The 116,112-nt window shown below is 41.3% G+C and overlaps 8 protein-coding genes across 15 annotated transcripts; 4 read left to right on the forward strand and 4 right to left on the reverse strand.

Moving 5' to 3' along the window:
- Window positions 1-5,428: 5,428 nt before the first annotated feature.
- LOC113020248 (germ cell-specific gene 1-like protein) lies at window positions 5,429-15,254 on the forward strand. Of its 2 annotated transcripts, XM_026164041.2 has the most exons (6): window positions 5,429-5,961; window positions 8,997-9,044; window positions 9,945-10,097; window positions 12,259-12,370; window positions 12,682-12,732; window positions 14,025-15,254. In XM_026164041.2, the coding sequence occupies exons 1-6, from the start codon at window positions 5,658-5,660 to the stop codon at window positions 14,326-14,328; spliced, it is 972 nt and encodes a 323-aa protein (XP_026019826.2). In that variant the 5' UTR covers window positions 5,429-5,657; the 3' UTR covers window positions 14,329-15,254. The 2 variants fall into 2 exon arrangements, with proteins under 2 accessions (XP_026019826.2, XP_026019827.2); XM_026164042.2 differs by lacking the exon at window positions 12,682-12,732 and having other exon boundaries at window positions 5,433-5,961.
- Window positions 15,255-16,336: 1,082 nt separating this feature from the next.
- On the reverse strand, window positions 16,337-17,986 carry LOC113020249 (protein NATD1-like). Its single transcript, XM_026164043.2, has 3 exons — window positions 17,727-17,986; window positions 16,935-17,053; window positions 16,337-16,847 (listed from the first exon to the last, which is right to left on the reverse strand). The coding sequence occupies exons 1-3, from the start codon at window positions 17,878-17,880 to the stop codon at window positions 16,731-16,733; spliced, it is 390 nt and encodes a 129-aa protein (XP_026019828.1). The 5' UTR covers window positions 17,881-17,986; the 3' UTR covers window positions 16,337-16,730.
- An 858-nt stretch (window positions 17,987-18,844) lies between these two features.
- Window positions 18,845-26,543, reverse strand: dhrs7ca (dehydrogenase/reductase (SDR family) member 7Ca). 3 transcript variants are annotated; one of them, XM_026164045.2, is made up of 8 exons: window positions 26,405-26,509; window positions 24,915-24,998; window positions 24,279-24,444; window positions 24,049-24,161; window positions 21,065-21,275; window positions 20,901-20,993; window positions 20,025-20,174; window positions 18,845-19,927 (listed from the first exon to the last, which is right to left on the reverse strand). In XM_026164045.2, the coding sequence occupies exons 2-8, from the start codon at window positions 24,948-24,950 to the stop codon at window positions 19,722-19,724; spliced, it is 975 nt and encodes a 324-aa protein (XP_026019830.2). In that variant the 5' UTR covers window positions 24,951-24,998; window positions 26,405-26,509; the 3' UTR covers window positions 18,845-19,721. The 3 variants fall into 3 exon arrangements, with proteins under 3 accessions (XP_026019830.2, XP_026019831.2, XP_080156217.1); XM_026164046.2 differs by lacking the exon at window positions 24,915-24,998 and having other exon boundaries at window positions 26,405-26,543; XM_080300091.1 differs by lacking the exons at window positions 24,915-24,998; window positions 26,405-26,509 and adding an exon at window positions 26,071-26,378.
- Window positions 26,544-27,346: 803 nt separating this feature from the next.
- On the forward strand, window positions 27,347-43,399 carry LOC113020252 (splicing factor U2AF 65 kDa subunit-like). The gene is made up of 12 exons (XM_026164044.2): window positions 27,347-27,463; window positions 27,790-27,981; window positions 30,722-30,896; window positions 32,934-33,037; window positions 34,021-34,172; window positions 34,252-34,368; window positions 34,901-35,039; window positions 36,005-36,084; window positions 39,635-39,757; window positions 39,832-39,918; window positions 40,071-40,313; window positions 40,809-43,399. Exons 2-12 carry the CDS (start codon window positions 27,933-27,935, stop codon window positions 40,938-40,940), a joined length of 1,401 nt encoding a protein of 466 aa, XP_026019829.1. The 5' UTR covers window positions 27,347-27,463; window positions 27,790-27,932; the 3' UTR covers window positions 40,941-43,399.
- Window positions 43,400-44,970: 1,571 nt separating this feature from the next.
- Window positions 44,971-71,844, forward strand: LOC113020254 (uncharacterized). Of its 3 annotated transcripts, XM_026164049.2 has the most exons (23): window positions 44,971-45,351; window positions 48,664-48,741; window positions 48,825-48,890; window positions 49,267-49,418; window positions 50,221-50,305; window positions 51,065-51,236; window positions 54,300-54,486; window positions 55,405-55,498; window positions 60,057-60,155; window positions 61,505-61,561; window positions 61,662-61,730; window positions 61,820-61,909; window positions 61,989-62,098; window positions 62,292-62,787; window positions 62,952-62,990; window positions 63,076-63,168; window positions 63,287-65,323; window positions 65,409-65,556; window positions 65,643-65,760; window positions 66,477-66,636; window positions 67,174-67,275; window positions 70,931-71,017; window positions 71,383-71,844. In XM_026164049.2, exons 1-23 carry the CDS (start codon window positions 45,223-45,225, stop codon window positions 71,521-71,523), a joined length of 4,809 nt encoding a protein of 1,602 aa, XP_026019834.2. In that variant the 5' UTR covers window positions 44,971-45,222; the 3' UTR covers window positions 71,524-71,844. The 3 variants fall into 3 exon arrangements, with proteins under 3 accessions (XP_026019834.2, XP_026019836.2, XP_026019835.2); XM_026164051.2 differs by lacking the exon at window positions 60,057-60,155 and having other exon boundaries at window positions 44,972-45,351; XM_026164050.2 differs by lacking the exon at window positions 62,952-62,990 and having other exon boundaries at window positions 44,974-45,351.
- LOC113020255 (uncharacterized) lies at window positions 67,526-70,626 on the reverse strand. The gene is made up of 2 exons (XM_026164052.2): window positions 70,318-70,626; window positions 67,526-69,877 (listed from the first exon to the last, which is right to left on the reverse strand). Exon 2 carries the CDS (start codon window positions 69,871-69,873, stop codon window positions 68,026-68,028), a length of 1,848 nt encoding a protein of 615 aa, XP_026019837.2. The 5' UTR covers window positions 69,874-69,877; window positions 70,318-70,626; the 3' UTR covers window positions 67,526-68,025.
- Window positions 71,845-72,780: 936 nt separating the features above from the next.
- LOC113020256 (uncharacterized) lies at window positions 72,781-80,542 on the forward strand. 2 transcript variants are annotated; one of them, XR_003272177.2, is made up of 7 exons: window positions 72,781-73,610; window positions 74,645-76,524; window positions 76,938-77,031; window positions 77,109-77,158; window positions 77,978-78,046; window positions 78,319-78,441; window positions 78,535-80,542. XR_003272177.2 is itself a non-coding variant. In XM_026164053.2 (6 exons), the coding sequence occupies exons 2-5, from the start codon at window positions 74,647-74,649 to the stop codon at window positions 78,017-78,019; spliced, it is 2,064 nt and encodes a 687-aa protein (XP_026019838.1). In that variant the 5' UTR covers window positions 72,781-73,610; window positions 74,645-74,646; the 3' UTR covers window positions 78,020-78,046; window positions 78,319-80,542. The 2 variants fall into 2 exon arrangements, 1 of the variants encoding a protein (XP_026019838.1); XM_026164053.2 differs by having other exon boundaries at window positions 78,319-80,542.
- Window positions 80,543-85,458: 4,916 nt separating this feature from the next.
- unm_sa1261 (un-named sa1261) lies at window positions 85,459-109,688 on the reverse strand. 2 transcript variants are annotated; one of them, XM_026164054.2, is made up of 4 exons: window positions 109,509-109,688; window positions 93,389-93,616; window positions 89,072-89,274; window positions 85,459-87,869 (listed from the first exon to the last, which is right to left on the reverse strand). In XM_026164054.2, the coding sequence occupies exons 2-4, from the start codon at window positions 93,558-93,560 to the stop codon at window positions 87,048-87,050; spliced, it is 1,197 nt and encodes a 398-aa protein (XP_026019839.1). In that variant the 5' UTR covers window positions 93,561-93,616; window positions 109,509-109,688; the 3' UTR covers window positions 85,459-87,047. The 2 variants fall into 2 exon arrangements, with proteins under 2 accessions (XP_026019839.1, XP_026019840.1); XM_026164055.2 differs by lacking the exon at window positions 93,389-93,616 and having other exon boundaries at window positions 109,509-109,644.
- Between the last annotated feature and the right edge of the window lie 6,424 nt (window positions 109,689-116,112).

The following is a 116,112-nucleotide window of genomic DNA, read 5'->3' on the forward strand; positions in this document are numbered from 1 at the left end:
AGCGCTTTGCATATCCAGCCATCCACCCATTCACACACTGGTGATGGCAGCTACATTGTAGCCACAGCCACCCTGGGGCACACTGACAGAGGCGAGGCTGCCGGACACTGGCGCCACCGGGCCCTCTGACCACCACCAGTAGGCAACGGGTGAAGTGTCTTGCCCAAGGACACAACGACCGAGACTGTCCAAGCCGGGGCTCGAACCGGCAACCTTCTGATTACAAGGCGAACTCCCAACTCTTGAGCTACGATCGCCCACCAAGTTTGGATAAACATACAGTCAGCTGAGACCGTCATTTGGATGAGTGACGAAACGTTTCGCCCACTGAAAACGCTACGTCCAGATGAACAGAATCAACTTTTTGGGATTTACTTACCTGCATGATTGAGCGCGCATCAAGAACAGCAGTGTCTTAGGTTGAATATTAAATTGTTTTCACGATGTGGGTCAGTTAGGTCAAATGCCTGAATGTGATGTGACAGGAAAAAGACAAAGAAACAGCTCAAAGTGCAATGAAGGGGGTGTCAGAGATGATCCAGCCACCACATGAGGTTAATTAATCATATGTTACTGGGTGGTTTGGGCCATTTGTCGCCAAGTGTTTGAGTTTGGTTGCCCTAAAGAGAGCTGCAGAGGCTTAAACACCAGAAACTGTCCATTTGTAATTACCTTCAGTCACTGCAGGTTTCCCACCACTGCAGCAGATTGTGCTGTAATCTGGTCCAAGACTATTATAGTGGAGACACAGATAATCTTATCTGGGGACAAACAGCCGCAAACATACTTACGCCCGATGATACGCCTTTTCCGAATTAAGTGCAAACATAACTTTGCAGCCCAATGAGGAAGAAAAGCCCCATTTTTAAAAAAATAATCAAAAAGAATAAAAGTAATGAAACTGACCAGGAGCAAAATAAAAAAATGTCTCTGATTTTAAGAGAAATCGGAAGACTTAAAAAGCAAATTATTGCATTTTGAATTTTAGGAAAACAATTAATCAACTGTATGTTATAAGGTACTAATATTTAAAGTAGTATTAATATAACAGTATTTGTAAAACAGTAAATTTGAAAAATCATAGATAACAACAATTATGTTTTAGCATTAAAGACATCATATTGAAAGCTTATGCGTACTGGTGTATTAACCATTAAAGAAACCATTAAGAAACAATACAATAACAATCAGTTTGTGATGTCAAACAATTTGACAAATAAAGACAGTTTCGGTCTCCTTCCAGACATTGGCACACACATTGAATAATTTGTACTTCAATACTGTTATCTGGTAATTTTCAAATCTACAGAGACCTTCCAACTTGTGTATATCGCCATGTTTCCTTCTTAGATCCCTGAGTTTCCCATTGTCCTCAGCACTGGTCAATCCAATTGAGGGTTTTATCAAGATTAAAGACATTCTTAAACCTTCAGTACCACTTATTAAAAGATTCAAGTGGGTCTATGTATATACTTGATCCTGAACATATACTTTTTAATCTGTGTGGATTCGAGAAAATCAAAAATAAATGAAAACTGGTGTATCCGATTCATGTTTTTTAAAAGTGATTAAACATTTATGTTGTACGATGATTACACCCTGAAAAAGAACAATTCAAAGAAATCATTAAAAGCCCAAAATGACAACATTCATGCCCACGATGAGTGTATGTAAACTTCTAACCACAACTGAGTATTTGTGCTATACTGTGATCAGCATCAGAATTAATCTACAATAATCTTTCGGCAGCTCTCACGCGTCAGGGACCAAGAGGTCACTGCTGACACACATAACAGCTGATTATAATCCTGTTTCATCCTGTGCAAGGTGTACCAGCTTTGGTGAATGAAGTGAAAGCCAGTGCACATTTATTTGGATTTTTCTGCATTTTAAATGAAGTTAAAGTTGGACAAAGCAATCCTAAATTTTCCTTTATGCATAAACATAATCCGGGAGAGTCTCTGTGTAAATCTGCATCTACCTTTGCAAAATCAGATTAGGTAAAGTCCAGGTCATTCATTTCACATTTAAAATACCATCACATACTTTTACATAATCGTTTAGGTTTAGTTCACAATTGCACAAAATGTTGAGCATCTGTACGTCAGGGGAAAAGGCATTCGCTCAAACCTCACATCTGTCATTCGCAAACTGGCAGGTATTATTATGTAAAAAGCAATGAGCCTGGGAACTGTTCATTGTACCAACCGGCTTACCACTTCATCAAGTGTAACGCTGGACTTAAGTATCCTGTGGTTGTAATTTATTACATGGAAGCTAATGTTCAGTATAATCTATGTGCATTCAGAGGAATCACTAAAAGTCTATGCCTACTTACCATATAAATGCCAGCAATGAGGCAAACATACAGACGGTCAAAAATCCCCCTTATATTATTTGTTATTGTTTATTTTCTATCAGTGTCTACTCCAGATGAAACCCATTTTAATATGGCCTTGTCTTTTAAATCTTATGACTGTAGTGGACATTGTGTAACACGGTTAAGTCAAATTGTCCCTACATGAGTTTATCGTGGTCATTACTGTGGATTTTCATCACACTAATCCCGGAGTACAGTTTCTTTTTAAGCTTTTGTGTTTTAGTTTATATGAATCGTTTGAGTGTGTTCTGGATTTGACTCGATTTGACTCCAAAAACATGATGAGGATGATGAGAGGGAAAATTCGACATCTCGGATACTTTAAAGGAGTTTACAAATCCAGGGCAGTTAAATGATCTGCACAGCTGCCAGTGCTCACACTACTGTACACAGGGCAGTGTAAACAAAAACTGAGAGACCAGTGCATATACTGTACACCTGAGTTTCAGTACTTATAACAACTTGGGCAAAATGTCAAATACATGCTGCACAGTTAGGTTACAGCTAACTGGCTAACTGCCCCACGCTGTTAGTTATTTATGTCAGCAGTTATGAATTATATTGTTATATGTATAGGTGATACTGTGCTGCTGTTCTGTGTCCACATTTCTGTATAGGCAGGTGTGGGTGTGTGTATATATGTGTTTGGCTGTAGGATGGATGTCAAGCACCTGCAGGCCTGGTGGGTGTGGCCCTGCTAGGGGACTGGCCACACCCGAAGCTCCTGCCACACACCTGCTGCTGATCAGGGCTCGTCGGGGGAGCTACTTAGGAGAGTCTTGGTCGCTCCCATTGGTGTGGGATCATTGTGTGAGACTCCACGTTAGTCATCCAGTTGAGCTTAGTTAATGTGTGTGTCCCCACGGTTGTATGTGTCCTGACGGCTGCTTTTATTGTGTCCCCAGGAGAAGTGTGGAGCGCCAGACAGCAGCCAGCACGAGGAGTGCTGAGACACGGGAGCGGAGAGCACTAAGACACGGACTTTTCACGGAGAGACACGACACGGGAGTCAGGGGAGAGCACGGGGATTTATTGTTGTTTTTTCACTGTAAATAAACGCACTGTTTACACACAGAGCTCCGCGCCTGGGTCCTCCTTCCCTACATCCCCACGGTTTGCCCTGCCAAACCGTGACAATATATGTTTGTTTCATGCCATTACATGATTTGTTGATGGCTAAATCAGTTAAGTAAGTTGGAATTACTTTAGTTATCAAAGTAATCTACAGTAATCTAGCAAACTTGCAAGGATAATGTTAGCAACTAAGATACAGGTAACCTGGAGATAATTAATTGGCAAACAAAGTTACCAAATCAGCCTTAAGATTTAGAAACAATTACACAGTCTCATCTACTTCATACAGTATTTTAGTTTAATTTGCAATAACTTGCAGTTTGACTGTGTGAGCAGCGACATCAGTGTTTGCTAGCATTATTTATTGGACACAACAGCTCAGAGACACCTTTGAAAACAATAAAGTTGAGTGCTCTTTTGGCAGCTTTCCACTTTTGCCCAGATGGGCATCATTACATAAAACTAGCTTTCTTCTAATGTTAGCTAACAATAGTTTTCCTATATGTACATAACTGAAGTTATCGGCTGAGCTAGCAAGCTTGGTTGTAGGTGAACTGTGGGCTGCCCTTTTGGACCCCTATGTGGGGATTCTGGGGGCCGCCCCATTGAGCTAGCCGCTGCATTAGTTTTGCCTCTTGTGGGCACCAAGAGATGATTTTCTAGAACCCTCTCTGGTCCACTTGTGATTTGTCCTAATGCAGGGACCACCAAGGTTATTACAGTTAATTTCATCGAGGCTAACAGCTAAAACTACCAAAACAATAAAGAAACAGGTCTTCTAAAATGGCATCTTTTTGTTGTTGTTGTTGTTTTGGTAGTTTTACTTGAAATAGACATTGCTACTGTCTCAGAGTACTCTGAAGTCATAACTAGAAAAATTATGTAATCTCAAATCCCTAAATTAAAACAAAATATTTCTGCCAAAATGCTTACAAAGTTAGACACTGATTTCTTCCAGAATAAGTGTTATGGTGGATTGGCTTTGCAGTATCCAATCACTCAGCATTATGAAGCAGTTCAACTTCTACAATTGCTACAAAGAGAGAAACTGTCCATAGAAGCTGCTACGTGGTTTATTGTACGACACAGTTAGCATACTAATTATCATGCTTAAGTGCCATTTTCGTATTTTAAAATCAGCCTGAAGTGGCAAATACAGGAAGCATAATTTTTGTAGTTTGTACTTATTATTTGTACCCTTAAACAATAATTTTGATGGTAGCAAAACAATAGACAACATCAGTGTTTTTGTTAGAGTTCGTGATGGTAATCACGTTGGAGTTCACCACCTGTGAATGCCAGCTTCACAATCTGTAAAACACCATTAACAGCTGGGAATCAGCTAAGTTTGGAGAGCTTCACAGGGCCAAGTGTCTGTTTTTCATGCACTGCCTACTTGCTGTTTGAGGCAAAAGTCTTTGTTTACATCAAAATCTGTTGGGACATTGAAAATGAAAAGACTGTGATGGATGATAAATGTTTCCAAAGGCACGTTTAAATTATAGACAAAAGCATCAGAGTAAAGGCAGCAGATGTTTCCTCCAACCATCTGTCTCCTTCAGATACTGTACTTCTAAGTAGTTTGTCTTCATTTGTGTGCTACATCAGCAGGCTATTAGAAGAGATTTGCCCTGCTTGCACACACACGCAGTGAATGGATTTTCATATGAGACTGTCCACATTATGTCACAGGTCACCAACTGTAAAAAGGGACTTGATCTTATGCCTGCGGCTGCAATTACTTTGCAAATGCAGGAAACTCAGGGAAGAGCCTGCTTCTGGATTACAATCTAAGCTTGTTGTAATCTTTGCTTTTTGCTAATATGTTCAAAGGAAGTCTGGACTATAATTTGCCATTTGTAATGGATAATGTTGCAGGCAGAGCTTTGTAGAAGGGGAGGAGCGATGAGTTTGGAGTGGCAGCACAGAGGGGACAGTTTACGAGTTCAAATGAAGGAAAACCAATAGTGCCATGGGTTTCTATTGTCTCTGTGGGAGTGCAGAGGATGCACCCTTTCATCAAGGTGGCAGCACATCAGAAGAGCCGGCAGAGGGATGTACACACTTCTCACCCAAGGAGCCCCAAATGCAACAAGATTATGAAGATTTGATATATCCGCTGGGAGGCGAAACACGGTGGCTACATATCAAAAGCCAGGATTAGTTGCCTTTTCATTTCATCTCCTCTGGCCTTGCCTCGACCATGAGGCTAGAGCGCGGGCGGCGGGCTTCTCTGGCGCTCACCCTCAACTTTGTGGCGTTTGCTTTTGCCTTATCCGCGGTGACCACCAGCTACTGGTGCGAGGGGACCAGGAAGGTGGCCAAACCCTTCTGCACAGGCCCACCGGTGAACAAGAAGGAGTGGTACTGCATCCGCTTCAACAGCACCAACCTCAACGACAGCCGCCTAGTGCAGTACATCTTTGAGACGGGGGAGGAGAAGTTTCTGATGAGGAAGTTCCACACGGGGATATTCTTCTCCTGCGAGGAGGCGGCCGACATGAACGGTAAGATGACCCTAAGCTCTTCAGCCCTTTAGCTTTGGGGCTGCAGACGTTCAAAAACAGGAAGAGCTAATGGAGGAAGCAGCTCCTGTAAACGCACAAGACAGTCTCTCAAGTTAATCTACAGCTTATAAATGTCAACCCAGTTACTGGAATCGCACCATCTGGACGCAATCTCTTGAGTCATTTAAGGTCATTTATGTATAATGCACAGATAAGGTGAGATAAACAGCTGCGAGTGTGCTTTGGCACTCGAGTAAGCTGGGTTAAATTCTCTTTAGGTCTAAATTCAGCACATTTTAGCTAGATTTCCTATTGTTTTATGCCTGTGTATAGGAAAATAGCATTTCAAACAGTGCAATATTGTTCTTAAGTAATATTTTGGGTCATTATGACCAATAATAACGAATGAAAAAGCTACACCTGTGGAGGGGGTAAGGTAGTGCACGAGGAAAATGAAAAAGACAAAGTACAGATTAGGATTAAAGCTGTGACATGCTGCATGCAGGTACTGCAAAAAGGTCCTTCATGTTGCATCATAACTACAGCTTTCTACTTGAGGTCAAAGCTAAATCTCATCAAGCGAAACATAAAACCTAATTACAAACGTGTACATGCTTTCCACAGGAATCATACTGACAGATAAGCAGCAATCTGCCTGGCATGGAGGAAGAAAAATACAAATGTTTTCAAAGAGAAATAAATTTCACTATAAAAATTTCACGTTACAGGACATATGTAGGGTGTATGAAAGTGTCATTGTTACAGAGCAAAATAATCAAACAGTAAAGCTTCCAGATTACAGCCATTGCTGTTGCATGCAAGCCGCCCCAGTTGGTTTCATAAGCTCTGGTAATAAATCTCAGAAAAATACATTTTTATAAGGATTTGCATGCAACTAAGAGCCAAATTGTCTACTGATTTTCACCAATATGATCAGAGCACAAGAGTCAGTTCCTTGGGAGCTCCAACACCAAGGTGCCGTATCACTAGAGCTGGGCGATAGAACGATAACGATATGTATCGCGATATAACTTTTACTCGATAGAGAAATTAAGCTATCGCGATAGACCTCGCCGCTCTTGTCCTCGCCGCTCTTGTCCTCTTAAAAGAAAATTTTTTTTAAATTTTTTAAAAAAAAGGTCAGCCAATCCAAACTAAGTAGCGCAGAGCCGAACCAATCACAGCCGCAGCGTCACGTCGCGTGACTTGTTACGTACAGCACAAGTGCCAAGCCGCACGTGTTTGTTTGGGAAGCAGCCAGCGGGTAATGGAGCCAGCGCGCAATGGAGGAAATGAGTGTGCCGACTAGAAAAATCAACCGAGCGTGACCGAAGAGAAAACAGATGATGGTTCCAATGCCGGAGAGATTGTCGAACGGAAGAGCCATAGAAGTTCCGTAGTGTGAAGGTATTTCGGCTATTTCAAGTCTGACAAAAAACAGAGTAGCGTGCACTGTAAATTGTGCCGAAAGCAAGTCTGGAAATACAATAAACTGGTGCATGCGTCACACTGTGCGCCACGTTATTGTTTCGGTGAAATGAATTTCTACAATACTGTTACTGTTAATTCTACTCTCTGCAGTGTTTAAATGCTTACATATACACACAGTTACTGTCCGTCCACACATACGACTCGGTTCTGCTTCTATGCCGCAGCTTTGTTTACTTTTTCCCACCGAGGCTTCTAGACTTCTGATTGGCCAACATTTCTGCACGGTTAGGAATCTAGCGCCACCTGCTGCTTTGGCATGTTCATAGCAGCGTTTTTCTTCATTTCTGCCTTTATGTGTGGACGGGATTATTTTTTAAAACGAAAACGGAAAATCTCCGTTTTCAAAAACACCCGTGTACGCGTGGACGTAGCCTCAGTCTCTGACTGGAAGCGCTAATTCATCATTCGGCTTTTGTCAGACTAAAGTAACTGTTAAAACTGTTTGAAAAGCTAAGCTATACAACAAGGAGAGATTGAGAATTTCCTTTTAGTTCTCAGTTTATTTGATATTGACAAAAGTTAGTCAGTTTTGTCTGTTCTTCTGTAAAACAAACTAAGATTTATTTTTAGAATTAATATTTTGTTTCTAAGTGGAATTGACAATTTAGTCTGTTTCATTTGTTCTATTTTGAAACTTAAACGCTTTAGTGGCTGCCTTTTGTGTAGTTTGCAATATTTGCCTTTATTTATCTGAAAAAGTCTCATGTTCCTTAAGTACATCTACCCTGTTGAACTTATTATGGGAAATAAATATTTAAATAAAAACAAGCTGCTGATTATTTCACATTTTACTTGTGAGCAACGGCACATTTAAATCTTACAAATATAGTTATTTGGCTTATATCGTGATAGATATCGTTATCGCCTGAAATGAAAAAAACATATCGTGATATGAAAAAATCTCATATCGCCCAGCTCTACGTATCACAAAACAATATCATCAGATGCTACAATCAGTTTTATATATGCGGCTGCGGTGCAAAGATGTCAGTGTTTGTGGACTCACATTATATCAAAATATACTTTTAAAAATATATAATATTCAAAAGTCATGACTTCATGTAAAAAAAATACTTGTAAGTATTTTTGATACTACTGAGTGCACTTAATTCATTTTATTGACAATCACAAGAATTGCATAGCTGATTGAACAAATAACCATGAATGTGAGATTTTCTTACAGATACACATTTAAAAAAGAATTCCATATTAAATCAGCAAAGTTTGTAGAACATTTTCTGCTCAATTTGCATAAAAAGTTTATGGTCCAAAGTTTGGGCATATAAAATGACTGCTATGAAATTTTAAATCCATCTATACAGAACTTTTTTCTTGTATTTGTCCAAACTGTGCATAATGAAATTTACAGCAAACGGGAGATGGTCGAGCAGAATGGCCACGTTGATTTGAGCTGGAATGACCCAGCGAATAATTTCGGCGTACAACTGATGCTGGGGATTGCAGCTTTTAAGGGTGTTTTCGTGATTAGTGTCAAAGTGGATTCTTCTACATAAGAAAACTTACTTTTTCCCCTTTTTTTTCAGGGTTTGAATGTCGAGAATTCTCAGATATTGCACCTGAAAATGAAAGAGGTTGGTGAGATTTTTATATTTTTAACTGTCTTTTGATTTCTTAGAGTTTTCTGTTACCTTATGGGTACTTTGACCTCAAGAGGATAACATAGATTGTATATAAAAGATGGACATAGTTCCCACGATGTCAACCATTAGTTCATAAAGGCCCGCTCGGGAATCTCCAATTTTGCCATTTTGGGGCTTCAAAACATCTGAATATAAGTCAAGGATGCTGCATGGTCTTAGGTATCTATGCCCGTCTTTAGTTTCTATTTGATGCTTAACGGGACGATAATTTACAAAAGCAACATGACTTTGTATTAAAGAAGATTTTAAACTAAAAACATTGCCATAAACTAATATGAATTAAATCAATGTAAATTACATGGACTTGTTGTTGACCTGTTGTTATTCCAGTTTTAACTGGGTTAATTTAATGCAGCTCAGGAGTCCAGGGTGGATGTGGGGCATATAAAACACTCGAGTCTCACAACGACAAACATTATGTCTCTGTCTCTAAACCAAGACACAGTCTTACACTTACATGTACCGTGAATGCCTCAAGATGATTTACAGTATTTTACATGCTTGATATCTAAGTATCAGTGACTTTCTAAATATGTTATCCAACATTATTTCTAATAATGCTATAAAACTTAATGCAGTTTCAGTACAATGGTTGGGAAAGGGCCTTCGACTACACTCATACTGAGAAATCTTACCTTTGCAAGTCTTGCTTGTAAGGAATCTAGAATTAGCAGCTGCTGTCCTGATTTTATAAATCCATGCAGTCTAGACAGACTCATTCAAATCTCCAGACATAAAATGAGCAGACCTGTTGTACATGCATGCTTGTCTGCCTTTAGACATGCAGGATTATGCTTCCTCCCTGTTTTTGTTTGTTTTTTGTATTCACAGGAGTGCTGTGGTTGTGTATCGTGGCGGAGACCCTGTACCTCACCCTGCTCTTCGCGGGCGGGGCTCTGATGACTCTGGAGCAGTGCCCCTGCTTCAGTGTCATGAACAAACTGAAGCTCAGTGCCTTTGCTGCCATGTGCACTGCCCTGTCAGGTAACACTGCATAATGAGCTCCAGTGCAGGTTATAAAAACATTCATGTTCACAACTTAAATTCCCCTTAAGCATTTATGCCTCTTTACTTTTAATTAAACCTTTAAACAATTTTTTGTTTTTTGCTGATAAATGTTCTGTAAATGGATGTTGGTGGGACATGTTTATTAAAGCCAACAGTTGCTCATAAGAGGAGTTATAGCTGCTGACTGCTTAAATCAACTTTATCCTAAACCCGTGATTAAATCTTTAAATACTAAATAAGGAGAGACTTAAAGTATAGAGCCTTTAACATCGACAAGAAACATGGAGATAAATTATAGGTGAAGCTCGTGTGGCGGTAAATAAAAGCAGCAGGGCAGCAGGTCATGGTGGCTGGATGAGATGAGGCTGACAGTGAGCGAGCGCTCGCAGCAGCTAACTGCTCTGCGTCCACTCGCTGCCTTGGAGGATTTGCTGGTTTCTGGACTAATCCGATTGAAGCCGGGGCTGCGGTTTTGGACTGCGCCAAGACCTGCCCAGAGGAGCATCCTCCCGCCCCCTCAACTCCCCCCATCCCCCGACTCCCATCCCCCCTGTTGTTATTAGTTAATCCCAAGAAAAGCAGCTGTGAAGGGGCAGGCTGCTGATTGAGGGAGAGCCTGGATCAGGCAGGCCAGTCCACCTCACCCAGAGTCAGTCAGAAAATCACGTATGCGTTGTACAGGGATGTTTCAGGCTTCAGCCGTCACTACAGTCATTTCATGTACTCTTTTAATGTTTTACAAATGTGGATCATCCACACTTGGAGTTTATGTCTTTTACTGCATGTGATCATTTTTCACAAATCATAAATACAATGCATTGCCAAAAGTATTCTCTCATCTGCCTTCACACGCATATGAGTTTCAGTGACATCCCATTAATCCATTAGCTTTATGATGTTAGCCCACACTTTGCAGCCATAACGGCTTCAACTCTTCTGGTAGGCTTTCCACAAGGTTTAGGAGTGACTTAATGGGAATTTTGACCATTCTTCCAGAAGCACATTTGTGCAGTCAGACACTGATGCTGGATGAGAAGGCCTGCCTCACAGTCTCCACTCTAATTCATCCCAAAGGTGTTCTATGAATTAGGTCAGGACTCTGTGCACACCAAACTCACTCACCCATGTCTTTATGGAGCTTAGAGGATAGAATAGAATTGAATGCCTTTATTGTCACTATACAGATGTACAATGAGATGCACAGTTTCTGCAGCATTATATACATATGAACAGTATTTAGAGAAAAAATATATATAAAATGTACAAATATACAATCCAGTAAAAAAAGGAAATAAATATGTAAATAAATAGTGTTATGTATATATAGTTTGAGTTATTGCACGTAGAATTAAATATTGCACGGTGGTGGTTTATAGAAGGAAGTCCTTGGAATGGGGGGTGGAACTGTGTTTATGGTTATGGCTTTTGGGAGGAAACTGTTCTTGAGCTTGCTTTGTGCACTGCTGTGCAGTCATGCTGGAGCAGGAAGGGGCCATTCCCAAACTGTTCCCACAAAGTTGGGACCATGAAATTTTCTTGATATGTTGAATCAATAAGAGTTTCATTAACTGGAACTAAGGGGCCGTGCAGTTCATATTCAACTAAATTCTATTTTCTTACCCCTCCTAATTCATAAAAATTATTTTTAGAAAACCAATGTATTTCTATTAAAAACAGAAATACATTATATCAGTATTAAAACACTTAATTTGTTATGCTAACACTACATTAGCATAACAAGATTAACATTAGGATAAAAAAAACATTGAAAAGACAAAAGGCATAGAAAACAAATAACACAAAAACATATTAGCAGGAAAAACATAAAAATCCAGCATAAAAACTGGAAAGATTGGAATCTTAAAGAAGTAGGGATCTGTCTACTCCCATGTTAAAACAGGTGATCTTTTACTCATACTTTAGCACTACGAGCCTCTAAAAGAACCAAATATTAATCTTATACACAAATAAATTGCTTCATATAACTTTTACGATAAAGAGCCATCAGTATGGTCCTCTCTCGGTTGTCACAGATTCACAAACCCAACTCTATTAAATTTAGTTTTGGTCTTTTTTTGCGGTTTGAATGAGCAGTCACTTGTTGACTTGGTGTCTTTTTATCTTTTTTTGTTCTCAGGCCTTTGTGGGATGGTGGCCCACATGATGTTTACTACCATATTCCAGCTGGCTGTTGCCACCGGGCCAGAAGATTGGAGACCCAAAACATGGGACTACAGCTGGTCTTATTTGTAAGCAACTTTAACCTTCATCTCTGGCTGTTTTGACATTTTTACTCACTAGATCAAATAATCACGGCCCAAATTAAGGCTCACTACCTTCCATTTTCTAAACAATCTTTTGCCTCTCTGGCTTGAGACTCATCCACAGCCACCGTATTGTATGCAGGCGCTCGATCAGTCAGCTAGGCAGCAGTATTGTGGGTTTAACTGAGTTCAAAAATTCCATGATGAACCGGACATTGGTAGACAGTGGTTCTACTGTCCACAGCCAAACTCTAGCAGACTCTTTCTGAGGTTGTAACAGTAGTTTATGTTTCCAGGAGTCACACTTCTGAGGTGAGGCATGCTTTCCCATTCACATTTCTGCACAGGTACAGCACCTCGATTCTTCTTTTTATAGCCATTCTATTGTAGTTTTGCTCCTGTGTTTGAAATAATAAACTGTTGTATGGTGCAGCTTGGGCCAAGATTTTTACCTGTCAAAACAAGCTTAAATCATAACCCCTGCACCACTGTGCTTACAGTTGGTATGGAGTGTTTGTGTTGATATGCAGTGTTTGTTTTTCTCTAAATGTGGCGCTGTGCATTATGGTCAACTACAGGACATTGTTCCAGAAGTCTTGTGGTTGGTTCAGATTGACCTCTGCAATCCTAAGCCATGCTGCCATGTTCTTTTTAGAGAGAACATGCTTTGTGCTGGCAACCTTTGCACACAATAGTCGTTCAGAATGTTTTTAATTTTGCTGTCATGAACTTTAAGTGAGTTTTAGCTCTGTGGATTTTTGCACTTTTCTGAGCATTGCACGGTCTGACCATGGGATGAATTTGCTGGGATGCCCATACCTGGTTGTGGCATTACTTACGTATTTCACATGAATGAAAAACTTCCAAAATGTCAGCTTTTACAAAAATTCTCACACTTTTTGATCATTTTAATTGGTACATTTGATTAGGAGCACCTGGAACAGTCAGATTGTTCAACTGGCTTTCACTAACTGCACCAAAACTACGCGATTATGTGCAGAAGAGATGGTACTCACTGAACAATGAAGATGAAGGGTACCGGGCACATTTAAAGAGAAGGATTTGGTATGTCTGTTGCTACACTGTGCAGTGTTGCATACCTGCCCAAAAATCTGGGAGTTTTAGTTTTGCCATTTGTGTTTTTATTTTTGTTGACAGATGGGTTGATATTATGACTGCAGTGTATGGATGCATGTATTCCAGTTATTCACAATAAAGACTCAGTAAATGCTTTGCTGGTGAGTTCATGGGCCCAATCGCTAATTTTGGGTCATACTAAAAACAGCTGAAGATTATAATCAGTGTTAGAGTCAGAAGAAGAGGAGTATCAAGAGCATGTTTATTAGCTGAGGACTTGTTACTGAAAAGTCGTCAATGCAAAGGTCTGTCTCTCGGCTGTCAAGGTAGCTGACACGATTGGTTATATCCGTAGGACTGGATACAGTTACAACTACTGAGTTGGAAGGCGACAGAAGCCCTGGGAATGGGATTACATTTTACCAGTTCTTGATTGTAAACTAAAATAGCACACAGCACAAACAACACTGCTGGTACGTCTGTGTAGAGCCGTGTTTATTGTTGGGGTTCTTACAGCTGCAGCTCAGCAGTAGGCTAACCCTCTTTTTAACCCTCTCCACAGATTAGCATGGGGCTCTTTCGGCACCTGCATGGGGTCTGCAGTGACGGCACTGAACCGCTACACAAAGACAATCATCGAGTTTAAATACAAACGGCGGAACATCGAGAAGAGCCTGATGATAAAGCAGAACATGATGGAGATGAACGTCCCCGAGCAGATGTGGGACATGTACCTGACTACTGTGCCGGTTGATGCCGAGGCACCTCTAGAACTGCCGGTCAATGGCCACAAGCCGTCCACAGGAACAGCGTACGAGGTCGAAATGGACAATGTACCAGAACCACAAGGAGAGGCGTACTGTTAAAGATGGAAACGTTTCTGGGGTTGATTTCCTGGACCTACACTGACTCTTGTTCTTGGATTTAAATATTTACTTCAGGACTTTTTTTGTATATTTTGTTCCTCTCCACACACCAGATGTGTCTGGTTCTTAAAAAAAGATAATGTGAGAAGTGGGGAAGGGAAACGGGCTACATTTCCCACTAAACTGGATGTAAATGCTCCTGATGAAAGACTGATCCTTCATTTCTGCTTTAGCTTCTGCTGAGCCAGCCTGTTTCATTTATGTTTGATCAAACTGTCCTCTGAAGAACGAGGCTCAATGATCTGCTCAGCAAGAGGAAGAGAAAATTACCTCATTCTGTACCATCAGGGACGTATCGCCGAATCACCGCAGGTCTACCTGCACAGACTAGACTCTGTTTGAAGTGTCCAGTAACATCTGATGTTGGACAGTCGGTCAGCTATAAAAGATTTTAAAAAGATGACAAATTAATGTCAAATAGCAAACTGGGACACAAATGTCTGCCAAGACATACAAAACAACCACTGAACCTGTGAAACAACCACAAAACAGCCACTCCAACAATGAAAAAACCCAAGACAGCTGCAAAGTTTGTAGATATTCTCCACGACTGACTGTTCAGGATTTGTTTTTTTTAAAGAACATCTCTTGATAAGATGTTACATCAGGAATTTGCCTTTTCTGTCAACTCCCCTGAAACAGCTGCTGTCTTTATACTCTGGTACTTTTGATGTGAGACATGCTGTAACTCAAACGCTGACAGCATCAGGCCGACACAGAAGTGCAGGAAAACATGTTTACAGGAGTAAGATTGACATCTGTTGGAACAAAAGCAGACAATAAAAAAAGCACAATATCTCTCGAGCTCACAGTTTGTGTCACTGAGGATGTAATGAAGATGAAATTAAATACAGCTGTGCTTTTCACTGACTTTGTTGCTCTTCTAAAAACTAGCAAGCAAACCCAATTAAACGCTCGATTGTGGCCAATCTCTTGTCATGCTGCTGCTGCTGTTGCTGTGGGGGAATTAATCTCATCAGCTGGCGAGAATCCAGCTGTGCTCGCCAAACACGCTGATTTCATCTGTGATTCGAGGCTCGTGGTAACACCGGAGCCCATTTTCCCCACAATCTTTCTTTTTGTGATTAATTCTGCTGCATTTATTAACGTAGGCTCACTATAACAGAGTTATATTACTAATAACATTGATACCTAAACAAGCTTCTACATTACACTGCGTCTTAGTTCCATATGGTTTGTATTACACAAGGCCAAAGTTTCAACCAAAGAGGTCAAAGTATGTACAAGTAATACATGTGAGATAGGATACTTTAAACACTAAGGTTTACAAAGTCTTTTCTACTTTTGCCTCTGCATGATTCTGTGATTAGTTACTATTTATGCTAATTGCAAGCAATCTCTCAGTCTAAAGCTGGATTGATCAGCCAGGAAAAATTAAATCAACTGCACTAATTAGCTTTAGTCCACTTCTGTTAACTGCAGATTAGGACCTACACTGCCTTCTTAATATACAGACAGAAATACATAAAGTCTCTGGCCACAGTGTCAAATTATGAGGTCAGTGTATATAAAAGTAATTCCTGTAAATTAAAATCTCAGACTCTACTAGTTTGTTTTGGTTTTTTCCCCACGCTTGCCTCTGTATGATCTCATACAGTGGGGATATCCACTTTATGGTCAATCAACCCTGAAGTCCCACTCATCTGCTGTTTATGTGGGGCAGCCAATCATCAGAAAGCTTCTTTCAAACAGAGCATGAAGTCAGGGGTCACACCAAAGCCTAGTATGAGATAAATAAAACTTATTTTGAACTGTGACTCATGCAAAGCTACTCTAGTGGGGTCCAGGAATAAATATACATGTGGAAATGAGCAGATGTCCCTTTATGTAAACTTTTTAATATAAAAATTGTATTATTTACTCTACATATCAACTACATAATTCTGCATGTATAATATAATAATACGCTTGTATAGTATAACAAAGGTTTTTAATTACATTTTAATGAATTTTATTGGTAGAAAATTCAGTCATGCATGCACACAGTCTGATATTTTTAAAAGAATCACAGTTTATCTGTTAAACTGTTCTTATTATAATACAAATATCACCTTCAACCCATTGGTTTAATTATATTTTTGGTTATTTTATCCAAATATAGTCCACATTACATTTAAAATTGTTTAAATGTACATTGAATGATGTGAGATTTCTCACTTGTACATTGCACACTGTGCGAGTGTAGTTAATTAGAGGTAGAATTACAGTATGTAGTCTAAGGAGCTTGGAAAGAAAAGCGTCTGGACTCCTTAAACTATGAAGACCTGGATGACTGAGAACCTTCACAGACATACAGCATGTAGGTGCCATAGAAGCTGCAGTCAAGTGATGACAAACTCTTTATATCTCTGCTCTGGTTGTTCTTCAACGTACTTCTTTATGTACAAGCAGGAGACATGAGCCTTTAAGTTCTCTTCAACCACAAAGTCCAGCGCAGCCTGTTAAGAAACAAAACAAACATTAAAACTACTCAGAAAAAAATCACGTATGACCTGAAACGAGTTGACTGACACCTGGAGTTTTACCCTCGACAGCAGAGCTGCAACACCATGGCCCCTGTATGTCTCGGGTACGAAGGTCGACATCAGGTCCACCTCCTTCTCCCCAGTGAATCTGTATTTCAGCACCCCACATTCATGGTCCGCTAGAAAGAGGACAGTAATGGCTCCTTATTACAATAATATTAAGCAGATGCTTATAGGAAGAAAAAAAAAATTAAAAATCACCACATGATTTTTGTATTTCCTAGATTAAATTATCTCATGCTATTTCATAGAAAGTAATACAGCTCATTTTCTTTCAAATGGGGAACTTGTGAAACTTTCAGCAAAATTAAATCAGTTGGAACAGAAAATACCAAATTCCCATCAAAAACACCTTAATTTAAACCCCAACTTCTCCCCTGCAACTTGTTGTGCTAGGTCTTGACTTAGCAAAGATTTCACCAAAATACATTAGTACAGATCACAATAAGTATGCCGATCTCTTAGCTAAGTGGCACTGAACCCTTTAAAATATATGACATTGGTATGGGTTAAAAAGAAGCTGACTTTAACCAAAGAAACCATTAAAACACACATTTTTAAATGGAATTTCGCTGAGCGCTCTGATTGCTACACACAATTTATGTGTGAGAGGGATTTATGTGTGAGAGGGATCCAAATAAACAACTGAAAGAGAAACACATCACACAACACAATATTGAATTTAAAATAATTAATCATCTCAAATGTCCTCCATCAGGCCGCGACGACACCTCGGGCTCTCTTAGAGGCTCTACGCGGGAAGGGGAGCTGCAACTCGGGCTGTGTGCTTACCAGTACTGCTGCCTGCGGTGACCGTGAAGCGCTGGTTACGTCGGTCATGTTCAACCTTTAAACTGCCGGCGGAGCTTAACGTACTGAAGGCGGTCTGAGAGGATTTCAGTCCGTGACTCAGTGTACAGACTCTGGAAAGTATTCTAAAAGCCATTTATTTTAAAAATTAAATTAAATAAACAGCTAAAACACGACAGCGCGTCGACGATCAGGTCTTCTCTGACTTGTCCGCCAGAGTGCGCCATGAGGCAGGAGTTAATCATTAAATTCCTTTGACCTTCAAAACAAAATAATGGGATTCATAGGATATTCATTTCACTGAAAACTGTCATATCAGAACAGTAATCCTAGTATTTTTTATAATTATTGGTTCCATTTCTGTAACTCTCTACTGAGAGACATTATAAGAGAGAAATTTGGCACTGAAAGAACCACAAGTTGACATCTGTGGTTGGGAACAGAGTTTATAAAATGATTTTTAAGAATAATTGTTCCATGCATGAAGTTTTTATGTCCCACAATTGAAATTCAAGTTAAAATTAATTTCGATTTTTCTTCAAAATAACTGTTCAATTAAGAGCCCAGAGGTGTTTCAAGATGATTGATTTATTTAACCCAGTGATTTTATTTCAAAGAGCACCTCGGACAAAAGCAGCCAGGATATATTTATATAGCTGTGTGTTTCTTCACAGTCATAAATTTCATGACCATGAAACATCCCTAACTATTTCGATCATAAACATGAACCCAAATATGAAAATATTTCTGTATCTTATTTCCAAGCATTCTGTTAAAGCTCAATAACATCTTTCATGTAAAAGCTGTTTGTAAATGTATCTGTTAATTTGAATCAAGTAAGTACAAACATTTCCAAAGTGTGGCGTAAATTATAGAGCAGTAAATACATATATATATATGTATATGTATAAACATATATATCTATATCTATAGCTATAGATACAATTTTAAGTTCTCTGTGAGATTTAGTCAGTAAGGTATGGAAGCTGGTTTCTTCTTCTTGAAAAAAAAACGCCACTCTGAAGTTACAAATTTCAAGTTAGTTTCTTGAAATGTCAACTTATTCAGAAATAATTTGAAATTTTGAGCTTTTAGCAAGCTTGTTATTTGTACAGTTTATTTTCAGTGGCAGTAGTGAAAGTAATTATTACACTTCAAACCATGACTCATACAGTAAATGACACATTTCATGATGAATGAATAATGAGTAAATAGTTCATATTTTAATAATATTTCATAGTTAATACTTTGATTATAGCTTAAATACAATAAAAATTCCATTGTCGCCATAATAAGTATTAAATTATGTGGTCATTTTCAGGAAATTCTTTCTAAGATCATGTGAAAATTCCAAACTTGTAAAATAACATTTGTCCATAGTCTTACATATGATCTCGGTGCCAACAATAATATGTTAACAAGCCTTTTTTTTTTAAAAAAAAACAAAAAAAAACAACAACAACCTACAGCAATAGGTCCATAAATTCGGCAACAGATGCAAAATCTCTTCAATACGTCACCTTCTGATAGAACTGCTATGAAAACTAAAGAAGAAGTGAACATTTATAAATATGAGTAAGTGCTGTAAGTCCTGTAACTCCTGATTGTTGAGTTTTAAGGAAACTCTGTTTATTAAAATGAAGAAAATCAATATTTTACACACAAATCTGAGTATAAGACAAAACACTAATCCACAGGCTGGATTTACCCACTTAGGAGCTCAGAGGCAAACATTTGTTGTTGGACCCCTGTTGGCCCCCACTCTGTGTGGCAGCTTCATGATTCATGAAAATCATATCGCTGATTTTCCCACAATTCAATTAAACCAACAGCAACAGATAATGTGATGTGGATTAAATCTGGAACTGATGCGCCATGCGCACGAACATCAAATGATCATTAAAATATCTTTGACTTCCACTGATTTGTTAAAAACCTCATGTCATGTGTCCCATCATCCCGGTGCTGAGGCAGTATCTACATCTCAGCGGCGATGGTGGCGTTCTTCACCCCTGCACCAATCACAGCAAAGAACACATTTGGGAAAAAGGACCTGGCGTAAATGGCCATCTTAGGGAGCGAGGGAGCAATCACCACCTCTTTCCTCTTATTGTTTAAAGTCTTCACAATCTCCGCGGCGGCTTCATCAGGAGAAACGCCGAGGGGCTTCTTAGTGTACAACACTGCAGTGAGCCGACAGGAAGAGGAAATAACACTCAGCATTTTCAACAATAAAAGAAGTGTTTGAACATCTGTCTTGCCTCCTCTGAGTTTACTCACAGGACCACAGGGATTTGGAGGTGGCTGGGGCTCCAGACGCAGAGCAGCTGATGAAGTTGTGGCTGATGGTGCTGACGGAGATGCCGTACTCCTCCACCTCCGCTCTCAGGCAGTCAAAGAAGGCCTGAACAGCGTGTTTAGAGGCTGCGTCTAAGATACAGAGTGAAACCTGTCATCATCTTCTCTGAGGAAACAGCAGGAATAATCTAAACTTGTTTTCTAATCTAATCTAAACTCTGCACTGGAATTTTAAAATGTTTACATTCAAATTTTTAAATATCGTCTTTGAAGGAGTCTGAAAACTTTGATAATGGATTGTTTTAAGTCATTTTTAATAAATATATAAAAAAAAGTCCAAATCTGAATACTTGCTGCTTAATGCTAAGTGTTAATGGTAACTCAATGTTAGCGTTAGGCTAACATTAGTTATTTAAAATGAACTTTCTTCATACCAATTTGAATTTTTTTCAATAAAATAATATTTTTCAAATATATATAATTTTTAGTAACTTAGATATTTTATTGAGAAAAACTATTGGCAGAAAAATAGAGAAAATAACACATCACCATTTCTTGCATTTAGCTACTAAGATTATTATTAATTCTGCTGTTACCAAATATCAAAGAAATGAGTAATTAGAACTGTTGATTCTTGTCAAAAATCTCGAGTTTGCTTTGTAACTGATCAGAAACAAAATACAGACTGAACTAACGTTTCTGTTGTTTCCACAGAAACAGTTTAAGCAGTTTTACAACAGATTACCTCAACATACAGCAAATGAGTTCACCATAAACTAAAACCAGTTTTTGTAATACGAACATTATGCAGACTGAAGTTATCTGATGTTTCATGAAAAAGGGAATTTAAAAACTCACAGGTACTGCGAAAAGGCACAGCTAGTCTCCCTTGGATGCTGTTAACCAGCAGCAGGTGACCACTTCTCCTGGAGATCATGGAGGCCAGCACGCCTGAAAGAGAAATTCAGCCTTCATCGTCTCACCCTTAGAAGGTCAAAGTTGAACATGTTCCCATCATCTACCTTTAGCCAGAGTGACGGGCCCAAAGTAGTTGTTGTCCATCAGCAGTTTGTCCACCTCCAGAGACACAGTCTGTGCTGGAGCTTTCACCTTCATGCTGCTGTTAAAGATAATAATATCCAGGCACCCATAACAGTCCAGGATCTCTGCAATTGCCTCAGGCATGCTGTCCGTATCTCCAAAATCCAGCAGCACCAACTTAGGAGGGAACGTCTGAAGAGGAGAAACAGCAGAGGAGGTCTGCATGGCAGCAAAGTGCTGTATGGTGACTACATCTCATTTACTTTCACTTGTAATGCAGTACTTATGATTTGAGCAATTAAAATCTGTTTATTATTAGTAGTAATAGTAATAGCAGTAATAATAGCTAACATGCTGAAAAACACAGAATTTACATAAATGTGCAGAGACAGAAATAATATAATTAATTGTTTGTGTTTCATACACAAAAGTCTTTAGAAGAACAAATGTGGAAGGTTTTGAGTTTTTCTTGACGGGTGTGGTGCTACGGTGAATTTCAGTGTAGCATCATGTGTGACATTTGCACGGTGGGCTCTACGTGACCTGCAGCAACATTAGTGGCTGTTCTATAAAGCCAAATAGTGGTCACAGGAAGTGATGTGACAGCAGAACAACAGCCAATTTATATTCGAGTCTTCTTAATTCCTGTTGTGTAAGTGGAAGAATTTTTTTTCTTATTGACAAAATGCACTGAAGTGTTGGCTTCATGTTATCATTCTTTACGCTAAGAATATCATGTCAGGATTTTGTGCCTGATTTGTGGTTTTAATTTTGGGATTTTTGTGTGGTGATGTTTTGAGATTTGTATTCTTATAAGTTGTTTCCTGGTTGGTTTCTTTATGTTTGTATTCACATGTTTGAGTTTTGTTCTCTTCTTGGTTGTGGTTTTGTTTTTATGTAATTACTTGAGTTTCTGTTTATCCTGCCTCCCCTGTGCCCCAGTGATTTGTTTATTCCCTGTTTTACTTCCTGTTTTATTTTGGTAGTTTTTGTGCTGTCTGTCTTTAGCTTTACTGTCTTTATCTTGTTATCCCTTGATTGTTTCCACCTGTTTCCACCTGTATTCAGTCTTTGTATATTCATAACTGTTGTCTTCACTGTCTGCTCTACCTCTTTTTCCCCAGTAAATTCTTAGTGTTTTCCTAGTTTTCCTGATGCTGTAGTTATCTATGATATTCAGTTCAGTTTCTGTTTCAATTTTATTTTTATAGCACATTTAAAAGTCTCAGGTACATCAAAGTGTTTCACAGACAAGCCGCATTTGCGGGGTTACAGCAGTAAAGGAGCAGGAAAATACAATTATCAGCAAAAGATATACAGTTATAAGATGGTGACGTGGCAACAAGCATGAACCAGGGAAAAGTTAAAAACCAAGTTGTTTGGAAGGCAAGCTTAAACAGGTGGGTTTTTAAACGTGATTTAAAGGATTGGATGGATTCCGACGCACGGACATCAATCGGCAAACTGTTCCAGAGTTTTGGGCAAAAGCAAAAGCACGATCCCCCCTACTCCTCCGTCGAGACATTGGTTGCATTAAGAGCCCCTGGTTAGAGGATCTGAGTGCTCTCGTGGGGATGTATAGGTCAAGGAGGTCGATTAAGTAGCTGGGTGCCAATTTATTTAAAATTTTAAAAGTGTATAAAAGGATTTTAAAAACCATACGGTATTTGACGGGGAGCCAATGAAGGTTGGCGAGGGTTAGCCTGATAAGAGGGATGAATTCATTAGAAGTGAGATGCAGGGTCCTATAGTGTTCAGGGCATTTTTGATAATGCGAGAGGGAAGCACATCGTGACGAGAGTTAGAGCTTTTCGATTGGCCTATTAAGGGTCAGAAAAGATACAGGTTCTAGGACCGTTGAGGGTTCATATTATCTATGAAGCTTTGATAAAAGAGCTTGAAGCTCATGAAACATCAAGTCTTCATGCACATCTGTCGCTTCACTTTGATCTTTTCAGTCAAACCCTTAATTAGGATCCGATTAAGGTGATTTTCACATAATGTGATTATATGAAAAACGGGTGTCTCATACTCAGAAGCTCTCTGGCTTTGTTGCATTCAAACATTTAAGTCATTATTTCACACTGCAAACTCTGATTATACTGAACAGCAAAAACTCTGAAATTACTCTTTTTATGTGGAGCCTAGTAATTCTGAAAAGGTGGTTCAAGTTAATTCAAAAATGTTTCATCATCTTAAAAGGGAAGAAAATGTAAGTTTTCACTTCTTCATTTTTTAAATTACTTTGACATTTACAATCCACCAAAGACCCTAAGAGCAGCTCCACCAGCAAAAAATGCAGCCTGGTAATAAATGCCAGTGAAAAGGAAGCTTTACTGCACATTATTAGTGATTACATCTTTTACAGTGTTCTGATTCAATATATTGCCCAAAGGATTTTTCTCGTCTGACATCCCATTGTTAATCCACAGAGTTTACTGAGATGTTGGGCCAGTCTTTGCAACCACAACAGCTTCAACTCTTCTGGGACGGCGTTCCACAAGGTTTAGAATTGTTTCTGGGAATTTTTGACTATGCTTCAAGAGGCCCATTTGTGAAGTCAGACACTGATGTCGGACGAGAAGGCTTGCGTCACAGGCTACACTGTAATTCATCTCACAGGTGTTCTGTCAGGTTGAGGTCAGGACTGTGCCAGTCAAGTTCTCCCACACCAAACTTGCTCATCCATTTCACAAGTCTCCAGCACAGACTTGTGGACAGGTGCCCAGCCATGTTGGAACTGGAAGGGGCCATCCCCAAACTGTTTGCACAAAGTTGGGATCACTCTACATGCCTAGGTTTTTTACACCTGTGGTCATGAATGTGATTGGAACACCTGAATTCAATGATTTGGATGGGTGAGTGAATACTTTTGGCAATATAGTGTACTTCACTGAGTACTTTGTCAACGGTCCTTTGGTCTACGAGCTGTTATAATCTCTAATTTCAGTGCTTTTAGACTTACCACTGTTGGATCCGAAGAATTTGCCAAATCATCAGCGAGTTCTTCGAGTTTCTCCCAGTTTTTCCCGCAGAGGATCAGCCTCGCGCCTCCTTTGTGAAACACGCCTGCACACTCTTCACACAACATATAGAACTGCTAAGAAACCAAGTTCAGTTTAAAGATGCTGTGAAAAGGTTCACCTAAAATTACCAAAGTGTGTGTGTGTGTGTGTGTGTGTGTGTGTGTGTTACCTTTTCCAAGCCCAGATAAAGCATCAGTTATAACCACCACCTTGTTGCGTACAGACTTTTTGGACAACAGTCCCATGATTACACCATAGAGGTAGAAAAATCCAGCAGTTAGCAGGACCACGCAGGGCACCAGGAGCACAGTGGTGGTCCACGTCGAGTCCATCTCCTGAAAAATGTTTTAGTTGTAACATGTAGGAATGAAATTAAAGGATGATTCTTTCTAGATATTTGATATATGTCAAACGTTTGACATTTTGTTGACAAAATGTTGAGGAAACACAGACACACCTCTAACACAGCGTGGGAAACTGTTAGTCTAGCCGAGAAAAATCAGTCCTCTAATGACCTCGGTTGGCAGTCAGTACAATTACCAAAGTGTAAAAATGTAATTCTGCCTTTTTGTCAGGGTTTTGTTCTGCGTCTTAGCAACGACAATGGGACTCCAGCTGCTGTGTGAGCTGTACAGGTGCTGGTAGGTGCTCATTTACAGCCACAAATGCTCTTGAACTTGTGGTTAGGCACAAAAAGCATGTTTCAAGTCTGAAACATGGATTTACGTTTTAAATTGAATATTATTTGAATTTTACTGATGCAGATGAGATGGGATGGAAGTGAGTCATTACATGCGTTTCATACCCAGAAGCTCTCCGGCTCTGTTACATTGGAATCCATCTCACCCTTTACAACCTTTTTTAAGTCTAACTATGTGTTCTTATGACTCTGAAACAAAAACAGAGAAGAGTTTTTAAACCACGTTCTTACACCAGTAATCAAAATAAAGACAAATGAGAGATCATTAATGTCTTTCTTCTGTACAGACAGTATACTTGGATATTTTAATATTTATACACAAGTTCTCATCAACTACTTGATATCAAGTCCAGCTTTTCACACTATTATTTAAAGTCTTTAAACAAATTTGTCTTGTGAATCGTAGGGTTAGAGTTAGGCATTAGGAAATGATGCCAGATCCCTGGATGGGTTACCATATCTGTGATAACCACTAGCCAGTGACCGTCTGACAGTTGGACCTGCTCGTCCTCATCACATCCACTTTTTTTAAACCAAGATGGCAACGGAGAAAATGCTCATCTCGAGGCTTAAAAACACGACCTCAGAAACCAGTGGATGACGTCACTCTAGGTACATCCATCATTTATACTGTTTATGTAGCGCAAAAGATAAAAATGGCAACAAAAACAAGCCTGCAATAAGAGACAAAAATGACAGTAAACACTAGAACACAAAACACAAAAAAATCACAACAGGGGAAAACTAAGAAAGAAAAAACTGCAAAGCAAATGCACAAAAAAGCAATGAAAAGACAAAGTTGCAGGAAAAGAGAAAAATAACAAAGGAACAGATATTTATCCAACCGACGCACACAAAAGGCAACTGCAAAACAAAAAAATATAACAACAGAGAGACACAAAATTAGTTTAAACAAAGAGAAAAAAATGACGAGATAAAACACAATCACAAATATAAAAAAGCAAACAGACACAAGAAAAAAAAAAGTTGTGAAAAGAGACAAAATGACAACAGGTCCAGTGTGAGTCTGGATTACTCTGTACTCAGTCTTTGGTGACTGAGATTGAAAGTACGACAAATGCACAAAAAACAGCAACAAAAAGACACAAAATGACTTCAGTGTAAAGTTACTTGGTGTTTAGTCCACTGGCCACCTCATACCACCATTAACTCTACACATTTCTCATCTGGCAGTGAAGACAGACACTCGCATGTTGTATCCAACCAGGAATTTGAGGATAACCTTTCAGTTAAGGCTCACCATGCCAAGCACTGGCTGTTCGTCCAAGAAGAGTTTTCTAAAAATACACTGCACTAAAAATAGATGCTGTGGCCCTCACAAAGGCTCAGTGTCACCCCGGACTCGCCAGGTTATTCCAAAACAAAGTCGGGAAATAACGGAGCACTTCTCAGTCCCTCTGCCTTCTGAGTCTGCGGTCGAATTTTACATTAAAGCAAAGTTTCCCCACCGTCCTCACATGGTCTCTGCACTTTGCATAACTCACAGCTAGATTATAATGAGCAGCTCATTTCTGAGTGTCTGAGCCACCCAACCTCGACATTTGCAAGGAATTGAATTAGCAGCCACCGCTTACCGCTTCCTGGGCCTCTGCAGGTAGTCGAGTTTAATTCCTCTCCTGAGGAGCTGTAGCTGCTCTGCTCAGCACAGCTCCTGTGACATGACAGCAGCCCAACCGGCCAGGCATTGCAATACTTTAGGATTTGAGCTCTTTTAATAGCAGCACAGCTGAGTCAGTTATTTTCCATGTATGTTGTCAACATGGTATGTTTAGAATGACAGGTGGGGAGGAGATGGGGCTCCTACTGGCTACAGGAGGCTGCCCCTCTTCTGTGACCCATAAATAATTACGCATTGCTGCATAAAACAGCACACATACTGTAAGTATTTCTAAGCATCCCGAGGTCTGTGGTTCTTATCTTGCAGGTTGCATTTTACCTGAAATAAGGGATTCAAATTCAATTTTACTACAACTTACACTGAAGCTGGGATCAAGAGCCCCAGGTGTGTTATATTGGTATCCATCAATAAATAATAAAACTAAAACTATCATGTTTAATCGTGATGAACATGGCATTATCACCTACACTGGGTCACATTAAGGCCTCAACAAATCAATGAATCAGTAAAATTTTAACGAGTAACAGCTAAGCACGAGCTCAGCCTCTACTGCTGTAGTAGTTGTGTTATGTAAAGGCAAAATCATCAATCTTTGATGTTGTTTATCACATTTTATCTAATACCTGAAGCTGAAAGCTTGTGGGAAACATTAGTAAAACAGGTGCAAATATAAAAAACCTTTGATCTTGTAGTTTATGTGTACGGCCTCAACTTCTGATGTGAAAACCTACAAATCCCAAATTAATGTTGTGTTAGTGTTTTTACACTAAGGTCAGCGGGTGGACCAGATATGAATTGGCCTATGTGTCTTTAGTATGACACAAGCTCTAACAGAGATGAAATCTGATAACCTGATGTGCTATTTTAAAGATACTGAGTCAAGTTTTGAACCACAATCCTGGTGCTAACAGGACTTTAAAAGCAGCAGACCACCAGGTGGACTCAATAACTTGGCAACTGTGGGGATGAAGAAAAGAAGAAAATGTTGCTCAGTGTTCACTGAAGTCCACGTCAGGTAAGCTATGTCCTAAAAGTCATTCCAAAACAAAGATATGTGTAACATGTTTGAAATGTGCAGAAAATTAATGCACCAAAACGTTAAAAAATTCAGGAGTTCTAACACTGTGTGACATACTTAAGCTGAAAGGACTAAATACCAGCTATAAATAAAACAGCAGGTAAATAATTTAAAATAATAAAGTAATACTGATAACGGGGAAGATTTAAAACAACAAAAACAATATAAAATGCAATGTTGTTTTTTGTTTTAGGATTTTAATTTCTTCTTTTGCGACCGCTAAATGTTACAATTTTAAACTTCCGCTTGATTTTATTTTGAAGGGCTTGCCGGATGCTGTGAGTCTATCTTGACTCTGAGGAGCTCTTGGATTTTGCGCTGACAGAGCGGACAGGTCGCTTCATCTTTCCCGTCAGACACATCGGAGCCGCCGTATTTTTCTTTTCACAGCAGCGTGACACACATCATGTCGGATTTCGAGGAGTTTGAGAAACAGCTGAGCGAGAATCGACAGGGTGAGTGCTGCCGTCCGTCTGTGCCCCAGTTCGTTCTGCAAGCTAGCAGCGTAGCGCCGGCGCGGACCGTTAGCTCGCTCAGTTGGTTTTATGAATGAATATCGCGACCTGACACCAACTTCAGCGCGTACTTTTCCTCTCTATGACTCAGCTTAGTTGTCTTATCTGTGCGATCATATTTTGATTAGACTTCAGCCTGCTTCTGAAGCTGCTAAATCTGTCACACAGCCCTGGACGCAGTCTGGGTGCCGGTAAGAGCGCACAGTCAATTTTACCTGAGGCAGCAGGAGGCCAAACTCCAGGAAAACCGCGCACCTCTTTATAGTTTTCTCCTGCACCGTGAAGACACCTGCGGGCAGAAATGTAGTAACACGGCACTTTCTGAATCATTTGGTACTGTTTCTGAATTCGGCATCCATTAACAAGTATTGCAACGCGTTATTAACAAATTAATTTAAAAAATAATCTTTGAGTGATGGATCGAACAGCATCACTAGGGAAGAAATTAGAAAAGGACAAAAAAATGAAGGAAACAGTTTATTTGTAATTGTTTCAGTAATAATGAGGAGTTGGAGCTGAGCTTAACACATACTTATCATCACTTTATACTTATGTCTGCGTGTATCTGCATATGTAATCCCTACACTAGTTTATTATTTTTAATACTATTTTAAAGCCTATTTCATTTATTATTTATTATCTGTTTTGAAGTTCTGTCAAAATGTCATTTTATTTTATACATTTTAATAATTAAAATTTTAATTGAAATTGAAATTTTTTTCATATTTCATTGGCTAAAAATTTTTTTATTACTTGGATGAATGAAAATTCATTCAAGTCGTGTTAGTCAAAAAATATATTATTAAAAATATATTATGTTTCACAAGCTCACGTGCCTATGAAAATATACATATATATGTGTGTGTGTGTGTGTGTGTGTGTGTGTGTATTAAAAATTGTAAAGAAAAGAGTAGAATATTGTTTTGTGATCAGATGTTCCTTCATTTGGTCAGCATATTCCAAGATAATGATGCCAGGATTCGTTGGGCTCAGATTGTGCAAGAGTGGTTCAGTAAGCATGAGACATGATTTTCACACACTTCTTGGCCAATGCAGACTGCACACCCGGTGCCACTGAGAATACTTGGGATAAGCTGGGATAACTTTATGCAGCGGTCCAACTCTCCCATCACTAACATCTTTGAATGATGTCACAGCAGTCAGACTTAACCCAATATCAATTTTGAATCTTTTTAACTTTTTCCCAGCTTCTCCAGTGAATATTTGCTATTATATTCATTCATTTAGGTGTTATTAATCTCTTATAATGCGTAATATACCTGCAATAATAAAAACATGCCAGCGAAGTTAAACAAGGTTTCCAGTCACAAAGAAAGAATAAAAAGTCAAACAGACCTCGTCCACAGCCTGACATTTAATCAAAGAGCTCCGGTACAGCTGGATCAGATCCACACAGAAAACAAGAATACCTCTTATCGATTTGTTAAAAGGTCTTAAGAACTGTACAGCCAAGAAGAAAGGCCACATTAAACTGCCACTTTTCTCAGAGATATATGATCAGCAACATATCCAAGGGTGTCAGACCCTGCAGGTACTACAGAAAGGAGAATTTCTTTAATTATCAGCGGTGAAAAGGGTAGATCTATTAAATATTTACACCATAATTATGAAGCAATTATCTGTAGAACTCAAAAGATTAAAGAGTTAATGGAATGACATGAAAATAATCAATTCTGCAAAAAGAGGCTGACACCCCCACTCATCTCCAGCAGAGCTGTTTGCACTGTCACATCCACAGTAGTAAATTGTGCTTCTACTGATGGAAAATTACAGCGATATCACAGCCTGTGAGGTTAAAAAACAACCACACCAGGGTTATGAGCTGCTGACCCATTCGGGCAAGTGACGCTGTTTCCACCGATCAAAACGAACCTTCACTAATGGCTACTTTCTTCTTAGAGTCAGTATTTTCACATTAAAAGGCCATTAAACCACCAGACATCATTAACCCTCTGATGTTCAGGACTTCATCAGCAGAGACCCTAACCTTGTGCTGTCTGTCTGAATATGTGTAAAATCTTTTTTCTCTCAAGTCTTTAAGGTACAAAAGAAATAAGAATTCTGACTGCCATGGATCCACATCTGTTTAAAGTTTGTCCATAACAAGGTCCTTGTTGTCCATCTCCAGAGCAGCAGGTTAGGGCTGGTTGGTCACTGATGGCGATGACACGACAGCCAACTGAATGAGGAAGAAATGAAAACTGTCTGTATCTTTAAATCCAGCCACCGGTCTCAGTATTTGCTCTAGCACTGCTTTAGCTGATGTTTTTCCTCTCTTATACTTTTATATTATCCCCTAAATGTGCTGATAAATTAAGTAATATTCTTTGAAATTAAGCTGCCGGTAAGTAAAAGAGGCCAGTAAAACTCTGATCTACTGGCCTGGATGCTCACTGGGGAAAATTTTTATGTTGAACTCAGAGTTTATTGAAGCTTTCCAATATTCCGGGCAAACTCCTGTGAAACTAGAGATGTCAACTTAGTTTTATTTCCTGGGAACCAGGCTGATCTCAGGTGAGGTGGACGAGTAAAATCATTCGGAGTGTACCTGAAGTAAAGCGGTGTCGGTACAGCCTGAAAACATTTGGTTTTATTGCTCAAAAAAGAAGCGCCGCTGCTCTGTCGTGTTTGTCATCCCGTGTTTTTCCTGACCTCACAGAGCGAGAGAGGGAGCGGCACAAGAAGAGGAGTCGCAGCGGATCTCCCGGACGAGGTGACAAGCATCGCAGCTGGAGCAAAGACCGAGGTAGCCGCAGCCGGGAGAAACGCAGCCGTAGCCGGGACAGGAAGAGCCGGGATCGCCGCAGCTCCTCCCGAGACCACAAGAAGCACAGGTGGAAAACTGCATGGCTTCCTAGGAAGGATGAGTCCGTGTACACCGTGTTTGGTTGTAGATCCTCAGACCATAAACAAAGTGAAAGAAATGTTCATTTTCATTACTGAATGAATGAATTCTGAATTCAATATTTTTGAATTCATAAAGTAGCAAAAGATGTCATTCCAATCACTGTCACATAAAGATACGATACTCTTTATTTACCCCAGAGATTTGGATATTCCTGCAGCCAAAACAGTAAACACAGGGGTGTCAAACATAAGGCTCAGGACGGCCTGGCCAATGAGCTACCAGAACTTTATCTGTAGTTTTACACATTTATTTATCACAATTTAAACCTAAAGAGTTGTATGGAACGCCAGGACGCCATAATGAATTAATTAAATACACCATTAAATAATTTATTAAATTCATTTTGGCACAGTTGACTCCTTCAGGTCTCACCATGAAATAATTTTATCTGTCGACCTCACCCATCAAACCCAGGGGGCGGGGTTAACACTGATGGAGTCAAAACCATTGGTTTGGCCTGGTGGCCATTGTTTTTAGCACACAACAACCGGCATGTTGAAACTAACAGAACTGAACTTTGGAAAAACCCTGTTTGTGTGTCACCAAATACCGTTTTAATATTGTCTGGTCGGTTTGTCAAGATACAGCGTCTTTGCAAAAGTGCTTCGATGATTTCGGAGATGTCTGCCCAGCCCAGTCTCACGGCAAAAACTGATGATGTAATATTTCTGTCCAGGTTGCAGTCTTCATGATGAAGTCTAACAGAGTGAACCATTAAACTTCAGTAAAACTATGCAGTTATGAAACGTAACTTTAACCTCAGCCAAACCGATTCTTTCAGTTGTAAATAAAACAGCGAAGTAAAAATGACCCGACAGACAGAACCTGAGTGAATGAAGTCCAGCGTTTAACCACTGAGAGTTAAAACTCAGGTGAGGTTTCAAAGCTGTGTGCCGGTGATTGGACATCAGCCGCTGATAAAGCTGGTTCGCCTATAAAGTGCTCTGTTGGGAAACAAGCTCCAGCAGCTCTACGCTCGGGAAAAGAACTATATTTACTTATGTTGTGCAGAAAAATGCGCCGACATTGCGTTATATCGAGCACCGGCTGCCCAGTCAAACTGTGACTATCACCAGGTAACGTAGGCGTGTTTCTTGAATTAGCAGCAGGTGTTAAACAGCTGACAGGTGAGGAGGAGGAGGATGCATGAAGGTAAACTGAGGGTCTGTTGAGCTGATCGCTGGTGTCGTGAGAAAAATGTCAGCTCGTTCTTTATGTTACAGAAGCACAGAGACACAAGACCAGGCGGAAAGAGACGATCGTTCGGTGAAAATGAGAATCTGCGAATGCAACATGTGGAACACGGAGAGTGGAATATGTAAACAAACCGGTTAACGTAACACCTCCCCCCACCCCCACCCGTTAAGCTGGAACACGGGGGCTGTGAGCTCGGTGCACTCTGTCAGCTGACTGTTAGCAGAGCTAGTGACATCTCTGAAAACATCTGAGCACTTTTGTGAACATGTTCTATGTTGACAACCTGACCAGACGTGAAGATTCCGCCATGACATTCGCGGCTAAAACACTGTTAAAAGTGTAGCTGGTGACAAAAAAACGGGGTATTCTAAAACTGTACACCACCACCATTGCTGCCTGTTCATTCTGGGATACCTGGCTGCCCCACACAAGCAATCGATTATCTAGGATCGACTTGTCTTGACTTACTTTGCACGGCAACCAATCAAATGTTAGAGAAGCTGCATGGGCAGTGTTAACCCCGCCCACTTAGTTTGATGGGTGAGGCTGACAGATAAAATTATATCAAGGAGAGAGATGAAGGGGACAAAAGTGCCAAAATGAATTAAATAAATAAATCATTAAATAATTAATTAAAACTGTCAATAATTATTTAAATGTGTTATTAATTAAATATGTCAATAATTAAATGTGTCAATAATTAATTGTGTGTTCACGTAACCACTGAAAGGTTTCACTCAGATGTTTTTGTGTTTTCTGCGTGCAGCCACTCTCCAAGACGAACGAGGAAGAAAAGGACCTGCAAATATTGGGACGTGCCTCCTCCTGGCTTTGAACACATCACACCAATGCAATATAAAGCTATGCAAGGTACCCGACTTGTTCTCTTTGCCTCTTTAGCCTCTAAATCAGACTTCAGCAGAGCTGCAGTGAGTTTCTGCTTCGCGGCTTTGTGCTCCCCAGCTCTCTAACTCATCTGTTCTCCAACACTGAACCCCGATCTGAGCTTTGCTACTTTACATGTGGGCTGGAGAAGTCAGACAGCCTGCCGTAAATCCTGAACCAGCTGAAACAGTCGTGTTTACAGCGCTGTCTGCGTGTTTTTGCTGTTCACTGCCACCAGGGTCCAGTGTAAAAAGAAAATAAAGGAATCGGTTGCTTTGGTTTGTGTTTGTGCTGTTGTTGATCCTTCAGCTCGGCCACGGCTGCAGAGGAGACAGGTTAAAACGCACAAAGAGCTTCTTTGTAACCGGAGTTTAAAAAACGATGAAAACTGTCAGTCTGTGCTTCTCGTTCTGCTTTGCTTGATCTGAACAGGCAGTGCTTGGCTTCTTCCTCTTTTCTGCACAGCTGGTCAGCGACAGCGTGAAGTAGGTATGAAGGTTGGATCTGGGATGGCCGATGGAGATGTCTGCTGTTATTATCTAATGCAGGGACGCTGTGAGAGAGCCATGGCGCTCTTTGAGTACTGGTGGTAGTGCTGTCCCTGCTCCAAAAGCCAATCGGCAGCCAAACCAGGAAACATATGAGCATATCTCATTCTATAACCCATTAACATGGTCTCTGGTAGCACTCTGATTGGAGGATTCAGAGATGCTTGTGTTAATTTAGACCAAATTATTTTATGTTTTTTGTAGTTTTTTAATCAGATTTGACAGAATCTATGCTCGTGTTTGTTCTGTGATGAGCTCTGAACCACGCTGACACCTTTAAACACTCGCTGTGCTTCATAAAACTACGTGTTTGTTGCTCTGCAGTCTGACTGTGGGATATTATCCCTGAAACACATTAATAGTGGCGTCTGTGTGCAGCTATTTGGCAGCAAACACTGTCCCTCCTTCGTGTTTCCTCAGCGGCCGGCCAGATTCCAACAATAGCTCTGCTGGCAACGTCCACCACTACTGGAGTAGCTGCAGCCCCGACACAAGTGCCCATAGTTGGCAGTCAGATGACGAGACAAGCCAGGCGCCTCTACGTTGGCAACATCCCGTTTGGAGTGACTGAGGTACTCTCGTGGTCGCTGTAGATTCGTACCAAACAGACCTGCTGGTGCGGCGCCTCAGGTTTGATTTCTGTCTCCTCAGGAGTCCATGGCCGAGTTCTTTAACGCCCAGATGCGCCTCGCGGGACTCTCACAAGCCCCGAGTAACCCCGTTCTCGCCGTGCAGATTAACCAGGATAAGAACTTTGCTTTCCTAGAGGTGAGGGTTCATATTACTGTTCAGTGTTTTAGGTTGGTAAAGAATATATAAATAACACTTATATATTTATTATTCGAACTATTTTTAACAAATTATTTTCTGTTGGTAGATAATTAAACTTTCTAAAAAATATTTGTTGTGTGCTTATTATTTATCTACATTTTCATTTGTTTATTTTTTATTGACCGTTGAAATCGCCCGTCCTTCTCACAGTAACATTACGTCATGTTCAGTTCTGAGCACAAGCAGCTTGTCTGAGAGGTCTGAGCTGCTGTCTAGCACTAGTTAACGTGAGGCGCACCGACGTGCTGACTCGCTGCAGGCTCTCACGGCTGCTGCATACATGTGCGTGGTGTCTGCGCAGTTTTGGCTTCTGCTGCGATTCTTCACAGACGAGCCGAAGGTTAAATCTCACCCTCCGTAACGGCTCACTGTAGGATTTATCAGATTCCTGCTGAAGCAGTCGTGTTAGTAGGTGTTATTAGAATTGTTCTTTGTTGGCGCTGTGACTCAGTGTGACTTTCTTTCCTAGTTTCGGTCTGTGGATGAGACGACGCAGGCCATGGCCTTCGATGGGATCATTTTCCAGGGTCAGTCGCTCAAGATCAGACGACCTCACGACTATCGGCCGTTACCCGGAATCTCAGAGCAGCCGGCGTTCCACGTCCCAGGTTTGACTCCGATGCTTTCTTCTTCTTCTCTTCAGAGTTATTTAGTGTCATTTAACGTCATTAAATTTAGTTAGAGTTAAAATGACCTGTTCTTACATGAAGCCAGACCTTATTTCCTGACATATACAAGTTCTTTTAATGGTGGATATTCATGTTAGCCAGGATGAGGTTTTAATAATGAGATCAGTACCGGTATATGTGAGCTAAGACCTCTGCAGGACGTCACAGTGAGCTTCTAGCTCTGCTGTGGCCACTCCTCTATTTAGTTTCAGTATTGATTTTGGGAGTAGACTAGTTGGGATGAAACAATGACTGATGAAAATGGACGGAGATGAATAAACTTCTTATTATAATTGAGACATCACAGCTTTATCCGAGAAATCCAGTTCAGATCTGATTTAGTTCAGTCTAGATTTGATCTTGATCCCATCTATATCTGACAACACCTGTGATTTCATGAGGCCCAATGAGCACATGGTTAAAGGAAGTCTCAGGGTCTTGGCCCATTTTTCTTTGTCACAGGTCTCCCAAAGCATGTTAGTCCTGCTGCCTGGACGTCCTGGGATGACCTTGTGAGATGGGATTTAGGGTCAAGAACACCACCCCCCCAATCAGACCCCACCTCCCCTTCTGAACAAGCCTGTATTCTACACCACCTCCACATTGGTTTCTTTATTTGCGTTTGAATTACATGTGATGCTTAGTAAATAATCGTGTTAAATAGTCAAGATTACCGTTATTGACTAATCACACAGCCTTAGCATCCCCACACATTCTTTTGATTGAAATCCAATCAGAAGAAAGATAGTTTAAAGGGGCAGGAGCTTGTTGAACTGTGAGTCATGCAAAGCTACTCTACTAGCTGGAAATGAGCAGATTAGATTTTACTTCATGGGTCATTTGTGCTTTGTAAGCTCATATTTGTTTTGTGATTTGTTTGTTCTCTCTTCTCGTGGTTTGTGTAGGCGTCGTCTCCACTGTTGTTCCCGATTCCCCTCATAAACTGTTCATAGGAGGCCTCCCCAACTATCTTAATGACGACCAGGTATTTATCTGAGCGCAGGCTGAACAGCTGCGCTCAGCTTTCCTCACTTTACGCTCACATGAGGTTTTTGTCACCCTGAAACATGCGTAGTATGTTTTACGTTTCACATTTCTTTGTGACGTGAGAAATATATAAAAAAAATATGGTTAGTCTCGAGTAACAAGGCTTCTGATGGAAGTCAAAATAGCTGAAGGGACCGCATGGTGTAAAAGCACAAAATAGAAAACAACACAACATACAGTGCTTGTGCCTGTGTTCCATAATGTCACAGCTTTTATTTTGGTGAATCTCTGATTTTACATTAATCATTAAATATAAGTAAACTCCTTACACCTTTCTCATGCTAAGCTTACTGATTTAAGACAGGTAAGCAAAGTCCAGTATATTTAAAGTGACATGAATTTACTTCTTTGTGGTATTTATTCCAGTGGGTCATTATCAAAGAAAAAGTCCACCTTAAGAAGTTAAAAAAATTCTTCTTCTTTGCCTTTCTGGATTTTTCTGTTGTTTGTTGATTGGTAGGTGCCTTTAACAATATATGTATATATATATATAGCTGCACGGCACTAACGCATTAACTTGCTAACACGTTGACGCCGTGCAGCCCTTGCACGGGGCGATCCGCGTTAACTCGCTAACGGAGATTTGCCGCATTAATGCAGTTATGGCGTTAACGTCATTTTGACGAGATTAACGCTGACAGCACTAATATATATAAATGCTATATATACTTATATATAAGATTTATATATAAGTTTATATGGAGAATTCCTCTGAATGTTGAGGAGATATCGACTGAAATCGAGCTACAGCTGGGCGTACTTTAGTGCAGTACTAATTCTTACCACCAGATAGTGCAGTTTGTCAATTTAAAATGTAACATTTAAATGTCAGTTTAGCCTCATAATGAAGCAGTTCATCAAATAGGGCATCTCTGCACTAGCTTCCTGCATGTTTCAGAAGTTAAAGTTTTACTTTAATATGAAATGCTGAGCTCTTATGAGCCAGCTCGCAGCCTCAGAGTGTCAGGTGAGGCCTGGCTGTTGGAGTAAAGTGGTTCTGCGATCAGGACCCCTCAGTTTTGGAACAGTGAGACTCATAGATATACAGAAGGATTCATAAAACACCCCATTCAGTTACTAGAATGATAAGAACATTGTTATTTACAGTGGCATCATGGGAAAGGCAAATCTGGAAATAATATCAGAATTTCCCAGAAACATTTCAATACACCCCCTGATTTTAATTAAAATAAGAGTCATTACAAAAAGTACCTTTAAATGCCTTTAAATGGAAATTTAGTGCCTGACTACATACTCACGAAAGGACGTAGAAAGTCAGTAAACAACTCCAGAAACGCTGCAGCAGCTCAAACAAAAGGTGGCCTTTCCCTTTGCTAAAGACTAAAAAAACAGTTTGTTTTGTGCACCTGTACGCAGAGAAACTTAATTCTAACTGTCCATTCTGTCTCATTTAGCCTCAGTTAGTTTGCAGAGCACATGCAGCCTGATGTCTGTGATTCTCTGACTTATTTTTTCTTAATACTTGCAGTCACTGCCACTGCGTTGATACTCACAGCTCTTTCATTTTTGTTCCCCCACTTTGTCCCCAGCTAGGGGCCTGTAAGATCGTTAAGTCTGCGCTCATAATTTGTTCAGTAGTACTCATCTACTGCTGCCATGCCAACATGTAACACAAGGCAAGTAAGACATTCTGGTCCTCACACGGATACACTCCGAGTCCGCAGGTCGCTTACAGGCTACTTTCTTTCTCCCATCATGCTTTTGGAGCGCGTTTAAGATCCAGGGATTGATCATTGAGGTTTGGGGGTTGTGTTGGTGGAGTTTAGTTATTTTTTTTAACACCATCTACTGAATATGGGATTACTATTATATGCATATCTGTTTATATATTTGACCATGTTTGAACACTTCAATCGATTGTCTGTTTTGAAGCTAAAATACCACAAAATTAAGTCATTCCAGCCTCTAAATTATCCATAGACTCCATATTTTACAGTGTTTCCCACAGATCTGAATTCAGTTTGTAGTGGTTGCGCTCGGGAGGAGCCACGCACACACTAAAGGTTACGAATAATCAGTACAAAGTTACAGACACAGATGGTATAAAACATGGATGTAGCCTATTGATCTGAAAGCCAATGTAGAATTCAGTTCAGTTTTATTTATGTTAGGCCAAATCACAACAACAGTTTCCTCAAAGTGTTTTCTATTGTAAGGTAAACCCCCTCTAAAGTTACAATATTACTTTAAGCATGCCTTCTTCGTAAAAGCCTCCAGGGGGCGACTCCTCTCTCCTCCTTTGGTTGGACAGGAGAGTGTCGACTGTATACCTCAGCAACGTTTTCCTAATGACTTTATGGCCTCAGTCACTAATTTCAGGTCTTATAGAACGTTTAGTAAATCATGGTCATGGAAAGAATCAGAAATGAGGATTATGTAGTACTTGCTTGTTGCCTCTCCAGGGAGTCTATCATCCAATAGCACAACAGACTCCGACTCCACCATCTTTAACTGCAGCTGGTGACAGTCGTCCTCGTCCTGCTCTGCAGCCTCACAGTAGGTTCTCCAGAGCAGGAGAAGGACCGGTGCTGCCAGGGATAGTTGCAGTGCAGCTGGGTTAGTCCGTTGGACTGCAGGATGATAAACTCCTGGTACAACCTTTTTTCAAGAGTGATTAGAAAGAGACATCAGTGCTGTGCCTCTCCTTTAGCCTCCTGTACTGATGTAGATTTCCAAACAAAACCAGCATGGCAGCTTGCTTGGAGGCTTTCTTGCAGGTTACTAAAACACAGAAAAAACACATTAGAGGTGAGACACAAGCATCTCTGTGTTTATTCTAGTTTTCAGAGGAGTCATATAACCAGATTAGCTTGATTTGCATAAAGTAGCCCAAATAGTTAATGTAAATGAGGAGGTGCCGACTCCGTGGCTCATCTACCAAAATGCCACCCTGCTTGCATGTATGGTTTATTCATAGATTATGACTAGGAAGCGAGGAATTGTCACTTCCTGTGAGCAGCTGAATGACGTGAAAGGCCGCCATCACAGCTTCCTGCACATCAAGCCAGGCAGCAGCGATTACATTTTCAAAATATAAGCAGCACTATTAAATCAATCCCCAGATATACCTTTACCAGCCCAAAGGAAATTCTATATGTGGGAAACACTGTTTCAGCAAAATGGGGAAATGACTCAAAGCCTGTATTTAATTGATTAACCGACAAAGTGAAATAAGCTGCAGGGTTATTGATCATTCTCAGGACTTTGAACAGTTTTATGTGCTGGTGTTGTTCCTGAGTTTTCCCAGGAAGCAGCGTAGTAGTGAGAAATCTTTACAGTGTAAAATGCTCCAGCAGTGTGTACAGATCAGCCCAGCACCTTACGAGTGACTCACATTCTGCTTCTATGTGTCGTGGTCTTAAACTGCTTTCGAGTCTCAAATGGACATTTAGAATTCACTGAGTAGACAAACACATTCAGCGGTGAGTTCTCCAGCTCAGATCTCGCTCCCGGACTCTTGTTTGCAGGTTAAGGAGCTCCTGACGTCGTTCGGGCCGCTCAAAGCGTTCAACCTGGTGAAGGACAGTGCCACGTCACTGTCGAAAGGTTACGCCTTTTGCGAATACGTAGACATCAGCGCCACCGATCAGGTAACGGTGACGAAGTGTTTTGGTGGGATCTTGAGCTGTGCTGTTTGGCTACAGGTCTGTTTGCTCTTCATCAGGCTGTAGCCGGGCTCAATGGGATGCAGCTGGGCGACAAAAAGCTGATCGTCCAGAGGGCGAGTGTGGGAGCTAAAAACGCCAATCCTGTGAGTACAAGTGGCAACATGAACCTGTGGTCTCATTTTTTGCATCATGTGCACAGTCTGTGTATAAAAGAGGAATGCTGCCAGTCGCTGGTTTTGGATTCTGCACTTTGAGGCCTCAGCTTTAGCGTTTTTATGCTGTGTGTGCGCTGCAGACCTCCATCATAGAGACGCCGGTGACGCTGCAGGTGCCTGGGCTTCAGAGGCTCCAGAACTCTGGCATGCCCACAGAGGTGCTGTGCCTTCTCAATATGGTGATGCCCGAGGAGCTGGTGGACGACGAGGACTACGAGGAGATCCTCGAGGACATCCGCGAGGAGTGCTGCAAGTACGGCACTGTCCGCTCCATCGAGATCCCCAGGCCTGTCGACGGCGTGGAAGTACCCGGCTGCGGAAAGGTGATGTTTATACACTCTGTACATGTCCAGTGAGCCGCCATCGAGGGGGCGTTGGATTTATAGCCAGAAAATATATTATAAAGCGTAAGTAGCATCGATTCTTCGGGACTCACCGGCGCTTTTTCATAACACCTCCCACCCACTCCATGACATGTTGGTCAGTCACAGGAGCTCGTTCAGTGAGAGACTGAGATTACCGAAAAGCACCACTGAACGACACAGGAAATCATTCCTGCCTGTGGCCATCTCCCTGTACAACGCATCCACTTAACACACTGTTTGCTGCTACAACTACACATGTTTCTTTTCCAAATATTTATTTATAAGTGACTTATGTATGTATGTATGTATATATATGTATATATTGTACTATTCTTAGTTAGCGTATTGTCTGTCTTGTCTTAATGTTGGTTTAAAATGGAGCACTGTAACAAAAAATAATTTCCCCCAGGGATCAATAAAGTATTCTGATTCTGATTCTGATTCTGATTTCAGATCTTCGTCGAGTACGTCTCTGCTGCAGACTGTCAGAAAGCCATGCAAGCCCTCACTGGACGCAAGTTTGCCAACAGAGTGGTGGTCACCAAATACTACGACCCCGACATGTACCACAGACACGAGTTCTGAAAGCACAGACACGTCCCTCCTCCTCGTTTTCTGTTTGTGGGCTGGGCGTCAGTCTGCTTCCCTCCTCCTCTGATCGTCGTGATCCTGTCCTTTAGAGACCAGAGCTGGAGCAGTTTTATTGCTGGACTGCAGTGTGTGTGTGTGTGTGTGTGTGTGTGTGTGTGTGTGTGTGTGTCTTCAGTACTAAATAACTTCCAGCTTTTGCCTAACACCCAGACTGTGAGTGAACTCATTCTGAACTTAAAAGATACTGTAGTATACATAACATTTGCCGTAGAATGAATGTGACATGTATCTTACCTACACTAATACTGCCTGACAATTTCAGAGTAGCTATCTATCAAGTATGCACTGTACGAGAAAAAAAACAACCGTCAAATGTCTGGATTTTCTTCCTGAGCACAAACGTTCATTTCGGGTTTGAAAAGCCATCGTAATGTTTCTTCCGTGGCTTTGAGAAAAAGAAAGGTGTTCATTTATTTATTTATTTATTTTTCGAGAGTAATATTTCCTGCTATATATGTCACATGTTAATGTTCCTTAAACATATACAGTGCTGTGTGCTGCTTACATAGACCAAATGTTGACTTGTTTCATGTCAGTAAAGCCTGAATGGCGACTTTGTAAATACTGTCAGAGATACATTCGATTGGCGAAACACTAAAAGCTGCTTTAATTCGAGAGTAATCAAAACCAAATTTGAAAAGTTTCAGCTGGAAACTTTTGATCAGACAAAGGGACAGTTGACCCATGGTTAAACCCTCCACCTGAGGGGTGTATGTGATTCTCATTTCTAACTCTGCACCTTTATTCTGGGACTCCACTAAAGCAGCTCTGCATGATTCTGTTCAAAAACACTGTTATTCACTTTCATCCTTTCTGTGAAACACACCATTGTAGATCCTGCGTCTTTAAGACCCCCCCCCCCCCCCCCCCCTTTCCTTCCCAAAAAGCTTACCTTATTCTGATTAGCCAATTTTGGGAAGAATGAAAAAAAAAACATCAAAGTTTTTAAAAAATACAATGTGAGAAGTGCAGACAGCATCTGGGGAATTTTTTTTTTATCAGATTCGATTTGTGATTCTCCACAAGCAGTTTTAATGTGCCGCTCGTCACTGAAATTAAAGTAAATTTTGATAATGCTTCACAAAAAAAGTGCCCAGAGCAGTTTCAGGATGTCTGCCAAGGTGTGAGGCTATTTTTAGAGGAACTTTGTTAGAGCAACAAATGTGTATTTGGCTGTTGTGATACTTTGTTAGGTTACAGGTAAAAAAACAAAAAACAAAAACGCCTCCTTCTGGCCAAGCTGTGTAGCTCCATCATTATTTGCAGCACTTTTCAGCTTGATTTATTATTGATTACTGATAACTTTGACCTGGGTAAAGATCAGAACTCGTGATCAGTCATGAAAGCTAGTGGTTTTACTCGGATACAGAAATATTTTATACGTTGCTGCCTTCATAGGGGATGCAGCAGTGTTTCAGACCTTTAAATACGATTTTTAAATACATTTTAACACGTTTTCTACATTTATTAGAGAGCGATTCCACTTCCTGGTATTCCCAAAGGTGGCTGTAGTTCATCCAGAAGACCAGCAGGGGGCTGAGTGTGACTTTTTCAATGAACTGAATGAATGGAGCCAAACAGCTAATAAAAATGTTTATGTTGTATCTTAGTTTTAGTATTAGTTAGTACCTAGTGTTGATAAAATGTCCTAACTTAAATGGTTAGTTTTTCTTACAGGGAGGCAGATTCGGCTCATAAAATCTTCGCCTTCTGCTGCTTGACTGGGTCTCTTTCTATTAAACAGGAAGTCCATGATTGGGGGACTAGAAGTTAAAATTCAAAAAAGTAATTTTCGCTTCTTCCGTTGTTGGTTTTAATCAGTTTCCACACATCATGTCACTTTCCTGCGTTATTTTTGTGAATAACCTGTTGTAGTGACAGTAAAAAAAGGTGCAAGGGTTTAACAAAAGGTCGACTGTGTCCGTCTAACCATAAATATTCAGAAATTAATTTTCAAAATCAGACGAAGTAACCATGGTCTTAATTAAAACCACAAAGCAGATGAACACATGCTGAGAAAAGCACCTTTAAGTTGTGTAGATAGCCAACTGAGCATTTTTTAAGCTTTATTGTTTGTGTGCTGCTGTTTTGCATCTGTTGAAGAAAATGTATGAAATTAATTTATTCTGAAGTATCTTAAATCTGCTTAGAAAGTGCAGGCACAAATATGAACTAAGACACCAGAGACTGGAAGGAAAGCCCGTATTTGCACATGCAGCGATGTTCTGTAGGCAAACGTGTATTTTATTGTAATAAACAGAACACATCAGATGGTGATAAACACACTGCTGTATTTTCTACAGTTTTGAATGGTTCAAAGGTTTAAAACATGTTTAGTTTGTACGACTCCCCATCCTTCCACGCCATCGCCTCAAATAAATGCTTGCATCCACCGCCTGGCTGCTGCTGTGATGTTTTTATTTCTGAACTATCTGTGAGATGTATTTGAACATACCCATTAAATAAAGATGAATGATAAGATTATTGATATAATAATTAGTTTCTCCTTAATGTTAACCCTTTATAGATGGATGGAGAGACCAGAGGTCACTCTTTTATGAGCACCTGCTGTGTTTCACTGATTATAATGTTGGCTTAATATATGTGGTGTTAATTACTGTGTGGTCCTTCACCTCCTTTATTTTCATGAGATAAATTTTACATCCAGCTGCTCTCCCTCTGATTCTAAGTGCTGTAAACATTACAGGTAGAACTTTAGAAAGCAGTCTTTTATTTTGAAAGATTTAAGTTAATGTGATTGCATCACTGCTGTTCTGAACTTGTGTATAGTGTTAGTATCCAAATTATGAGTGTTGGTAAGAACAACAAGTTTTGCTCTGAAGGTCAGTTTCTATATTCAAACTAGATGTAATGTGTCCTTTCATTTCCTGTTTATACTGTCAAAATAAATAAAGCCTATTACAGCGCAGTATTACAGTATTAATGTAGATATGCATCGTATGACTCCTGTCAATGCAGGTATGATGTACTGATATTATAGGATACCTGGCCAATGCTTGTCTACATTTCAGAATAAATGTGCTATGTTTTAAATCTTTATTGTTTCAGCAAAATTTCACAATTGGAGAAATAAATAAAAACAATTTTTATTTTTTTTATTTTATATGTTTGTTTTTTTCATCTTCATCAGAGTTCTATGTAATATCGGAACCTCCCACATGAATATGATTTAAAACTGATTTTGTTATTATTAGCATACTGGATCTTCTGGTAATTTTATAAACAAGAAGCTGTTTCGGGGACATTAAGAAAAAAAATATTTTGTATGTTGTACTTTTGTTGAAATGCCATGAAAACAGCAGTTTATTATTTCTGATATTATGTATTTCTGATGTATTTCTTTAGAGTATGTGTCTCATTTATAAGGAAACAATAACTTTGTAGGTTCTGTCCAGGTGTAATATTTTGGTACAAAGTCAGATTTCACTTATTTTATTTAAGAATTAATATTTTTATTTACTTTTTAAATTAACTTTATTAGTCAGGTGTGTGTGTGTGTGTGTGTGTGTGTGTGTGTGTGTGTGTGTGTGTGTGTGTGTGTGTGTGTTTGGAGTGAAGTATTTTGAAAAACAAAATGGTAAAAAAAAAAAACTATAATAATGAGTTTTATTTTGTAGGTGTGACCGGAAGATGAGGTGATTTCGCCGCTTTGTTTTTTTCAAACTTTATCCTCAACTTTGCTCAAATATATGTTGTTTTAAACATAATTAATTATTAATCAATCATTATTAGTTAATTAATATTCATTTCTGTAAATGTAAATTAAGAATTAAGGAAGGAAACTCCATTAATAATCGATTTTACTTTGTAGGTGTAAGCCGGAAGTTGAGCGCAGGTCTTACTTAAGCCGCTGTGAGAGAAGTAGATGACGCTGTAAACTCTACCTTTCTCTTTTTTTTTATAAAACATTACGGTTTAATGGATGTGTAATAGCTGTATGTGTTTTTTTTTAGCAGTGTGTTTTATCTTAAAGCTAAAACAAACCGTTAAAAACCAGCTTTATTTTGAAGGTTTCGATCGGAAGCGGAGTGGCGGTATCACGTCAGAGGCCATGACGACAGGAGCGCGCGGCTCAGTGTGACAGATGTTGTTCGAGGAGAAACCGCTTTACTAAACTGGGAGACGAGAAGAGGAGGAGGAGAGCGGGCCGTGTCTGGATCTGTCCCCGCGGAGGAGAAGCGGCGCTCACCGAAACATGTCCGGGGAAAAGGCGGCGGCGACTCCCTGCAGCAAGTTCCAGGCGAATATTTTTAATAAGAGCAAATGTCAGAACTGCTTCAAGTCGCGCGAGCTCCATCTGCTCAACGACCACGACCTGGAGCAGGTGAGTTCACGATCACCTCAGGTGCTCCTGTCATAACGTTTAGCCACTTTTGTTTGGATTAGTGAGCTTTCTGGATAAAAAATGTTATCATTAAACCGCCAGCTTTAGTCTAAAAACATGCAAATATTAAATATGAAGATGCTAACTTTAAGATTTCATTTTGGTTGATCAGTAAAAGAATCAGAAAAGGTCATATTTTGTTTTATTTTATCTCTGAAATGTTCTTGTCAGGAAGTCTATATATTCAAAGTGTCCCATGTCTCCCAGAATATATAAAAGTCCCACATCAGCCTCCCTTCAAGTCGAAAGGGCCACAAGGTCCACATAAAACTATAAACTATAAATAAAACTTATTTTCCGTGGTCTTCGGCATAAAAATCAGACTTTTAAAGTTATTTAATCTTTATTTTACCAAACCAACGGTTTATTTTTTATTACGTTTTTAATTAATGGATTTCTAGATTTACTATGTAACATATTCTCTTTATTTATTTATTTATTTATTTATTTTAACATGATTTTTTTTAAATATTTCTTTACTTTTAGATTATATGGTATAATTTTATATAGCCTAAAATATTACAAATGTAAAAAACTTAAAAAGAAATGTTGACTTTAAGTTTTTAGTTCATTTTTAAACCATTTCATCAATGTTAGGAGCTGTGTCCAAATGAATAACTAAGGTAGGTGGTAAGGGATCGGGGTTTGTTTTATTATGTGAAAAATGCTTCCACAGCTATGCAAAAATATGGCTGGGTAATGAGTTTCCTAGGACAAGGGAGAAACAAAAATTGAAACTCTGCACCCAGAATAGATTAAAAGTCATGACTAATTCTGTGATTTCACCACCCAGCCCCACTACACTAACCTCCCTGCAGTCCCTTATCCCATTGTTCTGCAGAGTAGCAGTCTTTGGAAACCCGAATATGTAAATGAACTCTGATTAAATTACATGATGTGATTAAGACTGATGCATCAATGCATAGATAGTGTTTACTGTTAATTCTGTTAACTGTTATTCCAGTTAAAGGTGTGCTGTTAGGGTTGTTGCTTTGTATTTTGGGATCAGTACTTATAAATAGTTACTAAGCAAATCTAATGGAATAAAAGATTTAATTCTGTTTATGAAGGAACGACTGGGAATTCATTGGTTTTCTGTTACTTGTAAATTTTTTAAATGCATCAATCTGTCAAACAAAAGCCTGAGGAAAAAATAAATTACATCATCTTTTTACCAGGCGTGCTTCAGCCCTGTGTACTTAGTGCTGAGCAAAACATGTCAGGACTGAAAACACGCTTATGAAGGCGAGGTGATGTAAGGAGGTGATAGTGACAGCTTCCTACATGCCTCACATTGTTCAAATATGCCATCACTTTGTGTCCCCCCTCCCGCCTGCTTTTGCCGGGCCCTGTAATTTCAACACCGTTCATCAAACCTGCAAACACCAGTGACGTTGCAGGCTCAGAGAAAACCACCTTGTTTTGCTGTAATTGTGGCACTTTTCCCCAGCGTTTTAATGTTTAAAATGACTTTGAAAACAAAAGAACCCAAGTGTCTGAGACAGGAAGAAGCACAAAGAATATAAATATGTTTATTTAATACTTTTGGGTCACCACAGCGGGTAGCTCACCATGTTTGATACAGCAGATTTTTTTTTCTTTTGGCCAGATGTCCTTCCTGACTGAATCCTAAGGGGATTTGCGTCTCCCCATGGAATCAAAACCAGGGATCTTTTGTTTGTTAGGCGAATGTGTAAAGCATGGCATGAGTTAAAAGTGAAAACTAAGTACAACCTCACTTAGAGGGCAAACACCACCCAGGTGCTACTGATCAATGCTCAGACCCAAGAACTCAGTCTCAGTCTCTACAGGCCTCAGCTAGCAGGATAAATGTTCAAGTTTATGAGTGTAAAATTAGAAAGAGACTGAACAAGTGTGGATGGTTTGGAAGAGGTCCAGGATAAATGAAAATATCTGTAGGGCTTATGTTTGCAAAGCTTTCTGGAACAATGTTTTTAGACTGATGAGAGTAAAGAGGAGATGTTTGACCACAATGCACGCAACCAGACTTATCATATCAACATATCAATGCCTCATACCAACTGTCAGCACAGTGGTGGAAGGATGAAGATTCGGGCACCTTGTGTTCATTCAGTAGACTGTGAACTCCTCATACCAACGTGTTCTAGAGTCAGATGTGAGGCAATCTGGGTGATTGAGCAGGAGAATAATCCAAAACACACCAGCTGATAAAGAAAAGACTCAAGGTGGTGGAATAACTCAAAGTCCAGACCTCAAACTGACTGAGACTCTGTGGTCGGACCTGCAGACAGCTGAACGTAAAGCAGTGCTGCAAACCTTAATGAACTGAAGTGACATCGTAAAGACGAGTGGGCCAGACGTCCCCCACAACCATGCAAGTCTGAGATATGTGTGATTCTGTTTTTTTATGAGGGTTTTGTGCAGCTCCTGAAGAGTTACAAGGTTGTTTTTGTAAATTTAAACTAAAGTCTGAATAAGTTATTCTGTACTTTTACTGAAAATTACCAGGGGAAACACATCCCAGGCTATTTATGTGCTTACATCTGACTTATGCTGTGGCACTGTTATTGCACTACAGTACTGCTGAATGAGTTATTCTGTCTCATCAGAGAACATGGACTGAAAATGCCCTTTGTTTTGCTCTGCTGCCTGTGAGCTGCAGTCTCCGATAAAACACTGTTAGGTACTTTTTATCTGTCAGATGTAAAAGGCTGATATTGCCGCCACGCTGCCGGCAGGGCGGGCAGGTGGGTAAAGTGGAAACCCAAGTTTCTGAATGTGATAACTCAAGAACGAAGCGACGTAGGAGTTTCAAATTAATCCCATAAGTGTATCTATCAGGAGGCTGAGGGGTACCACTGAGCGCTGCCAGTGTTTTCTTCAATGTTCATAAATATCATTATTACACATTTTCTTGAAATATTGTGATATAGTTTTGTGGCTACCCATGCATCAGGTTATTGCTGCTAAAGGTGGTTCTACAAAGTGCTGGATCACTGATGTACTGTCACTCAGAAAAAAAGTTTAAACCTGCTGAGACGCTTTATATTTCTAAATTAAAAAACAAACAAACAAACATGTGAATATTGAAAGAGGAAAAACAAAGAGCCCACAGATCCACGACGTAACAGAAGGTGTTTTTGGCGGGTTTGTACATGTTTCTGTTGTCAGACTACAGGTTCAAATCCCACAACAATAACAACAGGCATCAAATCCACACAGTTCAAAACACTGACTAATATATGACATCACTGTCCTGTGCCCTTCCAGGCCAAACCCATCTATGCAGGCTGGCTGTGTTTGGCTCCAGAGGGGACAGATTTTAACAACCCGATGCAGAGGTCAAGGGTAGGTCAACTTTTTAAAAAACACACGAGTGTGGCATTAGTGTGATCCTGTGGTGATTTTAGTTTCCTGTCCTTCATCGTCAGAGATGGCAGCGGCGCTTCTTTATCCTGTACGAGGACGGCAGCCTGAGCTTCGCTCTGGATGAGCTGGTGAGAAACAGCACAGATACTAAAATTACAAACAAATGCAAACATAAAACATAACACGGAGTGTACAGTAAGCCCCAGCCTGTGCATGCATCTGCATCTACTGTATGTTTTGTTGGGATCCAGAAGGCATCTTTAAGCCAGATGTTGTGCACACAACCACAGCAGATGATGTGGGCTTAGCCCGTCCTTTAATGCACACATCCCCCCTCTCTGTTTCTCTGTCATCCCCTTAAATCCCGTTCCCTTTCATTCCACACTTCACACCACAAACTGCTTTCTGTTTAGCGGCCATAATCTGAAGTTTTAGTAAACATGACGTCTTAACTCGCTCTGTGACCCCTGGAGGAATAATTTGGATGTTCTGATTCTCCTGCAGCCCAGCACTTTGCCACAGGGGACGGTGAACGTGAACGTTTGCACAGACATCTTCGATGCAGAGCCCAGGACGGGCCAGAAGAACGCCCTCTGCATCGTCACCCCAGAGCAGGAAGTATTCATCCGTGGTGACAATAAAGACATCATTAATGGGTCGGTATAAAAACCTCAGAGAAGCGTTAAAAAAAGAGATTGCTGACATGTGTGGGCACAAATGAGCAAAAAGGGAGAAGCTTTCTTGAAAACATAAGTTGAAAAAAAAAGCCTTTATTTTGAAAAGTTGGCATGTTAAAGGCCAGCGGTAATTTACTATGACTAACTAAGGGCCTTTATTCTGAAATTCTGACAGCCTTGAAGCATCTTCATTGCTTCCTGTATCTAACTACAGTCTTTTGTTTTGAAAACTGGACATATAAGTGCATTTTGATAAATTCGTCTAACTCAGGTCTTGTTTTATGTCAAACATAAGACTCAGGGACCAAAATCATCCCAGTAAAATCTACAGTCTGGCCCCCTGGATGGCTATGGAAGGCCACCCGGACATTTAACGGCTTTTTCATACATTTAATAAGTTACTGTTTTTTCCATTTTTATCAGTAGGTTTGTTTTTTTGACAATTTAAGTCAAGAGACATGCTGACATATTTCTTTCATTTACTGCAAAAGGATTTTTTATCATGTACAAAAACTGAAATAGATTTTTGAAATTACTCTGCTTATTATTATATTAAGATGAAATGTGTAGTTAAACTTTATTACAATGAGAGAAAGCTCAGTTTCATTCCTCAAGATCAAATGAGCGTGACAACTCTGATCTAAATAGGGCTTCACATTTAGAAACTCTCACATACCTCTTGTCATCCTGGTAGCTTTCTATACCTACTTGGAGGCTTTTATTTTGAAAAGAATTACATTTAGAGGCGTCCTGATGGCATTGTGTCATGTTTTGTCTCCAGGTGGAGTGAGCAGCTGGCAGTTTATCTGCGAACTCACAAACAGAATCAGAAGAAGAAACGCAAAGTTGAGCCTGTGGCCAACCAGGTATTGTGCTCATGTGTTAAAGTGTCCAGTTTTTGTGTTCACGCATGCTGATTATGAGACTTATTTCAGACAAGTTTATACCAAAGAATCAAGACTGGTCTTATTAAGATGAAAACCACAAATGTGCCAGTAAATAATCACCTGTCAGGAGACGTTTAGACGATACTTCCTCAGTGAAAACCTGAAAGAAACACCAAGGAAGAAACTTTCTGATGCCTTTGAAAGTTTCAACTTCATTTCCAAATGAAGACAGAAGAAAAGAGTTTAGAGAACTCTGAGTGAAATCAGAGGAGTTCATGGTGACTTTCTAAAATATGTAACCGTAAACCAGCTTTGCATGATTCACAGATCAAAATAATCCTTATTTATCTGACTCTTAGCCTCAGTGCAGCCCCTCAGTTCATCCTCTGTTTGAAAATACTCTGAAATAATGTGTTTTAGCTCCTCCCCATTTAAGCCAGCTTTCCTCCGATTGGCTGCCCCTCCTAAACAGCAGGTAGTTTGTGGATCTGTGGTCAGAAATTAGGCATATCCCCCCTCCATGACATCACAGAGACACAGTGACAAGAGTAGAAAACAGTGTCTAAAAAATTAGTGTTTAGAGCAGAATGAAGCATATGAGAATGTTTAAAGTGTCTGTTATTGTACAGAATCTGTTTTCAAACATGAATGAACTGTTAATTTACAGCCACATTATTGTACCTGTATTAATTTAATGTTAAAAGTGTGAATTTTCTTTGTCTCTCTAACAAACTTCAGGAGCCCAGTCCAGCAAAAATGGTAGCAACCGATCCGAGTTTTCCATCCTCGGGGAGGGACCGCCCAGAGCCCGGCCAGTGGCAGGAAGACCAGCGGGACGGGGGGCCAGATGTGACTCCCATCTGGACTGTCACGGACACCGAGCATCTGGGCCCTGAGCGGACCCCTGCAGGTGCAGCGGAGGAAACCATACAAACACACACACAGGCTTTCATGTCTATCAGCCAATCACAGCCGTTTCCTGTCCTCTCGCACCATCCTAACGTCCTGCAGATGTTCGCACACTCGCAGATTTTTATTTGTCCGTTTCGTTTAACCCTCCTCTAACCAGGCGTACCGGCTGAGCGCTCACTCGCGGGCAGTCGGGGGAACGGGCTGGATGAGTTTCTGTTTTAACAGGAAGTGGAGTTACTTGGAGAGATGTGCAGGAAATCCTGAGCCTCTGACCTTCAGGCATCATAAAAGCCAAACGGCAGACATGAGCCCTCCAAGGCCTCTTAAACAAGTCCTAATGGGCTTGATGTTCGGCACAGGGCAGGTATTTTTCCCTGCTGGAGCTTCAGGCTGCGACAAAATGGACACGAGTGCCCATCTGGCATCAGGCTTGTTGCATAGTCTGGAAAGGTCCCATAATGAAGTTCTGGATTAACTCCTGCTGACTCTGACTACAGGCTGCTTCATTAGAGAGATGGAGGCTAAACACAAAGCTCCCTCTGTCAGGATTCCCCTGCTTAACAGGCTCTCCTCTGGGGAACTCATCCAGTTTTTTAATTTCTTTTGCACATTTATCCCATTTCATTATGTTTTCAACATTTGGAGATTTCTAATGTTTACTGAAACAAACACATCAGCTGAGATTTCAGTCAGTTGATTCTTTGACCTTCAAGTTTAAAAGCTCTGCGTTTTCAGAAACAAATACTTTTTAAATGGCTCTACAGATGCTCTCAACCATTTTTAGACAAAAATAAAAGATCGTAAAACTTGACCGTTAGTTGTGCAGGTTCAGGGAATAATTAAATAAATAGTCGGCAGACTTATTGCTACAAATAAGGGTTAGCGGCAACCGTAAAATCACAATGGATCCACTTATTCTTAAATCAGCTTAAAAGGGAGTCTTCTACCTTTGCACTGAACAGATATCAGTTATGATGATGACGGCTTGTGGCTCGATTGTTTTGCCTGTCAATAAATGTTCAAGAAGTACACTAATCAGTACATGCTGATGCTTTCTTTGTTTCCAGACTAGGCAAACAGAAATCCGATAAACCCGAGTTCAGACTTGTTGTTTCATATTGTTGACATGTCAAAGTTTTTTTTAGTTTTTTACAGAGTGGATTTTCTTTTGTCTTTAATAAAATGTTTAAACGTTTGGTGAATGTGCAGTCCTGTGAAAAAAGTGCGCCTGGTTTTTTGGCGGCCTGTAGAACCACCTTTACCAGCAACAAAACAATCGTTTTCTGTACGACTTTATCAGTATCGGCAGAAAACGTGAACTTTGGTCCAGTCTTGTTTGCAGTGTGGCTTCAGTTTATGGAAGTTTGCAGTCCTTAATTTATGCACAGCTCTTTAGCTCTTCAGTCAGGTTGGAGATTTGCTGCTGTGCTGAGGATCATTGTCCTGTTTCATTTGCTCCAAGCTTTAGCTGCCATACAGAACGCCTCACGCTTGACTTTAGAATACTTTGGTTTACACAGGAGTTCGTGATTGAGTCAGTGACTGCAAGGGGCCCAGGTCCCGTGGCCAAACATCTCCACATTGGCCTCGCTTGTCCACGGCACGTTGTTCTAGAAGTCGATGCAGCTTTGCCAACTAAACCATGCTGCCGCGGTTTTCTCCTGGCAACACTTCCAAACACGCCGCACCTGTTCAGTCGTTTTCTAGTTGGACTGTTATGAACTTTAACCTTTAACATGCTGACAGAGGCCTGCAGAGTCTGAGATGGAGCTCTTGGGTCTTTTACAGTTTCCCTGAGTATTACCTGACCTTGGGGTGAATTTGCTGGGACGTCCACTCCTGGGAAAAACTGCAAAGTGTCTTGAATATTTTCCACCCGTGACTCTTTCTCACTGTCGAATTATGGATCTTTACAAAGGGCCTGATAACCCTTCCAACACTGCATGGGTAACATATATCCCCACAAAGCTTCCTAAGTCGAATACTTAAATTAAGACCTGCACATTAGAGAAAATTTACTGACTTAAACTCGACGGGAAATCTTTGAAATCTGTCTTTTCTGCTTCTTTAGTCGGGCTTTGCTTTTATTTTTGCGCTTTCACAGTGTTGTCAGTGTTAATGGTCTCTTTGTATCGTAGCAGCCAAAACAAAATGATTAATAGGCTGTCATACAGTAAACAGAGTACTTCTCTGTTGATGCTACCATAGCAACTTTACAGCATTAACTCTAAATGTGGGATTATCCTCTCCACAATGGGGAGGAAGCGAAAACACCTGAACCATCTGCATGACTTTTTCTGCGTGTTTTTCCCAAGAGAAGCTGCTTTAAAGTCATTAAAAATAGACACAGAATGATCGGATTTAACTTTCTGCTTAATTCATTTGCTCATCGCGAAAAAAAAAAAAAATTTCATTCAGACGCAGCCAAAGGAAGGTTATTTCCATATGCAGAGCTGCCTATGTGACACAAATTATTACAGAAACTGCAAGAAAAGGTGGAGCTGGGGTGGAAGTGGGTTGAATGTGTAGCAGAAACTGTAGGAAGTCGAAAGCAGCTGAAAAAGTTAAAGAGAAGAAAGTGACAGATTTGTGTATTTGAGGGCCTGTAACTCAGACTGTTTGTGTAGTGTGAAGGTACACTACACAGTTACTGTAGAGTGAAAATCTGCTGATTTTAAGGGGCAGTGATTTTCCTTTCACCCTGTGATTTATGGCTTATCGCACTGTTGAACTGATGCAGTGATGACAAGCTGATAAAAGTCTGAATATAAAGCATCAGCTTGACATTGTTCTTTTTATCAGAGTGGTAAAAAACTGTGATTTTTGTTATTTTAAATGGTGCTGAATGAGGTAAAACACTGATGTGTTGGTGTTTCCTTAAAAGCCGGCGGGAGAAGGTTGGGATGAGTGAAATGATTTGTGGTTTGTGAATAAAGCTTGGCTGAGGTTTTATGGCAAAGGGACGCCTAATTTCGTGGACTTAAACCAAGCTGTGGTTTGATGTTCCTGCTCTCTGATGATCTAACAGTCTGAAACTTTTTTGTGTTGGTTTTATCTCCAGGCAACGCCTCCTCCTACCTGTGCCTGGACCCCAGGGGCTCTCTGACCTCAGCCGGCTTCGGCGGCTCGGTCGGGTCTTCAGACTTGGCGGCCTCTGAAAGCTCCGACACCGGCAGAAACAACCGGCTGACTGAACCCAACAACATCCAAACATCAGCAAACAACAAGAACCAGAGGCAGTACGGGAGGTTAGAAGCGAAGCTGCTTCCTGCTCATTTTAAACATCTTATGATTACATAAATCTTCGTGTTTTGGAGCAAGCAGCTTTTTCTTTTCTTATTTATGTTTGTGTGTAATCTGTGGGTAACTCATCAGAGCCATTTAAAGTGCACTGGCAGAGAAATGTGCAAGCAATTAGCACAAAGGACATCCAATGCCTCCCCCAGCATAAAGCCGAACAGGCATCACACACCGCTAAACGGCAGATCAAAGCCTCACGCTCTACCCCTCCATTAGAGATCTGACTGCTGCATTTTTATATTTAGCCAAGAGAAACCCTCCCAGTTTGTGCCCCAGCAGCATGCGAACGGGTCACGTGAGGAGAAATCATGTCAGCTCTTCGCTCTTGTTGCCTTTTTGGGAAACGAAAACACAAAATCCTTATCCCTCCCCCCCAAATAAGGTCAGAAATTCCAAAACGCTGGTGTAATTAGATATCCTCGGCATTGTTTCTCAGGACCTCAACACTGACAGTCTGCCTGCCAGTCAGGGAACGAACCTCAGTTTGAGGGCACGGAAGTGTCTGAACCCACCAAATCCTCACATTCAGAAAGGAGTTAAAGAAACCGGCCTCTTATAAAAAGCCCCCACAGTGTGCTGGACATGACAAGAAGAAACACTCAGTTCATTTCAGGTTCATCCAGGTTTACTTTAAAGGTGACACAGCCTCATGTGTCCTTATCTATATGAATACCACAAGTCTGGGTTTATAGTTCTTCTGTTTGGTGACTTTTGCCTCGATTTAATAGAAAAATGCCATTTTTGACCTTTTGAAATCCCGGAGGATGAATGTGAGCAGGAGAGCATCCACAGACTAGTATAGGATCCCGTTAAGGTCCTTGTACCTGAGTGGAAGGAGAATCTAATCAGCTCTTCCTGTTTTCCAGCAAAAACAGATCGGAGGCCACCAGGAAAGAGCAGGAAACGGGAGCATCCATGTTGAGGACGGGCAGGAGCGAGACTCGTACCAACAAACGAGAGGTGAGATGTAAAAACTGCTTCTGTGACACAGAACCTGCATCTGTTTTCCTTTCTCTTTAAATGAGTGGTCAGTGTGAGTGTCTGAAACTGTGAGCCCAAAAATCTGCGACGTCCAGCTTCTTTTACCCCATCTTCATCTTCATCTTCAAGCGTGCTGAGTTTCATAAAGTTTTTTCAAATATCCTCTAAATTCTAATAGAAAATATTTTTATTGGAGAGTGAAATCCTTCCAGCATGTTTCAGGTTTTCTGTGAGAAGCCCTCTTTAAAGTCAGTGATTAATGGGGCGTGTCGTTCAGTTTCTGCAGGTTTCTGCATGTTCATGCATTTATGAAACAGTACTCAATATTATGCAGCCATGAGAAAAAGAAAGTTTTCCCAGGACTCTGGAAAAAACTCAAGTCCTGAGACAAACAAAGTACATCCCAGTGTTCAGTAGCTTGTACAGTCACCTTTAGCAGGTCTAACTTCAAATAACAGTCTTTAACATCGCTGTGGAGGCATTTTGTTCTTCTTCCCACCACAACATTTCAGTCAGAGTGAGGTCTGGACTTTGACCGGGACACTGCAGCTCCTCCGTTCTTTTCCTTTTCAGCCAGTCTGCTGTAGATTTGCTGCTGAGTCACATCTGACTGATTATAAAGAGAAGCTCATCATCAACTCAGAGGCTGCAAGATGCCCAAATCGTCATCCCCCCACCACCGTGCTGACTGTGCCTGTGGGGTGTTTGGTTTACAGTTTAAAGATAGTGTCATCATTGATGTTATTTAATATGTTTGTAATACATTTGTCTCTTAATTTTATACCATGCTTTTCACCTGTGGAAGTGAAAATGGCATCACACTTCAAGGGTTTTCCTGATATTGAAAATCTAGCATCATAACAACCCTGGTTTACAAACACAGCTCATTCTTTAAAACTAGTTTAACCGTCAAGTTTCTTAATAGACAATGGGACGTATTTATCTCGTGGCCTTCCTGCGGAACTTGGCTGGCTTTGGGAGGCAAAGAGAAAGATTCAGTTAAAATATCTGAGTGAGGTTTTCTTTCTTTGTTGTCAAACTGGGCGACGATATTTAGAACCTGGTCTATCCAGTTATTATTGGAGAAGGAAGACCTGAACAGGTTGTCAGTATCACAGGAGTAAGAGAGTGAAACACTCATAGTCCTGTGTGGACACAAAAAAAACCACATAGCCAACCAGCCACTGGATTCAAACCCACAACCTTCTTCCTGTGAGGTGTGAGAAGGCTTCATATTCAGCTCATCTGTAAAACACCGCTGGGCTCTGGTCTCTGCTTAATAACCCACATTTTCTTTTTAACAATTCAAACGAATGTTTTTCATTTGAATCATGTTTAAAGTTAAAGGAATGCCCCTTTAAAAACAAAAAAGATGGTGTTCTTTAATAATTTTGGTAAATAAATGATGTTTTTGCCATGAGCGGGCAGCCGTACTGACCGCTGGCCACTGTAATATTCAGTATACAGACAGAGAGCGCTGTGAACTGGTGACGGCACAGACAGACGGAAACATCCAAAAATTAGAAAACTAAAGACAAGAACAAACACAGAGACAGTGTTGTTATGTAATGTGTAACTGGGAGGTTGGTTTCACATTATTACAAAAGAGGCCTATTTTTAACCCGGTGAGAAAAGAGTAACAATAAACAACAAGATGAGAAAAATTCTCAGTGAAATCGTTTATTGTGGTGAGGCTGTGCAGGAGCGCAGAGCTTATAATAAAAACGTGATTGAGAAAATAAAATTTTAAGTCCTTCAACGCCGGCATCCAACAATTAAAAACCCGCTTCCTGCCTGTGGTCGTTGGCTAACCGTGAACAGGTAATGATTAATCCTAGCGTGGGTTTGCCGTGATTCAGACCAGCCGTCGTATCCAGCTGTGCTCAGGCTGCACCGGGACGGGCCGCGAGGTTGGACTGGTTTGAACATGACTCAGGCAGCAGCCAGGTGTTATCCATGAAAGACGTCACTCTGAGGCCGAAGGTCCGACCTGATCAAACGCTGCCCAGAGTTAGACGGAGAGTTAGGAAAACTCCCAAATTACAGTCTGAGGCTGTTTGCTTCAGTCTGTCAGTGTGGGTGTAAACAACCCGAGGACCCGTTCAGGTCTTCAGAGCGCTCATTCGGTCTAAGCCGGTGATGAGAGCGTGGCGTGAAACGCGTGGACGAGCCGTTCGGGCCGTGTCCGGGCATGACTTTCTTCACATGAGCGAGCACATGTGTCGGCAGGTGGGAGGGAGGCTGGTGATTCACTGTGAGCAGAACTGGTTTTGATGCCCTGAAGCAGTTCAGACGCCGTTCCTCTTTATTTTCCAGGGATTCGGAATAAACCAATTAAATGTGAGGACCCGAGGCGCTCGGGGATTCTTCGCGATTCTCTTGAAGTGCTGCTGACGGGCTGAAGAAACACATGATGTCATGTATTTACTGATAAACTCGGAGGAATGAGCGCCTCCCGGTTTCCAAGCGCACATCTGTTTGTGAATGCTAGTCAGTGTGTCAGGGCTAGACCCCGGTGATTAAGGAGGTGAGCAAACCCCAGCAGGAGTCTGTGTGACGGCAAAACACAAACATTCCCACGGATGATACTTAAAGCGAGATCACCTGTTAAACTGGGCTCACTGTAGTAAATATCCAGAAATGTTTTCAGGATTTTCTGTTTCTGAAAGGAGGGTTTAGTAGTTCAGATTCCTCCTGATGAGCCAGAAAAGCAGATTTAAAGGAGAGTCCATTAAACGAAGCAGGAGAGGCCTGTGGGCAGCGTGTTGTGCAGCACACATGAGATTAACTCGCTGTTTCACAGAGGGACCATCGACCGAGCAGCAACCTTCAGCCAAAAAGCTGGCCCTCCTCTCATGTCCACCTGAGGCATTAGCCTTACGGCACATGAGATCCCTGCTTTACCCAGTGAGTTACACCGGCACTGGAGCTCACTGGTTTCTGCTAATTCAAGTCAACTGTCATTGTGTTGTTGGTGCCTCTAAATTTATTTATGACTCATAACATGGCTCACTTTGTGTGCTGACTCTGCAAGAAGTCTGTGTTTGTGCATTGTACACATAAAGTTTAGCTGACAACTTTCCTCTCCATCCTCACATCCAAAATGGTCACACATGGCTTCACATTTCTAAGCGGGTTCACTGCCACCCCACCCCCCAACCGACTGAGGTCTACCCCACCTGGGACAGGTGTCTCTGAACCAGTAAAAAAAATGGATGAATGGATTTTATAACGGACAGTCAGATCTCAGACTGCCGTCTCCAGGCAAGTTTCTTTTCCCCTCAGCTGTAAAAGACTGATGGGTTTGTTTGTCACCCCGCTGGGCCGGTGGGGAGGTGGCATGGACACTCAAGTTTGAGAACTTCTGTGTGAAGTTCACGTGTTCCCCCGAGGCCTGTTTGGGCTCTCTCCAGGTACTCCGACTTCCTCTTGCAGCTCAAAGATGTACACGTTGGATTAGCTGGTGATCTTTTTTAAATTGGTCGTGTACAGTGAGTAAACAGCGTGAGTGCATTACATTAGTCTGCTTCCTTCAGCTCTTTATTTTAGTTTGTTCTCTCCTTTCACAGTAAATCGTTGTTTTCAGCAGCCGGAGCTGCTGCAGAAACATTGTTAAATCACAGATGGTCGTCTCAGTGGCCGCGGTTAATCTTTGATTAAACACACTCTCCTTTTCCAGAGGATTTACTTTTTAAATACAGCAGCAGCAGAATATTTAGGCCCACGCGTTCATTTATGTGTCTTTGGGTGCGTTTGTTTTTCTAGTCATGAGAAGGTCAAAAGAGCCTGTCTGGAGATTCTCGAGTCAGCCTCTTCTTCTTCTTCCTCACTTCCTCCCCCTCGGTTTTGGGAGGCCTTCAGGGAACAGAGGAGCGGCTCTGTCTGCAGTCAGAGCGCCGCGCTCCTCCGTGTGTCGGGGCTTTGGATACTTTTCAATATAAATGCCAGGAAAAAAACCACAAAGAATGTTTTGTTGTGATTAAACTGGACATTTTTCCCCTTTAAAGTGGTTATATAAGGAAGAAGAATGAATCTTTTGAACAGCGGAGGCTCAAGTAAACAAAAAAAGGGGACCCTTGTTTCACTTAATGCGTGTAATCCAGAGTCTGATACGTGCTGTTAGAGCCGGCATGAAATCTGATCATAACAGGCGTGCGGCAATCTCACTCTGAGTTTTGGAGCATCATTTTGAAAAGTAAGACTAAAGCTGCAGAGTCCCGGGGATTATTTATCCTCTAAAACCTTTTTCATGCATTCCACGGTCAGACCCGCTTCAGCGAGTGAGAGTTTAACAGGCAGTGGAGAAAAGCCCGCCGGGCTCCCCGTGGTGCTCCGCGGCGGGCCTAATCCTCACAGCTGACGTCTGTGCCAAGCGTCCAGACTATCGGTTACTCTGGTTGGTGGAATGCAGGCAGCACATGCAAACAGCCTCCGTCCTGATTGAGGAAACGCGTCACGTCTTCTCATCAGTGAAAGCCTTCCTGTGAGGGAAGTTCTTATAAGTTTAATTTGGGCTTCTTTTTTTTTCCTTCTGTAGAAACTTCAGTCGTGTGGAGATTCGTCCTCTCTCGTTGCCCCCCCTCCCCAGAGAAGAGCCAGGTCTCTGGACCACAGGACATCAGACACGGCCATGACGGTGAGCCACTGATCCGAGGGCAGTTTGAGCCTCGAAGTTTCCAGAAGTGACTCTAAGCACAACTTTTTACTCATACCTGATACTGATTATTGATCTGATCCCAGCAGAAAGCTGAGGTAGAGACCCTCCTCTTACCTGTAAGGAAACATCAGGGGAAGCGTCGTCTGTTCTGACCTTTTCAGGCACGTTTAAACTCGCTTTGACCAAAAACGTTTGCAAACACACAGAGAGAAGCTGTCGGTGGAGCAGGTGTGACATGCCTCCAACTGCTGAAACTCTACTCTGCTGACCTGTGGCATAATAAACACAGTCCTACAGATCAGTCAGGCTCAGACTGATATCTGATTCAAACATGAGATGGTGTGGAGTTCCCCCCTCCTACCCAGCCCTCAGTTTTGCAAATGGAAATACTACAGTACTAAAAATCGATCTAAACCTACCTGGGCCTGTCTGTAGAAGTAACTGCCACCCAAATGTGCCACTTTTGGCAAGCCGTGCAACCAAGTGTTTGTGGTAAAAAAAAAACATCTCAGTCTTACGAAACTCCAAAACCTTCATTTTGTTTTTGTTTTTTGAGCACGATGGGCAAGTCATCCAGGTCCTGAAGGAGCAAAACAGCCCCAGACCATCACACTACCACCACCATGTTTGGCTGTTGGTGCTGAATGTTGTGTTAGCTTTACGCCAGACGTAACGGCAGTCAACTCAACTCGTTAGTCCACAGAATTTTTCCCAAAAGTCTTGGGGGTCGTCCAGACGTTTTTGGGCAAAAGAAAAACAAACCTTTGTTTCTTTTTGGTCAGCAGTGGTTTCCTCCTTTCAACTCTCCCATGGATGCTATTTCTGCCCAGTTTCTTTCTGAATGTTGAATAATGAACTCTGACCTTAACTGAGCCACGTGAGACCTGCAGTCCTTTAAATGTTGTTCTGGATGCTTTTGTCTCTTGGAATAATTTTGATAGGCCGGCCAATCCTGGGAACGTTCACCGCTGTTCCAAGTTTTGTCTCTCACCGTGGTTCACTGGAGTCCCAGACATGGCTTTGTATCCCTTTGAGACTGATAGATGTCAGTGACTTTGTTTCTAGAGATCGCAGCTGCTTTTTGTCAGACAGGTTTATTTAAGTGACTTCTTGATCCAGCCGGTCTGACAGTGTGGCCGAGTGTGAAGTCAGCTTTTCAAATCATTTAAAAACTGCATTTTGTATTTACTCGGTTTGTCTTTGTCTAGTATTAAAATTGATCACATAAGTAAACTACTGGTCAAAAATGATGGAAGCAACAAACAGTCTCAGCTCTTCTCTTTTCTGTGTGTTTTATTCAAACTTTGTATTTTTTATCTTCTGTACAGCCAGACTTGTTAAACTTCAAGAAAGGCTGGATGGTCAAACTGGATGAAAATGACCAGGTAAACATTTTAAAGTAATCCAAATCTGGCTGTTTCAGGTTGTGGTGATGATTTAAAGGATCTTACCAGCCTGTGTGAAATGTGCTTTGCTTCCCTCTAGTGGAAGAAATATTGGTTTGTGTTGTCGACTGACAGTCTGAGATACTACAAGGACTCGACGGCCGAGGAGGTACTTTAAACCCGGCTTCATAAAGTAGAATATAAACAGTTTTTGTGCATTTCCAGATCTTCACCACGTTTTCTTTCGTCTCCTCACAGGCCTCAGATCTGGAAGGAGAGATCAACCTAATGAAGTGTTACAATGTGTCTGAGTACCAGGTGCAAAGAAACTACGGCTTTCAGATCCACGTAAGTCTTCGCTTCTGCATGTCATCACTTCATGTTCTGCTCTAAAGATGGAGGTTAGTCACATGTTTTTATGTCGCAGACTCCGAAGGGCGTCTTCACGCTTTCGGCGATGACCGCGGGGATACGAAAGAACTGGATCCAGGCGCTGATGAAGAACGTCCATCCGGCCAACGCCCCTGATGTGGCCAGGTGATCAAATCAAATCAAACAGGTTTTGTGCAGGTTGTGCAGTTTAAAGTGTTTACAGGTGATTTAAAGATGAGATAAAAGTAGATGAAAGATAAGGTGAAGCTAAAATAAAATGTTGACGTACTAAAAGCACTTAAATGATAATAAAAATGATTGATTATTCTTTTTAAATTTTAAATCATCCTGTTCTCAGTTTACCTGGCCAGCACATTCCCTGCAGCCCACCTGAGGTCCTCCCCAAACCAGACGTGACTCAGGACTCTCCCTCGGCCGACGTCTCCTCGGAGAGCGAGCCTCACCCCAAAGCCAGCAGCGTGACGGAAAGACGGCGCGAAGGCCGCTACAAGACCTTCGACTGGGCTGAATTCAAGCCTGAGAGCGAGCCGGCGGTGGACGCCGATCTACAGAAATCCCCCTGCTCGCTGGAGCTGGGTGACCTGGAGCGAAGGAAGCGGCGCGAGGAGAGGAGGAGGAGGTATGAGAAGATGCTGGGCTTCTCTCTGCTAGAAAAGGACGGCAGCGTCCGAGCGCTGAGTCCGAAATCGCAGCAGAGAATGGAGGAGGAGATGGAGGAGTGCTGGAAGCAGGTGGAGAAGACAATGTTCAGACTGGAGAGGACGGTCCCGCTGTTTTCTGACAGGAGAGATGCAGAGGAGATGGAGAAGGTGCTGCAGAGCTACAGGAAGGCGGTGAGTGGACTTTCAGTTTTAAAGAAGCATGACCAGAAATAAATGATAAGTTGTCTCAGAGTCTGTTGATGTGTAAGTTAAACCATAAAAACAGGTAATTATGCAGATATTATTGCAAGTATATCTTTAATTGACACAGTTGATTCTTTTGTGTTTGCTCACAGGGAAAATACAATCAGTTCGTCTGTTTCTTTTCGATACAGGTATAAAATGAAAAGTAAGGCTCACCTGATGGAGGGTGTGTGAGGCTGTGTAGATTAACTCTTTGTGTACTTTGTGTTATTGGAGGTGGAAGATCTGAAGGTTCAGTTGGAGGAGTCGGAGCATCGACGACTGGAACTGGAAGCTCAGCTCAGCACAGAAAGATTTCAACATCAGCAGGTGTGAGAAAGCAGCTTTTATCTCAGACACTCTTTGGTGTTTGATGTTTGTTGTGTTTGACTGACTTTGATTGTTTCAGTCGGGTTTCTGTAGTTTTATGACCTTTTTTTTTTTCCAGCTGGATTCTCCCGTCAGTCCTGAAGCTGATTTTTACCCATCAGATATGAAAGAAAAGCCACTCAAAGACCCGACGAAGAGCCTAAAGGAGGCGTACAGAGAGCTCCTGCAGCAGCAGAACGTCATGAGACAGAACATGATGGAGCAGCTCGGCCAGGAAACACCTTCACCAACACCACAGCTGCCCAGCATCTGGCTCTGCGATACAGGGGGCGAGCTGCAAGAACTGGAGGATTTATTATCTGAGACAGCGGCCTCACCTTTACTGTCACCTGCATCAGACAGCCAACACTCTCAGAGTGAGGGAATGAGCTTCGATGACAGGACAGCCGACCTCCAGGACCAGCTGCACACAGACGCCCGTCAGCTGTTTCCTGTCTCAGAGACACAGGCGGATAAGTTCAGCTCGTGGGCCCATGAGTCCGCAGAGGGAGACGAGTCCCAGCTGAAGCAGGTGACTCCTGATCAGGTGACCCTGGAGAAGCTTTCCCTGGAGGTGGAGCTGCTCACGAGCCAGAACGAGGCTCTGAACCAGCGCAACCAGGAGATGCTGAACCAGCTGACGGAGGCAGACCGCGAGATCGAAAGGCTGAAGGCGGAGCTCAGCAGCAGGTACTCAGAGCCCCGTGACCTCCCTGAGGTGGAGCAGCAAGGGAAGACCAGGGTGGAAGATCTGGAGATGGAGCTGAACTTGAAGAACCAGGAGCTCCAGGAGGCCCAGACGCTGATCAGCTCCCTGGAGGAGACCCTGAGGGAGACGGAGGTGCTGCTGCAGCTGAGCGACCCGGTAGGAGAGGATGAAAACAAGAAGAGGGACGAGAAACCGGAGGGATACCTGCTGCGGTGTTTCGAAGCGACCGAGGCCAAGCTGACAGAGCTGGAGAGACAGCTCGACCAATCAGAGCTGAACTGCAGGGAGCTGCAGGAAGCGGAGAAACTTTCCTGCCAACGAGCGGCGGAGGCGGAGGCTGACATCAGGAGGCTGAATGAGGAGTTAGAGAAGGAGAGGCTGAAAGGAGACAGAAGTGTTTCTGCCGAGGAAAAGACCCAGAAGGTGATCGAGGGGATGGTCGCAAGGCTGAGCGCTTTGGGGAGACTTTTAGAGGCGATCGACACGTTGGAAGGAGGTGAGGCGAAGGTGGAGGAGGGGGAGAGGAGTCCTGCTGTGGTGAGCCAGCTGGAGTGGGAGGAGGCTTTTTGGAGTTTGCTGCTGAAGAAACTGAAGGAGGATCCGTCCAAGCTGATCGAGCCCGCAGATGTGCGGGTCGGCGAGGCGGCAGAACAGATGGTGCTGGAGACACGAATGCTGCTCATAGGCCACCGTCTGCTTCAGACCGAGCAGGCGGCGCAGGAAGGCAGAGAGGGCAGACGCGAGGGCGAGGCTAACGATATAGCATTGGAAACCACGAAGACGGAGGAGGAGAGCGGCATGAGTGACTTGAGTGACTTTGAGCGTTTCAAAGCCGTCACACAGATTAAAATGTCTATGCTGGACCAGCTCGCCGCCTCCCTCAGCGCCGCCGCCGTGCACGAGGAACTCCAGCCGACAGCAGACAGACTGTATGAGTTTCACTCTTCAGATCATCCTTGGATAGCGTCGTTCATTTACTCGGCGGCAACCGAAGCACTTTACCGCCATCGATTGTGCAGGCTTTGGGCTAAATACGCCAACTGCTCAAAATGCGCCAAACTCCGGGAGGAGAACGAGGACCTCAAAGCAAAACTGTCAAACCTTGAACAACGACGCACATCGAAGATGAACGCAGGCTGCCAGACTGATGAGATTTACCTCCAGGACGCGGAGCTTCAGGGCGCAGAGGAGAGTGAAGAAGAGGAGGAGGAATTGATAGGTGAGATGGAAATCCCACAGAAGGTCTCAGATGAAAGCTTAGAGGAGAGCGATGAACCAGATGGAAACGTGGAGCTGATTTCAGCTCTGAGAAGAAAGGTGGAGGAGCTGGAGGAGCAGCTGACGGTCTCCGAGGACAAAATGACTTTGGTGCAGCTACAGCACGAGAAAGAGACGGAGAAGCTGAAGGTAGGTGCCGCTTTCATCCACTTTTGTTTGACTTCCTGTCACGAGCTTTGTGTGTGACCTGTGTGAGCGTCCGCTGTGCCTGCAGGTCACCTGCGAGCGTGGACTCGCCTGCATGGAGGAATCTCACCTGAAGGTGGTTGAGGGGCTGCAGCGTCGACACAAACAGGAAGTGGAGCGCCTCCTGGTGGACAGGGACAGACTATTAGAGGAGGAGAGTGCTGCTACTGCAACAGGTGAGGGAAAGCGCCCAGTAAGAGATGAGGTGTTGCCCAAAATCGATTCAGTTTCAAATATTCAGACTTCCTCCTCTTCCTCTCAGCGATCGAAGCCATCAAAAACGCTCACCGCCTGGAGCTGCAAAGGGAGGTGCAGAGGAGATGTGAGTTCGAGAACAGCAATGGGCTCTCAAACCTGGAGGAAGTCCACAGGCAGCACAGGTACGTGAGCATCCCAGCAGGTTTTACAAGACAGGAGGGAAACACTGGAGTTAAACCAAAATGTCATTCTGGAAAAATCATCACCGCAGGCCGGCGTCAGGACAAAGAGCAGACTGTTGATTCTGGTGGTCAAAGATGTTTTTTACAGGGAGAACAAAAGCACCTGCAGCTCACAGCTCTGTGCCAGAATCCACAGGAAACCTTTTCCCCACCAACACGGTGCTGGTGCAGAGCCTGAACTGAACTGGCTGGCAAATGTTTTAAATCCCATGATATTTTTTTTCAACAATCAGAGCCCGAAAAAATCCTACCTGCCCTCTGTGAAGGCAGGTAGGAGGTGCTCGTACATAACATAGAACATGTAAATCACAGCAGGCTCTCATACTCCCAGCAGGTTTCTAAATCAGTCTATTTTCTGATGGAAATGAGTGAAACTGGATCCAGACTGGGAACCAGCACCCTGTCATAACCGCTGCAGTTGAGTGGGAAGCAGCAGTGATGAGAATTGGCACCTTTGTCTGCTCCTCTGCATCAAAAGGAGCCAGCTGAGGTGTTTCAGGCATGTGATCAGGATGCCAGTGAGGGGTTTGGGACCCGGTGCAGGCCCAGTACAGATCGAGTCTATCAGCTGGTTTGGGAACACCTCGGTGTGCCGACAGGAGAGCTGAACAGAGAAAATACGGATAGGTTGTGACTCTCAGTGTGTGTCTTTGCAGTGAGGAGCTGGCCTCCTGCCAGCGGGAGCTTGAGGTTTTATCGCAGCAGTTTTCTCTGAAGTGTCTGGAGAACGGACATCTGGTCCAGGCTCTGGATGCCGAGAGGAAGGCCCTGTGCCAGTGCCAGCAGGAAAACCAGGACCTGAGGACCAGAAACCAGGTGAGACGCACAATGAAGGCCGTTAACGGCTTCTTCTGACATCCTGAAATTTAAAGACAGTTCAGATCACTCTCATTTTCCTCTGCAGCTTTCTGATTTAGCGTCTAAGTCTGCGGCCGCCATTGTAAAAATCTCCACATGACGATTGTTCTCTGTTTAGGTCCATTTATGCAGCCTTTGTTTACACTTTGGTGAAACACTAATCAGGATAATTCAGTGTTTTTACTGTTCCTAAGTAGATTCATGGACTTTTGTACTTGGATCATGTCAGAAATCATTCATTGTTTGAGTGTTTGTGGCTTTACAATCTTTTGCACGCACATTAAAAAGCTGAGCTGTTGTTCACTGTGAATAAAAGCTGCAGGAGTCAAAAAACAGGCGAAAGATATTCACAGACTCCAGTGAGACCAGAGGTGTGAGCTCGACTGTCGCTGTGGGGGTTTAAACATGTCTCCAAATACTTTTAAAAAAGTGTTTTTGAGGTCAGAGGTGAAGCAGCTTGATCGTTTCTCCTGTTTTTCACTTTTACTTGTTCAGGAGCTGAGCGGCCACCTGGCAGCAGAGATCACCAGACTGTGCACGCTCGCCAAACAGGACGCTCTGCCGCTCAGTCAGGGGATGGACGTGTACGAGATGGAGGTGAGTTCGGCTACTGCATGGTCATCGAGAGGATTTTAGCCACAGCTTTATTTCCAGCATTCAAAGTTATTAAAAAGGACCGAGTATGAAGAAGTCCCACCCTCTATTTTGCTGTCCAAATAGAGGGGCAGCCAATCAAAAGAAGGCTTGCATAAAGGAGGGTGGCTTTAAAAGAAAGAGGAGCTCAGGGAGAGGATGAACCTGAGGCTGCACCAAGGCCCAGGATCAGAAAAATAAGGATTATTTTGAATTGTGAGTAGGGTTGCAAAGGGGCGGAAAATTTCCGGTAAATTTCCGAAAAGTTTCCGGTAAATTTCCATGGTAAGTTAAGCTTGGGAATTTTGGAAATATTCCATATTGGAAACTGTCCATGGAAATAATGGGAATTATGGAAATTAATGGGAATTTAGGAGAACTAACTGGGAATATATTATTTCCAAGCATAAATATAAACAGAAATCATAAGAAAACCTCCATGCAAAATGTTTTCAACAGATATTTAAACAGATTTATTTGTGAGTACAGTAGAATAGAACACGTTTCAATAACTTGTTTCATGGATGAATAAAAACAGAAATGTTGAGTTCAATATTACCATCCCCTAACCCCGCTCATTCAAAAATGCCCCCTGTCCAAAAATCTCCACAAAGTCCCATTCAAAAGGTTAAATGAAAAATGCCACTTATCCTCCAAAACGTCCCATTAAACATTCAAATCTTCCTTCAAGCAATCCTCTTTTCTCATTTTTGCTCAGTCAATAGACTCTTCCTGGACCTCATCATCATCCAACAACATGTCCACTTCCTCAGCATCCAACTCTGAGTCTTCCTCTTCAGTGTCACTTTCCAGCTTTGTTGAGGATGGCTCTGTGTCAGGCTCAAAGAGCCGTAGGTTTGCCCGAATGCCGACCAGCTTTTCCACTCTCACATTTGTGAGCCTGTTGCGAACCTTTGTGTGGGTGTTCCCAAACAGTGACCAGTTGCGCTCGGAGGCGGCTGATGATGGTGGGATTTGGAGGAGGATGGAGGCTACAGGTGCAAGGGCCTCAGATTCACATAGTCCCTTCCACCAGGTGGCTGCAGATATGTGCTGGCATGACTGCCATATTCCATCCCCTTTCCAAAGGCCTTGCTTTGTTCGATACTTTGCCAAACTGCCTAGAACTTTGCCTTTATCGAGACCCAGGTGGTCAGACATGGCTGTAATGACCGCATAGGCACCGTTGATCTCTTCCCCGGAAAGTATGCCCTTGTCATATTTGGGGTCCAGCATGTATGCTGCTGCATGCACTGGCTTCATGCAGAACTCCCTCCGCTGTTCCAATGACTTGACCACAGCCGTTTCCTCTGCTTTCAGTAGTAGGGAAGTGGGCAGAATTGTCTGGATTTCTTCTTTGAGTTCTGCAAAAAGGCACTGGACATCTGACAAGATGGCACCATCCCCCTCTATCTTCGCTATTGCTGCTGCAATAGGTTTGAGGATTTTCTGACTGCTAGATACTCTTTCCCAGAACACATCATCCAAGATGACCTTCTTGATGTCACTGTCGATGCCTACAGACTGGGATATGGCCATCTCTTGCAGAGACTCCTTTCCCTCCAGAAGGCTGTCAAACATGATAACAACACCACCCCATCGCGTTATGCTGGGAAGCTTCAGTGTAGTACTCTTGTTCTTTTCCTTTTGCTTTGACAGAAATGTAGCGGAAGTTACTTGTTTGCCTTTAACATATTTCAGAACTTGCTTCACTCTCTTATTCAGAGTGTCCATTGTTTTTAGTGCCATTATGTCTTTTAGGAGAAGGTTTAGTGTATGGGCTGCACAGCCAATAGTAGTTATATGAGGGTAGGTCTCCTCCACATGTGCCCAGGCAACCTTCATGTTGGCTGCATTGTCAGTGACCAGTGCAAAAACCTTATCTGGTCCAAGGTCATTGATGATCACTTTTAGCTCATCTGCAATGTATTGGCCTGTGTGTCTGTTTTCCTTTGTGTCTACACTCTTGTAGAACACAGGCTGAGGAGTGGTGATTATGTAGTTAATAATTCCTTGTCCCCTGATATTGGACCATCCATCAGAGATGACTGAAATACAGTCAGCTTGGTCAATGGTCTGTTTCACCTTTGCTTGAACTCGACTGAACTCTTCATCCAGTAGATGAGTAGACAATGCATGTCTGGTTGGGGGAATGTATGCTGGTCGGAGAACATTCAAAAATCTCTTCCAGTACACATTGGATGTCAGCATCAGGGGTGAGCCAGTTGCATAGATTGCACGAGCGAAACACTCATCTGCGTTTTTCTGGCTAGTGTCATCCATAAAATCAAAGAATCCTCTGATGCCAGAGGGACCAGGAGCTGATGAGTGGGTATCTGACTCTGATACAGCTGAAACAGATTCATTTTCCCCTTGAGTGGAATTCCTGGCTGCTGCATGTGTTGGGCCTTGAGGAATTTTTTTGCACTTTGCAATGTGCTGCTGCATTTTTGTGGCATTCTTCACGTACGTCTTATCACAATACTTACACATATATACAGATTTCCCTTGTACATTAGCTGGTGTAAAATGTCTCCACACATCAGATAGCGCACGTGGCATTTTTCTGTAAAATAAAACAAGAGCTTGTAAAAATGCTAATGCAATGCAAGAGATCGTAATAATACAATTGCAATATGATAATAAACAGATATAAATAGTAAGGCTAGCTAAACAACTGGAATGATCTTCAAAACAAAACAACCAAATGAGGAAGCTAGCATCTTCTTTATGTTATACTAGCTATGGCTTATTTAGCATCTAACAGATGCTAGCATTTTATTTAGCATCTAACAGATGCTAGCATTTTATTTAGCATCTAACAGATGCTAGCATTTTATTTAGCATCTTATCAGATGCTAGCATTTTATTTAGCATCTTATCAGATGCTAGCATTTTATTTAGCATCTTATCAGATTGCTATCTACCAGATTAATACATTTTATGTGATATTCACAATTTAAACATTTAATGAATATATTTTCCCATAATATCATCAAAACTTACCTCACTTGTTAAGTCCACAGGCTCAAATGTGTGCCTTTAATACTCTTTGTCCTTCAGGCTCAAAAGTGTGGTCCATGTGTACATGTGATGGAGGCATGCACAGTGCCAGTAGGTGGTCTCAATAGCCATGCAGCAAGCTTGTGCTCTGTACATGTGATTAAGGAATGGCATGGATATTCAAGTGTATTTGAATTGCATTTGTTTGTTTTTGTCAATATTATGCTAAAATATACTTTCCTCAACTATATTTAAGTTCCCTAAGAAGAGCCAACCTTCAATTTTGAAAATTCCCACTTTATTCCCATAAATTCCCGTTTATTCCCATAAATTCCCGTTAATTCCCATGGAAAGATTCCATCTTTGAAAATTCCGGGAATTTTGCAACCCTAATTGTGAGTCATGCAAAGCTACTCTGGAGCTGGTGTCAACTTTCGGCATGTGATACCCTCTGGCTCCATCAACACAAACTGCAGTAAAAACTGAAATTACACCCACTCTGGTGATTCCACATAAAGAATGATGGTTTTTCATGATTGGCTCACACGTACAATATGTAAACTATGTAAATGTGCTCGTGAGCCGACTCAAAGGTTAAAAACACATTTCATTTCAGATCACGCTGCGAGTGAAGGAGTCTGAGGTCCAGTGTCTGAAGCAGGAGATCACGTCTCTGAAGGACGAGCTGCAGTCGGCTCAAAGGGTCAGTTTCACAGCAGCTGCACTAATAATACAAATATTACTAATAATATTGTAATCTGCTAGTTAACCAGTCCGTGCTGCAGAGTTTCATCTGTTTTTAAACCTCAGTGTTTGATTTTGAGAACTGAAGGAGTGCTTGAGCCTGAACAGCTCATACTATCAGACTAAATAAGCAGATGATGTTGCTTCTACCAGCGCGGGGCTTCCAAACATTAGCTGTAGTCACGATCTGTGTACAGGTGACTTACTTGCAGGGTTCGAGTGTGTTAATTAGGACTGAGGGTGATCTGTGCCTGGAGCCGATCGAATCGAGTGGACGAAACGGCTAAATAAACCAGATTTTGTTTTGTTTTGTTGGTGTGACAGGACAAGAGGAACGCGACAAAGAAGTACAAGGACATGTACACGGAGCTGAGCATCGTTCAGGCAAAAGCGGAGCGAGAGGCAGACGAGCTGAGAGAAAACCTGAGGCTGGCTCATCAGGCGCTGGGACGGACGTCGCCGTGACGACTTGTCAGTTTTATTTCCTCATTATATGCCACCTCGCCCCACAGTTTACTTCAGATTTGTATAGAGATAAAGATGTTTTTACTGCTTTAACCTTTCTGACACTGAATCTGTGATGTGTTTGTATTTGCTGAATATTACCATATAAAAAACTGTAAAATATTTGTTTTGTTGTTTGTCATTTTAGGAAAATATTTTAAATTAAACTCCTTTTCTGGCTGATACAGCTGCACTGTAATTTATATTTGTATTCAGGCTTTAACACTGCAGTGTTTTTATTGTAAAACTATTATTTTTATTAAATGAATTTGTCTCATTGAACCAGCGATGTTGTGTTCCATTGTGCTAAAGGTGAAATGCTTTTCATTATTGCACTGGGTTCCTATACAGTGGTCCGTCAGCTATCTCGGGAGTGATGTTCTAAAAATAACCCGCGATAGGTGAAATCCACAAAGTAGCCAACTTTATTTTTTACAATTATTATGGATGTTTTAAGGCCGTAAAACCCCTCACTACACACTTTATACACTTGACTCAAACAGGCACGAACATTTTCAGAATTTTCTCTCTTGTTTAAACACTCTTAAAGTTCAAACCTTCGTAGAAAAATAAGTCCAGTATTATAGAACTAAACCAAAGGCACCCGCAGGAGCCTATGACGGTGCAAAACATTTCATCGACATTGTTGTGTTTGTTGGGGAGAAAACTTACAAACATACAGTACAGCACTTCAGAGTCACACTGCTAGCATCGAAGATTTATGTAAATTTGACGAGCTGAACGCATTCTGTACTGGACAGGAGACAGGCACGAGATTGATTGACAATGGTCTACAGCCAATCAGGACGCAGAACGGCTGTTAAAAAAAAAAAAAAAAAAAAAAAAAAGCATGCGAAGTTGCACAAAAAAAATTTTGCGAGGCCACGAAAGGTGAACCGTGTTATAGCGAGGGACCACTGTATATAAGAAGTTTTTATTAACACATTTACCTTTATTTTGGCAGTTGTGGTCCTCCGTATCATAGAGCTACATGTTTCGTCATTTTGCCTCTAATTAAAATAAAAAACAGCAATAATTTGTACCAAAAATAAATAGATAAATGTAACAGTTTTTTTAATTAAGTTATTCTGACATCTTGTGAAGATGCAGCAGTAAATAAGAATCAGAATGTGAAAGCTAGAAGGAGTGAGTGAAGATACCTGAAAAAGTTAAAGGTGATTTCCAAGTGAATATTTCACAATAAAAGCCCCATTTGTGTGACGTAGGAGTTTATTTCAGATTTCCATGAACATAATTTTACATAGTACTATTGAAAAGAATGCAGTTAATAAATTATTAATATGCAAAATTCTATACTTTAGGAAATTTTGTTTCTGGCACATTTTTTTTTTCCACAAAAGTCTTCACCACAAAAGTGGCAGAAACAATCGCCCATAGAGCTGCACATTTGTAGATTTTGGGGGGGATGTTATGGGTGATATGGGATAGTAGTTTGGTAAAGTGTGAAATAAGTCTTCAGTATAAGTATACTAAAAAGAAAATGATCAAAAAAACATGAGTGACAGATATTTTGGTGAAGTCACGATTACAAACAAAGTTTTCAATCAAACAAAACAGAAGTGCTGAGCTCGGTGTGACTGCAAAGGTGACACGAAGTTGAAATACAAATAGATGTTGACGGTTTCCTGAAGCTCTTATTTTGAAGACGCCACCTTCTTTTCCGCTTTATTTCGCGGTGGCTTGACTAAGGAGGGAAGAGACGTCCATGATGACAACTTTAAAATACCGATGGTAGCAGCAGGTCGGGGTTTACCTGGTGGATTTCACCTCCGCGGAAATGTTCACGGGTCATCGTCGCGTCAAGTATCGGCTGCGTTTTGGAGCAGCGTAGCGGGCCGACGTCGGCTTGCTGTCCGGCTAGCATGAGCTGGGGCTGGCGTCGCTGCTGTTTACATCCAGTCCGGGCCATGGGCCTGGAGAGCTGCGTTAGCTAACCGCGCTACTCGCGCTGCTCCGGGGAAGGTGTCACCCTAAAGTCCGCAGTGTCAGGATCGGGGAGGTCCGCCCCAACCGCCCACACCTCAGGGGTAAGATCCCCAGCTGTTTGACAACAGCAAAACATCTGTAACAGGCAGGTTTTAGGAGGCATCTGAGTGAACGGGCCTACCTGTTAGAGGAAAAGCTGACATAACTTATCGATTAATTAGTTGGGTTTTTTTCTCATCCATCAGTCACTACAGCCATATCCTTAGTCATCAGATATAAATTATTGTGATATTTACATTTATTTCCTGTGTATTATTTAAAAGTAGCTTATATTTTACTGCTTGTCCGGCTAAATAAATAAAATAATAGTAAGCTACATCTACATCGAAATTTGATTAGAAAGGACGATACCGTGAAACTAAATCCTTTATCGTCTTATATTTCTTGGATAGGAGCTGGCTTTCATGTCACGATTATCACGGATAAAAAAAAAGAAAGAACAAAATGCAAATTTAAAAAAAAGGAATGATACTTCGTGTCTAACTTTATTGATTGCGTGGCTTTTGGGGGGAAATGATTCAAAAATACAAAACAGAAATGCATCATGGTCAGTCTGTAATCAGTCATAGCTGTACAAGGGCAAAAAGAAGGATAGTGTAATTGAATGATGGATTACAGTGTCACTGTGGGCCAATCACTGTTACTGATAGTCCTGGAGACTGACAGCAGAAATTTAAAAAAATAAAATAAATTTTCATTGATTTATCGTAATGTGTTCATGCTATAAAGGTCTATGCAGATCTGCGTTTGTATGCTTATTTTCTAATACATTTTTTTTTATTATACCATTTACCTGTAAACTCATATTAATAACAAACAGGTCATATGACCATCCATTGTTTACCAACACTGAACTGATTGTTTTTGTCTGTTCCATAAATATTCTTTAAGTTGCACATGTGGCTTTAAATGTTAACTTATTTGTTACCCACTAACAAAACAGCTCTTAAAGTTTCAGTTGCTCTGGTTTGACTGTTTTCAGTTTTCAATCTGTGTGTTTTTGGGGTGTTTTTCTTTAATCACTGGGAAGCTGTGCTAACTGGATCACAGGGTTTTGCTCGTCTGTGTGTTGCAGTGATGGATGTGTCCTCCCAGGATCCTCCTCTCATGGCGATGGACCTGTCAAAGAGCTACAACCCACTGACCCGTAGCCACGCTGAAGCCATGGACCTGGCCAAGAAGCCCGAGTGGTACCACAGACGCCCAGTGAGCACAGATCTCGCCTCCTCGTACAGATCCAGAGCCTCCTCCTCCTCCTACGGCTCGCTCTCCACGCAGCCAGGAGCGCCCGTGCGCTGCAGGGACATGGAGGACGGCCCAGAGTCTTTGGGGGGCTACATGAACTCGACGCTTGGTCCAGGGCTGGATCTGTACCACGACGGAGTCCATGGCAGCCTGTGGCATCGGGGTTTCTGTGGGCCCGAGCAGAGCGGTGGCCCCGTTCCTGAAAGCAGCGGCGGAGAGGAGAGCGACAGCGGCTCTGATGTCATCTTCCTCGTGTCCGCTGCGAAGGAGCCGCTCCTGTGCGGCTCTTTCATGCAGGACGGCGTGGCACACATGGTGGAGCCCCTGTCCCCCGCCGCGTCCTCACTCGACGAAGAGCGAGCGTGCTACCACCTACCTCAGCCTCTGAGCTCGCCCAGCCCTGACAGCTCGTACTCGGAAGATTCCTCGGACAGCTCGGTGGACATTCCTGTACATCACACCCGGCCCGTCGTCCTCCTATCCGACCTCGGTGCCGTTTACGCCAACACAGCTGAATCTGCGGTCGACATCTCCAGCGATGACAGCGACATCATCGAAGTTTCTGTCACTGATCAGAAGAAGAAAAACAAATGCTACCAGAAGACTCCTCCTCCTCAGAGTGAGAGCGAAAAAGCGCCGCAAAGCGAAGTCCGCCGCAGCGCTAGGATACGAAGGCCGGCCTCAGAAATCCCGCCGCTCACCTGTAACGTATCTCGTCATAGCTTGAGCAGGCGAGTCAAACACGACGCTGTGGGTATATACAACGAGAGCTGCGACTCCGATGAAGTGATGGACTACGTCTTGAGGGTGTCTAGCTCAGACGAGTTGCTGGTGAAGTCGCCACAAAGGGCAAGAAGCCATTCAGAGGAGTCTGACGCAGATGTTGGGACGGACAGGAAGTCCCCGCAGATTGAGACGCAGCATCAGCGCGAAGCTTCAAATGCAAAAACCGTTAATCACAAACGAAAGAAGCCGCTTGCAGTTCCTAAAACAAAAGAGTTAAGAAGAACAAAACAGAAGCGTAGGATCCCGCCACCATCGCCGCCACCGCACCAGAATGCTTCAGCCTGTAGGAGTGCGGTGGCGAGCAAAAAAACTGTCGCAAGGTGGCGGAGGAAACGCCGCCGTCAGACTGGGCCTTCGTCTCTGTTTTCTCCGACAGAGACTGAGATCAAGCTCAAATATGTGAAAACTAAAGAGGACAAAAAGGAGAAGAAATCGGGCGGTTTCTGCCCGTTTGTTCACCTGGAGCGGCGAGCGTGCACTGTGGTCAACTACCGGGAGGAGGAGGCAACTGTTCGGAGCAGCGAAGGAGGGAGGCGGGCTGCTTGCAAGTCTCTGTCCGGGTTTGTTCCCAACACTTCCTGTTTTCAGCCGGGTCGGCTCAGCTCAGACAGCCGGTGCGAGTCATCGCTGTTCTGCTGTCTGTGCGGCCACACCGCCAACGTCATGGGCCTTGGGGACCTTCACGGCCCCTACTATCCCAGCGTGGACGCCCAGAAGGAGGAGCTAAACGGACTCTCTAAAAGCCGAGGGGTAAATCCCTCAGACGACAGCAGAGCTGCTGATGGCAACGCCTCCCCAAAGGTGCCTCTTCACCTGGATGAGTGCTGGATCCACGAGGACTGCGGCATCTGGTCTGCCGGCGTCTTCCTTATCCGAGGAAAGCTGTACGGGTTGGAGGAGGGAGCGCGGCTCGCGCAGGAAACGGTGAGTTCTGAGAACATATGATCCTTATCACACGATTTTCTTTTTTTAATCTATTGAAAGTCCCAAAGATGGTCGTGTTTCTTATGAACATTCACAGTTTCACATTATGAGGTCAGTGTATGAGCAAGTAGCTCCTCAAAGCCCAAACACTGAGGTACAGACTTTTTTTTCTTTTCTTCTCATGGCTCTGCGTGATGTCATAAACAGTGGATATCCCTCATGGGGTCATCTCCGACACACAGCCAATCAGAAGAAAGCTGGCTTAAAGTGAGGAGGAGATGTCTGTTCTGAGAGCCAGCCATAAATATGGATTATTCTGAACTGTTTAATCATGCAGAGCTACTCTATCAGAGAGCCAGAATAAATATATGAATATTTTTATAAATATTTTTTTTTCTTTTTTCTTTTTTTAGATTTGTTCCACCTGCCAGCAAACAGGCGCAATAATGGGCTGTTTCCAGAAGGGCTGCCCCAGGAATTATCACTACAGATGTGCCATCCAGTCGGGTACGAGTTCAGCACTTCGGTGATGCTCAGTACTGACTTTCCTTTGGTTATTTCATGTCCTGCTTTTGTTTTTCCAGGCTGTGTCCTCAATGAGGATAACTTCTCAATGAGATGTCCAGAGCACAAGGTAAAAACATAGCAATGAGGTGGAGTGTGAGGAGCTGCTTGGCCTGCAGGGGTCACTGTTGCTGCTTTTTGCAGATGTTTAAAGGCGTGTGTGAAAGTAGAGGGACGTTTCCACATGCTACACACAGCGAGGCCAAAGAAGCAGTTTGAAATTTAACTGGATATTAAAACATTTTAGTCTGTTTTTTTTTTTTGTTTTTTTTTAATTATTTAACAGAAGAGTTAAAATCAAAAGTGCATGTCCAGTGTCTTTTCCTTAAATGCCTTATTAAATGGTTATAAGGAGGTCGTACTTTGATTCATTTAAACGGCTGTCTCTCCAGTGGATTTCTTCCCAAACTCCATCATCTTGTAACTGCAGCTGGCGGCAGTAGTCTTTGTTCTGCTCCACCTGCTTCACGAGGCCCTCGAGCCTGCAGAAGATCTACAGAGCAGAACAAGCGCTGCCGATGCCAGCTGGAGTTTGAGTAAGTGTGTCAGTCGCAGCAGCCACATCTGGAATTTAAGCCTCAGCTGACTTAGAAAGCAGTCCACCTGCTGTAGGATGAAACCAGAGGTCAAAACTGGACCCTGTAGCAGGCTGAACGTTTATTTCTGCTGTAAAGTTGCACGTTGGGGACTGGCTCGCTGTTGAAGCCTCAAGTGGATGTTAGAGGAACTGCAGCATTTGACCCCATTAGCATTAGCCTCGTAGCTGATGCTGTCTAAAAGCTCAGCACGAGTTAAACGTTTGCTCTTCTTTTTGTTTTTCTGAGCTGTTTTTGTGAACGTCCTGATTTTGGCATTTTATTTGCGGCTGATGTTCGTTTGTCTCCAACAGAACAAACTGTTCATAAGTGCGACCAGACAGCAGAAGAGGTGACACAGAGGACACATGAGGGCACTGGAGGTTTGTACTGTCGACCTTTACTTTTATTTTAAACCAGGACATGAAACTTGGGTTTAAGAGTCCTTTTTTTGTGGGTGTGTGGGCTGGATGTGCAGCAGTGCTAACACTGTTTATTAATGCATTTTAAATTGATAAATGGAATCTGGGGACTTTGAAGAGCTTATTTAGGACCAAAAGTTGTGTCACGTATCCAAATAAGGTGAATTCAAAGCGTTAAAAAGAAAAAAATCGTGTCCTTGCCTGACGTCGTCCTCCTGTGTTTGTGTCCTCAGATCTCCTCAGGGTGCGACGGGAGCTGCCTGACTTCACCTCAGCTGTTAATCTTTCTTTTTCCCCTTGTTTTGCAAACACTAATTAAAGTACGTGTGTGCTCGAGCAGAAGAACAAACCTTCTGGTAAGGTTTCACCCATCACGGCAGACAGATGGAAGCAGGCAGCCACTTTGGGTTTATTTTCAGTAAGAAGTGTCTTTGGTTCTGTTTCTGTAGGTCTTTAACAGGCACTTACCCCAACTGGACTGAGCTGAGATGGTTTGTGTTTATTTATTCCTCCTCTTGGAGATCCACACTTGGACTAGCCACAAAGATAATTTATAATTTGAACATTACGTTAGATTTTAAATAAGCTTTATTGATGTACGGTATAGAGTATAATATCTTTATATGAGGCCACTTTTTTCTACTGTTTTTGTACTACTTTTCTATTCCTGTTCAGTCATAACATAATTTATTTTCCTCCAGTTGCATGCACGGCTGTTTGCTATGGTGCACTTTATAGTCTAATTTTACTAGTTATTACTCAGCTGTTATTTATGTCCGTCTGTTCTTCCCTTTTCTACTTAAATTATTTAAATTTAAATAAAGCTGCACTAAGCTAAGATTCACAGTTAGAAACGAGGGCGTCCTGTCCTCGCTGATGGAGATAACAAGCTGCACATTCACCAGAGTCAAGCACATTTCATTCAGCGGTGTCAGGAGTTTGTTTTTCTCCAAATAGAGGAAAAGATTCAACCCATTAAAAAGATGTTTATCAGTGTTTATCTCACATAGAAGGATTTTTTTAAATAATAAAAATAAAGGAAAATTAAAGGGTCTGTTCAGTCAAATCACACGTTTATTTATAGGTTTGAAATTTGGGTGATGGGAAAATGCTGAACTAAGATATAAATGTAAAGCTTCTGGGATACATGATAGGATATTATTACCACTGAAGGGGGTGGATTAAATGCATAGCTGAGGTGGGTGATTTTACTTTTAATGCTAGGAGTTTTACAAAAGGCAAAAAACCCTTGCAATTGAGAAAACACCCAATTAATAAATGTATTTTAAAAATCTACAATATTTATGGTAGTAAAGTAAATAAAGTAAATTTACACCCCAAAAATTAGTTTAATCAGAAATGCAGATGGAAGATTTATGATTTATGTGAATTTTACAAGGCAGAAACTTGCAATTCCCTGTAATCTAAGAATGACATCATATCTCATTTTATTGTATATTTGGGAAGAAATTTACACTTAAATTCCTAAAGTTTGTATTTTTTTTCTGACTTAAGCGTGAACATTGCTTTCTTGCCAGCCCCTTAATTATCATCGACTTTCAATAGTCTTTTTTTAAGGTCTATTTTTTTTCAACTGTCAATTCATTAGCGCCACCTGCTGGCAAAAGTCAGTCGGGCTCTGTAGCCCAGTAAACAGCAGTTAGTCAGTGCTGACTTCTATCAATTTCCTGTTATTTAAGGCTAGGTGATAAACAAAAGTGTTTTGTGTCTTAAGTGTGAGAAACTTCACCTTTAAAAATTGGTTTGAATAGTTTTGTCAGTCCTGATAATTTTAATTTTGGCCAAAACGTCTCTGGTGAGCACAAGAATTTTTTTAATTCCAGGAAAAATATTTGGAAATGTTTGTATTACTAGTAACTAACTCTATACCACCGATGCTGAGCCCAGACAAAAACCAGTTCAGTTGTTTGTATAATGATGAATTTGGAAAGCTAAAGGGCCATTACAGTTTATTTCAGCTGTTGTATTCAGCCTTTGCAATACAATGGAAGCTATGTTAAGCAGCTATGAAAATAAACAGTTTTAAAATATAAAACAAATTTTTAAAATCTAAGAGAAAACGTCAGAATTTCCAAAACAGGCAGCCTGAGGAGGTTTTGGTGATTAAAAAGTTCAGCGAATGGGTAAAAAAAAATCTAAAATGTGATTTAACTTTTGCCAGGGTCTATGCATTGTCCTCAATAATGATAATAATATCATTATCAATAATATTAAAATTAATAATAATAATGATCAGTTGTGATTTGGGTGAATTGACCCTTTAGCAGTGCTGGAGTGGCCTAGTGCAGCTTTGACTGTCCGTCTGTGTTTGTCGTTACTGGACTGAAATGTTTAAAAAGCTTTTAAGGAAACGGTCCGTTTGGTTTCATGCCTGCACTTCCTCTTAATTAATTACTAAATCGTTAAAGTTATATAATAAAAGTCTGTTAAACTGAAGCCTCGTCTGTGTTTTGAACTGGAAATGCACGAATGATTTTGAGCTTCGCCAAGTTTATTAATGTTGTTCATGCCGAAATTTCATTCCTGCTCCCACACAGGAGCAAAATGGTTGATGCTGCAGGGCAGGTAGTGAGTTCGGCAAAAATGCATCTGAAGAGTTTTATTCTCAGACTTTAAGTCTTTCTGCTGATAAACAACTGAAAACATCCTGCTGCTGGTATCTGAAGTTTAACGATCAGAAACAAACTCTTTAATAGAAGACGATCGTAGGAGATTATTTCACTCCAAGTCTTCAAAGTATTTGTAACCAATAAGTAAGACGTGAGTTTAATTTCAGTAATGTTAACTTCTTTATTGTAACATCTTTCTTTTTCTTTGTGGGCGTTAGTGTGAAGGCAGGACTAGTTTTTACACACAGTCTGAAGTGCTGATCAGTGGCTCTGCTGCTACCTGTCCATGTGTCTGATTAGTCAGATGCTGCTGGCGCGGTTGCTTTCATGTGAACACACTCTGCTTGTCAAGATAATAACCACCTTTGTATGACTGCTTAGTCTGACTCCAGATGTTAAAGTGACGCCAGATAACCAAATCGTAAGGCTGGGTCAAATCTGGTGGCCTCTGTTTGTGGTTTCTTAGTGTGGCTGCTATTTTAGATGTCTCAGAAGCCCCGTTGTCATCACTAGTTAACTTGCGATGGGCTTGATTTTCATTTTCGGGAAGAAGATAAACTCAAACGGACTCAAATCTGGCTTCAAAGCTGCTCAAACCAACTCAATTGTAGCTGAAGATGGGGCTCTCATTACCAGAGATGATCCTCCACATGAAAGCCATGTCAGCTTCTTCAGTTTCAACCAAATGTGTTGATGTTTACCATTGAAAGCTTTCTGAACAGGACTTCCAGGGAATGATCTAAAAATGTCCAGTAAGGCCTGAGAAGGTGACCCTGAAGGTGAGCCGGGCCAAACTTAAATCAGGTAAGGCTTTGATTTTTATAGACCTGCACCGATCGTCTCAGAGTTGTTCCCTGGTGGTAGAGGACATGTGGGCCGCAAGCTGCTGCATCGCTTATGTTCAACAGTTTATATCTGAAGCTCCGTTTGACTCATTTGGATAGAAATAGCCTTCGTGTCACAGAGATGGCTTCTATATTTGGGAGTTTCTTACACCTCTGCTTCGTCACATCATCATCATCGGGCTGCTGGTCTCACCTGCTCAAAAAGCCTGGCTGTTGGAGACGGTGGCGGCGGTAGTGGCATAGCGATGGCGTTATTTTTGCATGTGCAGCTGTGCTGTTTGAGGTCATTTGAATATGAGAAAATGGAAATTTTCAGCATTTAATCAGAAGACACTGTTAGTATGCCTGCAGAAGCTGCATCCAGGCGCGTAGACCCCCATCTCCTTTAGATGGTCTGAGAAAGCCGAACGTTGAACTTCAGTTGGACTGTTTGGATGTTCCAGTGAAAGAAATGGTAACTAAACCTTTAGTCACAGCTGTGATCATCACATGAGCTAAAAATGAAACATTTCCTTTGCATTTTCATTGGTTCATTTTGATCTTTCGATGACTTGCTTGTTGAACTTTTCCATATTAAGATCCTTCCAACAAAAGGACAAGGTCAGAGTCAGAAAAGTAACAAATGGATAAGAATTTTTTAAACCCCAATGCTTTGTTGGGGTTTTTAATGTAAAAATGTCATTTTAAACCAAATTATAAGGACACAGCAGCCCAACATTTGCCTCTTTAATCTTACACAAACTGTCTTTTACTCCTCCTCTTCAGTCCGTCTCTTCACTTCCTGCCTCAGGACAAGCCACGCTTTGCTCGAGCGGATCTCTTGTCTTAGGGCTGAGCACAGCCCTCCTCTCGTCTCTGCAGCTCAGCACAAACTGCTGCTGACACCGAGACGAACCAAAGACGTGAACGACGCTCGGAGCAACGCTTTGTTACGTAATGTAGGAGCACATCAGCAGAACATAGAAGCAACAAAAGCCCATAAACATTTACTTTAAAAAGAATAAGCATTAAGAGAGACATTTAAATCAAATCCTTTGGGTTTTTTTAGGGTAATTGATGAAGGTGGTGCCTTAATTTCATCTACAATTCCAAATGCTGGGTCTGGGACAAATGTTCTAAATACTACAAAAACTCTGCCCACATTTTTCCTCAACTACTCTGAGGAGTGTGTGCAACATCTGTCTGCATCCGGTGTTGGAAATCAAATCAAACTATCCTCCATGCTTTACTTCCTGAGCTACAATTGGTTATTAATTTCCTGCCACTTGTTTTCACCTGGTTTGTGAATAAAGAGCTTGAGGTTCTAGCAAGAGCCCCGCTTGGGCTTCATCTTCGCACATAGCCGTCCATAGCCGATATCACGATCGCATTTAGGGCTTACTACCAAGTCTTCCAGCCCAGCACCCTCACAGGATACAGATGTCCCAGCTGGGAATCAAACTTACAACTCCCGCTTCAAAGGCGTGTAGGCTTACCACTACGCTAAACTGAACCAGCTGCTATATATACACCATTTAAATATTTCGACATGTGAAATGCTCAGTGGCGTTATTTCGAGTGCTTGCTTTCTAGATTTGAAACCTTTGTTTGATGTTGAGCAGATGAAGCTGTTTGGCAGGCTTGTGAGGTTTTCTGCTATAAAAGGTTTTGTGTTCAGAGATCTGAGAAAAGGATGGATTCCATGAATGTGTCGTGGATGATATGAGAAACTGTAATAAAATCTTTGTTTTCTGAACTTTTACAAAAGGCCTGAGGTCCAAACTACAAAGGCAGATCAAAGGCAGCGGCGTAACCCTCGTGACCTCCAGTCCTCGGGTATTTTACTTTTTGTTTCTTGATAAAACTAAACAAGCAAACGCCTCACTGGCGTTGCTGAATATGTAAACACGCTGATGGGAGAAACTGAGATCAGTAAGTGCAGGCCTCTGCTGTAATTACTATGCTGCACATGCCTAATGATTTGCTTTCCAGCTCAGCTTCCCGTCTCCTTTGTATTCAGGCAGATTGTTTTATCGGACTGGCATCAGAAAGGCTCGCTTCATCCTGCTCGTTCTCATCAGCCTGTAAAATGCGTCAGTTTAAATGTCCTGCTCAGCTGCTTTAGGTTTAAGCCTCTGTAGGTTGTTGTAGCTCTGTGGTTGATGTATGGATAACACTGTATGAGAGGTAGGAGGGTTATGTAATTCTTTCTTTAGCCAGTTTTTGAAGGCAGTCACTGCTCATTACAGCCAAGCCTCAAACATGGCTCAGTGCTTTTACAGCTTCGCAGGGCGTTATGAGTTAATTGGGGCATAACTATGTGACCGACTTATAGCAAAGCTTGATCTAAGGCTTAAAAATAACACTGTAGTGTGCTTTCAACCACTGAAGCAGTAATGCATGTGCTGATACAGCCACAGTTTGATCAAATGAAACGACAGTATCTAGCTTGCAGTTGTTCCCTGCTTCAAAGCCGAGCAGAGAAAAATCCAGCGCCAACTCTGATTGACAGTTTTCATTTTTTTAATGATCAGAGAGGGGAGAGTATGAGCTGGAATCACTGCACAAGGTTTCATCTGCTGAATAAAAAACCACAGACATCACATTAAAACACAGAAAGACTTCCTGCTGTCATTGGTAAATCAGAGTCTGGGATTAAACCCTCAATGTTGGGGAGAAAAGGGACGTGCTAGACACTCGTGGTGAAGAGGTGAACTGGTCGCTTGACCAGTTGGTCAGTGTTCCTTCCTTAACCTGTGATCTGGGTAAGGTCAAGGTCACTGACAGAAATAGCCGAAAGGAGTTTGTTCTGTGGGGCAGCTGGGCTTTGATTAATTTACGTCCACATAAATCAATGTGATGCACTCATCCTGCATTGTGTTGTAGCCAACTGTTGGTCACCAGTGATTGCATAAGTGTGGTCTCTGATTGTAACTTTACTGCTAGTTGTAGTTTCAGCCATCTGTAAACACCTCAGAGCAGAGCCCTCTTTTTCAATTCAGTTTTCAGAAAATGTATATTGCAAAGTAAAGGCCCCACAATAATAAAGATAAAACAATCAGATGCCCTGTATGAGCAAGCGCTTTGGCAACAGTGGTAAGGAAAAACTCCCTTTAACCTCCTAAGACCCAAAATCTTTCATGGCATGATTTAATTTCTCTTTGCCGTTTGGGCTGATTGGGACCTGATGAATGTGAAAACTAAGAATTATCTGATTTTTTTTTTTTTTAATATATACCTGATTTTTGTTTCAGAGAAAAATGAGATCCACATATGAGGACATTCGTTTTAAATCTCGATGGAACAGTGGCAGTATAATGTCCTCGTAAGTGGATGTCAGGCGCTTGTAGAGCAAAATTTGGTATTTTGGTCGAGACAACCCAAAATGTGTCGTCCACACATATGGACACCAGGTCCTAGGAGGTTAAACGGGAAGAAACCTCCAGTAAAACCAGGCATTGGACAGTCTTGTTTCCAAAGGAGCTGTTGAGGTGGTGTTGTCTCCTATGACAATTATAGAGCTCTCTATCCAACAGTGATATCTAGTTGGCACCACTCCATCTACTGAACTAGCTTGGGCTCCTTTCCTACCAAAGATGGGAAGTTCCAGACTCCTCGGACCAGTCTACACATCGGAAGTAGGTTCTATCAAGCCTTTTTTTTTTTTTGCCTTTGGCTGCCTGTCTGGTTATAAAGCAAAGTGGGTCCCCTATTGGTTGGTGGATCCATGGGCTAAGGCTTGACCCAGAAGTTCCCCTTCCAGGTTTGGCTCCAAAAAGGTACCTGGGGCCCCTTTTCCAGCTGCTCAATCATTTCAGTAACGTCTCAAAAAGCTTAGTCTATCCTCTCGCTGGGATCAGTTTGCCTCAGGTAAGATCTGCTGATTACTCTTTATAAATGTATTTAATAATTACAAGTCTTTTAATTCAGAGTTTTATTTTAGCAAATTTTCACCACAGTAACGTTACTCCATGCAATACTTTACAAAAGAAAAAAGGGGTATAAGAAGCATTTTGTGTCTCCTGTCACATTTTCAGCATTTACAGTTTGTTTGTTTGTTTTTTTTATTAAACCAATACTAAAAAAAGAAGACAACTTATAGTATCACCAAATACCAAATCTGCTCTTTTACCTGAACAGCTTTGGTGACATCTTATCCCCCCCCGCCCCACCCCCCCAAAACAGTCCAAACATATCGCAGAATAACCAACTGTTCAATGAAAGGGTAGTTTTCCATTTTCGCACCATGCAACTAGAAAAACTGTTTTGAATTTTTTTTAGTAGTTATTTGATAATATTAGCAGATAATCTTTGACAGACCATAAAAAGTGTGCATTTAGATTACTTCAAAATAATGGGGGTAGGCTAAAGTTGACTACTGTACAGCTTGTTGGGAATCATGAGAAAACATGGGGGAAAAAAACAAAAAACAAAACCAAAACAAAACCTTAAATATTCTATGAGCGGTCACAACATCATGGCCACTTTAAGGTAATTTTGTAGAAACACATTAAAAGCTTCTAAAATTAAAACCAAAAGAATTGGACGAACAGAAAAACAGCTACGGCATAATGTCCAAGCCGTCTTTGTACTGTTTAAACAAGGCGGTACTTTAATGTAATACCACTTTGAACCACAAAGTGATGCAGTAAGCCAGTGTAGCATCCTGCTAACACGAGCTATTTCAATGTTATTTAAGCTAGTCTTAGCTCATTTGTGTTGGGGGGGGGGACTCGAGACAAGAAAATTTTTGATTTGAAGGAGTCTTTCAACAAAATACAAAATAATAATAATTTAAAAAAAAAACAGAAATAGAATGCAAAAACATTCCCCACACTGCCACCTTGTGGTGAACGTTTTCATTGGCCTGGAAAATCCACCTGCTTCTACAATTCTTCTTTTTGTTGTAGCTGAAAATTAATTTTTTTATTTCTCATAGGGGAAAAAAAAAGAAAAAAAAAAAAAGAACAAAACAATCTTCAGCTCTGTGGTCCCACTTGATAAAATAAATACTAAATAAATTTATGTGACATAAATAAATAAATTAACTTCAAATAAAAAACGCTTTACATGAACAAATCTACCAAATGTGAACATAACTAGCACGTTAAACACAAAGTCACGGTCTCGTTACACACAAACCATGTTCGTCGTCTTCTTCAGTTTCTCTTTTCTTTCTTTATTTTTTTAACCTATTGCTTGTGGATTATGTTTGCTTTTCTTTGTTTTCCTGTCCTCAGCTTTTCTTGGTTTTTTTTTTTTTTTTAATCCTGTAACTGAAACCACACACAGGAAGCTACAGCTGTGTGAGTGTCGCGGGTCATTTCCTCAGAGTTCATCTTCATCAGAAATGAGCAAATCCACGACAAAGCTACAACATACGTCAGACTGTCGTTCGTTTCCCGATGCCAAACATCGCTCGCCGCACCTCTTTCTCCCGCTCGGAGAAATCTTTTTCGTCAGCACACACGCGTGAGCAGGTAGCACGAAGGCAGCGCTGCGCCGTCTCTACACGCAGATCTCAATGGGCGTGGTCACCAGGATGCGCCCTCTTTCGTTGTTCTCTCTGTTGACTCGCTCGTAGCTGCCGGTGGAGGACGGCGAGCTGTTGGTGGACATGGAGGAGTACTGGGTGTCCATCATGATCCCTCCCTTTGCCGCCACGCAGGCAGGCGACAGGCTCTGTTGCTTCAGTCTGTCCACGAGTACGTCCTCTTCTGATGACGATGAGCTGATGTCCAGAGGAGGCGCGCTACTCGCCAAAGCCCCGCTGCTGCCATTACAGTTCCCGTTCTCGGTATCCAGCATCCAGCACTGGTTGAAGTAACTGAAGACTTCTTTGACAGAGCAGCGGCGATCCTGCTCGATGGAAAGGAGCCTACGAAACATTCGCAAGGCTTCATCGGTGAAGCGGCGCCACTGCGACGGCACGGCGGCGGTCCGACGGCGTTGCCAGCGGACAAACTCCTCGTAGAAGGCATCATTGGGCATGGCCTTCTCCCAGGGGAAGTTTCCTGTCAGCATGCAGAAGAGCAGCACCCCGAATGCCCACACGTCTGTGCTGTAATCCACGCAGAACCCCTCATGTCGGGAAGTGTCGCACAGCTCCGGTGCCGTGTACGGGATGGTTCCGCTCACGCGCTTCACTGGTGATCCGGCGCGTCGTGTCATGCCGAAGTCTGACAGCTTAACCTTTCTGCACTCTCGGTCAAAAATGAGGACGTTCTCGGGTTTGATGTCACGATGCACCAGCTTCTTGCAGTGCAGGTAGTCAAGAGCAATGGCTACCTGGTGCACGCAGCGCTTCGCCACTGCCTCAGGAAGTCCCACCTGAACAGAGAACAAGAGGAGTAGGAGAAGGTCGTGTACATGAAACTGAAGTTTAGGTCCATATAAATGGGACAAAGTTCAGAGGATCTGAATCTTGCTTTAACAAACCTCATACTTACCACTTTCTTACTGGCGCCATGCATCCTGAGAAGCTGCCCACATTGTGTTTTGGGAACTGAACATTACATAACTCATAGAAAAACATGAAACCAGTTGTAGATGACACAATAAAGGTGGTGCTTGCGTTTCCTTTTCCCCTCAAGATAACATCTGCACTTCCTGCGATCTACTATATTAACAGTAGGTCACGTTAGATTAAATCCCCATTAACTGTGGTAAAAGCTCTTTAACACAGTTTTAGATATAATCTCCCTTTATACAAACACATCTATGTAAATGCTCATCATAGTGACCTTTTACACTGGGCTCATGTTTGGCCAGTGTAAACAGGAAGCAGAGTGCTGGCTGCTGACGACAAGAACACTCATTTCGAGGCAAAACGTGACGTCACGGCATCTACATCTTTTACACCATTTCCCGGGACACAATAGACCAGCATAAAGTACAGACGGGCCAGTTTTTACCATCAGTTTTCAATACAAAACAGATATTCTGGACATAAATTCATACTGATGGATTCACTGGATTCTGTTTGCAGGGTGTAAGGTTCGTTAACTACAGACGGGAATTTACAGAATGTCTTTTTAAGGTCGTCTCATTTAGGTCTTGGCACTATAAAAACCTCTTTAGCAAACACATAAAATATTTCTCTCTGACGGCCTTTTATTTTAATAATGCTTTACATTTTAGTCCGTGAATTTTCGTGTTTTGGCACAAAAAGAGGACCCCGAGCGCTGTCGGGACTGAATGCCAATGTGTAATTTGCAGCATGTATGCAGCTGGGGCTTTTCAGTTTCAAGGAGGATTAAGGGATAATCATCTGGATTATTTGAATAAACCTACATCAAATATAGAAACCATCCATCCACTCAGATTTCTTATCCAGGTCTGGATCGTGTCGGCAGCAGTCGGCCACCCCTGCTGTGCTTCTCACTCTTCCAGGGGAATATTGAGGTGTTCTCAATACAACTTGGGTCTGCCCGGCATCTCCTCCCAGTCGGACATGTCTGAAACGCCTGACCTGGCTCCTTAGGATTTGGAGCAGCTTATTTGTTAAACTACAGGAATGGCTAAGCTCTCACCTGTGGAGGGATGATGTCAAACAGATCTCCCGCCTGCGCGTACTCCTGAGCAAAGATGTAGTAGTCGTCGGTTTCGAAGGCGATCCCGTACATGTTGATGATGAACGGGCAGGGCGACAGGTAGAGGGAGATGCTGTACTCTCTCAGGAAGCTCTTCAGCTTGGTGGTCTTTTTCTTCAGAAACTTTAGCGCCATTTTCGTGCCTGAAAACGAGGACAGGACCGGTTACATAACCTCCAGTCTCACTCCTCCTTTCTTGTTCTTTTGCACCCCATTAAAGTGTTTAGGGATTTATTTCACAGCTGTCTAATTGCTTCCAAGAAACTTAATTAAAACAATTTGATGAATAATTAAAATCTCGACAGAGTCAAATCCTGATGATTTATGCTTTAAGTATTTAAAATCCTCTGCTGCAGTAGTTATATTTGCACTGTGTGAGCAGGATGACGCTGCTTTCATGTTTAAAGTTTTGCAGAAAGCGTCGTTTACAGATGGAAATGTAATGTAAAACTTGCACGACAGCACGTTGTCTTCAGCCGCCTCACCTCCGCTCAGTGGTCGAGAACAAGAGAAGCACCGAGGGGACATGAATTCCCAGGACTAATCTGATAATCTGAACGCTGAGGGGAAAACCCCCCAGACAATAACCTGGACGGCTGCCATGTCTGCTTATAATTTCCCCTCCAACAGGCAGCGTGTCAGCAGAGACTTCTCCAATACCACCGGATCAGCTCTCCTAAAGTGCTTTGTGCTTCTTACAGCATCCAGCCACTTTAGAAAGGTCGAGGGGGATTTTCTGTTAGTCGGTGACACGGTTTAAAAAGAAATAAATTAAAAGGTATTCTTGGTAGCAACACTTTGTGCCACCACAGACTGTACAGAAAAGATCAACAGAATCTAACCACAGTTCGTGAGATTGTCATGATCCATGAAACAGCTATTTGAGAAAATGTTCATTCTCTCAAAGGTCTTTCCATCATATCTAAAATAATTTAAAGAGTCATATTTACAAAGATGTCCACTGGAGGTCTTTCACAAGCACCGTCCATCCTTTTACTCTGCCAACCTATCCTGATGCATTTGAAGGAAGTAAATGAATTGATAAGAACTCAAACAGCAGTTAAATATGATAAAGTGCTAGCTTAAACATAAAAATGTGTTCTTGTTTGCAGTGTATTATTTCATTACTTTGATAAGAGAAAATGTTACTAGACTTTAAAAAAAAAAATACCCTTTTTATTTCACTTTAAATGGGTTTGCAGATGTTTAATTGCAGTGAACACCAAACCCAATAACCAGCAGGTTGTCTAGTAACATTACTACAGGACTGAAGTATAATAAATGCAGCTTCCTGGCTGTGCAGCGCCAACATGTCTGATTTGCACCGATTCCAACAACAGCAGGTCGTCTGCAGGAATTTCATCATGTTTATATGGGAATTTAGTTGCTTTGTAAAAGATCCTGATGGCTAAGCTGCAAAAATAAACAACATCTGTTCAGGGAGACTCGGCTGATTCCTGTTGAGCTACGACTGAGAGTTTTAGAGCAGAAACTAAATATAACCTATATTTAGGGCGAAATAAATCTACCCCACTGAACAATCGAGTCCCTGAACAAAACATCAAAGATGTTGGGGTTGTTTTCCTCTGAAACCGTGACTTACTTACAGTTTTACATAACAACAAACTCATCATCAGGTAAATATACTGCTCATGTAAATATAAACCTATTGTTTTGGCAACTGGCGATTTAAAAAACAGATGTTCTATAACCTAATCTAAGTTTCTAGTTTGTCACTATCACACTGAAATATACCTTCTCATTTTGAATCTCTGCTTACATACTTTACTATTCAATCTATGTAAGTGAGTCAGTCCAATATAGCTAGCACATTTTTGAAAATAAATATTATAATAATACATAGAAAATAATGTTAATAGAATTTGCCATATTATTCAAATCTCAAACCACTGATAGAAAAACATTTTAAGACTTTATTAGACTATTATGTCTAATGTTATTTAACTGTGATTAAAATTATAAGTAAATAATTCATAACTGGCATCAGTTACACATTTCCAGATACATCCAGTTCAAAATAATCCTTATTTATTTTATACTTGTGCAGCCATCACTTCATCCTTTCACTGAAACCAACCACTTCTACTCTGATTGGCCGTGTTACCGTATTTTTATTTCATTTGACTTTAACTGCTCAAAGTTTGATCTAAAAAAATAAAATAAAGAACAAAAAAAAGAATAAATGAATAAAATTTTTAACGATCCACTTCGGTAAACTGTCAGAACTTTGCTATTGTGATAAGATTAAATTAACAAGCTTTGACATATCACAGATTCATTTACACCATCAGTACTTATACATACGAAATACAGAAAAATAAAAACAATGATTGACATACTCAAATTTCAAATTCATCAAAAAGGATGACAAAGAGAAACAGACATTTGAATTGAATTAATAAGATATTGTGAAAACAACCTTTTAAGGTTTTAATTGAGTTTTAACTTCGAAATACAAAATGCATTTCAGACTGCATGTGACTGCTTAAAATGTCGCTAAAGGGATAAAAAAAACTCGCAAGTTCTACACATGTCGCAGAAACATCTGGGGATGAAACACTTGAGTTTGTTCATTTAAAAAAAGAAAGTAAAAAGGTTAAATGTTATACCTTCAGTCCATCCATTTCCACAGGTAGCCTGATTTTCTGCTCCACACTGAAGGTCAGATAATTTAAGCTACACTTATTAACGGCTCTGGGAAGAAGCTGGCGGTTCACTACCAAATTATGAAACCAAAAGGTATATAACATTTTTTATAAATCCATTAACGGCACACCTCAAATGGCTTGAAAAGGTCACCATTTGTCACTCCAAGAGTCTGCTGCTACTTGAAATAGGCAGTGAAGCAGAGGCTTTGTGACTCCATAAAAAAAAAAAAAAAAAAAAGACTATTAAGAGGCTGAGAACAGATGGGCAACAATTTGGATTTTAATGTGAAAAGGTTAAACAGATTTTCAGTCAGTTAAGTGGTGAATTGAGGCAGTTTGGATCTCGACCTGGGCTAAAAATCCCTGCAAGAAAGCGACCTCCAGTACCTCCAATTTGGCTTTTTTGAAAGTAAACACTTCAGTCGTGAGCAGAAGTACTTTACCTTCACAAACACGCCGTCATCTGACTCGAGAGCTGCTTTCATATTAGACTGTGTTATTACTCTGAGTCACAAAACAGGGCCACAAATGAGGACAACATCTCATTTCCTGCAAGTGCAACCCTGCAGATCTGCTTATTTTGTGGGCAAATGAATTTCTCAGAAAATCTCCTCTCCCCAGAAGAAGCGATGGATCTGAATTTCAAAAAGAAAACTGTCTTCATGGGCTTTACCTTCTGGTTCATTTTTCCTCTTATGCAAGATGAGGATGAAACAGATGTGAAAAAAAAAGGAGGAAATTTACTTACATGGAAAAAAGATCATAGCCATCTTTCTGGCTAAAAACAACCATCATGGCATTTATTAGCTACAGCTAGCTAGCCAATGAAACTAATGATAATTTATTTAATTGACGCTACATCATGAAGTTAATGCTAATGCAGATCCCAAACTAAAAAGCCATTTGAATTAGGAAATTCAAATATATTCCATTTACTGTTTTGTTATTTTTATTTATTGAAAAGCTTTTGGTATTTTTGTTCAATAAAATTTAGACAAAAATACCAAGAAGTTAATAAATGCAAGTACAACTGACTATTAACCCCAAGAGCAAGAAAACAAACAAAAACAAACAAAAACCTTTACATTATTAATTTGTCTTAAAAATTATTGTAAATGGATTTGTTTTAAAATGACACTGAGTTACTTGATCACTACAGGCAGCTGCCCAGAGTACCAACATGGGTACACCATTTAAAAGCTTTTCCTTGTGCTCTATGCAATTTGTATTTTGGAAAACAAAATAAATAAAAATTCAGATACTTTGCCATTTAGAGTCTGTTGACAGGAACCCCCCCCCCAACAACCTGTTCTTCCATATTTCACTGTTACTACCAATATGGTCGTGTTTTATGGTAAGAATGCAAAAATTTACTTAATATATAAAAAAAAAATAAAAAAAAAAACAGAAACATTTATTAGTCGAAATTATATTTAAAGTGATTTCTTTAAAATTTATGGCCACCAGGATTTTATGTTTGTCTTGTTTGAAATGTGGTAAACTTGCATCAACCAGTTGTTTATTTTGGTTTGTTCTGTAGATATTAATACAATTTTTTGTTCTTTACAGTAGCAGCCACAGTTAATACCTCTGATTTTGTGGATGACCAGGTCCACCTTTCCATAGGTGCCCTTTCCCAGCTCACGGATGATCTCATAGTACTTGTTGATGTCCAGTTTTTCCAGATTCTGTGCAGCAATCAGCTGGAGCTCCTCCAGGATGTCGATGGAGGCACGGGAGCCATGAGGCAAGGAGTTCATATTGGTTAAAGGGACGGGGCAAGGGGGGCCGAGGGCTGGTCTGGAGATGGATTTTCCTGGAGAGCAGGAAGGAAGACGAGGTTTACTGTGAGGGAACTTATCCACCCATGGCTGCATTCCTAAACTATACACCACTGCTTTGCAAAGCATATCTTGTACTGCATGTGTGTACTGTACTGGTATCAAAGGGAAAGTGAAAACGCTTTGAGTCCAGGCCAGTGAACCGTTATGTAATCTTTACACTGTGTTCTTACTTTGAGAAAATATAGTTTCTAAGATCACAGCTCCTCATAGCAATAAAGAGAGCATAATCGAAGAACAAAAGGTGGGAATTTTTCTATCAAAGCCCATTTAATATATGCAGATGCAGACAGAGGTTCGTTATTCACACAGCTCAGTTACCTTCAAAGTCTAAACAGAAACTAAAATTGGCACAAATAATGCATCAGACACAAATTCACGTTGTATTACATTCAGTATACAAAAGACACAAAATGATGCAAGTTTGGTAAATGAAGGTAAATTAGCATCCTTGCAAGATTAAAATGTTTATATAGATGATATAGATGTCTCTCCTTCCTGTTAAAAGGTAGTTCTTAGTTGCCAAGTGTTTGTTTAAAAAAAATGATCTAATTATCTGGTTCTCTAATAATATTTTAGGACATTTGCTTTAGATTATAAAGGGTTTTAACTCTTACATAACTAGCTTTGTATAGATAATACTGATAATGGAAAAAGCACCACGTGTCATTACTACAGCCACAAGGTTAAAACAGAAAATCTCCCTGCACCGAAGTTCTGTTTCTACTTTATTCTATTTGTGTTAAATAAAACTAGAACTTCAGTCGCCGAGCAGCAAACTTTTTTGTTAACCTTGTGCAAAGACATCCAAGTTGAATAGCTTTGGGTGAGATAGGCGATATAACCCCGGCACAACGTCCTGATGCTGACTGATGAAAGAAAATGAAGAAAATTAATTGAACGAGTCCATCCCTGAGAGCAGAGAAGTGTTACTATTTGTAGGGCTGATCCTCTGCAGCTGATTAACGATCTTTCCACATTAACGAACGTCTAATTCCGAACTGACGTGTTTCTTCTCCGTCACGCCTGCTGCCATTCACTCAGCAAATCTGTCTCGCCTTCCGGCTCCTTCTGCTGCCGAGGGGAGCCAAGCAACACTTCAGATCTCTGGATGAATGCGGAGACTTCACAGCCCTGATGGCCCAGCAGAATTGCACCATGTCTCATTAACAGGGATGAGAAAGTGTTGAAGGAGACGGGATGCTAGCCACATCCTGTGTTTCGGGTCCATCTGTCCCCACTTGGCTCCCATCTACAGTGTGAGTGTGCACGATGGGGAAATGTGTACGAGAAACTCAAGTAACGCGTGTGAAAACAATGAACCCAAACAACAACAGAGTATGGTCCGCTTGGAAAAAACACAGTGAGAGTAAAACTGTGATTTGAGTAAATAAAAGCCTATTAATGCAGATTTACTTTACTGAAACAAATGCAGCACGTGAACCGGGACGTTTATTTTTTTTTAATGTCACTGATCTCAGCTTCAGTGTTTGCAGTGTACTCAAGCTGGATTAAACAACAGCCTTTATTAACCCAACACTTCCTGCTGCTTCACAGGGTGGTTTTTATTGTGGAAAAAAACAAACAAACAAAAAACAAACAAAAAAAAAAACAAAAAAACACAACAACAACCCACAGGAAAAAATGTTTTTCTGAGAATTTAATGTCATATTTTTTTTTCTGTTCATTTTTGAAAGACGCCGACTTGTCTGCAACTGCTCACCAAGTGGTAGTGAAACTGTAAAAACAGACCATTTACCTTCAAAGTAAAAGTCATCCTGTGAGCATGACTCAAAAGGCGCAACTTACTTTGAAAGTTGAGCCTTTGAAGGTCTCCGTTTCCAGTTTGCACTGACCGCTCAGCATAAACGTTGAGTGTTTGTAGGTGAGTCTGGTTCTTCCACGTTCCACCGAGTTGTTTGTTACATGAATAGAACTTTTCATGTAACGTGTCTCGTTTCTTCATCTTTCAATTGTCCAATCATATAAACGACACCGAACAAGAGTTGAGAACAGAACACGATTTTTGGCAAGTTTTTCCATGGGCTCAACCCACATACTCAACTCTGCTGCTCAACCCATGACTGTGGGTTGAGCAGCAGCTGTGGGTACATATGCGGCACCGTTCAAGGGGAAATAAACAGGCTTTCCAACTGTATGAAATTTATTATCAAACAGTATTGTTACAGCAACATTTTACTTTTGGTGTGAATTTAGTCTCATAGCCTACTTACATCTTACACAACTATGTTTTATGTCTTTGCCTCCAAATCTCAGTAATGCATCAATCTGTTACACACAGAAAAACTCAAACTGACATCAGTGATGAATATCTTGAATTTTTAAGCTAACAGTATAAGTCTGGCTGTGCTTTGAACAAAATGTAGTATTTAACTGTGCTTGTTGTTTCTTCAGAACCTCTGTTACTGCTAAATAAAGCAGGACTGACATGTTCAAAACTGAAACCCTGACATGCTGAAAACACTGCGTTAAAAAACAGTGAAAGGAAGCCGTGAGCTCGGCTGTGTTGGAGTGACAGCGGAGGATGGAAATGGCCCTCGAAATAAACAGTATGTGCTGAGCATTAAAGTACGACAAGCTGATAAAAATGAGGACTCAGCTGAACCCAAAGGAGCCAACTGGCTGTCTATCACCGGTCCTCTCAGCATCCCTCTGACAAGGTCAATAAAGCACAGAAAGGATGAGACAGCCAGAGAGTGTTTAGAGCTGCAAACAGACACACTCGGGCATCTCAATTTTACATGCTAGATACGTAGGTAGATTTTTAATTAAAATTCGAGCCCTTTTCAAAATAATGGCCGTTTTCTTGCACAGTTTTTCTGCTCAGCCAGCAGTACAGTTCACAGGGTCAGAGCGAGGGCCCAGTAAATGAACACGAGACCAGATGCACAAAGAGAACGAAGCATCTCACCTCTGCTTTCAGGATGATCAAATAATGCCAGGAGGAGCACTTTGCGCCTCCCTTCTTTGTTCGTGTGTCAAACACATTTTCACAGCACAAAGAGACACTGCAGAGACCTTTTGTTAAAGGACAGTAAATGTTTTTTCCACACAACTGTTCTGTTTCAGACTTTCATTTGGAGCATTAAAGGAGCCCAGAAAACCATTGTTATTACTGACACTGCTGCTATTATGTGAAACCAAATCATTATTTTAAATAACAAGTACTCCATGTACAAGCTTGCATCAGACAAAAGAACCAAAACAACAAAAACCCACCACAGTAATCTCCTAATTTTTGGGAAAACTGCTCTTATCTATGCTTTATACTGTTAGTTTTTGTCCTTTTCTGGACTTTGTCTTGACTTTAGATTACTGGACTCTATTATCCATAATCCTCCATTATACTGTTAGCTAGTACTGCTCATAGGAGCAATACTAGCAATAAACATTAAAGTCACCTCCTTTGTATTTTCACTAAAAATTAGCCCACTAAAATTTAAGAAGAAAAAAAAATCATGTTAATTAAATCATGTACTTGATTTCTGGGCTCAATGATTCATTAATTCAGGTCTGCTGATTTCCTAGAAACTTTGTGAGAATTTAGAAAACTAAAACCTGGCAACAACAAGTCGAATGATGTCACCAAATGACCAAATATGAATGCTGGTCTTCTACAAAAGACGCATTTTGTTGTCAGATCAAGCAGAGAACTCACCATCCATTTACTTTCTATCGTTACGTTTACCTAACCATAGCAACTTTGACATATATGCATTAATTATGTTTCACCCTCGGTGTCTTCCTGCTATCCGGGCGTGAACACTTCCTCACGTGCTCTCACACTGAAGTCCTATCAAACAGCCCGGAGATGAAAGGAGTCACAACCACCGCTAATTAGGTGTAACGTTTTTTAGCTGCAGCTCCCGGCGCTCCCGCTAAGTCTAAGGGGTAACTGCTCCCCCAAGGGCATCAAGGAGCCATGTCTGCCTCTGATGAGCGGCGCGAGACCGCCTTCCCATCATTCTTTCAGTCGGTAAACAAAGCCCGGCTGGAATTCAACCAGTCTGCTTTACGTCTGTTATGCCCTGATAAGGTTACCTGTCTTTTGCGCCGCTTGGCAGGTGGGTGCAGTCCAACGGTGAGAGCGCCTGTTGATGGAAAGCTGGAGTGGCACAGAGTCAGAAAGCTGTGAGTTTTAATGACCTTTGATTTTCCTGCAGCAACAGCAGCAGCAAGGTGGCACAGCTGCCATGGCTACAGCCTGACGATGCTTTGTGTTTCTAGCGGTTCCCTGCAGAACTCGAGCTTCTCTTGGACTGCCAAAATGTCACACTCTTGTTTCTAATAATGTCTCGTTCACAGTAAAACAAACCGACTACATTTATTGAAGGGTCTGGTTTCAATGCTGGGAATGCTGGAGCTTGTAGAGAGTGCCAGAGTTTTAACTGGGACACATGGTTGATGTTTGAGTCCATAGGTACATTTAGTTTGCATAGGGACAGATTTAAAGCTGAAATTTCTTCTTAGTTTTAGGATTTGTTCCTGAACTCAAAGATCCACAAAACCTGAGCCAAAGACAAAGTCAGAAGCTTCCTTCTGTGTTTTCTAAGGTGTAATCTAAAGAGTAATCCGAGGAGACCACTGATCACTTACAAGAAGAATAGTATTGCCGCTGTGACGATGAGTAAACCTGACAAACTCGACAGAAGTGCTGAGTAATGGTCTCCCGGTGCCGCAGGAAAAACAGCCTCTGCCACCTCGTGTGTGTTCAGGCCAGCATCGACTTGCAAAACATCGGCACCCAATTAATCATTTGTAATGTGAAATCAATGCGTCACCAGGCTGAAAAAATATTTATGAACAAAGGCTGCCATCTTACTCTATGCCTTCCTCCCGACAAAAATCTTTCATACCTCAGAGAGTTTCCAAAAACAAGAGGGGAAAAAATGACCTATTCAGGGATGATTTGGACATAAAAGACAAAAGAAGAACTGATGTCTGCTTCGTGAACGTCTGGTGAAACAGCAGCATCATGACTTTCTCCAGATTTCTCCAGCTATTGATGGGCTGGAATGAAATTTGGTGCACATATCCAGGATGTCTGTAGGATGAATCCTAACGCCTTTGCTGAGCTGCTGACTGTTCACATAAGGTTAACATTTGTGCTCAAACACACTAAACGAACAGGCCAAACACTTGAAAAGACCCCTGAGCTTTAGATGACCTCCTTCACAGTCTGAAGAATCTTTTATGTCTTATACATTTAAAGATTTCAAGGTATTTACTAACAATTATAACATAAACCACCACAGTGGTTTTCTTTTTGTACCCAGTACACTCAAAAGAGCAAGAACATTTTTTTGAAAGCGCACCGCTACACATATCTACAGTTATTAACCTTTAGGACCTCTTAGGTTTTTGGTTTTTGCTTTACTTTGAGCTCCACTAGTACAATTTATATGTTTATCTGAGCAGAGATTCGTTTTTATAAGTCTGCAACGTTCAATGTAATTCAGTTTTCTTTATCTAGCACCAAATAACAACAACAGTTGCCTCAAGGTGCTAAATATTGTAAGGTAAAGACCAGAGGCGTAATTTCCAGGGGGGTTATGACCCCCCCCAATTATCCGACTCAACCAAAATAACCCCCCCAATAAAATTATGAATTATCTTGCATATATAGGCTGTTGATTTTCTTTACTCATTTCAGGTATTACCAGCAAAATAGTTGCATGTTTAATCATTTGGGAATTTAGCTAGATTTGTTTATTTATTTAGACAGACATCTTGACCCCCCCCAATGTTCAACACAAAGTTACGCCGATGGTAAAGACCCTAGAATAACACAGAGAAACCCCAACAATCAGACTAAGCCCTATGAGACAAGGACTTTGGCGAAAGTGGCAAGGACAAACTCCCTTTTAACAGGAAGAAACGTCTGGCAGAACCAGGAACAGGGAGGGGCGGCCATCTGCCACGGTCGGTTGGAGGTGAGGTGTCATTGAGTGCCAAAAACTGTCAGGACTATCGATGTCCACCTTGTGCTCCCCCTGTGGTGCTGAAATTTATGTCACTCCAACACAAGTGGATAAATACCTGTTGGTTACTCCTCCAACTCTGAAGTTGAGAACATAAAACAAGAACTTTTGGTGATAATTTCTCAGTTTTGTAAGACTTTCTCCAAATGTTATCGTTCACTATTACTCAGGGCCTTTGAACTGCACTACTATAGTAAATGTAATAAATGAATAAATAAAGATTTGTCTTATTCTTCTAAACTTCGTTGTACAAACTATTCCGTTTTTGGAAGTTTGAATAATTCTAATCTATTGAAGAAAAAGCCTGCAGTTCTATTAAGACTCACATCAGCCCCATGTGCACGTTATATCAATAAATGTTAGCATGCTAACATGCTAAATAAAGCAGTTACAAGTACAGAACATAAACCCACTTAGCGCAGTGGGTATGTTACAGGTTTGATGTTAGCCTTCATCTCTAAAATACTCTTTGCCTAAGTGGAGCATTAAAGTGTATGGGATTTATGCTAGAGGGGGATTTTAATATTTCCTGCTACAGTCAGTGACTTTAATCCTATCTGGAGAGCATGTGAAGGATTCTGACTGCTGTCAAAGTAACAATTCATAAAATAATCCCAATCTAAATCCCACCATGAGTTTTTAAAAAGTGGATTAGAACATGGAAGAAGAAAAAGATCTGATGGAAGCACCAATGAGCAGGTCTATTTAGCCAATAATATGGTGACAGGAAGAAATTAAATCTGTTGTTAAATTAAAGAAGAGCAATACCATCATGTAGCTTATTAATATGTCGCAGCAGATGGTTTGTTACTCACAACCATCTGGTGGAATTAATCTTGGAATCTTATTGGGGGGGGAAAAAGGTAGACATTTAAAAAAAAAAATATTAAGAAACAAGAAAAAAAAATACTTTGGAAAAATACTTGATCTGATTGTTTGTTAGCCTATGACAAAAAAATAACCACAACTAAGTGATAAAGTAAAGTCTCGCTGAATTTTTTAAAAAGCTTTCAGTTAACTTTTCGTTCAGTCACGAGATATCCTCCACTTCCGATATAACTGATGCTACAGAGGCCTATAATAAAGTTGGATGACTGGTTGGTTAATTAGTGATTGGCGAAGCCCATCCCTGGTGGATTCTTTGGTGATGACTTGGTAACAGTCTCAACAGCACACCTCCATCTGCCTGCCTCCATCTGACGCCAGGCGTTCTCTTTTCAAAGATTTCTAAATAGGTTTAGAGGTGTATTTTCTTTATTTTGGTTGTTTCTGATGAATATCCATATCTCTCACATTGTTTTGCCAGTTCTCTATGAGAATTTAGCAATGGCTGACTTCTAATCGCTAACTAGTGTGACTACACTGAAAGTGCCCAGTTCTAAAGTCCTTGACATATCTTTCAGGCAGCGTGAACACCCAAGTTTGTCAATGTGATAACTCGGGACCCAGATCATGCAGGATTTCAACATTCATACCGTAGATGCAGCTACTAAAAGGTCAATTTCTTTTTAAACATCACCACAGATTTTCACATTTATACGATAGGTGCATCTACTAGGAGGTTGAGGAATAGCATGTGTCAGTATTTTTATAGTTTTATTCTTTGTTTGGAGAGAGATCAAGCACAAAAATACCAAATTATCTGCTTTTTAAGGTGTCAAAGCTCTTATTATGTGTTCTGAGTAAAGCTTTACAAGCCTTTTTAATGGAGGACCTTGTTCCACTTTAAAGACAAAAAAATAGAAGACAATCTGAAGACAAACTCAAGTTCTCAAAACGAAATGTTTGGTATTTACAGCAGAGAGCATGAACCCTGACAGAATGACTGATAATAACCTCGGTCTTGCAATGTTCAGAATCCAGGACCAGACGAAACACGTGGGATTTGAGATGCGACAGTCTGGCAGCTTAACTGTCTGAGCTAATGTACTTAAAATAGGCATAAAAAGCTTTCCATAAAGAGAATAATGGCTTCACTTAAGGAGAAGGTGATTAATAATGTGCCATTTTGAAAAACAACAACAACAGTTTAGTTTTTCTGCCACTGCCTATAGCTATTTCACAGTGACCAAAGTATGTTTGGGGTGACCAAAAAATTTATTTTTAAAAATACATTTTAGGCCGTCTCCTTGAGCCTTTTCTCAACAGACAGAATAACTAAAGTCTTTACAGTGATCAATAACGCAAGCAATCATTAGCAGCAGCCTTGGGCTTTTCTTGTGTTTACCGTATATTTTATTAATGCTACAAAAAAGCTTCAGTTTGAGCTCTAATGGGCTGAAATGTCTTCTGGTTGCTGTTGGTCATCAGTCATTGTCTGTCTAGCTGAGTCCACTGAACTCTGTGAACCGACAGGTCCAATCAATCAACTAAAAGAAAACAGCCAATCAGTGTAAGAAAATGGTGACTTTTTGCCATTACTGATGACCCTTCCTCTCAGTTCACAACCTGTAAGCTTTTTATTGCCATAAATTGACTATTTTAGGAACAAATGCCATACATTTGATGGTTCACGCTAAGCATGTCGACTTGCTTCTGTCAGGTATGACTGTAAACGGAGTAATCTGGGAGTTTGGGCTTTTGGTAACAAAAGATAAACATGAATTATTGCTGTGAGACACTGTGAATGTCACAGCTTTTAAAAATCTCAATTCTTCTTTTTAGAGCAGAAGAATGACAGTTTCATTATCACCTATTCCACCCAGAGAAGATCTCACCAGGGCAGATGATGAACAACACTTCATAAAAACATTTTTAACACGACAATAACTGATTATTTAAATAAGGAAGTGATTGTCAGGTTATCTGCAGCTCAAACAAAAATACCCATCACAACGTGTCAAGATTTCCTCTAACACAAATCTAGGAACAAATTTCATTTGTAAAAAGACATTTTTGCCATCTGACTCTATATTGAAGATATAAAGAATAACATGATACATAAATTTTTTGAATACATAAGCACAGCAAACGAGCCCTGTGGGCATGGCAAAAACCGTGTGTACAGTGGGTTCTTGCTACTATATAGATACCGTTCACGGTAATATCGATACAATGTTAGGCAATGATAAGAAAATCAAATATCGCGATAGAATATGGGTAAAACGCGCATGCGCAGTGCCTTTGTTTTCATGCGCACATGGCAGAAAGAGCATGGCGACGACGGAGAATGAGAAGGGCGAAAGTGGATCGTTGAATGAAACGGATGATCCAGAATTTGTTTGTAAAAATGTTGCAACTTCAGTCGAACTGGTTTGGCTTTCGTCCGTCAGATACACACCAAAGCACATTTTTTGGTAGAGCATGCTAGCGGGCCGCCGTTATTACCGAACCGATTTAATTTGGTACGCGGCGCTTAAAAATCTGTCAAAAAAATGTTTCAGTACGACTTTGCTAAGCTACGAAGCCGCACAGCTTGATGGATTGTCGGAGCATTACAGCTACTGTAGCCTCGCGGAGTGATACGTACTGTGCTTCAACATAATGTTACCGTATTGTGTGTGTATAAGCTCTTTTAAGTTTAAAGTTGTGGAGTCTCACATGCATTATATCGTCAGTTATATAGTTATCGCAAATTTTCAAATATATATCGTGATAAATGTTTTTGGCCATATTGCCCTGCCCTAATACAGATTATAATTACTGAAAAGATGACCAACCACTTACATAACTAATAAATGACACTGCTTCTAAAAATGTCAACTTATCACCTGGTTTCAGTTTCTCTAATCTGAGGATTTACTACATTTCTTTTGTTGTATATAAAATCCTGAAATAATCATTTCATCTTTTAGATTTTTGGCTTTTGGTTATGACAAAAGGAATAATATAAAGACCCACACCTGACAGCTATGAGCTAAAACCACACACTATTTATAAAAGACAGATGTAACCACTGTGGTTATCACTAATTGGGTTCTGGACTCTGCATTTTGCTCTTTGCTCGTTGACATTAGAACATGGATGATTTTGGACATTTACGTGGGGTCTGTGGGGATTGACTCACTTTTAGAGAAGCCTCAAGTGGTTGCTAGTGAAACTGCAGATTTTCTTGCCTCTTGGCTAAAACTCCAAACAGCACTGATCATCTCATAACAATTGCACATGTCCAGGTCTGCTACATTTTACACAACGAGTAAAGAGTCATTTGGAAGACGAGTACCTACTGACTGAAAGATGTACAAACCACATCCTCGGCACCTTCAGACATCAGTAAAGACCAGATGTCTACTTCAGTGATGCCACAAAAAGTATGGGTGAGATCAGTTTGAAATCATACAGAAATATTACTAAAGCTAAAGAGTTTTCATCCTCCCTCGGACTTATCCCTTTATCAGCCCTGGAAAGTGCTGACTCTTCCCCTCTCTGTGCTGGTTGTTGTTGGCCTTTCAGCTCCATCCTCAGTCATTCAGCTCACCGCCACTGATCTAATGTTAACGTGTGAACTGTTGTTCTTTAAATCTGCTCACTGAGAAGCAACAAAACCGGAGAGATTACTTCTGCCCCGTGAGCAGCTCGTCCCTCTGGAAATGTTTGCAGAAGTCAGACTGCATCACGCCAGCCGTCACGGCGCTGGAGTTCAGCGTCCTCTTGTGCGGCGGCCTCCGGCGAGGCTCGGCCGTCCGCTCCCACGGCGCTCACGGAGCTGTGCAGCACATCAAAGCAGCCGGCTTTAACCGGCTCGACCTACATCGCCTGCGAACACTGAGGCTTTGTCCCTGCGCGCTCAGCAGCGCATCACTGGGCGCTCTCCTTTACTGCCAAAGCATTTCGGCTGCTGCGATCCCCACGCAACAGAAGGCAGCGGTACACTCTTTGTCTGATTTAATCTCACATTCTCTAACCGTCTTCCTCCTGCCTGCCGAGGAGATGTGCATGGTTTTATTTTCACGTCTCCTCTGCAGGGCTGAACTAACAAATATTTCTGTGAAATAAAATATTATGGGCTGTGTGGTGCAGGCCATCCAGGAAGTTTATGCTGCAGCTTCTGTGAAAAGAAAATCTAGTGTTTTATTCACCATCTGTGTCTGAATGCTAGCGCTCAGGTTTATGTTTGTAGTTTGCTATGAAAGCTCACCAGGTTTAGCTGATGTATGCACTCTGCACTCTTATCTCAATATTCTGGCTCCAAATAAGTGTGAAGTCCAAAAATCTATGGCAGTGACTACATCCATGTTTTAAAGTCCTTGTTGTAACAACACAAACACTCAAAGCTCATTCACGTGGGGCTACTTTGTCAATGAAACCTTAAATAGTTTTATCAATACCCATAAGAGGTTTAATAACGCCCTGAATAAGGGTGTTGGTTGTGTTTGTGTTTGTCTGTACAAACATACAAACAAAACCAGAAAGAAGAAATCCTGTCATCTGAGAAGCTAAAAGCGACATGAAAGAAGCAGCTTGTAGCCCATGAGTGGATGAAGGTGTGGAACTGGCACTCAAGAACTCCTGCGCTCTGGACTTCAGGTTCCACAGGGGGCTTTCATCGTGCTTCGGACAGAAGAAGCTGAGACAAAAGAGACAATTTTAGGGATTCGATTGTCGCAAAATTCCTTTCTGCGACAGCACCACGAATCACCGCCACTTCCATTTCAATCATCTCCAAGTGCCAGCCAGCCGCTTCAGTGTTTCGTTTGCAAAAGGTGAGGGAGCGTGTCCTGTAAACCTTTAAGCGACCAATCAGCTTGAGTTAGCAGCACGCTAGAGTTTTACAGGTAAAATCAGCGTCACCAAAAGTGTCCCTTTGTTTATATTTGGACACAAGGCTGGACTGGGACAAAAAATCGGCCCGGGCATTTTGACTAGAGACCGGCCCACCAGGATAAAGATTGAAAATGTGACGTCATTCAGGGATAAAACCGCAAAGGATTCTGGGAACTTGTGGCAAGAGGTACTAGCGCACGCAGGCTTTCAATTGAACTCAGTTACACAGCGATAAAAAGAAACCCAAAAAATGGCAAGAAGCTGTTGTATTATTAACTTCAATAGCCGGTCGCATGACAGCCACGGGAAGCCGACGGGTAAAGAGATCGTTTTTTTTTTTTATCGGATTACGTCGTTGAAGAGAAATTTTTTAAGCCATGTTTCCGAAGTAAGAGCAGACGGATGGTCTGGATATACCAAATATAACGTCTCAGAACACTCCAGCTCACATGTTAGTCTGCTCCAAGCATTCCCACAAAGGTCAGAGTTTTTTAGTAGTTAATACGTCATTTTTCTTAACATAATTGGTGATATAGGTTACAAGCAAGTCTGGCGCTGAACAGAAATTGTCGCGCTATGCTCCTTTATTTATTGTGCATAAATAGTAAATTGTCCTGACACAATATTGTGTTTCGCTTCTGTTATTACCATGGTACATTGACAAAAACATATACTTTTATTCACAGGATAAAACAGTTGTTTTGTATCACTTATTGTCCATTGCGATTACAACATACAATATTATTGTCACTGCTACATTTCTGTAATGCTACTGTAACCGGTTTCTGCTTCATCCCGCTGCAACAGTTCGGCCCAAACAGACTCCTCGACTCTGCGTTGTGTAGTGTTTTTAAAAAGACAAGGAGTCTCTGATCGATCGTTGCCACTTTATTTCCTGAATGGAAACAACGGTGTATTATCAGTGCACAAGCTCGCCATACACCACTCCGCACAGCACACTCTCGTATGGCTACGGCAGACTGGCAGCGATTACTGCAGCAATATTACAATTTCTAATATACAATAAAATAACAGCAACAACAAATTATGTACCTGAATGGAAACAACGGTGTATTATCAGTGCACAGGCTCGCCACACACCACTCCGCACAGCACACTACGGCAGAACATCTCATTAGCATTCCGCTTTAGCATACAGTTTCACACATTACAGTTTTTTACAGACGCTAGGACACATTTCTCAATACTTAGGTCACTTTTGCAAAACTCTTCACACAATTCTCCTAACTGACCCTCAGCTTGGCAAAGCAGTTCATTCCACATTCAAAATGCACTACAACTACCAAAACACTTCATTCAGGTCTCAAATAAAAACATTCCTCCAGAACACTAGCAAAGGTTGACAGCCGACAAACACACTTTGTCACCCACAAAACAATGACCTAAAAAACACTAACAACATGTAGCATTACACAGTGTTTTCCTGTGTAAAACAAGGACACATCTCTGTTTATAATTTCAATATATGTTACTGGAATGAATCAGACATCATGTATTTATGTTTATGTATTTTTATTTTTTTGCACTAAGTAATCCCAAAATACAAGAATTCGTATACACACCATCCACTGATACACATACAATAGTAATGCTAATCTACTCGGTCTTCTCCATTTGGCCACAGGTTCTCATCCACATCACATCTTATGTCATCTTGGGCAACACACCAAGGAAAGAATCTTCTGGCATGCCAGAATTGAAGGAGTTGAAAAATTGAAGGAGTAACAACTGTGTAGATGTTCATCCACAATGAGAATCAGCTGTGGCTGGTTAAACTGCATTGTTAGATTTAAAATATGTTTCAGTAAAATATTGCTGTTGGATTTTGCTGTCTTTTCAAGTTTTGCATTGTGTTATTGTTTTGACCATGAGTTTAACAGTTTTGAAAACAGTATGTAAGCACATGCAAAATGTCCTGTCCGTACAAAGGTTTTTGGCAGTTGTTGTGTCTGAGTGAGAAGATGATTCATGTAATTTGAGAGATGTAGTCATTGAATGCATTTTGTGCCAAAACAATGATAACTGGTCCTCAGTTTAGCCCACATAGACTTCTGTTGTGCTCACTGTGTGAGGAGTTTTGCAAACGTGACCTAAGTATTGAGAAATGTGTCCTAGCGTCTGTAAAAAACTGTAATAAACAAATGAAAAGTACATAAAACTGGTGTTGGACATGTGTCCACTAAGCACTTATTACACTCGGTGCTCGTCAGCTAATCAAACATGTTTTATGTGTCTGTACTACTTAGCTATATTGTGTGCGGAACAATACAACTCACCTCTCGTATGGCTACGGCAGACTGGCAGCGATTACTGTAGCCAGCCTCACCTAACCAGCCACACTGAGAGCGGGGGGGCGCTGTTTCCCCATTACACTGATATTTGTGGCAAGTGGAATAATACCACAAACACTGTTACACTACCAGAAATTATTTCCACTACTAATTAATTACCGTTGAGCTCAAAGGTCCTATTAATAAACTGTTAATGAATGTGTATTTATGAAGACGATTTGTGAGACTGGTAAACTTATGATACATACAATAGTCTTTCGTCCTACACGGTGCATTTCAAGGTCCTGCACCCATCCGTCGGTAAACTGTACCTGGGCTTGTTGCAGTGACCTGAAGTTACTAAACTTCATGAGTGTGTGCACTCACTCCAAGAACCGTGTAATTATAAATCTGAGCGTGGTGAAAGTGGGCAGCACACTGACGTCTTTTGTCCACTCTGTGTGCTCGTAAGGGTCTGACCCTTTCACTCCTTTGATTTTTTCCTCGTATCTTTTCTTTGTCTTTTCGTCGAGTCTGTCTTTGTACGGACCGGCATTGTTCTCCTTTTGTTTTGTACATTCCTTTTTTGTGCGGCAAAGAAAAAAAAAGAAGGTATTGGAACCGGAGAATGAACGTTTTGCGGTGCTGCAAATGCTTGCATTTGATGCTGTACTTGGATTGTTTTGCCACGAGTTCCCGGCATGCAATGCGCGAAAATCACGTGATTGCTAAACAAGGGGGAGGGTGCATCCAGCCTCCTCGGCTGTAATTGGTCCAGCCCAGAGTCGATCATGACCAATTGGCCAATCCAACACCTTTCATTATATATACCCTTCCTAAAAATAAAAATAAAAAATAAAAAAATATCCATCGGCCCATAAAAACAAAAAATCGCCAGCGGCCCACCGGGCAAATGCCCGGTATGCCCGATGGCCAGTCCAGCTATGTTTGGACATATGATTGAGGCTATGCTTGTGAAAGTAGGCGTAAATTATTTTTTAAGCAGTTTGGCGTCTCGTGTTGAGCTGCAGCCAATTATATATCCACTACTAGTAACAAGACGTGGCTATTAATCCCACAAAGTTTCAGATTCCTCTAAACTCGATGGATTTATGGGAGCCAGAGCGAGGCGATGAAGGAGCCCTCAGCAGGGAGGATGCAGACAAAAAATAAACTTTGCGCGAAAATACCGATAAGCATCAGCATCAAAGTCAACACACTGGTGAACCTTTGTCATCTGAGATGCTGAATTCTTAGGGTTTAGCAAGCCTGTCCAATTTTTGCATGAAAAAAAAAATCTAAAATGTCAGAACCAGAACCACGTCTGATGATTAATCACCTTCCATTAACACCATAAATCCCCATGTCTGTATCCCTGATGCAGATCTGGAGTCAGTAACACTGTTTACAGACACTCAGACATAAAAACTGCAGCACAAAGAGATCAACTATGGATGTGATCTGCAGACACAAAGCGTGCATGCATTATATCCATGACAGCGTGCAGCACATGAGCATGTCTGTGGCGAGAAATCTGCTCTGTAAATGTAGAGGGAGGAAAGTCAATACCAGAGATTGTAGCTCTGAGACAATAGCTTCACAGCAGCTCTATTGTTCTGCTCAGGTTGGGTGAACTTTGTTTTAGATTTACAGCTGTATATTTAGAATACATTGTTTTCAGAGTGCAAAGCCCAATATAGTGCCCGTGCATAGACACACAACAGCCGTGGAGTATTGTGCTTTTGCCTCAGAGCAGTGAGGCATCACTTTCAAGCTGAATCTGAGCTTTAGATGCTTGAAAAGACACACCGAGCAGCGTTTCGTAAGCTGTTAACTGGTTTTACTGGGAGAAAAACGAAATCTTCTCCTACCGTTGACAAAGTGCTGGAAGCTGTCAGTCCATTCAGACAACGTTCGGATCCTTCAGCGACTCAGGAGACCGGCTGGGAGTGAAGGCTCTGCGGGGACCGGCTGCTGTCTGTCACCGTGCATCCGCCGTGGTGTGTCTCCCGAGCCCCTCTCTATTGTCTCCGCACTCGGCCGGCGGCCCCGCCCACCGCCTCTGACCTCCAATCAGAGCACAGAGCGTCAGTGACGCCTTCCCGGATTGCAGGAATTTACACGTTAGACCGAATTAAAATTCAGATGTAAAACTGTCAACAGTAGTGGTTTACAATACTGCAAATTTTTGTATAAATCGCCGATACCATTATCAATACGTTTAACCTATAAAGGCACTTTTTACAGACCACTAAATCAGTGAGATTTGTATTTTCCATAATAATTAGTTAATAGAATAAAACAACATTTCAGCTTTTCATCTATTTTGAAACTGTTTTTTTGGAGACCTGGAATGTGCCTGTCTCTAAAACACTTGGGTCAACTTCTGTTAATGAAATGTGCTATAGGCTATAAATAAAATACATATGGTGGGTAGCACAAAAAAGTTCAGACATTTTATAGTGCATGTTTAAGCTATATTTTTTTAAATGTAATTTTAAAATATTTTTAAAACTAAAAAAATATATTTATTGCAATTTTGTGTGCTACATACCGAACTTTTAGCATAAAAACAAACTATCCATCCTATTGTCAGTCATCCAGGTCATTGTAGTTTGAGGAGAAAGGCATCTGGACCTCTTTAAGTTTCTTGAAGACATTTCACCTCTTGTCCAAGAAGCTTCTTCAGTTCCGGGAGAAATTGGTGGAGAGTCCCAGATTTTTAAGCGGAGTGGCCCTAATCATGAAAATGCACAGAAAATAAGATCAGACACTAACTAGGGAGAATCAGAAGGACAAACGGAACAATGTTGTCATCCCTTATGTAGTGGTTTATCAGAGAAACTCAGGAGAGTCTTCTTCAAACACGACATCCCAGTCTACTTCAGACCCAGCCACACAATCAGACAAAAACTGGTTCATCCCCAATACAAAACTCGCAAAAACAAACTTAACAACGTAGTGTATGCTGTACAGGGTAGTGAGGAGTGCTCAGGCTTCTACATTAGAGAGTCCAAACAGCCACTTAGAAGAGCCACCTCGACACGACAAGGCTCAGCTGTATATCTGCATCTGAAGGACAAAGGTCACTCTTTCGAGGATGCCACTGTTCACAGAAAGAAGCCATTTATGTCCACTGTGAACGACCATCTTTGAACAGAGGGGGCGGTTTACGACACCAACTGTCTGTATCTATAATCCAGTTTTGAGATTTGATCTTAGTAAGTCACATAATAGGGTGGGGCTAGGTCTCACAATGGGTTCACCTGAAACCTTGGCTGGTTGTGACCCACACCCGTTTTCACACCTTGGCTCGTGTGGTTAGGTAGTGGAACAATAGGGGGTCCACAATCCTCTTAGGGACACTCCCAAAAGGACTTAAAAATCTGGTAGCTCAGCTACCAGCAAAGACTCCACACAGAAGTCTAAATCAAGCTGCAAACGCAACTACTAATTATGTTTCCACCAGAGGGCGCTATAGCCGCGGCACGTAATACATCAGTGTTAGCTACAAAAATGAGCTGAGATAAATACTTATTTTAAAAAATCGAATTTAGACGCTCAAAAATTGGCTTCCAGTTTATCCCACGTCCATGAATGCAGCACGAAAGGAAAGCAGAGCAGGCGTTAGCACGGAGAAACGTGCAGCTGTGGCTCAGATGCAGTTTGAAATTAATGAGGGTTAGGGTTAGGGTTATGAATAGGTGTGAGTATCGGCTTGTGCTTTTATTACCTCCTTTAGACAGAAAAAGGTTAAAGAAAACAGCCTGTCGAGAAGATATCAACGAGACTTAAGTGTGCTTTTAAAAAAGTAATGACTCGTTGATGGTGTTTAGATGTTTTATTTCTGCAGTGGGAAATGTAAGTGAATGATCATGGAAATTTTTCTTTCGTTTGTTGTGGTAAAGGCTGTAAAAACAGCTACTCTTGACCTGATCAGGCTCTCTGTGGGCTACAGTCAGCTGTTAGTGCAGGGTAATTGGAGGATTTAAAAAATATTCAAAATGCAAAAAAACCCCTAAACTGGCGTTTTAAAATCCAAAATCAATCACCAGAGAACGATGCTGTCTATTAGGAGTCAGTAATAGGCTATTCATCACAGTCCTTTGTATGATGTTGTGAAGTGTGTTAAAGGAAGACCACAGCTTTGCAAATGTAATCACACGTGTATAAGAAAAACGTGACAGTAAAAAAGCAAATTACTCCAGGGTGAATTAAGGCCTAGTTAATCACTAAATGACATGTACTTAAATTAACACAACAGGAGAAAATGTGGCTTCCATGTGCTCTTTGATTCAAAGGTTTATGTCTTTAAAGCCAAATTTGAAGATCACATTCAAAATCAACCAAAGAAGCTGGTCTCAAAAAGTGATTCAAGGTGAAATCACAGGCTAAACTCACTAAACATGATTATATTATAAAACTGTTTGTTAGAAGATGAGGCTGGTATCAAAATCTTTATATGCTACACGGTAATGTGTTTTGACCACCTACCCTACCTACCATACATGATGACATAATGCACTTTTTGAAGTTGTCTCCAATCAATTATGGAAAAACCAATGTTTGTTGTTGTTCCTCTACATCATGGACATTATTGAAACCATGGTAACATTCACACATACACAGGACTTTATTAAAAGTGAGATTGTTTGTTAAAAATATCCCGATTCAAATAAAAATGCAAAGAAAAAAACTATCTCTGAGGAAATGTTGGACAACCAAATGCCAACAAACAACAACAGCACACAGTCTGACATAAAAATGAAAATAATGGTCATCACGTTGACGTTGGGAGACAAAATCTCAGATTTAAACACTGAGTTAAACACTGGCATAAGCTGTGGTAAAAGCACAGTTTTCATACAATCAAAATGCTGTTTACGTGTGTACAAAATGCATTTAAATCTACATTTACCAAAATACCCATGTATGTGTGGACATGATATATCCCATGATACTGTTCAAAATTTGTCTGCTGATAAAGAGACACAATCTGACGCAAGAATCTTTTTTTTAAGTTGGAGTAAAAACTGATCATCAGAGCTTAAATGTATTTTTTAGCCTTGTAAAGGTCACGTGGATTTCTTTTCTTGATACAAAGTGCGATAAAAAGCACCAAATTTCAACCCACCCTGTGTACTTTGAGGGCGTGTAACTCAGAAATGAGTCCTGGAACGAAGGTAAAATCTTTGCATGACATCATTGAATCGAAGCTGCAGTTCTGAGGCAGTCGGGTGGGAGGGACTGATTGATTTTTGGAGTGACCCTCAAAACATCAGGAAACTATAATTATTCGTCAATGTCAGACGTCTCCATTTGGACACAAAAGAAAGCTGTAAGAGCATCACCACGACCGCTCTCACCTGCGACGGCACGCTCGCTGGGTGAGATGAAGTCAGACGATAATTTTAATTCACGGCCTCCTGACTCATCGGCTGTGTCACCGCAGCAGATTGCTATTCTGCAGGCAGAGGGAATAGTGTCTGGGGGGAGACGGGTGACTCGAAAGCCAGGGAGAAGCAAAAACAGTGTTGATGGAAAAGAACATTGATTTTTTTTTCCTTTTCTTTTGCACTGTGCTGTCACTGCTGAGATAATCCCAGAGCTGATTATTCAACCGTCAACATGTCAGTGCTGTGTATCCAACAGCTTCTCTTAGCAGCCCATGTCGTAAATTTACCCCTCACTTTTTAAATCTTGCTATATGAGAAAAACTAGCTGCTCTCCTCGCTCCCTGGGATGGGAACGGTTGTAAAAGCTGACAAGCTGACGATGCTTTAAATCAGATGACAAATCCCTGAAGACGAGGATGGGAAGAGGAGAGGAAATTTCTCCATGGACCGCTGTGACCTCGCAGTAAGTAATCTCAGAAGTGTGAAGGTGTGAGGACATGTTCAAAGACAGGGTCCATTACACCATTAAAGATATAGTACAGCATTTCAGGAGCTACTTTTCCATCACAAAGTGGATCCTTATGCTGTTTTTTATTGTAAAAATGGTGGATTCCCATTAAACATGGCCAGATTTTTAAATAATGAGGGCAGCATATGCACATGTAATCTCTGTGAGTGGAAAGCTCAGGCTTCAAATAGCTCTAAACACTCGGTTTCTAACAGTTTATTCTACTTGGTGCTCTCTGTGAGGTCATAAAGAGAGGTTAATCTGAATATGGTTTCATGCACAGAAGCCCCACCCACCTGCTGTTTAAACCTAAGAAATTTGTCTTAAAGGGGGAGGAGCAACAGCTTGGGGCTGCACCAAGGTCCCATAAGATGAATACAGATTATTTTGAACTTTGACTTAACCAAAGGTACTCCAGTGTAGTACGGGAATAAATATATAAGAGCTGGAAAAGTGCTGAGTGATGCTAACCCTTACTCAAACTCTGTTTAATTTAAGTTTCAAGAAAATATTCTCTAATGTCTTGGCAATTTCAGAGCTAAAAGCGACCCAGCCTAAAAAATTATTTACATTTTTCCTCAAACAATGCTTTTCTGCAAAGTAAAGGGTGAACAGGTAGGGTTATTTGTCATTACTGACAAATACTTCAAGTCTTTAACCTGCCAGCTCTGCAGCATGAAGTCCACGTGATGTCCGACCGAGCCCACATGTCATTGTCTGGTGCATTCAGAGTGAGCGAGTGGGCGTCCTGTGTCCTACCTCCTCCACGCTCCAGCAGCAGCCACACTGAATCCAAACAGTCTTTCCAATACCGACAACATGAACAGTCTTAATACCATATCATCGTAATATAACATCTTTGTTTGCTACAGCCCGGATAAATATTAATTCTCTCATTTACTGGCAGCATCGTTAAAAACAGGTACAAGGCAGGATCATGAAGAGCAAACAGAGGATAAAATGAAATCCTACTCCTACTAATTCACATTTAATTCTGAGTTGGACTCTTCTATAACAGCGTCTGCACGAATTCAAGCGTATCCCTGTAAAACCGATTCGTGTTTCTCATCTCACTGCAGTTACAAAAATAGTATAAAAACAGAAATCACACCAATAAGTAGGAAACAACACACAGCCCAGGAGCCCGGTTTTAAGATTACATTGCTCTTTTATGATTTACACTGGAAGAAATTACTTACAGCTTGTAGAGCTTAGAGCTTTTGACAGAGGAACTTTATTATTTTTGATAAAGGGTAAAAAGATATAAAACAACCGGTCATAAATATCCAACATGCACATGAAGAGCCAAATAGAAAAAAATGGCTTATTTGGTCCATTTCCTGACTGCTATAACATTTTTAACAACAAGACCAATTTTTGGTGTTTTAAAATTTCAGTATTACACTATAAATATTTTTGAGACATGAAATATGAACAGATTTCTCCAACTCTTAATTTATTAGTATTTTTTTTATTATTATTATTATTTTTTTTTTTGAGGTGAGGAAGCCATTGACTGGGTGGTTGAGTGGTTGTTGTTTGTTGTTGGCAGGTTATCCAGGTTCCACACCAGAAATTAAGCTTTTAAGAGGTTTAATTGTGAGTCTGCTTCTGGTGGTGTCAAACAAACAACACTTTAAGTACTGCCGACCTACAAAGCAAGGTCCGAGGGAACTTCTCGTAACGGTGGTGCTAATTATTGGGGAATTGATTGGTCAGTAGGTGGTGATTTCTTATCTCAAACAAGGAAGATTAATGGGTTAGCGAGACATACTGAGCTAAAGGTTGGATGGTTGGAATCTTTCTACCTGTCTAGATTATATGGCACCCTAAACACCTTTATAATTTAATTTATAGTATGTTTCAGGTGCTACACAGATTCTCTGCTGTAGAGATACATTTTATGCATGATACAATTTGCCACCACATGAGTTTGCATGCAGTAAATTTACAGCAGTGCAAACTCATGTGAATTTGCATGTACTCAGTTAAGGATGCAGAAAATAGATGCGTATATTTTTATGTTTGGTCCTAAAATCTGAAACATAGATTATAAAACTGGTCCCTCATTGGTCATCTGTACTTTGGTTAGGTCTGTGGGATAAGTCACTATGTGCGTAGCCCAGTAAGAAGTGAACTCCCTCCATAAGACAGAAAATTCAGGACTAAACCTGATGGTCACGCTGTCCCCTTGTCATCCTGAAGGTGATCCGTCCCTTTCCAAACTGTTCTGGAGGGCACTCAGGAGCAGCTCTGGGCACGCTGAGGTGATTTTCCTGCAGGAGGTCTAAGAGCAGATAATTAGCTTGCTGTTGGCTCATTATCGCAGCGGCGTGTTTGACTACGTTGTTTGATCAATTCTCCCTGGGCAGGAATAATGAGATCCCAGAGCTGGGAGGAAGTTGCTGCTCCACATTGCATGCAGCAGAAACAAACATGCCATCTGTCAGCAGGTGAATCAAACCTGAGCACTGTGGATTACATTTGCATGCAGAAAAACAGCATTCATTTATCCCAGAGGGATTTGTGCCTCACGTTTGACCTCACTCGAACTGCTCTGTCTACTGCTGG

Source organism: Astatotilapia calliptera, chromosome 4, assembly GCF_964374335.1.
Source record: "Astatotilapia calliptera chromosome 4, fAstCal68.1, whole genome shotgun sequence".
Taxonomy (NCBI): Eukaryota; Metazoa; Chordata; class Actinopteri; order Cichliformes; family Cichlidae; genus Astatotilapia; species Astatotilapia calliptera.

What these genes read in the sequence shown, in the direction of transcription:
- LOC113020255 (XM_026164052.2), bottom strand. Translation starts at nt 69,873, where the DNA reads ATGCCACGTGCGCTATCTGATGTGTGGAGACATTTTACACCAGCTAAT.
- LOC113020254 (XM_026164049.2), top strand. Translation starts at nt 45,223, where the DNA reads ATGTCCGGGGAAAAGGCGGCGGCGACTCCCTGCAGCAAGTTCCAGGCG. An exon ending in CATCAGACACGGCCATGACG is followed by an intron (nt 60,156 to 61,504) that starts GTGAGCCACTGA and finishes TCTTCTGTACAG; the next exon opens with CCAGACTTGTTAAACTTCAA. An exon ending in GAAGTCCACAGGCAGCACAG is followed by an intron (nt 65,761 to 66,476) that starts GTACGTGAGCAT and finishes GTGTCTTTGCAG; the next exon opens with TGAGGAGCTGGCCTCCTGCC.
- LOC113020252 (XM_026164044.2), top strand. Translation starts at nt 27,933, where the DNA reads ATGTCGGATTTCGAGGAGTTTGAGAAACAGCTGAGCGAGAATCGACAG. An exon ending in GAGCTAAAAACGCCAATCCT is followed by an intron (nt 39,919 to 40,070) that starts GTGAGTACAAGT and finishes TGTGCGCTGCAG; the next exon opens with ACCTCCATCATAGAGACGCC. An exon ending in AAGTACCCGGCTGCGGAAAG is followed by an intron (nt 40,314 to 40,808) that starts GTGATGTTTATA and finishes TTCTGATTTCAG; the next exon opens with ATCTTCGTCGAGTACGTCTC.
- unm_sa1261 (XM_026164054.2), bottom strand. Translation starts at nt 93,560, where the DNA reads ATGAACTCCTTGCCTCATGGCTCCCGTGCCTCCATCGACATCCTGGAG. An exon ending in GGTCATCCACAAAATCAGAG is followed by an intron (nt 89,275 to 93,388) that starts GTATTAACTGTG and finishes CCTCGTTTTCAG; the next exon opens with GCACGAAAATGGCGCTAAAG. An exon ending in TTGACATCATCCCTCCACAG is followed by an intron (nt 87,870 to 89,071) that starts GTGAGAGCTTAG and finishes TTCTCTGTTCAG; the next exon opens with GTGGGACTTCCTGAGGCAGT.
- dhrs7ca (XM_026164045.2), bottom strand. Translation starts at nt 24,950, where the DNA reads ATGGATTCCAATGTAACAGAGCCGGAGAGCTTCTGG. An exon ending in TTTATCTGGGCTTGGAAAAG is followed by an intron (nt 24,162 to 24,278) that starts GTAACACACACA and finishes TGTTGTGTGAAG; the next exon opens with AGTGTGCAGGCGTGTTTCAC. An exon ending in GCCCGTCACTCTGGCTAAAG is followed by an intron (nt 20,994 to 21,064) that starts GTAGATGATGGG and finishes TTTCTCTTTCAG; the next exon opens with GCGTGCTGGCCTCCATGATC.
- LOC113020256 (XM_026164053.2), top strand. Translation starts at nt 74,647, where the DNA reads ATGGATGTGTCCTCCCAGGATCCTCCTCTCATGGCGATGGACCTGTCA. An exon ending in CGCGGCTCGCGCAGGAAACG is followed by an intron (nt 76,525 to 76,937) that starts GTGAGTTCTGAG and finishes TTCTTTTTTTAG; the next exon opens with ATTTGTTCCACCTGCCAGCA. An exon ending in CAGATGTGCCATCCAGTCGG is followed by an intron (nt 77,032 to 77,108) that starts GTACGAGTTCAG and finishes TTGTTTTTCCAG; the next exon opens with GCTGTGTCCTCAATGAGGAT.
- LOC113020248 (XM_026164041.2), top strand. Translation starts at nt 5,658, where the DNA reads ATGAGGCTAGAGCGCGGGCGGCGGGCTTCTCTGGCGCTCACCCTCAAC. An exon ending in GGAGGCGGCCGACATGAACG is followed by an intron (nt 5,962 to 8,996) that starts GTAAGATGACCC and finishes CTTTTTTTTCAG; the next exon opens with GGTTTGAATGTCGAGAATTC. An exon ending in TGCACCTGAAAATGAAAGAG is followed by an intron (nt 9,045 to 9,944) that starts GTTGGTGAGATT and finishes TTGTATTCACAG; the next exon opens with GAGTGCTGTGGTTGTGTATC.
- LOC113020249 (XM_026164043.2), bottom strand. Translation starts at nt 17,880, where the DNA reads ATGGCTTTTAGAATACTTTCCAGAGTCTGTACACTGAGTCACGGACTG. An exon ending in CACCGCAGGCAGCAGTACTG is followed by an intron (nt 17,054 to 17,726) that starts GTAAGCACACAG and finishes TCCTCTTTCTAG; the next exon opens with CGGACCATGAATGTGGGGTG. An exon ending in TTGCAGCTCTGCTGTCGAGG is followed by an intron (nt 16,848 to 16,934) that starts GTAAAACTCCAG and finishes GTTTCTTAACAG; the next exon opens with GCTGCGCTGGACTTTGTGGT.